Source organism: Sesamum indicum, linkage group LG9 (assembly GCF_026168435.1).
Source record: "Sesamum indicum cultivar Baizhima isolate 11 linkage group LG9, ASM2616843v1, whole genome shotgun sequence".
NCBI lineage: Eukaryota > Viridiplantae > Streptophyta > Magnoliopsida > Lamiales > Pedaliaceae > Sesamum > Sesamum indicum.
This window is the reverse complement of record NC_142665.1, coordinates 20,176,374-20,316,852: the sequence shown is the minus strand read 5'-3', so window position 1 is coordinate 20,316,852 and position 140,479 is coordinate 20,176,374. Positions and strand designations below refer to the sequence as shown.

General features: G+C 34.4%; 18 protein-coding genes and 1 non-coding gene across 24 annotated transcripts in view; 13 read left to right on the top strand and 6 right to left on the bottom strand.

Moving 5' to 3' along the window:
- Positions 1-7,399, top strand: part of APP1 (aminopeptidase P1) — an 8,213-nt gene extending 814 nt beyond the window's left edge. The window contains exons 3-16 of the mRNA XM_011101289.3: positions 1-105; positions 777-1,061; positions 1,155-1,277; positions 1,353-1,631; positions 2,449-2,535; positions 3,037-3,098; positions 3,763-3,829; positions 4,154-4,288; positions 4,378-4,458; positions 5,442-5,496; positions 5,651-5,755; positions 6,561-6,632; positions 6,732-6,856; positions 7,058-7,399. The exon at positions 1-105 is cut by the window's left edge and continues 35 nt beyond it. Of these exons, the coding sequence (XP_011099591.1) occupies positions 1-105; positions 777-1,061; positions 1,155-1,277; positions 1,353-1,631; positions 2,449-2,535; positions 3,037-3,098; positions 3,763-3,829; positions 4,154-4,288; positions 4,378-4,458; positions 5,442-5,496; positions 5,651-5,755; positions 6,561-6,632; positions 6,732-6,856; positions 7,058-7,219 (1,743 nt within the window). The 3' untranslated portion in view covers positions 7,220-7,399. The remainder of the gene's footprint in view (positions 106-776; positions 1,062-1,154; positions 1,278-1,352; positions 1,632-2,448; positions 2,536-3,036; positions 3,099-3,762; positions 3,830-4,153; positions 4,289-4,377; positions 4,459-5,441; positions 5,497-5,650; positions 5,756-6,560; positions 6,633-6,731; positions 6,857-7,057) is intronic.
- A 921-nt stretch (positions 7,400-8,320) lies between these two features.
- Positions 8,321-10,395, bottom strand: LOC105177971 (protein BZR1 homolog 1). The gene is made up of 2 exons (XM_011101288.3): positions 9,945-10,395; positions 8,321-9,551 (listed from the first exon to the last, which is right to left on the bottom strand). Exons 1-2 carry the CDS (start codon positions 10,170-10,172, stop codon positions 8,829-8,831), a joined length of 951 nt encoding a protein of 316 aa, XP_011099590.1. The 5' UTR covers positions 10,173-10,395; the 3' UTR covers positions 8,321-8,828.
- A 2,762-nt stretch (positions 10,396-13,157) lies between these two features.
- On the bottom strand, positions 13,158-13,229 carry TRNAE-UUC (transfer RNA glutamic acid (anticodon UUC)). Its single transcript has one exon. It is a non-coding gene; the product is annotated as a tRNA-Glu (tRNA).
- Positions 13,230-14,118: 889 nt separating this feature from the next.
- On the top strand, positions 14,119-24,383 carry LOC105177973 (SIN-like family protein). 3 transcript variants are annotated; one of them, XR_016067399.1, is made up of 15 exons: positions 14,119-14,630; positions 14,780-14,848; positions 14,987-15,094; positions 15,471-15,539; positions 15,673-15,828; positions 16,165-16,200; positions 17,029-17,135; positions 17,251-17,322; positions 18,139-18,190; positions 18,605-19,215; positions 20,762-20,971; positions 21,085-21,205; positions 22,468-22,578; positions 23,019-23,105; positions 24,095-24,383. XR_016067399.1 is itself a non-coding variant. In XM_088885079.1 (14 exons), exons 1-13 carry the CDS (start codon positions 14,259-14,261, stop codon positions 22,534-22,536), a joined length of 2,052 nt encoding a protein of 683 aa, XP_088741205.1. In that variant the 5' UTR covers positions 14,119-14,258; the 3' UTR covers positions 22,537-22,578; positions 24,095-24,383. The 3 variants fall into 3 exon arrangements, 1 of the variants encoding a protein (XP_088741205.1); XR_016067400.1 differs by having other exon boundaries at positions 22,960-23,105; XM_088885079.1 differs by lacking the exon at positions 23,019-23,105.
- Positions 24,384-24,930: 547 nt separating this feature from the next.
- Positions 24,931-26,675, top strand: LOC105177975 (small ribosomal subunit protein mL103 (rPPR7)). The gene has a single exon (XM_011101294.3). It carries the CDS (start codon positions 25,041-25,043, stop codon positions 26,301-26,303), a length of 1,263 nt encoding a protein of 420 aa, XP_011099596.1. The 5' UTR covers positions 24,931-25,040; the 3' UTR covers positions 26,304-26,675.
- Positions 26,676-26,915: 240 nt separating this feature from the next.
- PHIP1 (phragmoplastin interacting protein 1) lies at positions 26,916-32,753 on the bottom strand. 2 transcript variants are annotated; one of them, XM_011101292.3, is made up of 5 exons: positions 32,516-32,753; positions 30,103-30,661; positions 28,137-28,308; positions 27,760-27,806; positions 26,916-27,685 (listed from the first exon to the last, which is right to left on the bottom strand). In XM_011101292.3, exons 2-5 carry the CDS (start codon positions 30,618-30,620, stop codon positions 27,061-27,063), a joined length of 1,362 nt encoding a protein of 453 aa, XP_011099594.1. In that variant the 5' UTR covers positions 30,621-30,661; positions 32,516-32,753; the 3' UTR covers positions 26,916-27,060. The 2 variants fall into 2 exon arrangements, with proteins under 2 accessions (XP_011099594.1, XP_011099595.1); XM_011101293.3 differs by having other exon boundaries at positions 28,137-28,305; positions 32,516-32,752.
- Positions 32,754-33,704: 951 nt separating this feature from the next.
- On the top strand, positions 33,705-39,560 carry EMB2444 (RNA-binding (RRM/RBD/RNP motifs) family protein). 2 transcript variants are annotated; one of them, XM_011101296.3, is made up of 9 exons: positions 33,705-33,901; positions 34,627-34,666; positions 34,854-34,942; positions 35,040-35,096; positions 35,237-35,299; positions 35,486-35,551; positions 36,783-36,869; positions 37,575-37,668; positions 38,912-39,560. In XM_011101296.3, the coding sequence occupies exons 1-9, from the start codon at positions 33,797-33,799 to the stop codon at positions 39,406-39,408; spliced, it is 1,098 nt and encodes a 365-aa protein (XP_011099598.1). In that variant the 5' UTR covers positions 33,705-33,796; the 3' UTR covers positions 39,409-39,560. The 2 variants fall into 2 exon arrangements, with proteins under 2 accessions (XP_011099598.1, XP_011099597.1); XM_011101295.3 differs by having other exon boundaries at positions 33,706-33,901; positions 34,627-34,675.
- A 1,327-nt stretch (positions 39,561-40,887) lies between these two features.
- On the bottom strand, positions 40,888-43,349 carry LOC148786994 (calcium-transporting ATPase 12, plasma membrane-type-like). The gene is made up of 10 exons (XM_088885035.1): positions 43,154-43,349; positions 42,857-42,957; positions 42,698-42,751; positions 42,463-42,577; positions 42,172-42,374; positions 41,896-42,070; positions 41,738-41,818; positions 41,485-41,634; positions 41,274-41,378; positions 40,888-41,129 (listed from the first exon to the last, which is right to left on the bottom strand). The coding sequence occupies exons 1-10, from the start codon at positions 43,347-43,349 to the stop codon at positions 40,888-40,890; spliced, it is 1,422 nt and encodes a 473-aa protein (XP_088741161.1).
- A 917-nt stretch (positions 43,350-44,266) lies between these two features.
- LOC105178354 (UPF0481 protein At3g47200) lies at positions 44,267-46,905 on the top strand. Its single transcript, XM_011101820.3, has 3 exons — positions 44,267-44,421; positions 44,796-44,924; positions 45,220-46,905. Exon 3 carries the CDS (start codon positions 45,245-45,247, stop codon positions 46,532-46,534), a length of 1,290 nt encoding a protein of 429 aa, XP_011100122.1. The 5' UTR covers positions 44,267-44,421; positions 44,796-44,924; positions 45,220-45,244; the 3' UTR covers positions 46,535-46,905.
- A 13,317-nt stretch (positions 46,906-60,222) lies between these two features.
- LOC105177977 (transcription repressor OFP7) lies at positions 60,223-61,462 on the bottom strand. Its single transcript, XM_011101297.3, has one exon. The coding sequence runs from the start codon at positions 61,414-61,416 to the stop codon at positions 60,310-60,312; it is 1,107 nt and encodes a 368-aa protein (XP_011099599.3). The 5' UTR covers positions 61,417-61,462; the 3' UTR covers positions 60,223-60,309.
- An 8,059-nt stretch (positions 61,463-69,521) lies between these two features.
- On the top strand, positions 69,522-71,699 carry LOC105178355 (putative polyol transporter 6). Its single transcript, XM_020699138.2, has 2 exons — positions 69,522-69,797; positions 70,051-71,699. The coding sequence occupies exons 1-2, from the start codon at positions 69,689-69,691 to the stop codon at positions 71,445-71,447; spliced, it is 1,506 nt and encodes a 501-aa protein (XP_020554797.2). The 5' UTR covers positions 69,522-69,688; the 3' UTR covers positions 71,448-71,699.
- A 2,752-nt stretch (positions 71,700-74,451) lies between these two features.
- On the top strand, positions 74,452-76,501 carry LOC148786993 (putative polyol transporter 6). Of its 2 annotated transcripts, none has more exons than XM_088884514.1 (2): positions 74,452-74,687; positions 74,952-76,501. In XM_088884514.1, exons 1-2 carry the CDS (start codon positions 74,588-74,590, stop codon positions 76,346-76,348), a joined length of 1,497 nt encoding a protein of 498 aa, XP_088740640.1. In that variant the 5' UTR covers positions 74,452-74,587; the 3' UTR covers positions 76,349-76,501. The 2 variants fall into 2 exon arrangements, with proteins under 2 accessions (XP_088740640.1, XP_088740641.1); XM_088884515.1 differs by having other exon boundaries at positions 74,459-74,631.
- Positions 76,502-79,039: 2,538 nt separating this feature from the next.
- On the top strand, positions 79,040-83,366 carry PBRP (plant-specific TFIIB-related protein). The gene is made up of 3 exons (XM_088885396.1): positions 79,040-79,681; positions 81,813-81,971; positions 82,391-83,366. The coding sequence occupies exons 1-3, from the start codon at positions 79,094-79,096 to the stop codon at positions 83,189-83,191; spliced, it is 1,548 nt and encodes a 515-aa protein (XP_088741522.1). The 5' UTR covers positions 79,040-79,093; the 3' UTR covers positions 83,192-83,366.
- Positions 83,367-85,164: 1,798 nt separating this feature from the next.
- Positions 85,165-91,448, top strand: LOC105178357 (proline-rich receptor-like protein kinase PERK15). The gene is made up of 10 exons (XM_011101823.3): positions 85,165-85,320; positions 85,398-86,149; positions 86,931-87,434; positions 88,091-88,177; positions 88,254-88,324; positions 88,437-88,513; positions 88,932-89,079; positions 89,213-89,374; positions 90,379-90,761; positions 91,310-91,448. The coding sequence occupies exons 2-9, from the start codon at positions 85,438-85,440 to the stop codon at positions 90,655-90,657; spliced, it is 2,040 nt and encodes a 679-aa protein (XP_011100125.3). The 5' UTR covers positions 85,165-85,320; positions 85,398-85,437; the 3' UTR covers positions 90,658-90,761; positions 91,310-91,448.
- Positions 91,449-93,369: 1,921 nt separating this feature from the next.
- U1-70K (U1 small nuclear ribonucleoprotein-70K) lies at positions 93,370-99,178 on the top strand. The gene is made up of 10 exons (XM_011101298.3): positions 93,370-93,655; positions 94,152-94,266; positions 94,357-94,436; positions 95,143-95,218; positions 95,422-95,486; positions 95,573-95,635; positions 97,009-97,090; positions 97,171-97,333; positions 97,773-97,832; positions 98,143-99,178. Exons 1-10 carry the CDS (start codon positions 93,557-93,559, stop codon positions 98,864-98,866), a joined length of 1,527 nt encoding a protein of 508 aa, XP_011099600.2. The 5' UTR covers positions 93,370-93,556; the 3' UTR covers positions 98,867-99,178.
- Positions 99,179-100,891: 1,713 nt separating this feature from the next.
- Positions 100,892-103,868, bottom strand: LOC105177979 (protein LIKE COV 3). The gene is made up of 6 exons (XM_011101299.3): positions 103,675-103,868; positions 103,122-103,174; positions 102,285-102,394; positions 101,674-101,841; positions 101,380-101,604; positions 100,892-101,275 (listed from the first exon to the last, which is right to left on the bottom strand). Exons 1-6 carry the CDS (start codon positions 103,807-103,809, stop codon positions 101,169-101,171), a joined length of 798 nt encoding a protein of 265 aa, XP_011099601.1. The 5' UTR covers positions 103,810-103,868; the 3' UTR covers positions 100,892-101,168.
- Positions 103,869-105,429: 1,561 nt separating this feature from the next.
- LOC110013157 (uncharacterized) lies at positions 105,430-107,515 on the top strand. Its single transcript, XM_088884586.1, has 2 exons — positions 105,430-105,768; positions 107,163-107,515. The coding sequence occupies exons 1-2, from the start codon at positions 105,659-105,661 to the stop codon at positions 107,365-107,367; spliced, it is 315 nt and encodes a 104-aa protein (XP_088740712.1). The 5' UTR covers positions 105,430-105,658; the 3' UTR covers positions 107,368-107,515.
- A 10,016-nt stretch (positions 107,516-117,531) lies between these two features.
- Positions 117,532-123,864, top strand: DWF4 (Cytochrome P450 superfamily protein). The gene is made up of 8 exons (XM_011101300.3): positions 117,532-117,949; positions 118,043-118,367; positions 118,469-118,621; positions 118,705-118,941; positions 119,048-119,134; positions 119,230-119,308; positions 119,399-119,508; positions 123,394-123,864. The coding sequence occupies exons 1-8, from the start codon at positions 117,747-117,749 to the stop codon at positions 123,676-123,678; spliced, it is 1,479 nt and encodes a 492-aa protein (XP_011099602.1). The 5' UTR covers positions 117,532-117,746; the 3' UTR covers positions 123,679-123,864.
- A 5,200-nt stretch (positions 123,865-129,064) lies between these two features.
- On the top strand, positions 129,065-136,598 carry LOC105177982 (succinate dehydrogenase [ubiquinone] flavoprotein subunit, mitochondrial). The gene is made up of 16 exons (XM_088885224.1): positions 129,065-129,306; positions 129,630-129,797; positions 131,219-131,306; positions 131,683-131,829; positions 131,910-132,050; positions 132,336-132,421; positions 132,537-132,629; positions 132,744-132,807; positions 132,926-133,069; positions 134,038-134,225; positions 134,304-134,478; positions 134,565-134,735; positions 134,833-134,902; positions 134,995-135,115; positions 135,199-135,236; positions 135,950-136,598. The coding sequence occupies exons 1-16, from the start codon at positions 129,217-129,219 to the stop codon at positions 136,050-136,052; spliced, it is 1,887 nt and encodes a 628-aa protein (XP_088741350.1). The 5' UTR covers positions 129,065-129,216; the 3' UTR covers positions 136,053-136,598.
- Positions 136,599-140,479: the final 3,881 nt, after the last annotated feature.

Sequence of the window (140,479 nt, the reverse complement as noted above, 5' to 3'; positions counted from 1 at the left end):
TGGACAGATGGACGTTACTTTTTGCAGGCAGAACAAGAGCTTAGCAAACAGTGGAAGCTCATGCGTATGGGAGAAGATCCTGCAGTTGATATCTGGATGGCTGATGTGAGGGGCTTTACAATTTTATATTTGTTCAGTCATTAATCTCTATGGTTTCTCCGGTGCCTTTGTCTAAGTCTTGCTAAATGAAGGAACATGATAACTATTTTTTTCCTTTTTTATGCAAGCATAAACTCACTCTGTGTATGATATCCATTATAAAAAAGTTTGCATTGAAGTCATGCAAACAGTTCAATTCCCACCTATCTCAAGTTTGTAAGGAATACAATGTACTAAAGATTCATACCACATTAGATGCGCTTAATATCAAGGCAAACATTCCTCTGCAGATGGTTGGTCCTCTAGGCATGGATGCCACCTTTTCTCCATCATATATGCCCCTGAAGTCTTTCAGGACATTATAAAATTCAACACCTATGTCCAATTTCTTTTTCCTTTACCCCCAGATGCATCGATTACCTTTCAGCTTTATGTGGATATTCAGAGCATTTACATATTTCACCTCTAGGCTCTTTATTGGATTTCTAGATATTTGTATAGTACCAATTTATTGGGTTGGTTCAGTCTCTGTTTTGGTGATTAACTTATCAACTGTGCCACCATTTTGCTTGCTACTCCGTGAAGAATACAACATATCTAACGTTGCTTGCTTTATTTTGGCTTTGTAATCTCATGCTTCCTGGTCACAATAACTTAATCGTGGTATGCTGTACTAGAATCTGCCAACTGAGGCGGCTATTGGTGTTGATCCATGGTGCGTATCAGTTGACACTTCACAGAGATGGGAGCGTGCTTTTGCTAAGAAACAACAAAAGTTGATTCAGACGACTACCAACTTGGTAGATCAAGTTTGGACAAGTAGACCACCAGCTGAAATAAATCCTGTTATTGTGCATCCACTTGAATTTGCTGGTCGCTCTGTTGAAGATAAACTAAAGGACTTGAGGGAAAAGCTCGTGCAGGAAAAAGCTCGTGCTATTATACTTACTACATTAGACGAGGCAAGCCTATGATGTCATGCCATATCGAAATTCAGCTATGCTTTTATTTTTGGCAAATTTAAAGTTTTGATCTCCTCAATGTTACAATTTCAGGTGGCGTGGCTTTATAATATCCGTGGATCTGATGTTCCATATAACCCAGTTGCACATGCCTATGCTATAGTAACATTAGCTGCTGCTTTCTTTTATGTGGACAAGAGAAAAATTTCTTCTGAGGTTAGTGTACAGTTAAATTAGATTTAGTTTTCTGTATCTTTTAATTCCTTGGTCTCAAATTCTTACAATCTGCAGGTAAGCTCTTATATGGAGAAAAACGGTATTGAAGTGCGGGATTATGGTGTAGTGAGCTCAGATACAGCCTTACTGGCATCTGACCAGCTTGCTTCTACCAATTCAGCCAAAGAAACTGGCAAGGCTGGTACGACAGTGAGTGATAATTCTGTAGAAGAGAGAAGGAATGATCTTGTATGGATCGATCCTGGTACATGCTGCTTTGCTTTGTATTCAAAACTGAATCAGGATAAACTTTTCCTGCAGTCATCACCTTTGGCCCTTGCAAAAGCCATAAAGGTATTAGTTTTTCTCTGGAATTCCTGAGATGTTACTACTGTTCCCTTTGTAATTTTGTTGGTCGGTACCATGCTTGATGTTAGGTATCTAGGTTGTGCCTGCCTATAGCTTTTTGTAGCACAAAACTAACATGTCATCTTAGACACTTTTGTTCTCTCCTCATCATTCATTTTCGCTCCAGTGTCATGTAGAATGATTAGTTAACTTTTTATTCTTTATTGTCAATTGAACTCTCCAAGTTTGACGAAGTTTTAATTTAGTCATTTTCCTCTTCTTTGGGTGGCATTTTGATACTCTGGTAATTGGTAGTAATGATTCTTGTTCGAAGGTGGAATAAGATTGAGCCATGGTGGCAATGGCTGAGAAATCGGTTTTTTCAAAGATGGAATGACGAAAATGGCTCAATGGAATAAGTTTCCATGTCTTTTCTGTGAAGCCAGAAATATTGCCAATGATGCTTCAGTAGCATATTATTAATTTTAAGACGGGAAAAAATCATAAATGCTGCATAATAAAATTGTTTCCTCCTGTTCGGTTCAGGTTTGGGTTCTGGTATCTTAGCAATTTCCTCTTTCTGAAGCATGCTATTTTCTTTGTTTGACTTCTTTTCTCTTAATAAGTTAGTGGTGTTTTGACATGCAATTGAAATTGAATTTTTGGTGTGTAGAGAAGTTATCCTATGAGTATTCTGTTCACTTTGACCAGTTACTAAAAACCATAAAGTGTAAAATGAACTAAACCCATATGCAACATTTGTTTGTATTCAGCTATAAAGTTATCTCTCTGCTTACTGTATATGTCTGGCTCATACTTCCAGAATCCTGTTGAGTTAGAAGGATTGAAGAATGCACATATCAGGGATGGGGCAGCTGTGGTCCAATACCTTGTTTGGCTGGACAATCAGGTATAGATTAACTATTGCAACTGTGATAGATTATCAGTTATCTTCTATCTCAGGGGATTGTATTAAATGTAACTTCTTGCGATTTTTATACTTTAACTTACTCTCTGGTAGTACTCTAGTTCTCAAATGGGGATGAAATTCCTAATTTAGTGGATTGCTAGTTCTTTAATGAAAGTAAACAAGTTAACAACTCATGCTTCTATATTAGTAAGTTACCAGAGTGATTTTTTACTTTAGTGTGACTTGTAACAGGTGGTGAAGCTTTAATGCATCAATGTTTTATTTTAAATTATGCCTAGACTCTGTTCTATTTTCATCTTTTGCAGATGTGTCCTAAATTCATTTCGTTTATTCCATCAATTTATAGATTGTACGGAAATCTTCAATTATACATGCCTTTGCCTGTGCAAACATTATGTGCTGATATTATCAACTAATATATTATTAATTTTGTTCTGTTGTGTCATAACTTCAAATTATATTAGCTTTCTGTGCCCTCAGATGCAGGAAATTTATGGCGCTGCTGGTTACTTTGTGGATGGTGAGGTTAACAAGGACCAACCGTAAGTTGTTGTGACAATGGATATGTATATTTGTAGTTAAATTCCTACCGGGTATCAGGTTTTTCTCCTTTAACCTACTGTTGCCATTGTCTTTCTCCTCTCTGTTTGCCAGTTTTATACTGAACTGACACTTTCAGCTGAACATATTTGAGCTAAAAAACACTCACGTGGTACCCGCAGGTGGAAGCTTGGCTTGAACTTTTTCACTCACCCTATAATTTTGAAGATTGAACTAATTCTTGAAGAAAACAACTTTACTTTCAGTAGCATCATTTATTGTGGGTGGAGGTGCAAAATGATATGAGCTAATTGAGAATAGTTAATTTTCAAGCTTGGCTTGAACTTGGATTGAAAAAAGCCAGCTTGAGCTCAATTCAGAGGTAAAAAATGAAATGCGACTAACTGTGGGTTGCTGCTTCAATGGGCCAAAGAGTTGCTTCTATTATTTATTCTTTACCTACTCAAATTTCCAGAGACATCTCCAACACAATATCACCAAGTCATGATGTTTCAGAAACATTTCTGCCTCGTATCCTCACATGTGCATTTTTGTGACACTGTGCTATAGTGAACAGTTTCCGACATTTTGACAAGATAAGCATTACCCACCCCACTACACTCCATCCAATCTTACTCCTACATGTTCACTGTTTTAATAATGCAGGAGAACAGCAAAGCTTACTGAAGTGTCTGTAAGTGATAAGCTAGAGGGGTTCCGTGCATCTAAAGAGGTATTGGCCTGACTTATTGACCAAAAACAACAGGAAGAACACTGAAAAAATTGCTATCCTCCTGTCTTCACTTTGCATGATCCAATAATAGGGCTCTTATTTGACACTCAACTCAACTTAATATGCTTCTAGTAGAATTGACTAATATTAGATTTATATCTCTTCCCCATGGTTTATGTTTTAGTTTCCAACTTTTGTCGAAGGAATTTAAAAAAACAGATGAATCAGGGATATTCGTATTACGCAGAAACACAAATTATAGTGCAAATTAGCATGGGAACTCATTGCAAATTATCGTTAACTTCATCCATGTTATATTAACAGCATTTTAGGGGGTTGAGTTTCCCTACTATCTCATCAGTTGGTCCGAATGGTGCAATTATACATTATTGTCCAGAGGCCGAAACATGTGCAGAACTTGATCCAAATAGTATGTACCTATTTGATTCAGGAGCACAGGTGCAACAGCTATCCTTCTTTTTGGTTCTTATCCTTTTGATTATAGTTTTTTCTGCTTGTTGATTTCATTATCATTGATGTCTCTGTAGTATCTAGATGGAACAACTGACATTACTCGGACAGTACATTTTGGAAAACCAACTTCCCATGAGAAAGCATGTTATACTGCGGTACTGGTGTTTCTTCTTTTCTTCATTTGTTTGATATTTGTTTAAGAACAGAAGAAATGTTATATTTGTTTCTCTGACCCATGTATATGGATGCCCTTGTGTTCACATGTATTTGGGTAGGTGGCGGCATCAATTTTTCTTCTAGACTAAGCATCTGTTGGCTCTCCTCAATCCCTTCAGCCGAGGGCGACTGCAAGACTAGTTAATCATACAATGTGTTGAAGTTAGGAACCAAGCTATTAATTTTAAGCATGCAAGTAGAATTCGGAATTGCAGAGGCAAACATTTGTTCACCGTTATATAATTGTGCGTAGCGTAGCATGCAATTTTGATTAGAGGATATTATCAAATTCAGGAAATCCCATTTAGCCTATTGATAGTGCATTAGTTAGATTTCATGATCCTGAAAATTAATTTCTGAACCCTGTGAATTATAAGTCTAGAACAGTATGTTTGTTGACCATTTAGTTTGCGGAAGAAGATATAATACTAGTATAGATGCATACTTTAGAAGTAAAGCAGACAATGGTCTTTAAATCCTTATCTTCTTCGATCGATGGAAAACATAGAATTCTGTAAGGCTACTAAAGAAGGGAAACATAAAGGCCATAATGCAGTGGTATTGAAGCTCATATAAGGAACCCGTCCTTTTGTATTTTCAAGGGTCACACATTATTGTCATAGATCTTCTTTCCTATGCTCGAATTATTTTTTTCTCAGGGCGAACCATGTCATAGTTAAATCTTTTGCATCAAATCTGGGAAGAGCAACTTGTTTAACTTGTGTTTTGCTGTTGCTGTCATTGTCATCTCTCTGCTGTCTAGACTGTAGTTTGTGACCACCATCTTTGTGAATTCAGTCAAAGATTGGGAGTTGCTTAGAACATTCATTGATCTTGTTTCAAAAGAAATTTTCTTAGCTATTAAGTTTGAGAACAGTAATTTTGGCTCATACTATTGTGTCTTCATTGTTTGTAATTCTAGGTTCTCAAGGGTCACATTGGCTTGGGAAATGCTCGATTCCCCAATGGAACCACTGGTAAAGATTGATGTTCTCATCTATACCTCTTGTTAATACATTTTTTTGAGGAGTTCCTATAAGCTTCAGAATTTGGGTTGGATTTAATCGGTGCTTTTGTGTGTTTGTTAAGATATCAAGAAAATTCTTAGTAACTGCCTTTTCTCATCTCCAGGTCACATACTTGATGTTCTTGCACGACTTCCTTTGTGGAAGTATGGTCTTGACTACAGGCATGGCACCGGCCATGGGATAGGATCTTACCTAAATGTTCACGAAGGTAAACTTAGATACTTGTATTATGTGAGCTCTTGTATGTGCGAACTAAAATTTTTCTTGACATACTTAATTTTCAACACTTTAAAATCAATACCACTAAGCAAGTGCAGTGAGATTTTCATCACATCAATAGCAATAGTGTAATTCTTCTTTCTATGCAAAAGATTGGTGATTTATGAAGATGAACAAGTCAATACTATTATACTTCCATGAAATTACCTCACATTCTCTGCAGTCATCAGGAAGATCCTTATCTTTAGATGATTCAGGGAAAAATATCAAAATTCTGTGGACCTTTTCTCTTCCATTATGCGATTTGTCATATAAAAGAAAATACTTTCTTGTAGCCTCAGCTGTACGGAATTCTTCAGAGCTTTCGCTACGGAATTCTTCAGAGCTTTCGTCCAATCATGCATATTGCCTATCAACATATGAATCAATGATTTGGTCATGTTTCACTCTTCTTGCGATGTCTAATGCACTTCCATCATCGTTCAACGTTTTGTACTACTTATTTCTTAATTTGTATGGGTAATAGCTTCCATCATGAAATTTTATCATTATGTCCCCTGTCATGATTAATGTTCTGTAAGTTAGGCATCATTAATAAAAGGTGACCCGTCTTCTGTACTTGTGTTAATAATAGCTGCTATCATTACTGCATACGAACCAAATCCATGCACAAACCAAATGCAAATGTTGCTTAAAGAACATGACTGAGTATAAGAAGTCCTTAGTATTTGTTTACACTATGCTGTTTGTCATTGTTGTCATGGTCATTTCCCACTAATTTGCGCGTTGTGCAGGACCTCATCAAATTAGTTTCAGGCCAGCTGCTCGGAATGTGGCATTACAACCGTCAATGACTGTGACGGATGGTAATTATGCACAAATTGCTAAGATTTGTTTATCGTTTTCTATATGCATGTTGGTCATTTTTTCAACTGGAGCTTTGATTTACTAACTTTGGTTTCCAGAACCTGGTTATTATGAGGATGGGAACTTTGGCATAAGATTGGAGAATGTGCTTATCGTAAAAGAAGGTGGTACAAAGTTCAATTTTGGCGACAGGGGCTACTTATCATTTGAACATATAACATGGGTAAAGTTTTCAACTCTGTTTTGCGATGCTTAAATAGAATTCTAACATGAGAAAAGACTACCTTTAAAACTTATTGCATGTTATGAGATATCAGTGTGATTTTCTATTAGTAATGCACATACAAATTCTTTTCTGGCCTCCACTATACGTTGTGAAAGGCATACAAAAAGCACTCTGGCAAATGACGTTTCACATATTCAGGCACCATACCAAAAGAAGTTGATGGATGTGAGCCTCCTCGTGCCTGAAGAAATTGAATGGTTGAACAACTACCACTCCAAATGCAGAGAAATCCTGGCTCCATATTTGAATGCTTCTGAGATGGAATGGCTGAAGAAAGCAACTGAACCTATTAGTGCTTGAGTCTTTCCATTTCATCAGTCTCCGTTCCAAGCAACATTACTTGTGTGCACCATTTCGAAATAGCCAAGCCCACCCCTTTCCCACATTTATTTCCGGTTCAATGCTTACAGTATTTTAGAACCAGATTAATGATGTTATTCCCTATTTATTATTATGCAAAGGAAAAGATTTCTGACCTAATATCTTGCAGTGTCAACTTCGTTATCTTTCCCCCCATCTGATGCATGCTTTTTTGTTGCTCGAGTCAAATAATAGTTTTCTCTCATTTCTTTTAGGAGCAATAATAACATCATTACATTAACATTTTAAAAAACTGAGTAAACCGACCCATTAATTCGACTAATATATTAATATAATTAAGAACTTCTTTATTAGGCTTCAATCTTAATCACTAGATTTGTTGTTTGGAATTTTAGTCACACCCGCAGGTCTAAGTCCAGCTACATTTTTATACTTCAAGAAATAACAATTACCTCCACCTAACCGTTGATCTAAGCTTTTAACGAAGACAGCAATCACCTAATAAACTCATGAGTGCGATAGAGATCAGCGTCGAGACTTTAGAACCCTGTCAATGATATCGAGATCAGCCTCTGTTCTCCATCCCTAGAAGAAGCATAAGATAGTAAAGCCCAAGACAAGAACCACAATGAATAGAGTACAACGGTAAGACGACAGACAATATAGTACAATCAAGAGATAAGCCTTATCTTCATGTATATATGGCTGCGGTCCCCTCTTTGACGAGGATACTAAGAACAACTAGAGATCCACTTATTTTCACACCCTTGACACCAAAGTTGTACCTAAATCAAGCCGTGTGCACGTGCAGCAATAACTAAATGGTTCCCATTAACTAAAGTCGCAACACTCTTTGAAAATTATTAGAAAACGGCTTGTGACAGCTAACTGTGGGATGTGATCAGCCAAAGCATGCTTGGTTGCCCACACAAGCATACAACAACAACACATCACATGGGGAAGGGGCCCTGCAATCAGATGCCTTTCTTGGGCATAAGTGCCAAATGCAGTGAATTCTGGATAGCACACCAAAGGCTAGGAATGGTTTCATGCAGAGTCTTGAGGAAGTCCCTTTCAAGATTTTCAACTCATCAACGATGTGCATGCTGATAATTTGTTTGCAACTGAGATTACAAAAAAGACCTGTTTCGCTGTTCAGACAGGGGAACAATAAGCACACAACAGATTTAGGCTGTTTTCTTCTGTACACGGTAATAATTACAAGAAAATCAAACAATTTCCACATCTCAAGCTTGTGTGACTAGTTTCTGATGAATGAAAGATAAATGAAAGAGCAAAGGAGGGTGCATTCTGCTGTTTAGCTGCGTCAGGCCTATTGATGGGGAACATTGGATCTACCAAGCTCACCAAATCATCATCTCCTCATTAGTGGAACCAAGTTTGTTTTGGAGTAGTGTCAACTGGAAAACATGACTCGTGCAGCCGAGGGATACAGATTACGCAGAAATGAGACCTTAAGCAATGTGGCACAAAGGGGCGTGTGGTGAGCAAACATGAAATTTGAAGCTATGAAGGGATAAGTTTCGTCTGTGTTCTTTAATAGTAAACCAAATACCAGGGAGCAAGACTAAGCAGCAACTTTTCCAGTCCCGAGCGTGAGCTCCAAATCGTCCATTCCAATTTCATGTATTCTTTCACCTTCCCATGCCTTTACTGCGCCACTCTTAAACTCAAACTCAGGGCCACGGGCCCTCTTTGTTGCTGATCCCCATATAAACTCACCACAGCCATCGATTGTGTCCTTGAGAGAATTCTGCTCAGCCACAGGTTTTACAAGATTATAAGTAGGTGAAGTGGGAGCAGATGGAGATGGCACTGTCTGAAAACTGACCCAACAAGTAGAATCAATGGTGGGCACAACAGACTCATCGCATTCTGGAATCGGTATAGGTGTAAAACGTCGACGACGAGTGGGACTAGATGGAGCAGAGGCAGCAAAAACAGGGTGGAGAAAAGAATTCAATGAACTGCTGGAAACAGATTCCCAGTAAGGCTTGGGCTTTGAACTTCTGGTTGGAGACGAAATAGGTGGGGTTACTGGGGCACTATTGGATATGCGCAGTGAAGGAAGGGAGGAGGGAATGGAAGCTAAGTTGCACAGGAATGGGAGAATGTAGGTCGGGTTCCCATCACCACGAGATGGGCTTGGAAATGAGGAAGACATTGGGCTGGCATGGTAAGACGGTGCAGGACTGGGGAAAGCCGAAGAATTTGGACTTGGCTGGACTGACGAACACAGACTGATATTTCTCGATGCCATCGGAGCCTCGACTGGGGGTGGCTTGCATCCCTGCACCAGTGCAATTGTATCAGCAAGTCAGCATTAGGGAGCTAAATAATGAACTATCGTTGAAGCATCAACATGAACCACATTTAACAGCATTGGCAAACATAAATTCCAACTCTATTTGGGAAATTTAGACACCACAGTTTGCAAAACATATGAAGTCAGTCAAAGATTAAAACTAAATCATCATCATCAAGATTAATTTTTTAGTTCCACCCACCAAAGTATCTCCATCCCTCCCACAAAAAGAGCTGAAAAGGGGAGTAAAAAGCATGAATCTGCAGATCAGATCCAAGACATGGATAACCAAATACCAATGACCAAACTCACCAGTAATTCGAAGCATAAATCAGAACAAATAAATTGATTAATATGAAAGCGGAAGAATTTGCAGACCTTGCGATAGGTGGTGCCATCTTCCTCAACAATCCAGCCAGCTTCAGCGCAAAGGGCCTTAAGGACTTCATTGTTGTCACAGTGTTTGGGGAGCCTGTAATTACCCTGTGCTCGAAGCCCGGAGTAAATCTTGGCGGCGATGGCCCTTCTCCTCCTCTCCCGCCTCTTGTTGTTCTCCCTCTCTTTCCATGTCGGCAGCCGCCCCGTTGACGATCCCACGGCCGTCATTCTACTTCATCCACCGCCGTCCAGAAATGAATCAACAGACCAAATTACTTACTGGGCTCTCTCTCTCTCTGTCTGTGTTTCTCTCTGCGCGTGTGTGTATATTATTGGAAAGAAAGAGAGAGAGGCAGAGGCAGGGTAGGTGGAGGAGGGGAGAGAGGGACACGGTGGTCACGAGGAGGACATGGACATTGGCCTCCCACGCTTTGTTGGAATTTGTTGTCCTCGACTCCTACTTTACATACTATATCTATACATAAATATATTATTATTATTATTATTATTATTATTGACAAAATAATATTAATCAAATTTATTAATAAGTATTTATATACGAGCTAACGAGTCTAATTCAGTCGACGAAATTGCAATCCGCAACTTCAAACTTTGTTAATATATATGTATTAATTTATTTCAATATTACATATGAGTACTGTACAACTGATTAATTATATATATTTAGTATTAATAATTAATATATATTAATGGATGATAATTAAAAATTTTAATGGGATTGAGATAAATTCGTTAAAAAAAAAATGACGGCTTACAACTCATTCAGTGCATATACACATGTCCACATAATAGTGTGGGACTCATTATTAAAAAAAAGATAAAAAATAGAGTGGGACTCAAGTAATTATTTTTCTCCTTTGGGAATTATATTCTGAAAAATTCTGAATTTTCAAAAATTTATGTTTTGTTTTAATATGTTATGATTAATTAAAATTAATTTTGAATGACAAATATAAAAAATAATAAAATTTAATAAGCTAAAAACTTTGGATGTTTGATTCAAAATCTTGAGTTAATTAAGGTTGCATCTCAAGTCTTTCATAACAGATCTTTTGGACATGTCTGAAAATTTCCGAAGGTTAAGAATTTCAAATCCTTTCATTTTAATTCTGATATAAATTTTGATAAATATGAATGAATTTCAAATTCTTTTTAAATGGACTCATTTGAAATCCTTCCTTCAAATCCAAATATACACTAAAAATAGATAAAGTGACAATTTTTTTTAAAAAATATGATATACGTTGGATTAGTGTAATTTTTAATATTTATATATTAATAACAAATACTATATATATTTATATAGAATGACAGTTGATGTAAACAAAAACCCCACAAAGAGAAAAAACCATTTTCAAAAAAGCATGAAGAGAAAAAGAACATGTAATTCTTTTAAAATAAAATTGTATTTTTACTAGATTAGCTCTAGCAAAAGAATTGTATCCACTTGTTTCACTAACTTTTGTCGTTGGCTTAGACTTCGTTTTTTCAAGAGAGTAGTACTATTTATTTATATTTTCTATTATCCTTATAAGAGAGTAGTACTCCTTATTTATATTTTTAAGCTCTTGAATGTAAGAGAGTAGTAATCATTATTTATGATTTTTTAGGCAAATCTAGGGGGTTAGTACTTCCAACTGTAAATTTGGGGTGAAATGTTAATTAATATAGAATGAAAGCAGATCACGAAAATTTCCCAACCCTCGGGTGATTTTTGCCAAAAAGAAAAAAAGAATAATTTACACACTTACAATAATTGCAGAAAAGTAGTATAAATAGTCCTTCAAACATTGTAAAAAGGACCTTCCAACAAATTATAGAGAGAAAATTTATAGTTTGTGAAATATAAAGTGTGCTTGAATCAAGAGATATTATACACTCTAACTTCGTAAAAGTTTTATAATAATTTTTTAAAAAGGCACCTTACTAAAAAGAGGAGGCATTGGGTTTTATAAGTAGCTCAATATTTTTTTCTTTTTTTATCATAAATCAATATCGAATGCTTGCCAACCTTTAGATAAAGGATTTGGGACTTGGTACATAACTCTTTTCCTCAAATAACGCAAAATAATATGACTTACGATTCAATGCATAATGCTCAAAGTATCGTCCTTTTCTATTTTATATAAATTTTATAGTTTCTATCTGAAAAAAAATATATCATCAGGGATAGGTCTCAATTAGAACAAGTGTCGATCAAAAACCATTCTTATCTATATGCTCAATAAAATAAGTAAACTTATGCATGTGTGGACCAATATTATTTATTATTATTATTATCAATAATAATAAATACTTTAAAATATGAGAAAGTGTGACATCTCTAAAACAGCGTAAGTTCTGCGAAAGCGGCTTTGTGTTGACTTTCCAACTTGGTGCACGTGCGCCCACCCACATGCCTACCACTTTATTTTATCTTCAGATAAAATAATATTCCCTATTATTTAATTTCAGTGGACACAAAATTTATGATAAAAATTTGTGCACGTGCAACTCTTTTATGATTTATATATTATCATTTTGAGAATATATTCGTTCAGAAATCATATTTACTTATATATACTTTTACTAAAAATATATTAATTTGATACTACACATTAATATAAGATATTGTTTCGTTAACTAATTTACGAATATTCTCATCTCATATAAAAATTTATATAAAACTAAAAATATATTTTTTTTTGTTAAAAATTAAAAATAAAAACACATACAAATGATACAAAATCAATAGTTTTTTAATGGAAACGTATCTTTTCTAAAAATAAATTTGTTCTATACTTTATATAATTAAAGGCGAATATTCTTGTATTTTCAATTTTCTTAGTTTTTATTATTTTATATTTAATTATTTTTTTCTCAATTTTTACAGCAATGTTTCTGCTCAAACTTTTCAATTTTTTTTTTTACTTTTTTAATGTTTTTATTATATCTAATCAATACAAAATATGTTTAATATTTTTTTGTAAAACTTGAAAAATTAATTATGTGCACACGTGTGAGTGTGGGACGTTGGTATTATTATATTGTGTGTCTACAGAAAGGAAGAATTTGGGTAGGGTTAGTTGGGCCAATGAGGTTTCGGCCCAACTTTTGCTATCATTCTCGCTCCAATTTCAGCCCAACTCCATATTTATTGAGACTCAAAATATAGTGGATTTCTTCCAAAAATTAAAATAGAAAAGGAAATAGTTCCGTTGCCGGGAATCGAACCCGGGTCTCCTGGGTGAAAGCCAGACATCCTAACCGCTGGACGACAACGGATGAATGTTGATAACCCAATGTGTCCTTATAAATCCTTAATACAGCGTACATGATGGTTTATTTTTAACTTGTTTTGGTGAGTTCTATGGAGATACATAGAGAAAAATAAAAATAAAATAAGTACGTGTTAGAGATAGTGTGTATATTTGAATTTTTTTTAGAGATAATATAAAATAAATATAAATAAGTATGTGTTAGAGATAGTGTATATATTTGAATTTTTTCTTTGAGATAATATAAAAGAAGAATGCTTGGTATAAATAACTCACTTCTTGGTCTTCGACCACCTCAGTCACTACGAACGCCCCCGATCAGTGCAATGGTAAGTATGGTATATTTGATATTATTTAGTGGGAAAGGGAAAACTATTGTTCATTATCAGATAATGTCTCTTTTATATATATGTATGAGTATGTATATAATTTTTTTAATTGCAGTGCCTATAATTAGTGTAAATTTATTTTGACTAAAAATAAATGAGGTACTGTTTCAAAATATTTCAAAACACTATTATAACTTACAAAATAAATCAAGACAAATATTTACCATACTTTGGCCCATCTTAAAGATGGACCAAAAATAAAACCAAACACTACGTGTAACTTTGGGTTTAAACGGGAGAGCAGCACAGTGCATTGATAATGTTATTCATACAATAAGTGGGGATAAAGTAGGAGTGTTCAAAAAACAATTAAATTTGTCAAATTTAACCAAATTAAAAATTCGATTAGAAAAACTGAACCGAAAATCCAAAAAAAAAAAATTTAATTCGATTTTTTGGTTCACTGTGATCGAATAGAATAAAAAACTCGATTTTTTTTTATATTATATTAAAATATATTATTATATGTTATATATTATATAATATTTAATATATTAATATTACATTATTACCGGGCCATCGTCTCTGCAAATTATTAAACCCTAAACCCCCTCAACTGTGCAGGCGCATTTCATCAAACACCTCTCACAATAAATCATTCCTATTCTTTTGTCGTTCATACTGTTTACAGGATCAAAGAAACAGTCATGGCGGACATGGACCTGGATGAACTGTTGGATGGCCCGAGCCAGGTCCCAAACCGACCATCTCGGTTCGCGCCCAAAGGCTCCAAATTCAAACCCAGACCCAAAACTGAACCATCTCAACTGCCACCACCGGCGGCATCTGATACTGTGGAGGGATTACCCGTGCCCAAGAAAGAGGAACCTGGCATTAAACCTGATATCAAACCCGAGTTTGCGAACGATGGCAATGATATGGATGTCGAGGTGAAGCCAGAGGTGAAAGAAGAAGAGGGAGATGATTTAATGGAAACGGAAGCTGAAGCTGAGCCTGATGATGCAATTGTTCGCGAAATTGACGTGTATTTTACCCCTTCTATTGATTCTAATACTCGGGTGAGTGACCTAGTTTTATTTTCGCGCTCATTAAATAACTGAATTGGCATTTCCCTTTTTCCTTTTAATTTAGTTCATTTTGGTTGCTCCTGTATGATTATATTGATGATGGACATCGGATGCTAATGGCAAGTTTTTCTTGTTCTCAGTTGTATGTGTTGCAATATCCGCTTAGGCCCTTGTGGCGGCCATACGAATTGGATGATAGATGCGACGAGGTGTTCATGACTTTCTGTCTTCAAATGAAATATCTGTTGAAAAAGTTTGATGTTGATATTTGTCATGATACAAGAATTTGCCTAGTGCTAAAACCGAGAATGGTAGAATGTGCTGAGAATTTGTTGTTCATATTCTAGGTCAGGGTGAAGCCAGCAAGTGCAGAACTGGAGGTTGATCTGGCTGTTGATGTTGACTCCAAGAATTATGACTCTGGTGCTGATCCCCGGGTGCAGATGAAAAAGCAGGTATGTCTACCAGGTGTTTCAATTAAGTATTGGGTTCACATAGAAGTGATAAATCTGTTGGGTTTTCATAAAAGTGAGTGATACTGATATATCAAGAATTTTTCCGATGCCAAAATGTCAAGCTACTTGGAGCTCTAACTTTATATTTTATCCGAACTGTGCTTAAGTACTGGCTGCACGAAGTTGCTCAGGAGATTTTTCTGAGTTCATCAAAAGCTATTGAAAATGCTAACCTCCCTGTCTTGTCCTTGTCATTACAATAATGGTCCGACATTGGTTTTCGTTATATTTAGACATTTGACTATATTTGTTTAATTGCTTATTGATTTAAGGAGTCTGTATTTGGATTATATCTTTGTATTTGATCCCTTTCTAGATTCTTACTTCATCATGGAAGCCACCTCACGCAAGTGGGTATGCTGTTGGGATTCTCACTGGAAATAAGGCACGTCTTTTCATCTTCTTAATCCCCAGTCTGATTTCTGTTTCTGATGTCTTATGGGCTATAGTTGGTTCCTAAGGTTTTTCTGGAAGTTGCAATGATATTAAGTTTTTATTCCCTTTTGTCTGTCATGCAGTTACACTTGAATCCTGTTCATGCAGTTGTACAACTCCGACCGTCAATGCAACATCTTGATGCTAAAGATTCTAAAAGGAAGACCATTAATGTTGAAGATAGAGTGAAGTTAGAAGAGCCTCAGGAAGGAAAACCTTCTGGGTCATCGAAGAAGCTGGTTGGTTTTTTCCTTCTTTTATGTGCTTGTTAGTAACATTCTACTTCTTCGTGGCAACATTATTTTGCTTCATTTGCGTCATTTAGTTATATGATTGGGGTTGTTAATCTTATATCGTCTTATATTCAGTTGGGAAAGTATTCTCTTGTTTACTGTTACTGTAGCTGTAGCTGAAATGTAAATAAATTTGTATGATGTGAAGACATATGTGAGAACTGAGAAGTGTTTCTCATGATTCTATAAATAGCATTCTACTTATATACATATATTTATAGAAGTCTTTGTTTATGTAACTCTTGTGATTTTGGTTTGTAAACTAAAACCTATTCCTTGCAGAGCAAAGTCCCAGAACAGAACAATGATAGTGGAGAGGTATGCATTGTTAGCTCTCTACCTTTTCTATTGATGTCTATTTATGCCATCCTAAATCGATAAGCTTATCCTTGCCTAAAGTAGTAGTTTTCTACTTACTTTCTAAGTAACAATTGATAGTGATAGTTTACTTTCACCGGAGAAAAAAATGATGATCTTTAACACTTGACTACTTATGATGAATATCTGTTTCTTCATGCTCTGTAGTTTACTTCTTTTGATATTCTGACTCATAAAAGAATCATAATTCAATAAACTGAAAAAATCTGTATGTTAAAAATCTTTTCTCTTTCCTCATTCCTATTATTTTGAGCAAAATTTCAATCGCTAATATTGTTGAGTTATAGAATATCCTTATTCTTTAGTATTGTTCCCTTATTCCTTCGTAGTTGTCCTGCATTCTACTTTGGGGTTTCCTAAGACATGAGGATGCTACTGCACGACCCTGAATAATTGCCCCTGATCTTTTCAGTTCTGTTTACAACAAAGATGGACCAACTAATGTGCAAATCCTTTTATTTAGCTTCTTAGACAGGCTCTGATGTCTGCTTTTTTAGTTATCAACCTTAGGATGCTTTAATTAGTCTTGCAGCGTGTGTCAAAAAGAACTTAGATGAAGTGCAATCTGAAATGGTTCTCAAACTTTATTTTCAATTCTCTTTTGTGGTATCGTGGAATAAATGATCCTCTGTAAATCCTTGTTCCCAATTTTTTTAGTATTAAGCAATAGGTCTGGCACAAGATCTAATGCAATGTAATTAATTACTTTTCCTTCACCCTATGGGAGTTCAACTTTACTTTTTTCATTGTCTTTTGTTTCTTTTCCAGGGCTGGATTCCTCTCAAGTACCATAGTGCAAAGAGTGATGTTGCAGCAGGATACCTACGGAAAATGATGTCACGAGGGGGCTCACAGATCTACTTTTCCATGAGCTCGTATGAACCTAAATGCTACTAGTTCCACTACTAGATGTTTGTTAAATTATGCTGGCTTTGCAGACATTATATAAGTTTGTTCAAATTCATTTCTTTTTGTTTTTTGAACTTGAAGGTGTGACTATCTGAACAGCTTGTGTCCCGGCACTTCTAGTGACAGTTTCAGTTCCAAAGGTCCTCCAAGAAGGTATCTAAATTTCTGGCATGATTCCTTTTTGGTTTTGGACGATAGTCAATGACTTTCTTCTTTTGATTTATTAACAAGGACGCAAGCTAGAATATTGCCGTTCCCTAGCTGTAGTTTATTTGTTTGTTGATCATAAATATCTTTAATACATTACATTGACCATTTTTTCCATTTTAAAACTTTTATCCTGACCAGTTTTAAATCAAAATAGAGCCTACAAATCCCTTTTTCATTCTTTTCTTCAGTTTATCTGTTGATTGATAAAGGCCTGTCTTGAGGGTTGATTCCAAAGCATCCCCTCATCATAGCTGATTGCTAGTATTTCTCTTACAGATTCCTTTTCTATATCAATATGAATGGAAGAAAAAATATTTCTGCTCAACTTTTCCGAGTTGGATCATGGGTGGATGAAGGAGATGACATTATCTTAAGTTCGTGAATATATATGAACATCAAAAGATTTTGTCCATTCTATTGCTATGTGGTTAGTCAGGACTGTTGTGACGAATGATCAATTCTTCAATCTTGTTGTTTGTATGCTCCATGGTAGTATTTCTTTGCTGAGGTCGAAACTTGCATCATGTATTGCCTGACCTACATTTTGTGATTAAATATGCATCCCATCTATAAAGGCTTATACTTTGCCTCATTAGCCCTCAAATTCCGCCATATTTGTGGTTGCTTACATACTTTTCCCTGACACTATTATATTTTCATGCTTGTGTTACACAAACTCATTAATATGTGTCCCTTCTGATTAGTTTGCTGGGAATTTTGCCATCTGAATTTTCATAATATACTTTGATTATATTTCAGGGTTTTGCTGACTTTACCGCTTAAAGAGCGGTTTAGAACTTGGCTTCTTGAGGTCTGTGGCTACTTTACTCTAATAAGCTGTACGCTAAACAATTTTTTCTATCACTCAACTTTTTCCTTAACAGGAGGTTGCATTTCCTATTTTTGCATATTTTTAGGTGGAATTTTCTATTATTTTAGGACAGCTGTTATCCTTGTTAATGCAAATCAAACATGTATGCCTATTTGGTCGCAACTACCATATAATACCTGTTTTCGATGTTGTTACCTCAGATTGGAGCCAGAGACTTCTTCTCCACTAGTGCTCTTTGAATCTTAGCAATGTAGTTCCTATAGGTCTTCATTCCCAATTTTCTTCTGTCTACTCCACCTTCTATCTCTTCTTCTACTTTTCATGGTGTTTTTGGGTCATCTATCAATAAATATGAAATATTGTTGCAATTGATTTGTGGCGCTGCTGGAACAGGGCCCTCGAGTTCACCGATTTGATGCTCTGAAGTACCTTGCCCCAGACGAGTCGGTTGAAGAAATTTTAGGGGTCATACAGGAACATGCTCGATTAGTGCAAGGACTTTGGGTTCCAAAAAGTTCATTGGTGTACGGAACAGATCAAGGGGTCGAAGTTTTAGCGAGGGATTATGTTCTCCTTTTATTTAGCAAGAATATTATCATTAACAACTCTCAATTACCTCAACGGCCTCAACTATCTAAAGCAATGAAAGAAGTCCTAAATGTATTGGCTGTAGAGCGGCCAGCCTTTAGTGATTGGAAACTCAAAGAGCTACCTGATATAAGTTTCATAAAACGCAATCCCTCTATTGTACAGAAACAAGAGGAAGAGTGGGAATGCTTGGAAAAGAAAATTAACGATCTTCTTTTTGGAGGAAGAAATGGGCCTGGTGTGAAGACCTCTTCAAAGTCTAATACCACAAACAACCCTGCAGCACCCAAAAGTTCCAATAGAGTAGCTACAAGGGCTCCAAATGGAGCACCCTCAAAAACTGCAATGCCGGAAGAAGTTCGAGAGGCTGTAACGAAAGCCCTTCAGAAACTTTTTAAAAGTATCAAGGTTTGCAGGTGAGCTACTCTGTTATATCTTCTTCTTCTTCTTTTTTTTTTTTTTATGTTCTAATAGAATTTATAATGATTTGATCTTCATTGAATGTATTGTGACCAACCAGGTACAGAAGCTAATGTTTTTCTTTCCAGGCTGTGATTACATTAAATGCAATTTAATCAATGTCTGGAAATATTTCATCATAATGTGTGCTTCGCCAAGGGAAAATCCATGTCTTGGCCTCCATTAATGAATAACTGAGGGCCGATATAGTTAGCAGAATAGTTGAACAAAGTGGGTGGAACTGCTAGATATACTAATTTTGTTTCTGCTGGACCACTCGTTGGTGTTCATGTGCCTTATTAACTCCTTCCCTGAGCATTTTTGAAATTGTGAAAGGCAAGAGATCTATCTGGCATAAAAAACTATATTTTCTTTGCAACTGATTATAGCTGTCTTCATGGTTTTCATGGTTCACCAACATGAAAAGGGGAGATGAAGTCAATTTTGATTCTTCATTATTTCTATTGAAGTGAACATGTTGCCCCTTTGTCAACCGTGCCTCACCTAATCCTGCCGCTCTATTGGATTTCATAGAAGATGGGCCAAAAAATGAACTTTGATTGCACTAGAGTTCTGGGAAACTAACATAATTTTTTTTTTTTTGAGTTTGGAAAGTGGAAAGAAACTTGACTAGCTCACAACGCATAAGAGCAGAGAAATACATTTTGTCGCCTCACCTCAAAGCACAAATCTCTCTGAAATTCTTTCATTGTTCCCACCTTATTCACCATTTATTCCTCTGCAATAATTCATGTTACATGCTGGCTTTCCCCCCTCTTCATTTCGTCATGGAATGCATCCTGAGTTTTTTGTCATGTACTTGTTTTGGCATTATTTGCAAATATAAGTGTGTGAACATCCTGAATCTTTCAATCTCATATAATGTCAATGTCGCAAGTTTGGGTGGCCTTGAAGGTCCATGTTTTATTGGTTGGTTTGGGAGTGATATGTTAAGTGTAACTCCAACATGGTTTATGTCATGCTGTGGCATACTAGGATTTCTGGATAAGTAATTTATAGTTGATGTTTAGTCTCAACTAATAGCAATATCTAAACTTCAGTTAATATGGATTTATTCAGAGCAATTTATGGTTGGAGGAAATATCTGGTCCTGTCTGATAGCGGTTGTTGTATTGCTCAAGAGTATAAGTTTCCTCCATTCACATAGGCATATAGCAGATTTATATTGTGTCTCTGGACAATAAACCCCCCAAAAAAAAAACCATTAAAGAAGGATTTTGCTAGCTTTAGTTCTTTCAATATTCTTCTAAAAGTTATTCTAAAATGTAGTTATTTTCCAAAAAGTTTCTGGTATTACTAAAGACAGGAAGATAAGGGAATAATATTGTTTACCTGAGAGATTTTCCTGGGAAGCATGTTCCCGCTTGTCTTTTTTGCTTCTTGCCCCCCATTTTCCATGGTGCCGAAGGAGCATGAGTTAAGAGTGTTTCTCATGGAAGTTCAGTTTGAATGTATAGGAAATTTAACTTTATGCTATTACAGTTTTCAACAGATCAGCCAGAGGTTAAGGGATATGGCAGTTTCTGAGTCTAAACGTTCAACGGGATTTGCTAGAGAAGCAGTAGCTGCAGCAAACAGCATTGATGCTTTCCCAGATGAGCTTCAGGCAATCATCAGTCAAGTAGCTGTTAATATTCATGGCATCTGCGTTCCAAAATCATCACCCGATAATCCACAATATGATCCATTCAGGTTATACCTGCCTTCTGGCTTTTCTTACCTCAAATACAGTTACCCAACTTTCATGTCAAGTAACATCTCAAGTTTCTCTTGTGTATATTGATGTATGGTCCTTCCCTTTGCAGGAAAATTGTTATTGATCTTTTCCTTGCTGAAGGACCAAATGCTAAGCTTAAAAAGGCTCCCATACTTGAGGCTGCTAAGATGGAACTCAAAAGGGATATATCTCCAATTGAGTATCAGAAGGTACTTGAGCTTCTAATACTAATTAAGATGACTGCAATTGGTCTCTTTTAATACATTCTGACCAGGTTTTAGGATCAAGTACTCTTGCCTCTCACCTACCCCTGAGGTCAAAGTCACAATTTCCTTAAAGATAGGAATTAGGTTTTGGCTTACATTGAGTGTGTGCTTGGGCGGTAGCGTCTGCGTTTGTGTGAAGGGAGGGAGAGTGAGGTGAGGGAAAGAGGGACGCTTTTGATCACACATCTTGACGGTAATCAATTGCTTCAAAATTTATTTTATTTAATTTAGCAATTAGCACTTGTCTAGATTGATGCCCAAGATAGACTGATGATAGTGCAAAATGCAAGGGAATATGAGATGTGAGAATACTTCAAACTGGTGGTGGATGTGAAGAAAGATATCACAACGTTCTCAGAGGTTCTTTATCATTGTTAAGCTACCAGTACTTCCCGAAAATTGTGTCAAATACTTTTAACAATAACCTTCTAGTTGTTCTGATACTTAGTATTAATGGCTTAATTCAGCCTTCCTCAAGAAAAAGAATAAATGTGCATATGTTTTTCTGTTATTGGTTTATGTACGTAATTTTAGCATCTATTGCAGAAGGCGACTCTGAATTCTGCGACCTCTGAACTTTCTATCACAGAGGCCAACGTGGTCATTGTTTTCAAATAACCATTACATAGTGCCTCTAATGGGATGTTTGTATCGTAACTTATATTTTTCAATTATACTCAGGAAGTAGAAAAGAAAGAAGAGAGAGGACTCCTGATTATCTTTTATATTATTTTTCTATATTAGTACATTTTTGTTTCCTGACATGGACAAAAAATTCCTGATTCCTTGAGTTTTCGCCTATCCTTTGTTATTGCAAATGATGGCAGTTTTTTCTGCTTATCTAAATTGCATGCTTATGTGTTGCGTTCAAGATCATACTTCCGCAATTTTTTTACTTCCTTTAAGGAAAAGACTTTAAACACTCGGTAAATGTCAGGTCTGTTCTTTTCTATCACTATTTTACTGATGACAGTAGCTTCTGGCCTTAGTTATTTAGAAAGCAATTACATGTTGGCACTTTCTTATGACTTAAGGCCTACACAAACTTCATGTGTGTGAATTATTGATCACGCCTAACACTATTCTGATAATGTGTTATTTGAATTTCTTTTAGCTGACTCAAGGCCTAAACAAACTTCATGTGCGTGAATTATTGAGCACGCCTAACACTATTCTGATAATGTATAGTTTTCTGTGCTCTGCAGGTCTTGCAGGAACTGTGTTTATCACAAGGTTCTGCTTGGGTCCTGAGGAGTGCTGATGGAAACCCATAGCACTCAAGTTTATACTGTCAAATCCGTAAACCAATATATGAGGTACTAATTAAGTACACGCAAATGTATTATGTTAATAAACTAGGGTTGAATAGCAGGCACATCTCATCACAAGATATGTAGCCAACATGCACTGAGGATCATAAGCTATGTTCAGGTCCTTCAGGATAAGATATCCCTGATTATCTTTTCAAAAGAAAATTCTTTTAGTATGGATTTATTAAAATTCCTTGATCGTGTTTCGTGGTAAAAGTTTTAAGGGGTCAAAGGTTCGTAGAAAAGAAAGACTGTTTAAGTATACTTTGATTTTAATTTGTGCTTCTGAGAATTTGCATATCTTTTAGATATGAACAAATTAGTCCTTATCGTATTAGGTGTTTGCTAAAATTTGTCTTTTGTTATACATGATTAAATTAAATGCAGATGCGCACATAAGTGTGTATTTTCTTATATATCGGTTTACACCTGCCTTTTGGAAGCAGAAAGGTATGTGATATCGAGATCATGGTTGCTGGCTGGTTGTTTGGACATTCATCCTTCTATTGGAGCTCTTAGTTAAGTTGTAGAAGGTATTAACTCTAGTTGACATGCGGCTTTTGCCATTTACATACATGATACATCAACATATAGGAATTACATTTTTGCACTTACCAGGAACTTACTTTTTCAGAATCAGATAATTGGATTCATTTGAACGTCTGGTCAACATGATAATTAGTAGTTTGTTCCACTTGTGTTCGTTGAATTTAGTTGGATAAGTGAAGCATGAATGCCTGATTCCCAGTGTTGACTCTCTGACTGATATTGCTACTTAGCATTGAACAGGTTTGAGAAGGCAAATAAGAGAATTTTAAATTGTTAAGCCCGCTATTTCTTAATCTTTTACTTTGAGTTTCCACAATAGCCACGTCGTAAGATCACAGTGGTTTTGCTAATATTAGATTTTGTGTATTCTGACAATTTATTACCTGCCATTGGGGTGGCATCATTTACACAGCTGACAATTTTATGTTAATGTGAGGGTTTTCTTGTTGCTTGTGGATACAGTCAATCCACCTTGGTAATTGATGTGATAGAACTTAGCTGAAAGAATGCTACTGTTATGTTAATTCTAAGTTAATGAACTGTCCCCTTGAGTCTTTCTAACCCAAAACTCCTATATGGATACTTGATCCTTGACTGGAAAATGGGATGTTCTTCGGTTTTTGCATGATCATAAACCAGAAATCTTATTGGACATACTTTTTTGTTTTCAATTGCTTTCAATGAATAAAGTGTCTAATTTGAATGTTTAGGTTATGACCAACATAATTACTGTGAAACAATAGTATGTGAATATTTTGTATAAACATGGTTACTGAGGAACCAATCTTCGTGCACAGTAGGACTACCTGATTCCTATGCTGTTGAAGTAACATAGCACATAGGTTCTACAGGCCAATATTTTTCTTGCAATAAAAAGTGCCTCAAGCTAAATTCATACCCTGTCTATGTGAAGTGCTTTTGCAGGCGTTGTACCCATCTCCATACTTACATCCCAAACTTGTTTGTGGTACAGGAATGAATCTCTTTGCTGCATCTGAAATTCATGGGGGGAACAATCGGCCATCTGAGAAATTTGTTATACTACGGATGACACGATTACTTTGTACTGCTTGATAATTGGAAAAGGCAGCGTAGAATACATCTCAATTAGAAACTTTTAGGACACACCTTCAAGCACACAAAGTGATCGACTGTATAGAAAAACGAATATTAGTCTTTTCCTCCCATGTTGTGGCTAATTGTCGGAACAAAATATTGCAAAGAGTTTATAAGTTTACCCGAATATCCTTTCAATCAAGAAAGTGCTTGATACTTGCTAAGCAAATAATCGACTCTTGATCCACTGCTTCAAATATCATACGTCAATTGTCTTTAGGTTATTGTTCTTAGGTTTTAGGAATAATTTGAAAACTGTTCTCACAATCGTCTATTTCACCTCCTGATGTAGTGAAGCAATAGTATTAATTTCAATTGTTGAAAGATAACATTAAAAGTACTGTACTTGTAAAATTTTATATCAAGTCAGATGAAATATCAAAATTTTGGGTGAGACCAATACGAGTAGGGTTATTTATGAAATATAATAAAATTGTAATATCATTGAAAAATAGTTGTGATTTAGAGTAGGTATTTCATTTTTTGTTCTGGTTCTAAATTGATTTTCAGTTGAAAATAATATTCTTTAAAATAGAAAATTTTAAAAATTATAATTTCAGTTGCTGAATTTAAATTAATTATATAATAAATATAATATATAAAAATAATAATCAAGTAACGACGAATGTAATCAATTAATGATAAGTATGTTATATTTGCAGATTGATTTGTTTGGAATTTTCGGAAATATACTGAGTCTGATGTCCTCTTCAAACCTAATATACAAAACTCTCTCTGTTTCGTCCTTAAACCCTTCACACTCGCTACACTTCCACTTCCTCCACTCAAAACCCTAACATACAATGTCTCCCTCCCTAGCTCTTCGCCGCGTCCGTCACCTCTCAACAGCCACCTCCGCCTCCGTCAAACCCGTGACAATTTCCCAGACCAAGAACAAACTCAGAAAAGTATACGACCCCGACGAGGCCCTCAAGATTTACTCCACTTTCACCACCGCCAACGACCCCTCCACATCGCCTGCCTCCACACGCTACGCCCAGGAATTAGCTGTCCGCCGCCTCGCCAAATCGCACCGCTTCGCCGACATCAAGACCTTCCTCGAGTCCCACAAATCTCAACCCCAAATTACACATGAGCCCTTCCTCTCGTCCCTCATTCGATCTTACGGCGTCGCTGGAATGTTGGAAAATGCCCTCAATACTTACAACCAAATGACCGATTTGGGCACCCCTCGGTCTTCGCTTTCCTTTAATGCCCTCCTCGCTGCTTGTGTTAACACCAAGACTTTTGATCGCGTGCCTGTTTATTTCGATGAATTTCCTGCCAAATTTGGGTTTCAGCCAGATAAGTTTTCGTATGGAATATTGGTCAAGGCTTACTGCGAGATGGGCTCGCCCGAGATGGCAATGCAGAGGTTGAGTGAAATGGAGGAGAAGGGGATTGAGATTGGCGTCGTTTCGTTTACCACGATTTTGCACTCGTTGTACAAGGAGGGGAGGATTGATGAGGCCGAAAAGTTTTGGGATGAGATGGTGACTAAAGAGAGATGCACGCCGGATGTGGGATCCTATAATGTGAAACTTTGGCATATTCACAGCGGGAAGCCGGAAGTTTTGAAGGCGTTGCTCGAGGAAATGGATAATGCTGGAATAAAACCAGATACTATTAGTTATAACTATTTGATTACTTGCTATTGTTTAAATGGGATGATGGATGAAGCCAAGAAGGTGTATGATGATCTGTCAAAGGTGAAAGGGTTGAACCCGAATGCAGCTACTTTTAGGACTTTGGTCTTTCATCTGTGTAAGAAGGGACGGTTTGTTACCGCGTATAAGGTTTTTAAGAAGAGTGTGAAGGCGCACAAGATTCCGGATTTTAACACTTTGAAGTATTTGTTAGAGGGATTGGCTAAGGAGGAGGGGCATATGGATGATTGCAAAGCTATGATCAGGACTATGAACAAGAAGTTCCCTCCTAAATTGTTGAAGGCTTGGGGGAAACTCGTGGAAGATCTTGGGTTGGCTAATGTTGGTAATGAAGAGGTCAATTCTGGTGAGATAGAAATAGGAGTTGATTCTGCTGATGCAGAAAAGGCCAGTACATGAGTTTGGTCTCTCTTGAATAGGGATTAGATTGTTTTTTGTACAACTTCTGATTGATTGAGTAGATTGAATTTCGAGTTGTAATCAAGCTTCAAGTCCAAGAATTTGGCAGTGCTTCTTGCTTGATCCCAGAAGATGATATTTTGAGATTATGTGGAGTTTTTGTAGTGCAGCTGAAGATACTAAGAACATCAAAACTTATTTGGTCTCTTATGCTTTTCTCGGGTGCCCTGTGCCTGCGCTTGGCTGTAGTCTTGGGCTGATAAACTCACTTGCTGTTTGCCACCTTACGGAGAAGTTCTAATTTCTTTTCCAATAATGTAGTAGGATATTTCTTAGAAATATTGAAAAGATTTCGACTTCATTCCTTCTTCACCTGTTGATTTAGTACATTGATAAGGGTCACAGGATATGAGCTTCATAACGCAAGCTGGTAGCTCAGGCTACCAGCTTGTACATCTGATTTACATTGTAAAGTTGAGCAGTCTTACCCGTTCTTGATTTGAAGTTTGATTTGCCATTGTTTTCTACTAAAACACATTGATCCATTTTTATCCAGGCTGAATATCCTTCAATTCTTGATGAAACAGCAAATATTCATCGGGATTCAGTGACTCACACTTGCAACTGGACTTAAATAATGAGAATTGAGATTGTTAACAAAATGAAGAATTCTCCTTTTGGAGGTGAAGCAAACGAATTGCTTCACCTTTTGATATATCAAACACCATATCAAATGATCAACAATTTCCATATAAAGTTATGTTGCAACAGTATTTGCCAAATCAGCAGCTTGTTTCTTCGGGCAAGATGATGAAAGGTGGCCTTTTTCCCCGCACTCGTAACATGTGCGCCTCCTTATTTTTGAACTGACAGCTACCACACAGCTACTTTCTTGATCACCACCAACTGCACTAACCTTACTGCTGCCATTTTCTTGATCTTTACCAACTGCATCAACCTCACCGCTGGAATTTTCTTCAACTTTACTAGCTGGATTAGCCTTGCCACTGTCAACTCCATTATCTTTTGGCATCGATTTTAGCTTGGTAATAGTTCCTTTTTTTGCAATGGCACAGCTTATTCTAACAGGTCTGCCGCAGACAATGCTTTGATCCAGTTTCAGAGCCATGTTCAAGGAAAGATTATCCGCAAAATCCACATGGCCATATCCCTTGAATTCCCCCGTCTCCTTGTCTTCGCCAAATCGGATCGAAGTAATAGTGCAATCAGAGAAAAGTTTCCTCAAATCATCCTCAGTTACATCCCATGACAAATTTCCGACGTAGATTCTATTGTAACCCTCTAGTACTACCGGTGAAAAGTTGGGCACTTTGTTCACTTTAGCTGACTTGAAAGGCTGGATTTTGAGAAACAGTCCACCCCTGGAATTGGATAGGAAGGTTGAGTCAAAACACTGATGAATTGGAAGATAAGTTTTTGACTGTTAGCAACTTACATGTCAGAACCATCAAGGGCCAATGCTCTTTTAGCTGCTGCTTCAGTCTGCAAAAGAGAAAAGAAGGAATGAACCCCAATGATGTTCGTCTTATGTCTCTCAATGAACAAATTGATGTAACCATTTTTGTGGAGAAGAAAGAGCAAGAAAATCTATTTATACAACTTGATCTATTATGGAAGTTAATGGTATGCGCTCACCTTCAAAACCAAATCAGCTAATAAATTTTTTTGGTTCTTCCCATTGCCTATTTTTTTACAAAATTGTCTGCTTTACAATTCATGATGCTGATCAGATGTACAACATGATAAATCTCAAAAGGAATGTTCAACAGAATTGGCAAGCATATAGTGTATACTCCCAAGTCAAAAACCTACCTTGAAAGTCATTATAGCAATTCCTCTGAATTTCCCAGTATCTGGGAACTTCATACAATCAACATTAGTAATGGTACCACAACCTTCAAAATAACTCCTAATATCATCCTCAGTGGAGTAGTATGGAATGCCTCCAACATATACTTTTGAAGATAGCTCCACTTCTCTTCTGCTGGAATAATACCAATTCAAATAAGGCAAAAGAGGAAGGTATTACAGTAAATTCTTCAGATCTATTCAGAAACCTTTCATACACATGTTCGACATGTAAAATCTATCCAAGCTTTTTTCACAAATCATAACAATATGGCTTTAAAGAATTCCCATGGAGAGTATAGAATGTCTTACTTAAATTTATTCTTTAAATTTTCATTAAGTCAAACTTATTATTTGCATTTGGTATATTAACAGTATCAGCAACACTGAACCGTATTTCTGTCTGTGAGGTAATTCCAGGAATTATGAGCAGTTACTTTCTTTACGTTATAATATATTATCAAATTCCAGTTATGTACAAAGATATGAGTGATAAAATCAGGGGAAGCACACCCCAATGCAATTACCACAAGAAAAGTGAACGTGCAACTAATACTATCAGAATACACTGCTTGCCATTCAGCTATCAAGCTGAAACTAAGCCATATTTAGCATATCAAACCCTTTTATTCCAGACAAACCAACAGTTATGGGATTTAAGTTTGCTTTCCCTCAACAGCAAATCACTCGCATCAGAGTAGATGTGGTGCCAATAGATAAGAAAGTTAACAGATTCTTGCAATAAATGTAACCACCAAACATAAAACCTATTTGATAAAGAATTTATTTTAAATACTCTCGTCGCCCACTGTTTTTCTTTTAGGCCTTATTTACTTTGTGTGATGGGTTTAAAGTGGTATAGATTAATAAATGATAAAATTCAGGATAATAGTGATACGATATTATAATATTGTGATTACTTTATTAGATCAAATGTTGTTATGTGATAATTTTATTGCTTATTTACTAACAAACCATTCATTTGGGATAAAATTACAAAATACTAAAATTATCCATGTAATAAGACAAAATAGTTATTAAAAGAAAAAATTCAACAAACGTTTAGAAGCAATTTTCTTGTGTTTTGTATTAAATTTTTTAATAAAATAAACGAAAAACAGAAAACAAAAAAAAGAAGATTTCTACTTCTTCATCTCACCAAAACAGCATCTGCAGCACTGCTATCCCTCGCCCAATGCAGCCCCATCAGCCCTCCTCCCTGCCCCCTAACCAGCCACCCTCCTCGTCGGCCTAACACCACCGCCCCCTTCCCACTAGCCCCCTTCCCACTAGCCCCCCTCCCCCTAGTCCAACACATCCCCTCAGCCCCCCTTTCCGCCCTGAACACCGCCCTCCCTCAGCCCCCCTTCGCCTCTCCCACCATTTAGCTTCACCAAAAATTAGAAAACGAGCAACGAGGAAGAAAAACTATATTAAAATAGATCTTGAAATTGAGAGTAGAATCTCGTCTTTTTTTCAATACACAAGCATTCTACCAATTGTAGCCTCCATACACCATTGTTTTAGCTTTTTCAAATATGGGAATCTTCAAAAATTTTGTTTAATGCCTGTCATACCATCTTTTCATGTGTTGGTTGGTTGAGAGAATTTATTACAAAACAAGGGTAAATACGGAATATTGGATAAATTAATGAGGACAATTGTGTCAAAAAAAATTAGCCAACTTGTGGTGGGTCATTGTGATAAAATTATAACTCAATTCAAATGCTGATTTCAATCACATATGAATTGTGTTTAGTTACGGGCTTCAACCAAAAGTCACGGGCCGCTCTTGACAAAGTAAACATGAAATAAGTGATGATTAGCCATGATATCATGGCTAATCATACAAAGTAAACGAGGCCTTAGTGTTTTTGATAAGCCTACTAAAATATTATCCAACTGTATAGGGAATATATGAACCACGTACCTCTCAGTGCTTGTACATGCCTTTGCAACAAGTTGTTCTGCACTAACTTCACTCCCATTCTGCTCACGCACTTCCTCCTTGAGTTGCCTTTTTCCAGCCTTCTTCTTAGCTTTCCTTTTATTTTTAGCTTTCTTCTTTTTGTTTAATTGCTCTTGCTTCTTCTCTTTCACATTCTCTGATGCCTCACTTTCATCTCTCTTCCTTTTCTTCTTTTTAACATCGGCATCATCTGACCTCAATCCATCTTCGGTCTTTCCCTCCGCATCATCCCCCATATCTCTATGTTTACTAATCTCTGAGCTCCTTTGCTCTGCTCTTTCTCTTCGTTTTTGTCTTTTTGACAACTTGGTCCTTTGTGCCTCAGAGAGGATCTTCAGAGGATCTGAGGCTTTTGACTCTGGATCTCTGAGATTCCCAGAACCCTTGTCAGTCAAGTTATGCTGAGCCTCTGATGCTGCAATAAGTTCAGCTTTTGCAGCTCTCAACTTTTGCTTTAGCTTCTTGTTTGATAATACCATTCTTCTTCTCTTTTGTGTTTTCTCCTTGTGATTCAAGCAACCTGACACATTATGTGCATATTTCTAAGTTTCAAGTGACAAATAGATGCATCGAACTTAAGAAGAGAAGAAGGTGTGCGAAGGAATAACAATAAAGATTTGAAAAAAAAAAATTGGGGCATTATTATACTGACTGACGTATCAAAGAAATTCAAAATGGTAAAAATAAGCTGAATGGTATGCATTTCAAAGAAAAGGAAGCCTTAGAAATTTGACCAACCAAGCACTTTATCTCACAGCAAAATTGAAATTCCTCCACCATTTTAGCAAACAACAAACATATATTTGACATGCTTTTTACGATTTTGTCAGAAGACCTGCTAGCAATAGAAGGTGGCAAGACACTGAAGAACTTCAATGACATGAATGTAAACTGGCACCATACAATTTAGACGAGACGCCCATCATTCTCGTCAGCCACCAAGCTGCCGACAAGAACCTCCAATGTCTAGTGAAGAGGACTTTAACCAAAAGTACCCATAATTTGATTACCATAAGTACACACAAAAATATACAAATACTGCCTGCAGTCACACCTACATTTTAAAAGGAACATCTGATGAGTTTCTCTATCTAGTCACATGTTTTGTTCATTCGCTTTCTATCTTGATCCTGAATCGATTGTAAGATGGGATCATATTCATTAACATGTGGCTTTGACCAATCTTTGCCTAGACAATTTGATCAAAATTGTAGCTCTGACATAATTCGTTTTATTTATACATTCTCTCATTTTATATCTTTTCTATCATTTTTGTCACGAAACCACAATAAGATGTTTCTCTCCCTATATAAACCACCCTTGAAGGCTCCTTATGTCCTTTACTCTCCAGCCATTCTATTTTTCTCATGGATAGCAAACTCACTGATTATCATAGAATATATTAGAAAATTAGAAAAACAAGTAAGGGAATGAAGAGAGCATGAGAATAAAATGGAGGAGACAGACCAACTTTTCATATGGGTTGGATTCAAAATTATATGCTTTGTTTGAATATCTAGATAAAACACGGATAAATAGGTCCATTTCTAAAATCTAGGATAAAGCCTACTTTTGTAGATTTTGCAAGCTTTTGTTGGCAGCTTGCTAATAGTAGTTATGACCTTAATTTTCATCTTACACTCTCCAACTCATGGTGGTAGAAAACCATACGCAGCTTGCATAGTCGGATTCCCGAACTCCTAAGTGGGTTGTGACTCTATGAAATTATACACAGTTTGATGAGTCAATCTCATAATGTGAATACAAATAGTCAAGAACAATTTCCTCTAACAAAATGTAAAATTTGCATTTTATTTTTTATGAAAAACATTGTATACAGTGGTCGAAACAATTCAAGCAAGACTACTAACAAGTCTTTCTTTGTTTATACAGATAAAGACATGCACAAACATAGCAATAAAAATCTAGGCATTTCATTGCGAATTCTAACAGAACACAACTGCAAGTTCAATAAAGTGAAAACCTGAGCAAAACAAATTTCATATATCAAATCCCCAAAAAAGAATAAAATGCTTCCACTCCTGATAATTCCTCAATAGCCCTCAATCTTTAACGTAATAACAGGCAACTTCGATCCCTTCTTTCAGCAAATGCCCCATATCTATATTCTAGCGTCTTTCTAACAAACATACTGCCTCAAATACTTGAACAAAAACACCGAAATGGAGAAACAACAAATTATTCAGTGATGCAGTGTAGAATATCAACGCTCATTCCACTAGCAATTTCTTCCTAATCCAGCGTTTGGAACACCGGAAGCAGGTATAGTTTAAAAAAGAATCGAACTTCAAGCAAAATGCTACCCAAGTTATAAAAACCAATTAGCATGTACGGAGAAAGCATTTAGAGAAACCTGTAAGTTTCCGATGATTCCCCGCCGCGGTTAATTTCCTTCAACACCACTCAAAGGCGGCGCACTCAAGACTTTCTTTTTCAAAGCTCAAATCTCCTCTGCTTGTCTACTGCAGCTTACCTAAAATGCGGTGGGGGTGACAGCGGGAAGAAGTCGGCGGCCCAGCGCTTCGTCGCGGTGGCAAGTTGCTGCTTTGGTCTCTTCCTCTCAAGTTGTCCCCCTTTTTCTCACTTAAACCCCACCTCTACATGTTAATTATTTGTTTTTCTTAACTAGCCCTTCAAATTCCTAGAAATGTAAAAATTGCCAAAAACAACATCAAAATGTAATTACAAGTAATTTAAGGGACAATAGTGAAAATATTCACAATTTTTTTATACCAAGGAAATGATGAAATAACAATTTTAATTTTTGTTAGAGGTGAAAATCAAAACAAATAAATAATCAGATGTAATATATTCTCCTTAAAATTGTTCAAAGTTCAAGTCGTTTAATTTTGAAGTATAAATTTTTAAAATATTAGTTGTTATGACACATGTATTTACCTCTATATAATAAATATTTTTTTTATTTTTAATATATTATAAATAAAAATAAAAATAATAAATTATATTAATACAAAAAAAGAAAGAGGAAAAAAAACTAATTTATCTACTAATGTAAAATTTTAAAAATTAAATAAGTTAATTAACTTATTAGTGGAAAGGCATTTTGACCTCACAAAAAATTAGTACGATAGTATCATTAACCCCCTCTATGAATGTGAAGTGCCTTTGTTTTTTTATATTAGTATGAATAAGAAACTTGAAATAATTAAAAGTATTTGTTTTAAAGTTCTTAATTAATGAAATAAAATAGATTTATTTATATAATGTTACATTGTTTTAAATAATTATTTTACAAGAACTTATATGTGCATGACTCGAGAATCGCCCCACTAATTTTGGAAAGGACTTAGGACTCATCCCATCTTGGTATAAAATTCGTTGGGCGGGTCCAACTCGGGTTCTGCCTAATTCGAGTTCAATTGCCTCTCATAGCTTGATGGGTGGTAAATGTACTATATTAAAAAGATCAGGGGAGCTACGTTAGATTCCTCATAATTCAAGAGGCTAAAGTATAATTTACCCTTTTCTAGTTTTGATTTTAGTAATTTTTAAAGTTGAGTATATTTCACATTTCCTTTTCTTTTTTTCTCATATATCACAAACGCCTAAAACCTCTGGAGCTCTACTGTGGTTTTTTCTTTACAATCTTCTTGGTGGCTAAATCCCGGGGACCATGACGACCCGAATAGCGCCGGGTGTGGGTGCAAATCTTCTGGGTCAACACTCCGCCGAGCGCAACCAGGACGCCACCGTCTACGTCGGCAATCTCGACGCAAAAGTACTGATTTCTTTCCTCTTCTTAGCCCTTTGGGAGTGATTGGTTAGGGTTCAGGAATTTCTTGCGAGTGTGTGAACATGGACTAGGGTTTCTGTTGTTCTGGACTTATAGACAAGTGTATCAGTTTCGTTCTGTGTTTCTGAATATCTTGTGTTACTATTCAAGTGGAAATGGTTGTCGGTTCAGTTAATTTTTCAGCTTGCTCTATTCTCTAGTTTTTTCTTTTTGGGTTTTCTGATTGCTGCCATATTATTAAGTATTTCGTTTACAAATGCATGAAAGTATTTATTGGTTGCAAGTAAATTTGGAGAAATTGTGCAGGAAACTTGTTACTCGTGAAAGGATAATTTAAAGATGTATTATTAGACAAAGGATGCATTTTTTTTATGACTGAGATTGAATATTTCCCAAAGGTTATTTGATACTTTGTCAGGGAGAACCAGCAGCATGGCCTGTGTCTTGGATATGAATCTAAGGCCGTTTTATGTGGCCTGTTGTCTATACCAAGACTAGCACATCAACTCTGATGTGGTGCACCTACATTCATATGTTAGCGTTTCACTTGCTTCCATTGTGCAACCCCTTCTGAATTAGTACAAAATTGAAGCAATAGATGGAAAATTTCCCTGGTTTTATTGCCTGTCTGGCACACATGTCTGTGCTTTGCAGTGTTGGCTTTACAGTCAGATGGGAAGTAAGTCTTTCCTTTTTTGTGTGGTTTGCAGGTTAGTGAAGAGTTATTGTGGGAGCTCTTTGTGCAAGCAGGTCCGGTTGGTAAGCGAGATATTTGTTATTTCACACCTTCTCCATGCACAATATGCAGTATTCGAAGTTATGTTTATATATCTAAACACTTTGAGACACCTCTTATTGGATTTCTTGTTTCTACATTTTTGTTCTATCCATTTACTCACTCATATGCTATGTGCCCTGCATCTCTTGTGTGTCCCAGTCAATGTATATGTTCCTAAAGACCGAGTCACGAATGCTCATCAAGGCTATGGCTTTGTGGAGTTCAGGAGCGAAGAAGATGCTGATTACGTAAGAACAATACTTGCCTTCATAATTTTTGAACATCATATTGCTTTAACTAAGTTCCTCTTTATGACTGATGGGTATCAATGACCTGTTCCTGCAGGCAATTAAGGTGTTAAATATGATTAAACTGTATGGGAAGGCAATACGAGTGAATAAGGTATGCTTTTGCTTCAGATGCATCTCCTCAATATGCTGGATGGACCTGTGAGATGTCTTATTATTGTTATTAATAAGAATCCCTTATTACTACTCTATAATGCATGAAGACCTTGTAAAATCCTTTTGTTTGGTTTCCAGGCATCACAAGATAAAAAAAGTGTCGATGTGGGAGCTAACCTTTTTATTGGGAATCTTGATCCGGTAAGAAATTGCATATTTTAATTTTACTTGAGTACTCTTTGTTTTCTGTTTTTACACACTTTTTCCTCTGTGCGTTTCAACTGTTCTGACGAAGGTCATATTTTATTTCAAATAATTCGGTGGAAGTCCTACTCTCCATTGCATCAAATTGTAAAAATGCATCTTAACTCTTTCTCCTGTTTGCAGGATGTTGATGAGAAGCTCCTCTATGACACTTTCAGTGCATTTGGTGTCATTGTTACAAATCCAAAGGTACTTCTGTCAGCTCTTTTGCTACTTTTGGGTCTGTTGTCTGCTTGATTTGTTTCATAGCAAAATACTGGGGGAGAGAGCGAAAGATCTTGCATTTCTGAGATTTTAACCGTTTCTGTGGTATATGAATTATATAATTGTACTTCTAAACCTATCTAAGGGAACTGTTCTGCTTTTGTGTTATAAATCTATCAATGGAAATGGTATGCTTTGCTGTGTTGCTTCTAATATTGTTTTTGGTGCTTTGTAAATGTAAGTTCTCCCATTTATAGATTAAATCTCCTCGTTTCTTTAATTTCCAATTCTGTTTTTTGTACTTCTCTCCCTCTGTGTCTTTGTACATCTGTAAGTACATTCGCCTTGTCTTTTCCTTGATCATCCTTTCCTTTCTTCTCCTTTGGGCAAGTTGGGGGACTAATACACTCCGTGTTCCTTTGAAGTGCTAGCTATGTATTGCAGTGGTTTATCATTAAGATTACAATAGCACTTAAAAATGAAGAGAAAAGAAAGGTAATAGAAGATGGACAAATGCGTGCAAGAACATGGATGACTATTCATTGGTGCAGTTTTGTTTCCTTTCTTATTGATTTATAAGAAACTATAAACTTGAACTAGTTCCTTTTCTTAAAGATGGCCGAGCAAAGATATCTCTTTGTTTGTCCTTAATCTATATTCTCCATACCCATTGTGTTCCTGTCAATATCTTCTCTCCCTCGCATGCCAGAAATGGGTGCTTATTTACCACTATATTGTGATGATAAGGTAGGTGGCTGTAGAATTACTACTAACATTCTGGATCAGCAATTATTGTAGATATTCCATGGTTGTGTGCTTCTCTTTTTGCTCTGATGAATATAGATTTTAGTTTTTGTTTGGTTCTGTGACTTTTCGTAGTAAGATTTAATAGGTTTTCTGGTTGTCTTGAGGATATAAAGTGGCAGTTAATTTGTTGTATTTGGCTGATTTCATGAATCAGATTGATATTTCTACGGTTACATTCTCTCTCTAAAATATCACAGAGTTCAGAGTTGTATGCTTAATGAACAGTTTTTGCATATCCTTAGTGACTTTGATACTTTGATACATTAGGTCCGTCTATGCTGCCCCTCATCATAATTGCCAGATCTTTCTAATTTGTGCAAATGGAGTATACCTTCTGCTGATTGATCACATCTGAGAATCCGTAATTGTGTTTGCTTACTGTTGGTTTTTGACTTTGTTGTCTCGGTAGATAATGAGAGATCCAGAGACTGGAAATTCACGTGGTTTTGGTTTTATTAGTTATGATTCCTTTGAGGCTTCTGATGCTGCTATTGAGGTAAGTTTGTCATCCGATGCTATGCTTTTGCGAGCTAAAACTATTCATATGGATGTTACTATCACCTTCAAACTTATAAATAACTCTGGTTGGTCATTCAATTAATTGAACAAAAGCACATGTCTTGTGATATGAGATACGAAAATTGCATTCTTCTCTGTTATCAATCAATGGCGTCAATCTTCTGGAAACTAATTGTGTGAAACATATATACTGAGAGGCTTGGTAATGTAAGAGTTTCAGATTCCTTTGTTGCATTACCATCAAGAGAATAGGTATGCTTCTTCCTATCTTTATAAGAAATAGTATTGCTAGAAACCATATCTTTAAGGCAAGCATCGTCAGACCAAGATTCCACCAAAATTTGTGGTTTAGTATCTTTTTAATGTATGACATGGATGCACCTTAAACATAATATTTTCTTCACTAGCCTTGCCTCAGTGCTTTGGCTCCTCATCTTGGCAAGATGGTGCTACTGGACTGGTGGATTAGCATGTCATTTTTGAGAGAATGAATTTTCATATTGAGATGATTTATTCTATCCAACCTGTGTCTTATCTCTGCTCTGTTCCTGTGTGCAACATTTTAAACTTTCAGGAAAGAGAATGTACCAAATCTTACCCTGGGATTGGAAGGAGTAACTCTGATTTTTGCATGTGGTGGTTAGATTATTAATTTTTTTAACCTAATAACCTGTCTCTGCAGACAATGAATGGCCAGTATCTCTGCAATCGTCAGATTACAGTGTCTTATGCATACAAGAAAGACACAAAAGGAGAACGCCATGGGACTCCTGCAGGTGAAGTTTCCTTGTTGATATCTCTTTCTGCTGCTCAGACTCATTGTAGCTTTGGATTTAAGGAAATAGAAAGGCTGTTTAAGTTTCTGCATCAACTAGTGTCAATGGGCTGATACTGGATTATATGACTGCTTCAAAATGTCTTCCCCTATCTTATTAGAAAGATGTGTTGATGATATTCGCTCGAGATCTTAATTATGCCATTTTATATTTTGCCATCTTAATAGGACATGCATTTCTTTGGGCTGTTTAGTATCATTGCAAGTTAGAGTCTGTGGGAATGAGGTAATGGGAAGTAGGAAGGAAAATAACTTTGTTTTGGTGGCTGGTGGGACAATTTGGGAGGGGACAGCGATGTGAAAAGTGGAGTAATTGTTTATTTTCCAACTGACATGCAACAAGTTTCTCAACCATGTTTTTCTTTGGCTTACTGTTCCAAGTTGCTTTTCCTCACTATTTTTCTCTATACCAACATGAGACCTTTTTGGTTATGATGATGGTCTTTTAGTTACTAGGGAGAAAGCCCCATGTCTAACTTGTACCATATAATGTCTTGAGATGCGTCTCCTGAATGTGTATCATAGATCTTCACGCTATATGGCAATTGTAATGGCGAGATCCCATTGTATTTCCCATGTATCATAACATGTTGCAGAGCGAGAACCATCATGCAGCTGGTGTACCTACTTCATCCTCTGCTTTTGGTTGGCCACATGATGCACCAGCCTACCCTAATGTCTCGGGATGCTAATTTTTGCTGTTATGTTGTCACTTGTTCTACCTTATATAAAAGTAGTCATGTCACTGCTCCCTCCTCCCACATTTCTCCCAAACTCAAGTGAGAAGACCTGAGGCTTCTCCCACCATGTTAGTGGTTATGAACGGTCATCATAATATGGGTAGCCACTGCTGTCGTATTCAATACCCGGTTTTGTCAACTGGAACTCATTGAGTTCCATTCAGCGTATCAAGCTTTGCTATACCCACATGCCAGTTCGATATACTTGAAATATCAGGATTACACCCCTAGTATTGCCATGACTGCATGGCAGCATTCACATGCATATACTATCGACTAGTCTCTTATTCATTCAACATACACCTAACACCTTCAACCCCATGAAATAAAAGATAAACATATTAAAATATCCTGGTTTTTTTATATCGATAGTCCTGAAGAATGCATCTTATATTTGTGCTTGCTTAACGTGTGTATTTATTTTTGTGTATTGTTGAACTGCAGAAAGAGTACTGGCGGCAAGTAATCCAGCTACACAGAAAAATAGGCCTCATACTATGTTTGCAAGTGGACCTCCAACACTTCCTCCGCAGCCAAACGGTACAGTCAATGCTCCAGCACCACCGAGGCCCTTTGCAAACGGCTCCGTTCCTCCAGCGCCTATTCCAGCACTTCGGCCACCTCCTCCACAGCCTCCCCAGCCCATTTATCCTCCGGCACAGATGCCTGCACAATCTTGGCAAGGCCAGCCACCTCAACCTGGTTCTACTGGTATTCCTCCGCCGATGCAGCAGTTCAGGAGCATGCCGCCACCCCCTCCTCCCCAAGTTTCTCCAGCTCTTGTGAGACCACCACCACCTCCTGCGGGACTTGTTGCTCCACCTGTTTGGCGGCCACCACCGCCTCCTCAGCAGCTCACTGGTGGACCACATTCTATGCCACATATGTCGATGGCCCCACCTCAACAACTAAGCATCCCTCCACCACCGCCACCCCAGTAACAGTATGGTTATCAATTAGTTGCTTAGCTTTGGATCCTTTACTCTTCCATTGTAAAATGGTTTCCATCATTATTCAAACTTTTGCTAAAATCTATACAGGAGATACTGTTGTTGGTCCGTCCTTACCAAATCCGGAGTATTTTTCTTCACTATTTTCTGCCTTTTCCTTTTATTAGTCTTTATGTCCAAATGCATTACCATCACAGTATTCCACTTGTGCATTATGCAGCACATACTTTAATCCAAGAAAGTTAAGTTTTTTGTTGGATTCCCATGTACTAGACTTATTATTGATTCTCATGTAGTTAGATTTGGATTTTCGCAAAAGCAGGTTAGCTCTAAGGACCCTGGGCGACACATATGATGCAGACACAATTCTCGTGGCAGGTTTGTGGTGCCTTACGCCTCTTTTCCCATTTATGTAACCAAAAAAAGAAAAAAAATTATATCATAATTCATGAAAATAATGCTTTCATCAGATAAATTACCTGAAACTGCTATCTGATAGTAACATGGTAGAAGTTGAAGGTTTGACATTTCTTAATTAGTGTAATGTTAATTGAAAAAAATAATTAATAAGCTATAAATGGAACTTGATCTGCATCACAACAACATAGAAGGAGTTGACAATCTAATATTCTTTTATTAGTTAGTATAACATTAATTATAAAAGAATTAGTAGGACTTAAAAAATAATTCAATTATATCACTAACCTTAAAAGAAAAATGATACAACAAGAACATTTAAGTTCACTTCAAAGATCAAATGATAGCGTTTGTTATTCAACTATTAAAACAAAAAGTTCAAACGCTTACACCCTCATTTATGCCTATGGTTTACATGAAATAATTCTATTTATTTATTAACTTATCTTTTGAGTGACGATCATGTATCAAAATGACTCAAAATATAATTTTTTGAAAAGTTAATATTTTACTATAAATTAAATAAAGAATAAAGTGATATTGATAACATCAAACTTTTTCCTTTAAAATTTAATGGCGTGACGTAAATTACATTAATGAGTAGAAATGTGTTACTGTAATAATATTTCATGATTTATGTACCAAAATTATCATAAGAAGTAATTATATTTACACTCAACAGTCTGTTTACACAAACCATATTTGTTCTGTAAAATCATCTCTAGGAGTAAAAAAAACAAGGAATTTGTGTAATGAATTTAATTTTCTTGTGGTTGTGTACGTAACTTTTCAATAAATATGAATTATTTGTGTAAATAATATTAACATTTTTAGTGAATTATCCAAAAAAAACGAAAATGGTTTGAGCAAACAAACCAGGGGTATAAATAAAATTATCCCTCGTACTAACTCCGCCTTCGGTACCTTGAAATTGGGGCTGCGAAGGATTTTGACCAAGAATGGTATGAGAAGGGGGGCCATCCACAAGACTCTGCAGCTGATCCACATTAACGACACCGTCTATAGAGAATCCTGATGCGCCAATCCTATGTGTTAGCCTGCACTCAAACTTCTACTCGCAGCTTCTATCGGTATCCCTGTTTTAGATGGCTTGTTTGGGACTGGCAGAAACTTCACAAGGCAACCAACCAGACAGGAGAAAGCTGCAATCCCTATACAGATTCCCCATTGCATCCAATCTAACCTCTCTGTATGGGCAAACTTATTCAAGAATTCAACCATTCCTACTTGAAGAACTATAGTGAGCCCAGCGAGTCCAAGATTGAACACTTGCACTGGTGAAGATAAGTGTGTCAATGACATTTCATGGACGCCAAAGATTAGTTTTCACTTTAAGGTCAGAATGACTGTTATCTGATATGAAGCTTGGCCTACTATGTTTCCTCCAACGATGTTGGTGATGAGTGGGTCGGACAGACCTATAGGTGGCTTGTTCATGAGTTCATCGGTTGACTTGTCTGTAGCAATGGCAAGAGCGCCAAAAGTATCCATAGTTAGATTCACCCATAACAATTGGGCAGGTGCTAGCAGTGTTTTCCCAGTTGAAAGCAACCACGAAGTTGATAGACACAGCTGCAACATTTATGGTGGGCTGAAAGCGGACGAATTTTTTAATGTTGTAGTACATACATCTTCCCCATCTCGGAACTTGGCAAACAGAAGCAAAATTATCATCCAAGATGATAATACCTGAGTTCTCTTTTTCCAATTCAGTGCCCTGAATTCCCATTGAGAGTCCTATGTCTGCTTCTCTCAATGCTGGTACATCATTTGTTCGCACTGCACCATTAGAAGTTTGTCTGAAGAAGGCGCTTGTGCCAGAATGCTAATGTTTCCAACTTCTCCATTCTATCATTTTCTTGATATTCCCAAAATTCTTCACCTGAAACACTGATCCACCATGATTCACTTCTTGAGTGGGAGGAAGTCTTCCACATTCCACATTCCATGGCTATGGATTTTGCTGCAAAAACATTTAAGGTAGTGATCATTTTGACCTCGATCCCAGAAGTTGACGATTTTCAACAGCTTGCTTCAGACCAGGGCGGCAAGAAGCTTTCAGTCCTATGAATCCCAGAAGGATTAAATCCTTATCTGGAACCTTTTGATTCGCTCTTTCGTTCTCATATTCCTCTTCTGAGAGTTGCTTATGTGCAAACGCAATGCATAGAAGACCACCTTTCTCATATCTTTTGTTGTTTGCTGAAGTCTCCCACTTGCCTCGTTATCAAGAACTACAGCTTGTCAAGTATTGTAGTAATGCGAGCATGATGAAAGAATTCTCTCAATTTCCCCTCTCCAGTGCACATGGATCACATTCATATTATCTTGCCGTGTTTTAACTGAAATCCCTATTGTTTTCTTCTCAGGGCAGAATGCTTCCACATCAAGAATCGACAGAGCACGCGTGCTGCTGTCCATTTCCATGTTCAAGTCCATAACAGCCCATGAGTAAGTTGCATCATCCACCGAATCAACTGAGAACAACTTGTGAACACTACCTCTTGTGAGACTGATCTCTTGAAGCAATAGTTGGAGAAAATTGTTCTTAATGGTAGTGTAACTTGTTCTTTCCATGGATGTTCCTCCAACAAAAGACTCGGTTACTGATCTGACTCAGTAAGAGTGCAGTTGCATCCGTGCACATGGTTGTTGCAGAGCCCATTTTCACACAAGCAGAAGGCTTTCTGACCAATGCCTGATCAGCTATCATCTTTTTCGTCTGAGTGTACAAGATTAAATCTTACAGCTAAAGGCAATATTATCCCCAGGAAATTGTAACAACTAAAATGGTAATAGCAATAGCAACAATTCCCATAGTAGCATTTATCACATCATCAACCTTAGTCTTGCTGCCTTCAAATTCTTTCTTCCCATTCCTCATCTGTTGTATTACCTGTGGAATATCGTACCAACAGCAGAGCAAGAACAGAGAAACCTACTACTAGACCCAACATTCTTAGTAAGAAAGTTCATCTTTTTCTTGAAAGGGTATTTGCACAATGGATTTACTCCTAGTAGAGCTCATCATTTCACCCCAAGTTGTGTCCATTCCAACACAAGTGACCAAAAGTTCAGCATATCCATGAGCAACCTTGGTGCCTGAAAGCAAGAAGGGATTTTGATTTTATTGACTTCAACACGACTAATTACCACTGTCATGCTATATTCATCCACTTGCAAAGAGTGCCCTTCTATAAACAATCATCAGCAGACACTCGGTCACCAGTTTTCAAGCATCAATATCACCAACAAAAATGTCACAGGTTGAAATATTTTGCCGCCTCCTGTCTCTCACAGCTACAACCAAGACATTGTTGCTGATCTTGGAAAGTTTGTCCAATCTCTTGCCTAAAGTTGCTAACTGCTGAAACAGAAATCGTGACAAAAACAGCTATACGCATGCTTGCACCATAATACCAGCCATCTTTAGCCCCATGTTCCTTAATGGCAAATCCGATAAATGATGCAGTACAAACTAACAGGATGAGCATTGTTGGATCTATGAGAGCTTCCCACAGAAAACAGAAGAAACGCTTTCTAGGTGGCTCGGCATAAGAATTGGCACCACTCTGATTCTCCGTGAGATTTCTACAATATCACCTCAATTCCATGCTGCAAATCTGTTCTGAGAGAAGTTGCTATTTCCTCCACACCTCCTAGTCTAACTAGCTTATCTTTGTCTTTTCCTTGACAAGCTTACCAAGGATCCAGCCATCCACAGTTGGACAGCCTGAGCCCATTTGCTGCTGAATACCAGCGCCCGTCTGTATCATAAATTCACGACCTTCATGTGTCCTTTGATGGCATCCTCTAACATTACTAGAAGCTGCTTGTCTGTAACAGAAAGATAGGCCAAGAAAATATACGAAGAAGGGCAAGAAACAGTATCTATGTGGATGAAAATAAGCTATCTGAATTGCAGATTTAGCATGCATTTAAACAATAAGTATAAGAAAATAACGAGGCAGAGGAGCTGTAGAGGAAGAAACAAAGAAAGTAAGGGCAAGAAACAGTTACTAAAGAGTAACTATGACAATGAAAAGAAGTCATCTAAATCGCAGATTTAGCATGAACTTATTTGATGGATCTGACTGCATCATGATATCTGTGCTACGACGTGAGCTCGACGTGCTGCCCTGATGCTGGTGGTAGAGTTGGTGGTTGTGCTTCTTGTTTGAGGATTTGTGGTTGAAAATTTGTATACAACGGCCAGTTTCACTCTCTCTGTTACTTTTAGCAGTTCTGTTTTCCTTCACCTTCTGAACTTTCCGAACCGCGTAATAACCGGATTGTTTGTTCTATTTTATCTGTAATAAGAACTTGGAGTGGATGAGAAAGTAAAAAAATATAACACTTTACAGAGTCAATAAAGTTCAAGAACCACAAACGACCCCACGAGAAATTATATTTTTCGCCAGCTAGAGTGAACTATGAAGCTCCTTAGATGTTTCCTCAAGGCTTGTATTGGTCTATCAGCGGGCGCCACCACACCTACGCTCCAATTCATTTCCTAGGACTTCTTTACGATTTTCAGTGATTCTGGCTGGATATTTATCATCAATAGTAAGTTAATTTCCAAAAGATAAAGTAGTATCTTGCTGTTTCAATGCTCACACATCTTTACATCGATGTTCTAAATTAGCATTCCTTCTCAAAGATAGGAAAAGAAATGAAAAACTTAGTTCTTTGATCCAAATCTTGAAGCTTTCTACCAAAATAAATAAAATTTGTTATACAATGATTTTATCCTGTAATGAAGCAGAAACAGGTCAGCAATTTAAGACAAGAAAGTTGGTTTGTCCAGCAAGAAAGTTACCTCTTAGTGATAATGAATTAGCTAAACAAGTTTCTGATGTGGGCACACCGAAATTATTGAAAACATGAACCCCAAAACTTTCCAAGTATTTTCCTTGAAATAATTGTTTTTTCTCTGTCAGGCCTTAAAAACTGCTACTTTTCTTATTCCATGACTTCTCAAATACAAAAGGGCTGCACCTCTTGCATTATTGGAAGAAGCAGATTTGTGGAACGTCAGTCTAAGCGTCCTCGTCTTCTATATTAAGCTGGTGAGTTACCCTTTTACTCATTTTAGATTTTGCTGTACGGAGACAATATTACGGCCACATAGTAATTTGCCTTTCGTTCAAATCTTAATGAAATGAACTGACTGTTTTCGCCTGATGTAGTTTGAAAGATTCTTGTTTTGTTCCTCTGTTTACTATTGTGTACAATACATGGGGTTGTGTGGTGTGCTTCTGCAGCAAGTATTCAGTTTGACATTAGTATGAAAGCATATGATCTGTGCTTATTTTACCTGTACAATAACAGATCTATATGTTGAATCTTTACATCTTGCTGCAGTAATCTCTGTTAGCAGAGAATCCAAATGTCTGAGGGTTCAGCTGATAGTGTCATAATTCATATCCACTGTCAGCTTGATGGCTTGCCTTCGACACCCGCGAAGCCAACTATCTTGAGAGTCGATAGTCATCTACGAAATGATAAACGGAACAATGTTTATGATCCAGAAATACTTGCTATTGGCCCTTATCACCACGGGATTTCTAGATTGCAGAATATGGAACAGCTCAAGTACAATTACCTAAAGCGATTTCTTAAACGTAAAAACGAGCAAAGTGTGGAGAGATATGTCACTGCCGTGGCGGCTATGGAAAAGCGAGCACGAAAATGTTATGCCGACCCTCTTGATCTTGACGAAAATGCATTTGTGACAATGATGGTACTTGATGGTGTCTTTCTCATTGAACTATTTCGCTATAGTGGTTTCAAGCATCTGAGAGACACCGTTGATCCTATTTTTAGACACGAAAGGATTTTGAGCCAATTGCGCCACGATGTTCTTTTGCTCGAGAATCAGCTTCCATTTTTCGTCCTGAATCAGCTGTTTAACATGACCAAGACCGACGAAGATCCAGATGACCTGATCGCTCTTGCTTTGCGTTTTTTCAACGGCATGTTTCTAAACTTGTCTGCATCGAGAGTCTTGGCAAGATTGCCTGTCAAGAATATCGACCATCTTTGTGGCCTGATTCACGACGTCTGGTGTCTTCCTTTTGTAGAGACAATCTCACATAAGAGTAACGAAAGAGACGAGTGGGATAATATAAACTCCATCTCAGGCCTCCGGGAGGCAGGAATAAAGTTCAGAAAGGCGAAAGGAAACGAAAACCTGATGGACATCAAATTCGTAAACGGCGTGCTGAGGATTCCAGAGTTGATCATATACGATGAGACAGAGTCACAATTCATGAATCTAATAGCATATGAACAACTCCTGCCTGATGGAGAACAGCGATACGTCTCAGACTACACATTCTTCATGCATTGTCTCATTAACACCTCAAAAGACGTCGAGCTACTACGTACTCGTGGGATAATAGAGAACTGTTTGGGGGACGATGAAGAAGTTTGCCAGATGTTTAATCGTCTGGGAAGAAACATCCTAACATCTTCAGGTTTCTGTTATTCCCAAGTCTTCTGCAGTGTGAATAGGCACTGTCAGCGTCGTTCCAAGAAATGGAACGCAAATTTGCGTAGGAATTACTTCAATAGCCCCTGGTCGATCATCTCGTTTCTTGCTGCCTTTGCGCTGCTAGTTCTCACCTTCACACAGACCACATACACCGTTCTTACATACTACAATCGTAAGGGGTGATTGCAGTTGGCATTGTTATCAAACAAACGGTGATCGAAGCCGAGATTCGTGTTGTGTTTTTCGAGTTTGTGCCTTAAAGATTCCCTCTTAGGATGTCTAGTTGTGGTATACTGTCAAAGATTACATTCATACCTTAGTCATATGTTTGTGTAAGCTTAATTAGCTGGTAATTGGAGATTCTCGCCTGTCACACAAACAACGTCGTTGGGGACTTGTCTTAGTGCAGGTTTCACGGGGAATTTAATACTTCACATAACTTTCATTTATTGAACGCTATCCTTCAAAAGACCTGATGCCATAGATTTAATTTCTCCAAGATGAAAATTTTGTCTTGGATCACAGGGTTAATTACAATTAGAACCCTTCTAAAATCGCATATTACACTTTTATTTAAGGAACTCTTAAAATTATACTTCCACCTTTTTTGGAAATTCATCGATTAAAATTGTATACTCTTTTGTTAGGGTTTAAACGGTATATACTCATATAATTAGGAAAAAAAAAAGAAAATATAACTTTTAATTTTATGTCTCATTCATCATTTCATATACATTAGAGATAATTACATCGCACTCTCATGATATTTGATGTCATTGATTTGAAAAATTACATCTAATACCTCGGATGTTTGTTTCGTCCAACAAATTGATCCATCCTCTAGTCAAAGTTTACGAGATTTGTTGATATCATAAAATAAAAGTTAATGAAAATTCATATTTTCCTCCTGATTAACTTATTATTGACTTGATACAGGTCAAACAAAACTTTTTTAACCGAACTACCCTCATAGAATATCTTCACATGCTAATGCATGTGAGGAGGCATATCTTCACTTATACTACCCTTATATAATATCTTCACATGCTAATGTATGTGGGGAGGTATATCTTCACTTATAAGGTAGTTTGATTAGAAAAGATTTATTTGACTTACAATAAGGTTGTAAGTCAATTTGGGGATGGATTTTTATTCATCTTTTTTGTTGGTGTCAACAAATCTTATAAATTTTACTAATAGATAAATCTATTTGTTGAATGAAAAGAAACATTAGAGGTACTATATGTAATTTTTCAATCCAAGTGAGATTTATATGTAATTATATCAAACTTAATAGGGGATGGTGTAATTATCCCTATAATAATTGTCAATATTATTATTTTTTTTGTCACCAACAACTACTTTTTATCCGATGAAAATAATTCAAAAATAATATTGTATTATGAATATACTCTTTTGTCTATATTTATATTTATGTATATTGCATAAATATAAAACTATTATTAGGGTATCTATATCAATATACGGAATGTTAAATGGGGGATAAAATTGAAAATTTACGTAGTTTTCATCCAAATTCTAATGGAAGATGTATAGTTGTAAATAGAAATTTTTCAAAAGGGTACAAGAGAAATTTCAATTGTTTTTTTTTTTAAAAAAAATCTGTAATTTTATATTTTTAGGTAGGGTTTAAATGTAATTAATCCTAAATTATAAGTAATTTATCTTTGTGTTTTCACATACATTTTCATGTTTTAAGTGGAGAAGGTAAAAGTAAAAAACGCATCTTTAAGTCTAATATCATAACTATTGTAACTGATTATCATCACTATATAAAATAGGGCCAATATTTGGCGATATATATATATCAAGATAATTACAATTTCTTTCTGAAATTTAATGTAATTATATACAAATTTTTTGTGGTTAAAAAGATTATAGGAGTGTTTGCAAACGCTTCAAAAAAGTGGTTTTTAACTTCTGACTTTTTAAAAGGACTTTTGAAGTATTTTAGGATGCTAGCTTCTATTTCTGAAATGGCTAAAAAAAGGACTTTTAGATCAAAAGCTAGAAGCACCTTGGGAGACGCTTTTAACTACTTTGATTTTTTGGTAAATAAATCCAACTTTATTTTTTACTATTTTATCTTTATTATAATAATCTTAATTCAACTTTATCAATTTTAATTTATTTTTAAAATTATATATTTAAAATTGATATCGGAGTTTTTAAATAAATTAAATTTTAACAGTAATTAAATTTACACTTTCATATATTTAATCTTTTAAATTTTTTATATTTTATATGCTATATCATCTTATATTATTTTGTGGACATATTATTATTTGATTAATTAATAAAATAATTGTTCTTTGCAATCATGTAAATTTAATTATTGTATATCAATAAACAATTATATTACTTAGTGGAGTATTATTAAATTAAACATATTTTTTAATATTTTTAAAAACATAAATATGAAATACTAATTGAAATAAAATTTATAATTTTTTTGTGAAAAAATAATTATTAGTGACAAACAACAAGTAAAATAATAAGAAAAAAATAATCTTTTTATTACATAGGTACAAAACAGTCTTTCATCAATTAAGTGTATTGAAGAAGTAATTTTTCACCAAATACTATCCAATTTAGCTTTTATCTACTTTTAAATTTTTTTACAAACACTACTTATTTTTTATTCTGCTACAACTTTCAAGTTTCTCTACAAAATCACTTCTCTAAAAAGCAAAAGTTTTTGCAAACATTTTCTATATCTAATACCCCTGAAACTTGCTTCTGTCAGACAAATAAGTTCCTCCATTAATCAAAATCCACCGAACTTGTTGTTATTAACAAAAAAAATTGGGAATATTGATATTTACCATCGATATATTGACTTATTACTGACTTATTGTAGGTCAAATAAATTTTTTTTTTCTGACTTAACTACCTTTGTAACAATCACGATATATTTTCTCACATGCATTAATATGTGAAGATATATAAGGATAATCCGGTTATAAAAAAAATATTTAACCTGTAATAAATCAATAATAAGTCAATGGAGCGAAAATATGAGTTTTTATCTGATTTTCTTGTTGTTGTTAATATCAACAAATTCAATAAATTTTGACTATAGAGGGACTTATTTGTTAAATAGAAGTAAATCTAAAGGGTATTAAATGTAATTTTTAAATCATAGAAGGCCAACATATAATTACACCAAACCTCTAGGAAGGAAAATGTAATCCTATATATTTACCGGACACAATATCTCTTAATCCTAAAATTAGGACCTACTTATTTTTTCACTTTTCAAGGGAAAACCTTTCTTTGAGCGTCAATAAGCATAAACAAAAAGTCAAAATAATTATATAAACACTGGGTATTTTTTATAAAATTATAAATACATCTTTTGTGAAGGTGTTAATGCAATTTACCTCTGAAGTGGTTGTGCAAAACTTCGCCATTAAAAATTAAGAGGTGTACTTATAATTATAACCATAACCTCAAAGGATATACTTGAAATTTTACGAAAAGGCAAAGAACTTATGTAATTAGACCTAACCTAAGGTGGTGCCAATGTAATTTATCATATATTTTATATGAAAAGCTGAAGAATTGTTTTTAATAGGTAATGTCACTAGAATAAGATATTTAACCATGACAAATTGCCATGGTTAAGAAAAAATAATCGTAGTAAATTGACCATGGCCATGCAACATTTATTGACCGTAGTTTTGCAAAGACGGCTAAAATATTTGCCATTACCAAGCCATGGCGAATATTTTTGCCAATGATAAATATTTTTACCATAACTAAGAACCACGTCGCATACTTTTATCATGGCAAAAAATGTAAATTTTTACACCAAAATGATTGTCAATTATCACAATTTTTAGTCCACACCAATTAAAATATAGTAGTAACTTTTTTCTAGTGTGTACAACACTTCCTAATCATATTCAAAGCGATTGCACTCTGGTTATATCTAAGTTTTATTTTCACCATTTCCTATCTTGTTTTATCTATTGAGTATGTTGTTTGCAACTATTGGAAACAAGCGCTTATCACCTCAATATTGGAAATAAGTTGAAAATAATATTTTGAGATAATTACACTCTCCTTCCTTAAAGTTTGATGTAATTACACATAAACTACATATGGTTTGAAAATTTACATCTAACACCTCTGATGTTTGCTTTCGTCTAAAAAATAAGTCCCTTCGTTAGCCAAAATTTACTGAATTTGCTGATATTAACAAAAGATGAATAAGAATTTGATATTTACTCTCGATTGACTAATTACTGATTTATTACAGGTCAACAATTTTTTTCTGTCTAAAACTATCTTTATAACGGTGAAAATATAGCTCTTTATATGCATTAATACGTGAAGACGTATGAGAGTAATTTGATCATAAAAAAAATTTATTCGACCTGCAATAAGTCAGTAATAAGTCAATCAGGGGTTAATATATATATATTTTTCTAATTATTTTGTTAATATCAGCAAATCCGGTGGATTTTGACTAGCAGAGGACTTATTTGTTAGACAAAAACAAATTTCAGAGATGTTAGATGTAATTTCTCAAATTAAAAGGAGCTTACATGCAATTATACCAAACCTCAAGGGAGGGGAGTAAAATTATCCCTAATGTATTTTATATCCAACTTATATTTTTGAACAATTTATTTAAATAAGCAACTCCCTACTATTAATTTCTATAATTTATTGATAAAATTATAAATATTAAGCTATTTTCTTCGAACACCCCAACCTCAACTTTTTTTACTTTTTATTTTGTTTTTCAAATATTTCCAACATTTACGACTTATTATACATACAACTTTTTCTTGAATTTATTTGGAAACTTTTTCTGAATTGCAACCTGGGCAGTGAATTAAGAGGGGAATAAGATAACGAGTAGTTACCACAAATAGCCAGAGTTGAAGTCACAGTGATCAGAGGAGATGACCATATGAAGCCCAGCCACTACATGCTAAACATGAAGTACTCTACCCAAACACGTAGTTGTGAAAGTCTCCGAAATCCGAGAATCACATCGTTTAGTTATTACGCAGCTGTCCTAATTCGTCTTGCTGCTCTATGCATGCAATGCCTGTCTCCCAATTTACGTCAAGTGTTCAATGCTTGTCTATTAACTTTAGTGATCAGGACTCAGGTGTGTGTTTGTGTATCTGCATTGTCTCTGTACTTTTATATATATGTATGGATATAGTTAGTCAACGTTTACTTAATTAATACCGTCAGTCAACATTTGATTTGCCAGCCATCAATCTTACGTTGGCTTTAAGTTGTGATAAAATGCTTATACCAATGATATATTTATCATGTGATTAGTCTATTTTTTGAACTGTGCATCAATCACAAAGTAAATATGACACACTTACAAAATAATTGATTCATTTTTTACCAGATTTTTGGTCTGTGTTAGAGTTTTTCTATATTCTGTTTGACCTCCATATCGTATCTAGTACGTAGTCTCCATTTTTTAGTTTAGGGTAAATTTAATTGTTTTAACACCCTCACAAGGGGTATATTTGTAATTTTATAAAGGATATGGGGTGTTTGTATAACTAGTCATAACTTCAGGAAGCTTTGATATAATTTTTCTTTGATTTTAAAATGATGTTACATGTATTTCATATCTATACAAGTACACAAAGTATTTTTGCAAACATACAAGTGCTCAGTATAATATACTCGACATTTGAATAATATATAATTTTTGAGAAAAATAACAAATACAATAATATTCACAATACGACTAATTTCACATTATCAAAACTGATTTGGGTAAGTATTTTCTTTTTGAATTCAAAATATGGTATTTGAATTTGGCGGTAGAGATATAAATGGGCATATAGCAAGCAAATAAAATAAAGGATAAATTACAATTACCTCTAATGAGATTTAGCATAATTAAGAATACTCTTTATTATTTTGAGAATTACAAATACTCTCATCAAATGACAAATAATTATGTAGACCCTACACAGTGAGGTAGAAATCACTATTTTACCCTTGCATTTTTTTTACAAAAGAAAAGTTTGAAAAAAGTATTAAAAAAATTGGAGGATGCATGGGTAAAGTAAATAATATATATGACATATTAGTCCATAAAATTTAGAAAAATTTTAAAAATATATAATATTATAATTCATAATCCGAAAAATCATTTTGATTAATTTACCAAAAAAATTAGATGAAAATCTAATTGAAGCTAACGAAATGGACTCGCTGTGATATAAATAACAAAATTAGGAGGGTATTTTTAATTTTTCAAACAATAAAAAATAATTTATTATGGTGCTAAACTTAAACAAAGATGGCTGTATATACCCTAAAATAAAATATGGAAATTCAAATTATTAAGGGGTAGGAAAGATGCGAAGCCTCACAGTCACCCAAGAAGCAGTCAGAACAAATACTTCTCCTCCTGTGATAATGATGAAAACCAGATTCGGACAAGTCTTGGCACTCTTCAGAACACAAATTGCCACTTTCCTGTATGCTATCACCCCTTCATCTCAAAAGTCCCAAAACTCTTTGCTTTGCCCATGCACTTAAAAAATCATTCATTCTCTTGCATGATTCATCAGCCCTCCATCGAGATGGGCGCATGCATGCAATCCCAGATGACCTCTCTGCCACACTCCACATTTACAGTGAATATGGCAGAGCTACCCTGCAGCCCAGATTCAAGAACCTATACAACACCACCTATCTACATTAATTCCTACCATCTTTCCATGCAATACAATTTGTGGTGACCATAAATTAAAAACACACACACACACACATACATACATGCATATACATGATATATATGGGGACTAGCTAGTAAATATTGAAAGTAAAAGATTAATTAAAAAATTCTTGGGACGTCAAGAAAATTACACAACGGTACAAGATTCTTGAATTTTGACGTGGGTAAGGTTGTTTCATACTTAAAAGAGTCCTAAGATGCCAGTACGGTCGATGGAGTTGATGTAATTGGCTTAAATGATTTAAACTATTATTATAAATACTAAACAATTCGTTTATTAGTACGACTATTTTCAATGCTCGGAACCACCATACTGGTTGTCCGCTGAAAGATCATTATTAGGGCCTTCCCAATCTTCATACTTGCGAATTTTTAGTGCCTGCACCGATTTGGATTCAATTACGAGTTTGGATCTTATATATATACATGGATTGGATTCTCTTTTTTGGCATATAATATATATACATCACATATGGAAAATATTTTCTTAAATAAAATAGATATATAGCGTAAATCTTTTACACTTCGTGCGTATTTGTTAAGTGCAACAAAAAGAAGACAACTCTTAATCACTCGTGCTCCTCTTGACTACAAAGTAGATGTCGCTCTTACATGCCTAATCATCGCCTGATGAAGAAAAGGTTGGCTTACCTGTCCTCTTCCTTTTAAGAAAGCGTAATCTGACCTTTCTAGAGTATGGGTGCGGGAGGAATATTGAATAATAAACCTATAGACATACAGAATTTATAATAAAAAAATTAATTTGATACGTATGTGTATACTATCACAACCGGATAATTATGATTTTGGTCCTCAAATTCAACTACTTATTTATTTTTTATTCTCAAATAATTTAAGTTGTAGTTTTAGTCCTCAAGCTATTAACTTTTTTGTATTTTTGATCCTTTTCGTTGGTAGGATACTACAACTTTTTCTCTATAATTTTAACAAAATATTTTTAATGACCAGTTTTGTGTGTAATGCATACAGAAATTCCTGCAACATTGTCAATAAGCCTTGATGCTAACAATAACATTTATTTAATTGCCTATGAATCTGAAACCAAAGACAAATAGATGTGGTTTTAGATTCAACAATTGCACAGGCATTTGCATTGCGCATATGTTGTAGAAATTTCTCAATTACTGTATTATTCACAAAACAGGTCATTGACCATGTTTTGCTAAGATTATAGAAAACATTTGTTGTTTGAACCTATTATTCTATTATTATTATTATTATTTTGGCCCTTATCTCTTGAATGAGGTCTTTATACCAAAGTTTGAAGAAGACCACAAAATAAGAGAAAATAAAAAACAGTTTTTTTCCTTCAAACCGGCAGCACATGCATAGCACGTGTGCAATTCCATCAACTTCAACATCCCACTAACCATAAAATGTCGAAAAATTAATAATTTCATAATCAAAACTATAATATAAAATTATTTAAAAATAGAAAACGCATGAGTGGCTAAATTCGTAAACAAAAATTCGTAATAATCCCGTTTGACAACTCTAAAGAGTGAAATCGTATTTTAAGTTTGGATACATATAAATATATAATAAAAGGAGAAGCTATATAGCTATTCTCCCAGACTGTAAGCCTTCATAGACGTGATGATGATGATGGGGTAAATAGGTGAAGAATCTCTGGTGGCGTGAGAAAGGGCCAGTCGTTAAATCTTTTCCATTTGTAGCAAAAGCGCATTTCTCATCACCCAATACGACAGAGTACTCGCATTGTTGTGTTGAGTTGAGTGGGGTATACGGAAGCAAAACCCACCTCTCGGGCTGCGGACTCTACACTCTCGCCTTTACCACTCATGCTATAACTTAACAAACACCCACACTCTGCTGCCACCCATTGATTAGATTTGATCATATATACACGCAAGAACAGGATTTAATTCTGGGTACGTCCATTCAGCAGCCAGCATGCTGTTGGATCAAGGATTTGAGTTGAAGGTGCATGATTAACTCTATTCATATTATTATATGATATGATCATCAACACAAGTACTTGATGTACTGGATCATCACCTAATTTCTTATACAACGTCTAATTTCTACCCTACATGCTACAATATAGTGGATGATTGATATATTTAATTTAAACATCCCTACCATATCAATTGTAAATGAAAAATTCAAATGATTTTTTTAAATCCTGTATTGAATAAGTGGATGATTGATATATAATGTAGTCAGGGATTTTGTTTCATTCACAAATAAAGAGCTTGAATAGCTTTTAAATCCTAAAACCTCATTTCTATCAAGAATTGCATGTTTTAAGGACAAACTCGCGAGGTTTATGAAGTCAAAGTGGATAATAACTCGAGCAATGAAGCACCTATCGCGTATCAGGCCACATCTTTGGAAGTGTTTGTGGGAACGATGTCATGTATTTATCAAGCCCCTTGTCTGGAGGCTAATGATGGTGATTCCCATGTGGTTAGACTTTGATTCTTAACGATAATAAATCAGTTACGTAGACTCTGGCCAAAGCATAAAGTGTTAAGCACAATCCTTCACAACAGGTCTGTAGGGTGTCACCCTTATTTTTTATTTTTGTAACAGAAATAATATATATTTGTTTAGCCTTAGAGCAAGTTTTAAAGATATTATGAAAATACCAAATAGTATAAATCATATTATAATATAAGTTTCCTTTTTGTATTTATTCTTTATAGCTTTAATTTTTATAAAAAATTAGGTGAAAGTGGTAAACGGTGAATGATGAGGAGGAGCGAATAAATGATTTGTGGGGGGAGTGATGATGATCCAAAGGCGGAGAATGTCTCTTCTCTTTCTATCATTGCACTTGTTCCCCCCTTTCACCTCATTCAATCATGTGCTTTACATAGTCCACCTACCTAAACTCAAATAATAAAATACTATTAACTACATTATGATTAATTATAGCTAAAAAAAATTATGATAAATAATTACTATTAATTATAATTAAATAAAATTAATCTTTTCATCATAAAAAAAAATAATGTGCCACAAATAAAAATCATGATAAAAATAAAAATTACAGCAAATGTTTTAACTACTCGTGCAAAAACTACAACCAACAACTGTTGTGTAATCGTAGTCAATGACTATTTGTTATGACTATTTATTAGTGTCTATGACAATTAATCATGATTAAATATTCAATTTCTTATATTGCTCGAATATAATTTACAAGTGTATTTACATCACACTTTGATATAAGTACACGCAGATTTCATGTGATTTAAAAATTATATAATATTTTTTATTTTTATTTCTTTTCAATGAACATTATTGATAAAAATTTATTTATTTTGCTGTTATTAATAAAAAATTATGTCCGCTCGATTTACTCGGAGCGTGATAGGAATAACGTTAGAAAAAACAAAAGTAAGCTTTAATTTATGATAGAATAAAGCTCTCCACCTCTCTTGTTAAGAGGCAATTAATTACTTTAGTCAAACTTCATAATTACAGAGGCGATGAGGATTTCACTTGTTTTCTAGTAGAAGAATCAAAGGTTTGGTATTAGAGGGTGTTTGATTGAATTTATTTATATTTTATGTATATTAATATATGCAGATATATAAATTTCTCCATCACATCTGTTTTGTTTCCTTTCTTCAGTTTAAAAATATAAACAAATTTAAATTTAAATAATTATTTTTATCGTATAGTTGATAATTAATTTATGAAAGTGATTGGGTATCTAATCACATAATTCTTGGTCCACGGATCCTCAATCAAATTTATGCTGGAAATAACCATTGGGGTATTTCCTAATGAGGTTACTTCGACGTTCAAATTAAAAAAGATCGTGGAATTAAAAATATAGGCCATACACAGTTTTGGTTGATTGTATAGTCCACACATGGGTCTGACAAATAGAGCCACGCTTAGACTCAACGACGATCATGCTTTCAGGTTGTTCGAATCAATCAGGTCAGGTTAGTCCAATCAAATTAAAAATATGTGGATTCTCCTTCGTGACTAGTTGGAAGCTTTTATATAAGGGCATTTATGTCTTTTAAATATTTCTCTGTATCAGCTTCCCCCAACCCAAACCCCTTCATCTAGAATTTTGTTTTTCCTCAAATTAGGTTTTATTGAACCAAACCAATCACATAGCAATTGATATAATACACTTATCATGTGATTGTTCATTTTTCTTGAATTGAGTACCGATCACACTGTATAAATATTACATTTGCCGTAAAATTAGTTCAGGTATGACCAAACTAAGTTCGGTTTAGAATTTCCTATTCCTATCTTCATCCAATAATTTCGAACAAACTGATGAATTACATCAGTATTTAATCCATCAAAAAATTTAATCATAACAGCATTTCACAAAACTTATAATATTATCTTTTCTCAAAACAGTAATTTTTAGAATAAAATCTAATACTCAATAAAACTACAAAATAAATTTAAATAAAAATATGGTGTTAATGATTGGAAGTTTAGGACAGAAATTTGGAGAGGAAAGCCGATTTATTAGGGGTGTTGAGAATCGACGGTCAGTGGTACGTACGTACGAGTTATATTGTCTCCTGATTTCGGGGGCCCTTTGATGCTTTTAATGTGGCTTTTTCTGTGTACTTGTCCCAAGATTTACTGTAAGCATTCGTTTCCCGATTTCGATTAAAGGTTTTTCTTTTTTACCTCACCTGCCTCCCTCCACTTGAATGAATCATCTGCACTACTCAGAAATCAATCTCAGATCATTTTGACATTAAATTCTGATTCCATTTTGCACTTTACTTTTGTCAACTGCTAACCTTGTACCGGACCATGAGGGTGTTTGATTAAATTTTTTCTAAATATTTTATAAGATATTTTAAAAAGTTAGAGACGTGAATTTTATTTTATAAATAAATTTTTTAAGTATTTGAATATATAAGATATTAGGACTTATAGAATATTAAGAATGTTTGGTATAAAGTTATTGGAATCATTGCATTTTTGTAACCCGTGATATATGGTCTATTTATACAAAATATGTATGTTGCGTAATTATAGAAATCAAACATAACAGTCAGGAAATAGGGATAGTTTGTGTAATGACGTTGACGTTTCTGGAAGGTGTATGTGTAATTTTTCAAAGAACAACGATGATTTGTGCAAATGATGTTGACGTTTCTGGTGAGTGTATGTGTAATTTTTTAAAATACGTGAATAGTTTGTGTAAATAAACCACATGTCGGAAGGTGTAGATGTAATTATCCCTAGCTAAGCTTTTCATATTCTATAATAACCGAAATAGCTATCAAACTGTTAGAATTTGAAATTATATAAATAGATACTTTTACTTTGGGGCGGGAGGGGGACAACTAATTATATAAAGGGTAAAAGTAAATTACTAATAAAATTATAAGAGTGTTTTATCTATTATATGTTAAGATCAAAGAGTTTAAAAGATTTTATGAGAAAAGATTTATTGGACTTTTTTTTTCAAAAAATCTTAAAAGATTTTAAATATTTTATTTTGAAATCTTATAATCTTATTAAAAAAATATTAAAGTTCATAAACTCTCAAACATCTTATAAGATGTTGTGAAAAGCTCATAAACTCATTCAAATACCCTCCAGTACAAGGTAAAAAATGAGTATCTTGGTCAAAAAGTCATATTGTTTTAATATATGACAATATTGATAATTATGGAGCTTGCACTAATGGACTAAGATAAAAAGAACACTAGATAAACCTCAATTATAATTTTTTGATACTTAAATGAGATAAAAATTCAACAGTAACTATTTTTCAAGCTTAATACCAAATTTAGCTCTAACCCAAGATGAGGAGTAATACCCCCATCTCGGAATCCCAAGAGGCTCAAACTCTGTTGTCTCATGTACACTTTTCGACATACAAAGATCACGGCTAATCAGCTCGAATTTTGCTATCCTGTTGATAGGGCAACACTTCAAAATAGGATCTGTACTAGCAAGCTCATTGCCATCCACACCAACTTCATTTTACATACACTAGGTTATATCATCATAAAAAGGTGCCAGTGGGGACCCTGTGCCAGCTGAATCTGGCTTATGGAAGATATAGGCAACTATGATCTATATATTTTTGGTTGATATTTTTTTTTATTGGCACATCTCCTAGATGATAACTCCAATAGTTGGATAGGCACCATGAAAAATAGATATTTCGAGAATTTTGGAGATTTTTTAACAATTCCCAACCGACCCTTAAATCTCTCAACATTTGCTTCTATAAATAGAGATTTAGGTAAGTTAGCAGATACCTAAGCTTTCTACAACAAGTCCACTTGATTTTCTCTCATTTTCATGCACTCTCTATCCGAATTTGAGCACCAGTGTTCCACTATTTCATCGAATCTTTACTAATAAATATTGAAATAGTAACCTCTATTTTTATAAATTAATTCCCTAATAGCCTTAAAATTTTGAAGAAAATTTTTTAATTCTTGTGGTGTTACTAAACTCTATTACATATCGAATTAGTACGCAATTAATTCCAAGTAACTAAACATAGCCGACAAAGGATGATTTAGGTGTTTACAGCTCTGGTTAAAGGTTGAAAACCATAGATCGGAAACTGATCATACTGACCAAATATATAGCACGTTAATCCGACCTGATCTGAATAAAAATAATAGAAATAGTTAAGTATATTACAAAAAATTTGAGTTTTCACTACATTATAAATAACTACGGCATAAAAATTATAGTAAATCAATACTATTAACAAAGATTCATAAAATCAAAGTAAAAATTTAAATTTTTACCATAATTAATCAACAATCGTCATGATTTTTAGTTATGATCAAAATATTTGCCATGATTTTGGCCACACATGCAGAAAACGGTTTATGACCGTTGTGAAGTCATGGTTGATTTTTTGTATTTATCACGATTTTTTTTCTTTTGATTATAATAATTAATCGTAGTAAAAAAAATAGATTTTTTTCTATTGGTCACTCAAATTAAAATTATCATAATAACTAATTATTTAGCAATTTGATTCGGGTTAAAAAATTTCAACCAAATTTATGGACATAAAACGATATAACAAACATTTCAATTATAAAAAGATTAAAAATAAGATAAACATAACTAGTGCATGGATTGAAGCATATCATGACTAAGAACCACAAATTTTCTTCATTAATGAACTGAACAGTACACTAGTATACAAAGAGCTAGAATAATCTTCAGCAAGACTTGACTAAAACGAAGCTGGCCTGGAAACCCGCCGGTGATTCCGAATAGAAGACTTGGAAGCCGCCCGAGAGAAAATGCTCTCCCAGATTTCAGAAAAAGCTTCGACGATCATCCCATGGTAATGCCTGGAATTCAACGACAGAAAGCAATGCAGCAGCTGTTCCAAGTCTTTCGGGTCGAACATCTGTTTCTCCAAAACCATGTCCATCATCGAGTTCTTGAAATCCTCGTAAGGGTCCTCTGATCTCTTCACGATCGCGAAACTTTCCCTCACTTTCCCATCAACCGTGCACGGAATTAGCTTGGTGAACACCGAGAGCCTCGCTGGAATCTCTACCTCGGCCGGCGGCGGCTGCGGATGCGGCTGCCTTCGCTTCGTGCGCTTGGAGACTCTTCTTTTGTTTCTCCTGTGTGTCAAATTTGTGGTGATATTGAAGACTTGCGTCTCCCGGATGGGCTGCAACTGATTGAATTCGGAGGAAGAGTCCGTGGAGAAGGTTAAAGATGAGGAGAGCATGGTTTCAGTCTCCTCTTCGTCTCTTTCGTCCTCGGCGCGGGTGCGGGCTCCTCCTTCACTGCTGAACCATCCGCTGTCGCCTGACGAGGTGCTGATGCGGAGTCTGCTCGGTACGTTGTTCTTCTTCTTTTTCCCGCGTCTTTTCTTCTTCTCGGCAGCTGACGGCGGCGGAGTTGGGGGCATGGGATGAGCGAGTGACAGGTCGTCTTCGGAGGAGCTGTAGATTTTCCGGCGAGGTGTGGTTGGTTCGTATATCTTGGCAACGACGTGCCATTTGTCTTCCTTCTGCCACTTGAATTCTTGCGACTCAGTCCCGTTGAGGTGGTCTTCTGGAGTTTGTTTATCGGAAGGCGAACCGCAGGCAGCGCCGAAGGATATGAAGGCGGAGGAGAGGCGGTGGTTGAAGGAGGGGCGATGGGGCCTGGAGAATGAAGGGATGGGATCTTCAGGGAGAATGGAAGGGTCTTTGGATCGGCAAGACTGCAAAGTGGTGGTGATCACTCTGCAGATCCTAAGCTTGAAGCGCTTCGCCATGGCTGCCGGTTTTAGCGTGTGAAGGTGGAGATGTTGTCGCTGTGTGAACTGTGTATACATGTGGAAAATGAGAAGTTTATATAGACTAGCTAGAGCCTGGCCCTAGAGCGTCTGCCACCAAATACATAGGATGGAAATTCTATCCAATGCCGCCTTCTTAATGTACCATTCAAAAAAAAAAAAAAAATCAATAATTATATATAATAAGTATATCACATTTATTATGCAATTAATTTAAAATTAAAACACTCATATCATCTCTCAGAAAATATAAATTATATTTTTTTAAAAAAATAATTAAAATCGCATTAAAAAATACTTCATTTATACATGTACCAATTCTGTTAGGATGAATCGTAAATATGGCTTTTAGTCCAAAAAAAAAAACATTATAATTGTATGCGTTATATGATTATATCTTGTTTTATATAACTTATTGATAATATGACGAGTTATTTCATTCATCAAATAGCTACAGTTTTATTCAATAACAATGATTCGGAAATAACATTTTACTATAGTAACAATCTTTTAACTTTATAATTACATGTATTTCCTTAAAAGTATAAAAGGATTACTAGCATATATTTGTATACAGAATCCTGAATGCGAGAAAAATGAAAAGTTTATGTGAATTTTTTGTTGATGTCAACGTTTTTCATATAAACACTAATGCAAGAGGTATCATTGTAAATTGATAATTACTGAAGGGGATACAAGTATAATTTCAAAAAAAAAAAATTAAGAAAAAATAAAATTTCGTACTTTAGAAAAGGATTTAAGTATATTTATCCGAATTCTTTTTATTGTATATTCAACTCTACTAATACAATTTGCAATAAAAGATTGGCATCGGAGGATACACTTGTCCATTACAATAATAGATCTTTGTATAAGGTATTATTTGTCTCGTCAGAGGCTCGTAATTTTACTTCCAAAACGTGTCTTGCTAGGAAAAAGGAGTAATAGGGCTTATTCTGCACTAAAATCTTTTGCTAATCACAAAAATAACATTGATATACGTCATTTCTATACGAAGATTTTTATCAAGGACAGATAACCACGACACTAAATAATATGGTGTGTATTCACAATGCCATAGCTAGATAAGTAAACTATTATATGTATTTATTTATTTATTAAATTACAACTAATCGAATCTTATAATAATAAAAAAAAACTATTTTAATAATTTTTCGACCACCTCAAACTTTCGTTTCTGAATCCGTCCTTGCTCTAAAATACTTTTAACATGCATATATAAAATGAAAAGATTTTGATTAATTGCATAACTAGAAATCAACTACATATACATACTATGTAATAATTACATAGTAGTAGACAACATTATTATTACTTACTATTTAAGAATCTTTACTTGGACAAAAGAATATTTATAGTATGAAAAGAGAAATGAAAAAGCCACTTTTTGTCTGGAAGATGTAAGCATATGACATATAAAGATGGATCATTAATGTATATAGCAGTACTCAAGTTGATAAACAAGACAAGGAGGCAGCCTTTTTGGTGAGGATTCAAACTTCTTCTTGCTCTTGCATGTTAAAGGCAGTGGAGATTCAATGGTCAATGCAAGCACCAATTTTCACTTAGAATGTAATAATACTATGTTCCAAGGTGGAATCCAAGGTATTACAATTCTTGAATTTAATAGCATTAGAGACTACCATATAAGCCCTCCTTTACTGTTCGGAATTAAGTCGGAAAGTAATATGTTGTTCGGTTGAAATTTGGCTGGCCAGTATAGAAAAGCGTCGTCTCATTTCGAGATTAAGAGAGCGTTTGGTTAAATTTATTTAAAAGATTTTTTAAGCTCATACAACTTACAAGATGTTAGTCTTATTTTAAAAATAAACTTATAAGCTCATAACTTCTTATTTTTAAAACTTACAAGTTTTTTTTAAAAAAATTTATCGAACATTTTATAGCATCTTATAAACTTTCAAATATTTTATAAAATATTTTAAAAAGATTATAAACTCGTTAAAACACGCTCTAAATTGGATTGCTTCTAGATTAGAATCCCACAATGGGATAATTTTCCCACAGCCCAAAATGTCCTTGTTATTCCCCAAGGGATTTACCTAATTGTCCTTGAGTTTGGCTAAAAGCTAACCACTCATAACAAGACACGTTGACATCAAGTTTGACCAGATGTATTTGTTGGCATGCTTGCATTTGTCCTATTTTCTGCTTTCATGAGTTGACAAGTGACACTATGTTTTTGTCTTAATAAATGTTATTTTGTTGTTTCGTTCATTTATCTCGTATCAAAAAAATAGAAAATAAACACAAGATAAATAAATAGAAAATAAAGAACCATAGAGATAAACAAATTGCGGGGACAAAAATGCCCCTGCAAAATCAGGCTTCATGGATAATTCCGTGGTATTCCCATATGGATTTTTCTTTCAAATTTTTAGGCGTATAGTGATAAAATAACAATTTAAGGAGTCTGTCAATGTTGTTCAAAACAATTCATATCCACGTAAACTATCGATTGTTAGATCATATATGATATCATTATCATATATTAATTTAATAATCCACAACTTATATAGATACAAATTCACATATATAATTTCAAATTTTCCCAATTTAAGGGTGCATAATATCAATAAGACATAATTGGGGGGGCGGGGGGGGGGGGGGGGGGGGGTTGGAAGAGTATGCCCCAATTTCCCTTAGTAGAAAGACACAAACCATGATTCGATTTTTTGGACTATGGATTCATCATAATTGTAAACGTACGTACCATACCGGAAAAGGGAGAAAGATTCACGTATGCCCAATCCATATTTTATATATGGGCCTTGGGAGAATGTACTATCTATATTACTTGCACCGTTCCACAAATTAAAAATATTAATTCCAGAAATATAGGGTAAATTACAAGATTTGGCATAATTACGTCGACCCCTTTATTATTAAAAAAATTACAAATATTCCCTCAAATAAAAAATAATTATGCAACCCTAGAAAGTGAAGTAGCATTACTATTTTTTTTAAACAATAAAAAAATAAATTTGAAAAAATATAAAAAATCTAAGGGTGGGTAAAAACAAATAATTTATAAAGAATATTAGTTCATAAATTTTTTATAGAAAATTATAAAATCCAAAAGAGCATTTTGGATATTTCACCACAAAAATGGGATGCAAATTGAAAGGAATGAACTCGTTGTTAGATGGACGTTAAAATCAAAAGAATATTTATAATTTTTCAAACAACAACAAAATATTTACAATTATATCGAATCTTAAACTAATTATGTCGAACAACTAAAATCTAGAGAATAAATCCATCTCATCAGCCTTCTTAATAATATTTTACATGTTAAATACCTCACCACCAAAACACTTTAATAGGGTTGTATATGCTAGTCATATTCTACTTGAATAAAAATGCCAAATAACCACTTCTTCTTATTTTTTTTTTTTTGGGTAAATGTAAGTTTCATTAATAAAACAAGATCGTATAGTATAACAGTGTTCAACTGGTGGTTTCTCCCTCGACAGGCCAAGGGGTACGCCATAATCTATATAACGCATATGAACAAACAGAACGAGATAAATTAACACTGATAATCCTCTGTCTAATATCTTCTACAATAATGGAGGCCATGATATTCGATGGTCGCTCTGTACGCTCAAAGCGTCTCAAATTTCGTTTATGATTTGACAAGTCTTCTTTCTACTAGTATGGGCCCATATAATATGTTAAATCTTTTTCCAACCAAAATAAACATCCCAAAAAATTTGGGTATATGTCAAAATCCCTTAACCATCTTTGGGTTCTCTCAAATGTTACTCTAATAAAGAGGGGTTCAAATAGGCCAAAGAGATAACAAATTCATTCTACAAGTCTATTCGATTTTCACTCGTTTTCTACTCTTCACACGTGTCTTAGGACTCCTTTTTAATTTTCCGCATCCTCTACATGATTTGATACGTTAAACTTGTTAGATCCTATGATTTTACCTAAAATTTCTTATTTTATTCTTTCAAGCATCTTACCGATTTAAATATCAAAATTGTAACTCTTATTTTACAAGTTAGTCCTTCTCGTGTTTTAAACTATACAAAAACTTTCGATCTATGTATTGGTACTGAATTTTAATACGCATCAGTTTCAAAAGAAGATATTATTTTTAAAATAAAATAGTAATCATAAATATTTATATTGGATCATGAAGAAAATGATAATTACACCATAGTTTTAAAATATTTACATATAATACATAAAATTAATATTTTTGTAAATTATAATAATAATAGAAATAATTTATAGATATTTTAATACATATATATAACTAACACCTGTTTAATTTAATACTTTAAAATCTAAAATATGTACATATAAATCTATAAAAATGATAGTGTTATTAACTTTTTTAGAATTTAAGTTAGGTTCAACTCGTCGGGTCTCGGGTTTTGGCAAATTCTTCCGGATCCAACCAATTGCCATTCCCACTTAAAAGAAATGGTAATTAAATAAAATTAATATAAAATTTTAAGTATTGATTATGATTAATTAATATTTATTATAATTTTAATTATGATAAATATTTGATCTTGATAAAACATATCGGCATTATGTGTGGTGAAGATCTCTAGGCAATCTGATACGTATATTACCTACTTAATTACTGCCTCCCAAACACTACCTAACTTAAAAGGTAGAAAAGGTTTGGATATGATGTTCTCCTGCCCACATGAAATGTTGGATGCAAACGAGGCTTATTTTAATTGGTGAAATTACGATTTTATGATTTTAAAATTTAATGGTTCGAACTTTGCTTTATGTGTGGAATATTATTTTATTATAATTATATGTATTATTTAAATTTTATTTATTTAATATTGTTGATTAAGGTATAACTATGATAATTACTTTTATTAGATATTAATATGTGACAAAAATTTAAAAAAAATACAAAATATGATTAGCACACTTTTTAAAAAAGAAAAAAAAAATAGAAATTCAATTTTATGGAATATATATTATTTATAGGAAAAAGATATAGTAATTGAATTTGAAATAGAAAAAGGTATTTGTGACGTGTGTTGATATAATTTTAAGTGTCTTGTTCTGGTACACCACAATATTCACGGTTTCAACCTTTTAATATGAATTCTATAAGCTAAGGTTGATGTCCGGTGATCAAGTTCTATTGAATGTGGGGATATTTGCTCATTTTATGTAAATTATTGTAATTTATTTTCAATTATATTGATGTATTGATTGAATCGAGAGTTATTGCGATTTGTTATTTATTATTTTTAGTATATTGATATATTGATTGCACTGCTAGAAAAATTGAAATCTATTAAACAATTGTCTCACTTTAACATGCCTCGTCGCGTGCGAAACATGCACTTCAATAAAAAATTTGAACCCAAAATGTTTTTTTTTTTTTTTTTTGCATGACTTGATACCTTATTAAATAACCACATTATTTAAAAGTTTAAATGTTATAAAAATTTATTTGTTAGACAGAAGCAAATGTTTGTGATATCATCCTAGGACCTAAATTAATCTGATGTATTGCACCTTCCCACCGTATAATGATCCAAGTACCTACATACGAGGTAGGGAAGAGAAGATATTTTATCTGCTACAGTGTCCATCGTAGTCGTGGTGAACTCCCACCTTCTGTATAGCGACGTCAAAGGAAAAAATGGTCTATGAGTGTCGTTTTCGGCCCGTAAGCCCATTCTCATTGGCCATCAAGGTTGACTATACCACACAGTATAATTGACCACTGATGATCCCCAACTCATACACATGAGATCACACTGGTGAACCTGTTGACTTCAATCACTCGCCAGTTTCTGGGCAACATGAGACTTTTTCTTGTACATCCCTTTTTACTTTTATTTATATATATATATATATATATCCATTTTTATCGAACCAAATAGGCTCTAAATATATTTTAGATACTTTTATAATTGATGAGTTATAAATTGTATTTAGGTTATGTTATTAGTAAAGTTGATGGATCATAAATTGTTGTATTTTATGAAATATAGGGAGGTAAATCACTATTTATTTTTCATAAGGGGATAAATTTTTACTCATTTACGATATCACAAGGGGGTTCCTTACATTTTCTTCTATATAAAACCTTTAAGTTTTAACTTGAAATTTCAGATGACATTTGGATTGGTTCATTCGATTTTTAATAAAGTATTTAAAAATATGATTTCAAATGATTCTGTATTAAAAGAATTTTAAAATCCATCAGCATTCAAGTAAACATAATTAAAGTTTAGAGCCCAAAGATTTGAAATCAATTAAATTAATTAAGGGTGCATTTGAATTATGGATTTGGATTTTTAAGTGAAGAAATTGAAATTACTCTATTTAAAAAGCATTTGAAATTCATCAATATTTAATTAAAAAAAAACTAGGATTGGCTTGCTTTTTTCTATTTTCATTTTTTTAAGAAAATATATATAAATTATAATTCTATCTAGAATTTATCGTTTTAAATTATAATATAATATTTTTTAAAAAATTTAATTATCTTGAAATATGTTTTAATATGTAAATGGGCAAATTATTCCTAATAAAATTTTAGCAATTTATCCCCTATTTAGGAAGGTAAATTGCATAATTTTAAAAAACATAGGGGATAAATTGCTAAATTATTCATAGGGAGATAATTTGTACATTTATCATATCACAGGAGGCTAAATTGGATATTTTCCATGATAGCGTGGTTGGGGGTATAGGGTTTGTTATAATTATACTGAATCACATCGAGTCGAAAATTTAATTTATTAAAATTTCTGCACACTAAAATAGCATATACACCAAAAATTGAATTGAAGTTTTCAATTCAACCCAGTTTATAGATCAAACTATGCTTATACATCTCTCATACTCTAATGAACATGAGGAGATACATTTTCACCCTTAAGATGGTAGTCGGTCGTTAAAGATTTTTTTAATCTGAAATAAGTAAATCAGGAACAAATATAAATTTTTATTAAGTTTTTTTTGTTAATATCAACAAATTCAATGAATTTTGAGACAAAACAAATATTATGTGGGGCACTTGCCTATATTATTATATAGTATGTCAAGCAACTTGACGTTCAAACCGCAACGCTATATATGATATAAATGTCAAAGAACAAAATTTGACTACTCCTTATCTGCTGTCGATGCGGGACGCTGCCTACGTCATTATATAATTTTCCAAAGAACTTGATGTTCAAGTCCCATCCCAATATATAAAATAAATATCAAGGAATGAAATTTGACTTTGGAGTCCATCCAAACGACGCCTTAAATGTATTTTCTATGTACATGTATATCCAAATTTATCACATGGTTCCAAAATCCAACCATCTGACACTAATAAACTTGGCTATATTTATTGCAATTGACACGAAATGAAGTCCAAATTAATCAGCTAAAAAATGTCGAAACTGGCGTCTGATCCCAACACCGTATTATTGGATCGGATTCGTTTATAGGATCTTATCCACATCTTGTCCAAACAAATTTGACTATGAATTATCCAAATAATTACACAGTTCCAATGTGGATAGAAAATAATTACATTATTAATCTTCTTAACAATCTGAACCATTTTGACAAAATCATGGAATTCAGTTAGAATTTGGAGATTTTCCAAAGGAGATGGAATCCTCAACAGTCAATATATATACATTTATGGAAAACTTTTACATATTTTTGCAATTTTCTTCTCAACTCTATCCATTCAGTTGTTTCCATATGTACATCATAGATTATCTCTGTGAAAATTATCCACAAGAACTTTATGAAAAAAATTGTAATTTTAATTCTGTAAGTATGAAGTATGATAATATCAGTCTTGTGTTAATCTATTTAACAATTTTAGTCTTGTGTATTACCACTTGTTATGTGATTGATATAATTGAAAAAAAATAATTGAATAAGATTTGGATAAGAATTTTTCTAATTAAATACTATACTTCAAATATGTCAAGAAGTTGACTCGTATTTTGTTTAGACTTCTGATGTGGCTCGACAACTTTTCTTATCCAAATAATTTTAAAGTGTCTTCTACGACTGCATTCAATTGTCTTTTTGTTACTTAGTCGGAGATTTTTTTTCCACATAAAATGCCTCGCATTCGCATGCAATTATAGTGGTTAAGTCATAAGTGTGTGTAGTGGGGGATTTCCTGGGGCCTATCCATTGAACCGTTTACTTTCTTGGTCGACCTAAAACTATGTCTTTTTCTTATATATAGTTTGCAATTGTTGCGAGTTTTGTGCTTCAGGGGTTGTGAAAAAACCAGTTGTTTGTGATAATGACGATGATGACGACGGAGACGGGCGAGATTAGCCGGAGAAAGCTTAACAAGTATGCCTGTGCTTGTGCTGTAGTGGGCTCTATGATATCTATCATATTTGGCTATGGTGCGTTCTCTCTCTTTCGCCCTCTACATGTTCATATGTTATGGTTTAGTCGTGTTAACGACAAAAATTAACATTGTTGTTAATGATTTCGTTTGTAATATAAGGATACAGTCCATCCAAGATTGGTGGATTAATTGATATGTGAAATCTTGACAAGACAACAAGCATGACATGTTTGATTTGGCAATTAAAAAGGATCGTCCACTCATGCCGACATGTTTAACTAAGTAGTCTTGTTATTCTTAATTTGCAGATACTGGTGTGATGAGTGGTGCCATGATTTTTATTAAAGAAGAGTTCACAATCAAGGAAGGACAAGTCGAAGTCCTCGCCGGGATCCTAAACCTGTGCGCACTCGTGGGGTCCTTGTGCGCCGGAAGGACCTCTGATTACATCGGCAGAAGATTTACGATAGTCATGGCTTCTGTAATCTTCATGTTGGGTTCAATTCTCATGGGGTATGCCCCGAATTATGGAGTTCTTATAGCCGGAAGGTGCACGGCGGGTGTCGGTGTTGGCTTTGCTTTGATGATAGCGCCGGTATACGCTGCCGAGATATCATCAGCCAACACCCGTGGTTTCCTGTCATCTTTACCGGAAATCGGCATCAGCGTGGGCATATTGCTCGGCTACATTTCCAACAACGTGTTTGCAAAGTTGAGCCTGGAACTTGGGTGGAGAATGATGCTTGGAATTGCGGCGGTCCCATCTCTTTTCTTGGCCATTGGGATTCTCAAGATGCCCGAGTCTCCGCGGTGGCTCATAATGCAAGGAAAAGTCGGGGAAGCCAAGAAAATACTGTATAAAGTATGTGATGATAGTGAAGAAGCTGAACAACGGTTGAAAGACATCAAAAGGGCCGCCGGAATAGATGAAAACTGCACCGCTGACGTCGTCAAAATCCCGAAATCAAGAACCGAAGGTGAAGCCGGAGTGTGGGGAGAACTGCTCATCAGGCCAACCACTACCGTCCGCCGTATGTTAATTGCCGGCGTCGGGATCCATTTCTTCGAACATGCGACTGGAACTGAAGCTGTGATTCTATACGGCCCGAGAATCTTCAGAAAGGCCGGCGTCATGGCGAGGAGGAAGCTGCTGATGGCTACAGTCGGAGTCGGCCTGACAAAGCTGACATTTATAACGATTTCCACCTTCATAATCGACAAAATAGGCCGTCGAAAACTGCTGCTTTTCAGCATTGCTGGCATGATTGTGACGTTGACGGGGCTAGCCACCTGCCTGACGGTGGTGGAGCGCTCCGACGAGAAGCTGTTGTGGGCGCTGGTGCTTAGTTTGATCTTCGTCTACGGGTTCATAATGTTCTTCAACATCGGGCTTTGCCCTGTTTGCTGGGTTTACAGTTCCGAGATATTCCCGACGAAGCTGAGGGCGGCGGGGGTCAGCATCAGCGTGGGGGTGAACAGGGTGATGAATGCCACGGTTTCAATGACATTTTTGTCTCTGTCGTCGGCCATAACCATTGGTGGGGCCTTCTACTTGTTCGCCAGTGTGTCAGTGGTGGCCTGGTTTTTCGTCTACTTCTGCTTGCCGGAGACGAAGGGGCGGAGCCTGGAGGAGATGGAGGAAGTTTTTAGTAAAGATGGCGATGACAAGAATGAGAAGAAGCAATTGGAGCTTGTGAAGAGTTGATTGTATGTCGCCTTTGTTGTGTTTGATCATCTAAAACGAATCAATCCCTTCTGTCACAACAAGAATGGAGATTGGAATTTAGAATTGTAGTTAGGTAGTGAAATGTAATGCAAAAACTTCCTAATGCATCCACTTCTTTAACAAATAGTTGGATTCCGCAACTGGAATACAAAATACAACATGATTTTGAAATAGAAAATTAAATTCAAAACAAGTTGAATTTGAATGTCATGTTTGAGCTCTTTACTCTGAGTTAAGTGTTTACTCCATGTCTTTTTATTCCTTCATTAATAGATTTGAGGATAGGTATATCAGGACATGCATGTTAAGGAAAAATTGAATAAAGACCATTACAACAAAATTCTTATCCTTAATATTAAATAAATTAAATCTAATCAACATCAATTATTCAGTAGACACAAAATATGGGATTCCGAACCCATAACCTCTAAGATCATGAGACCTCAAGCAATTTAATACGAAACATGTTGGCAGATGCATGCTGTGGGTGGGGGTATAGAGAAGCAATTATATTCCTTTTCAAATTCATATGTCATCTTTTCTTTCTTTTTTTTTGAAAGAAATTTGAATGTCATCTCAATTGTCTTTTTCAACACATAAATTTGTAAATTTTATAATAATATCCGTTTAATTATATATGATATGTTTTAAAGTTTTAAAATTCCTAATTTATTTAAAAGGCGTTTTTCCTAACGCGAAAAAAGGCTGATCAGTTATACAAGTTAGGTTTCGTTTGATTAGGTCATGTACCCAAAATGTAGGGTCTTTTTCTAAAGTAGAAAAAGTCTTGATCAATTATACTCAATTTTTTATTTCAACATTTAATTATAGTCATTTATATTTGTGTGTGAGGATGACCAAAGAAGCTTTTATATGTGATTTAATTTTATCTTCTATTGATAATCAGTATGTAATTGTTATAATTGTCAGTTGTTGTTAGATTATATATACTTGATATTGATTATTATTATCGATTTATTCAATAAATAATAATTCATCACTTTCACTTTAAACAAAATCATCTAAAGTAAGCGATCATCAATTTATTATTGAAAAGACTGCTTTTTATTTTAAGACTTTTGCCTTTGAGATGCTTGAATTAAGTGGATTTAAGTAAAAAATTGTTAGAAACTCCTTATTAGTTTATGCGACTTATTGATACAATTATAAATATTAAATTATTTTCTCAAATACTTCAACTTAAACTTTTTTTCACCTTTTAACATTCTAAACTTTCACAATTCCTTAACTTACACCCTTCTTAAAATAATTTACTCCCACCACAAACGTCGGAGCTTTTGCGAACGCCCCTGAAAAATATAGATAAAAAAACACTATTGTATGGAGAAAATAATCTTGTAGGAAGGTGATGAAAAAAGGAAGTTGGGAAAATATGTGACGTGGCTTGCAACTCGATCGGCGCCTCATCATGTAAGATATTGTCCGTGATGTTATATATGAGCCTCACAATTTTAAAGAAGCATCGCTAAAGAGAGGAAGCAATGGAATTTATAAATTACTCAAACTCCTCATCTGCAATCGATGGGGACACTTGCTTATATCATTGTATAGTCTGTCAAGCATCTTGACGTTCATGTCGCAACATTATGTCTTAAATAAATATCAAAGAATGAAATTTGACTACTACTTATCTGCTAGCGATGCGAGACGCTGCCTACATCATTATATAATTTTCCAAACAACTTGATGTTCAAGTCCCATCATAATACATGAAATAAATGTCAAGGAATGAATTTGACTTTGGAGTCTATCCAAACGACGCCTTAAATGTATTTTCTATGTACATGTATATCCAAATTTATCACATGGTTCCAAAATCCAACCATCTGACACTAATATACTTGGATATATTTATTGCAATTGGCACGAAATAAAGTCCAAATTAGTCAGCTAAAAAATGTCGAAAATGAAGTCTGATCCCAACACCATATAATTGGATCCGATCAGTTTATAGGATCTTATCCACATCTTGTCCAAACAAATATGACTATGAAATATCCAAATGATTACACAGTTCTAATGTGGACAGACAATAATTACATTATTAATCTTCTCAACAATCTGAATCATTTTGACAAAATCGTGGAATTCAGATAGAATTTTGAGTTTCCCCAAAGGAGATGGAATCCTCAACAGTCAATATATATACATATATGGAAAATTTTACATATTTTTGTAATTTTCTTCTCAACTCTATCCATTCAGTTGTTCCCATATGTACATCACAGATTATCCCTGTGAAAATTATCCGCAAGTAAATTATGGAAAAATTATAATTTTAATTCTGTAAGTATGGGTATGATAATTTTAGTCTTGTGTTAATCTATTTTACAATTTTATCTTATAAATTTAAAGATTTGTCACATTGAGAATAAAATGGCCGAAAATGTACACCAAATATTAGGTAGGTTGCGTGCATGTAGGCACTTTTCCGACAATTTTTTGAAAAATCCCGATTATTTTTATTTTTAATATTAGAAATTTTTTGGATTATAAAACAAAATTATCAAAATGAATCATATAGGACTAAAATTATCACTCTCGTACTTACAGAACTAAAATTACCCAATTTTACTTTTTTAAATGTAGCAGTCTTCTTGGTTGGACTTTGATAAGAAAATTTTAATTTAAATTGAGTTTTAGTAGTTTTGAACGTTCATAGTATAAGTGTATTACACTTGTTATATGATTGATATAATTAAAAAATAATAATTGAATAAGATTTGGATAAGAATTTTCCTACTTAAATACTATACTTAAAATATGTCAAGAAGTTGACTCGTATTTTGTTTAGACTTCTGATGTGTCTCAACAACCTTTTCCTATCCAAATAATTTTAAAGTATCTTCTACGACTGCATTCAATTGTGTCTTTTTGTTACTTAGTCGGAGATTTTTTTCCCACATAAAATGCATCGTATTCGCATGCAATTATAGTGGTTAAGCCACAGTGAGTGTAGTGGGGATTTCCTGGGGCCTATGCATTGAACCGTTTACTTTCTTGGTCAACCTAAAACTATGTCTTTTTCTTATATATAGTTTGCAATCGTCGCGAGTTTTGTGCTTCAAGGGTTGCGAGAAAACCAGTTGTTTGTGATAATGACGATGAAGACGGTCGAGATTAGCCGGAGAAAGCTTAACAAGTACGCCTGTGCTTGTGCTGTAGTGGGCTCTATGATATCTATCATATTTGGCTATGGCGAGTTGTCTCTCTTCCGCCCTCTACATGTTCATATATTATGGTTTGGTCGTGTTAACGACAAAAATTAACATTGTTGTTAATGATGGTAACGTATTTCGTTTGTAATATAAGGATACAGCCCATCCGAGATCTGTGGATTAATTGATATGTGAAATCTTGACAAGACAACAAGAATGACATGTTTGATTTGGCAATATAAAAAGGTTCGTCCACTCATGCCGACATGTTTAACTAAGTAGTCTTGTTATTGTTAACTTGCAGATACTAGTGTGATGAGTGGTGCCATGATTTTTATTAAAGAAGAGTTCACGATCAAGGAAGGACAAGTCGAAGTCCTCGCCGGGATCCTAAACCTGTGCGCATTCGTGGGGTCCTTGTGCGCCGGAAGGACCTCTGATTACATCGGCAGAAGATATACGATAGTCATGGCCTCTGTATTCTTCATGTTGGGTTCAATTCTCATGGGGTATGCCCCGAATTATGGAGTTCTTATAGCCGGAAGGTGCACGGCGGGTGTCGGTGTTGGCTTTGCTTTGATGATAGCGCCGGTATACGCTGCCGAGATATCATCAGCCAACACCCGTGGTTTCCTGTCATCTTTACCGGAAATCGGCATCAGCGTGGGCGTATTGCTGGGCTACATTTCCAACAACCTGTTTGCGAAATTGAGCCTGGAACTTGGGTGGAGAATGATGCTCGGAATTGCGGCGGTCCCATCTCTTCTCTTGGCCATTGTGATTCTCAAGATGCCCGAGTCTCCGCGGTGGCTCATAATGCAAGGAAAAGTCGGGGAAGCCAAGAAAATACTGTATAAAGTATGTGATGACTGTGAAGAAGCTGAACAGCGGTTGAAAGACATCAAAAGGGCCGCCGGAATAGATGAAAACTGCACCGCTGACGTTGTCAAAATCCCGAAATCAAGAACCGAAGGTGAAGCCGGAGTGTGGGGAGAACCGCTCATCAGGCCAACCCCTATCGTCCGCCGTATGTTAATTGCCGGTGTCGGGATTCATTTCTTCGAACATGCGACTGGACCTGAGGCTGTGATTCTATACGGCCCGAGAATCTTCAGAAAGGCCGGCGTCATGGAGAGGAGGAAGCTGCTGATGGCTACAGTCGGAGTCGGCCTGACAAAGCTGACATTTATAATGATTTCGACCTTCATAATCGACAAAATAGGCCGTCGAAAACTGCTGCTTTTCAGCATTGCTGGCATGATTGTGACGTTGACGGGGCTAGCCACCTGCCTGACGGTGGTGGAGCGCGCCGACGAGAAGCTGTTGTGGGCGCTGGTGCTTAGTTTGATCTTCGTCTACGGGTTCATAATGTTCTTCAACATCGGGCTTTGCCCTGTTTGCTGGGTTTACAGTTCCGAGATATTCCCGACGAAGCTGAGGGCGGCGGGGGTCAGCATCAGCGTGGGGGTGAACAGGGTGATGAATGCCACGGTTTCAATGACATTTTTGTCTCTGTCGTCGGCCATAACCATTGGTGGGGCCTTCTACTTGTTCGCCAGTGTGTCAGTGGTGGCCTGGTTTTTCGTCTACTTCTGCTTGCCGGAGACAAAGGGGCGGAGCCTGGAGGAGATGGAGGAAGTTTTCAGTAAAGATGGCGATAACAAGAACGAGAAGAAGCACTTAGAACTTGTGAAGAGTTGATTGTATGTCGCCTTTGTTGTGTTTGATCATCTAAAACGAATCAATCCCTTCTGTCACAACAAGAATGGAGATTGGAATTCAGAGTTTGTAGTTAGGTACTGAAATGTAATGCAAAAACTTATAAGCTCCTAATGCATCCGCTTCATTAACAAATACGATAGGTACATCACAACATGCATGTTTGGAAGAAAACAGAATAAATTGATTACAATCATTCCAATCGGATATTAATATCTATAAAAAATTATTACAATAATATATTCTAATCAATTAATCAAAATCTTAGTGAAAAGTTAAAAAATTAAAAGTTACATGTTGGCAGATGCATGCTTTGGTTGGGGCTATAAATAAGCAATTATTATTCCTTTTCAAATTCATATGTCATCTTTTCTTTTCTGTTTTTCTAAAGGAAATTTAAATGTCATCTCAATTGTCTTTTTCAACACATAAATGGTAAATTTTATAATAATATCCGTTTAATTATATAAGATATGTCTTAAAGTTTTAAAATTCTTTATTTATTTAAAAAAAACGTTTTTCCTAACGCGAAAAAAGACTGATCAATTAGTTTTCATTTGATTAGGTCATGTACCCAAAATTTAGGGTCTTTTTCCAAAGTAGGAAAAGTCTTGATCAACTATACTCCATTTTTTATTTCAACATTTAATTATAGTCATTTATATTTGTGTGTGGGGATGACCAAAGAAGCTTTTATATGTCATTTAATTTTATCCTATAAAACTAATATAAGATTTAATGATTGAGCCAAAATAATAAAAAAATATTTTGCTGTTAAGTTTTGGAGGAAAAACTACGTGCTATTTGTTAACTCCATCGAGAATGCAGGAAAATTCTCAGTGAAAGTACTTTTTGAAGGAACTTACGGGATAATTAATCAATCAAATAAAAAATTCTATTCGAAATTGTTTTTTAGTTTTTTTTCAAAGTTTTGTATTTGATTCGATTTTGATTTTTAGTTTCGGTTTACCGATCTGTAATGAATACGATAAATATTAATTTTATTTATTTTTAAATTTAATCTTTACACACATATTATTTATATTATTTTTGTTGTTTTACTAATTAAAAATTATAAAAATAAATAAAAGTGGAATTATTATTTTTATTTACCTTTAATATTTTTAACAAAAATTCAATATACCATTTTGGAGTACTAAATTTTCAATACGGATTCTGTACTTTGTGGGACGCGGATTCTGTACTTTGTGGGCCAATACAATTTGATGGGCCCCACGGACCCAGATGCTTACTTGTGCCTTGTTAATGGGCCTTACTGGCCGAAGAGGTTCTTGTGGAGCCCAATATTCATATGGCCTTTTAAGATTTTTTTTTTTTCTTATTCTGATTTCTCTCTTAATTTATTATTCAAATAGATAAATAACTATTATTAAAATATGCTAACACTCATACAGTAATAGAATTTAAACATAAAGAACTGAGTTAGGTATCATTAACATAAAAATAAAATTTAATATTTCTAACTTATATAAAATTATACAAAAGTATTAATTTTATGATATTCATTCACATTTTCATGCCAATTTATTAAGTTCTCGTTTATTAGGCTGAAGCGAGTTAGACTAATCAAATGTTTACATTCAAGCATCCGAGCCCAAAAATAATTTCCAACCTAAATACTAAACACTACTTGGATTTGATAACTTATTCCCTACCCCAACAGTTCGAGTCAGCCAAAAATCGGTACGTACAATTCAAATTTAACATAATAAATGAGCCAAAATATTTTAGCACAATGAATCCAAATACAAAGAAGTAAACAATTTCAAAACCCTAGATACGAAGTTTAAGAAAACAATTTATAGTTAAAAGGATAGTTGAGTATATTTTGCATCACTGAACTATGCATGTAATCGCATTTATCCTCACTTAAGCTAAAAAGGTAACAAAAAATTGCCTAATAAAATAATTTGGTATTAATCAGACAAAAATATCCTTCATACTTACCTCCTACATTTCTTATTTTATTCCCTCATGTGTGTTTTATTAAAAAATCTTTCCCATTTTTTTTTTTGTGATTTAAATTTTACTCAAATTTATTAAAATACATATTTATGTAATACAAAAATTATTTGCAAGTTCAATACATGCATATATATATATTTCACCAAATGAATTATTTATGGTAAAAAATTCATGTAAATACATAATGCATATTGTTTTATAAAAAGTGGTGTGTAATAATTTATAATTTTTTATTTAATTACATGTATGCATAATTAAAATATGTCGTATCATTACTTAAGGAACTATAGATTGTAGATCAATTACAATATAGATTTGCATATTGCATAGTGTATAAATATGTGTACGATAAAGATATTTTAAAATTATCTCGATAATTTATTTTTAAAAAAAGTTCAATATATAATAATACAAGCAAAAAATTATGTAAAAAATTTAAGGATTGTAAATTTATATTAAATTGATAGATTTTAAATTCTTTTTCCATAGAATTTAAATTAAAGTATTGAATAAAAATCTTCAGCAATTGGCTTCGAAATATAGATTATAGGGTTAAAGTATGTGCATAATTACTTTGATAAATTTATGTATTCCAACAACAATAACAATATTAATTAATTAATAGGAATTGAAAAAAGAAGAAAAATGAGTAATTCGGAAAGAAAGAAAAGCCCAATTTTGAAACGCACAAAATCATTAAATTACCTCAGGGTCAACCCGCTCTTGCCCATCCCCACCGAAATGCGCTGCCCCTACTGCTCCTCCGGGCAGGGCCGCTGCGCCACCACCGCCGCCGGCCGGAGCATAACCGAGTGCGCCTCTTGCGGCCGCGTGGTGGAGGAGCGGCAGACTCAGCCCCACCACCTCTTCCACCTTCGTGCGCAGGACAACCCTCTCTGTCTTGTTACCTCCGACCTCCCCTCTGCCCCAGTCGTCTCTCAAAACGACGAAGAAGACCCATTCGAGCCTACCGGGTTCATCACCGCCTTCTCCACGTGGTCGCTCGAACCGTACCCGGTTTTCGCACACTCTTCACTGTCGTTCGCGGGGCACTTGGCGGAGCTGGAGCGGGTGCTTGAAACGACGTCGCAGGGGAACAATTCCAGTGCTTCGGGGCCGTCGGTGGTGGTGGATAATTTGAGGGCTTACCTGCAGATAATTGACGTGGCTTCGATTCTTGGGCTGGATTATGATATTTCGGACCACGCTTTTCAGCTTTTCAGGGATTGCTCTTCTGCCACGTGTTTGAGGAATCGCAGCGTCGAGGCGCTGGCTACTGCTGCTTTGGTGCAGGCTATTAGAGAAGCTCAAGAACCCAGAACTTTGCAGGTATTTTTATGCGAACAAGTAGTTTATCTGTAGGATTTTGCTGAAATTTGTTTTTAGATTGTGTGGAAATTGTGGCTACCTTGAGCTCTTTGGTGACTCAAAAACTCGTATTAGGAATCAGGGTTTTGGAAGTAAGTGAAAAGTTGATTCCTCTTGAATTGGGAAATTTTACCTGAATGTTGTATGCTATGGTCTAATGCTTATGCGGTAGGAAGTTGCAGTTAAGATTTATGGCGCTTTTTAGGTTAAAATTTACCGCCCACATTATGCAGGAGTTGATTCAGTCTGCAGTTAGCGATATTAAACTACTGTATTAAATAAAGGATTTGTTGTCTTGTGAAATTTGATAGTAGTATCTTTGGTATTAGCTTTGAGACCTTAAATTTAGCCCCTTTGAACTTCTTGCTCCTGGACCATCTTTTAGTTCGGAGGTTTAAAAGACAGTGGGATGACAGAACGGTCTGATGCTACGGACATTTACTGTTTGATTGGGATTTTCTGCCCAATGAGCACAATCAAGCATTAAAAGCACATCTGCACATGTGTAATTCTCTTCTAATTGATCAAACGAATGTTGTGATAAAGTCAACGTTGTAGGAGCCAACTTGATTGTTGTTTCAATTGAGTTGGTTTTTTTTGTAACTTGAGATGAAGATAATAAAAATCAAAGAAGAAATTTGCAACAGTTTTTTGTTTTCAGCTTATTCAGCTCCATGCCATAGCCCAAGTGCTTTGTGGATCCAACTATTATATTCTGTGAATGATGCATCAAAGTACTTTGTAGGTTAAGGTACATACAATGCCAACCACAAGGTGTGGTTCTTATGCAACTGCACGGACCCCTAATCAAACTTGTTTAAAGCACTAGAACTACAATATAAAAGGTATATTTAGAAGGATAAGTTGTTAACTATTATGTTTTCTTCTAGCTGTGTTTTGTGTCCGTGGCAGCTCTGCCCTTCTGAGTGATGTAATCGCTTCTCAGATTTTCTGCAGTACTAGCCCCTCTTAGAAAAATATTTAACCACAACAAAACTAAAATATTATTTCTAGTCGCGAAGTATTTTCTGGCAGTTTTGAACATGTACTGGTATAAAGAGTTGCACAGGATTGCTGTCTATTAATGTGTTCTGCGAAAGATTTCTGTTTTCCTTCTTGGGCCTTATTCTTTGACATTTTTTTTTCCTGAATTTGGATATACTAGTTTTTAATAAATGTCCCACCAATACAGCTGTCGTTTGACCTATTTGGTCTTTTTATTTGGGTTCCGAATCTATTCATTTGTGCAGTTTTATCGTTAAACAGAATACGGATCTTTTTTTTTTTTTTTAACTTCCAACTACTATCCAATATTGCCACCCTGGAATTTTGGCCGTTGCTTGAGGTAAATGGCACTGATGATTACCACCCTAACACGAATGTGAAGCAGATCCAGACTGAAAGACAACTTGGGTATTTTGATTCTTCATTGTTGGTCATCTCCTTTCCTCCACCAAATCTGACCCTGTTGGCACTAATCAGCTTGGGGAGTTTGCTTATTTAACTCACATGGTGTTGATGATGGTATTGGCAGCATCAGTGGAGTATTTTGTGAGTGAGTCTGAGTACTGGAGTAGTATCTCTTTCATTCTTCTTTCATTTTTCTCTTTCTTCTTTTTGGTCTTTTGTGTTGTGGTGGATGGTGAGTCAGGAAGCTTCGAAATTGTTCAAGTGTTCTCTCAGTTTAGATTGTTTCACAGCAAAAGTGATGGTTGCATTTTGGAAAAATGGTAGCAGCATTGTGATGGAGGGACGGGTTTTTCTTAAGTCTCTGGCTTTTGGCTTGTCACCCAGCAACCAATCTTTATATTTCTGGCTTATTTTGTGAAGTATTATTTCCTTGAAAGTTAAATAGTATTGATATACCCTGAAGTCATAGAAGTTTCATATGTGAAAAGGTGCTTTTATTGTGGAACAGTAATTTCCCCTTGGTTCCAACTTCAGTTTGTCTGTGATGATCAAATCTGCTGTGGCCAAGATGGTAAAACAAGCTAGAGTATCTTCGATGAATGTAATATTACTTAAGTAAGCCTCTATTATATTTTCTGACATCTCTATTGGTTTTAACTTGGTGTCTTCTATTGAATATCAGGAAATATCTAGTGCTGCCAATTTACCACAAAAGGAGATAGGAAAATACATCAAGATACTTGGCGAAGCTTTGCAACTAAGTCAACCCATTAACAGCAATTCAATCTCAGTCCACATGCCCAGATTTTGTACGCTTCTCCAACTTAATAAATCTGCCCAGGTAGTTGCTAAGTCATGTTATGATGTTGTCATTTATGCCTGTTGAAGACTCACTTTTGTGAAATTCTGATCAGTCTTTCAAACTATTCCCTCTTCTTGCCCTAGGGCAGATATACTGTCATGAAGACTGCTCCTAGCTTGTTTCATAAGAAGAATCTTGGAATTTCTGACCGTCACTTCTTCAGTTTCAATTCACAATTTATTCTCCCTAAATATGCACGAACGACGAGTATTTAGAGATACCACTCTGCATGATGGTCATTGTTTTGGATGGTATACATAATGTATTTTATCTCATCATTAGACAGAATTAATCAAGTCGCTAGAATCATGCTTTGAAATAAGAATCCTGTTTTATTATTCATCTGTGAACCTAAACTCCATCAACCTTCTTCTGAGGGGTGCTTTAAATGTTTTCAGGAGCTGGCAACACATATTGGTGAGGTCGTGATCAACAAGTGCTTCTGTACCCGCAGGAATCCCATAAGCATCTCTGCAGCTGCCATTTATTTGGCCTGTCAATTGGAAGATAAACGTAAGACACAAGCTGAAATCTGCAAGGTGACAGGCCTAACGGAAGTCACTCTGCGTAAAGTTTACAAGGAGCTACTGGAGAATTGGGATGATCTGCTTCCATCAAATTATAATCCGGTTGTTCCTCCTGAGAAAGCATTTCCTACGGCTACTATTTCTTCAGGACGCTCTTCATCATCCAGAGGCGATCTAATTGAAGGTTCTCCCCTGGACAGGGAAAAACACACTGAAAGCAGACATTCTAAACCAAGTGAAATATTAGGCGCATCTCATCAGACCAAAGGCAAAGACAACGCTGAAAGCAAAGATAGTTTCCACCGGGCTTTTAGTGCAGCATTACTTGGAACATCTTTCTGGAAGCCTCAGGTTCCAGTTAATACTTCTGCTAATCAGAGGCCACCTGAGACAAATCAAATCTCAACCCAAAATATGGAAATTGATTTACTGTCCAAGACTAGGGAGGAGAAAGGAATGGATACAGACACAAAAGCCGCTTCTAGCTCTCTGAGACCCATTCAGTTCCCTTCACCCCCTGCTTTAGCCGCAGGTGTTGTGCCTTGGCCATTTCGGCCCCCAGTGACGTCAACACTTTCTCCGCCAGGTCAGTTTATTCAACCACCAAAGGCAGCATCAACGGCGGTAGATAAAGGCCCCATGCAACAAAATCTAAATGAGAAGTTCAGTTAGTGTGCTTAGCAAATGGGAGCAGCTGAGTCCGTGATTTTGTATTGTAGGACTGCTGAAAACTAAGTAGTTGTGTGGTTTGCAGCATCTCATTTGAAGTAATCTCCAATTTTAGTGTAAATAGGATGTTGTGCTAAAAAAATCTTTTGGGGCATACATACAGTTTCATAATTCTGGATGTGATTGTTCAAGCACTGAAATCCTGCTCTATATAAAGTCTCAAACCTAAGAATTGCATGTATGGGAAGGATAATCCCAGGCGGGAATCTGGAGCGGCAACCATGTCTGAGGATATGTCTTCTACTCAGAATCATGGAAAATACAGAAAATAATAAGCCCGCAAGAACGACTTCGGACACGGTTAAACGGATATGACGAGAAAACTACGTTCAAATTAATTTTGAAATTCAAAGTTTTAAAACATTCTAAAAATAATTTGATAAAAAGTTGTAGTTCGAATTCAGTCCATTATCAAATCAATTGCACGGTAAGCAAACACTAAATTCATGCTATATTAGATGCTTGTTCTGTAGTTTATGTACAACTATCAATCATATACTTGGTTACTGCATTGCAATTTCTATCAGGGTTTAATTTTTTGATTCAAATCCCATTGTATATTCTATTTATTTACTATACACGCACTTTTTTTTAAACAGAATATAATGACGTAATTTTTTCATTTTTATACGTGACATATATTATATTTGATGTGAGCAAGAAGGGGTCGTTAAAGAAGTATTTGGACTTGGAATCTGCTTATGTTAAGAGAACATTACCCTCAACTGAAGAGGAAGGCTAACTTTTATAATCGTAGCTCCTAGCGAATGAGCAAGATCCTGGGGGACTCGGGTCCGCGATTGCCATGAATAAGCCTTCTCAAAATTTAAAATTGTTGGCAGAGATTTTAAGGAATCCTAGTTGTGAGAGAAATTTTTGAAAGGATAAACTCCCTAAAGGATATGGCTCGAGATTTCAGGAGGTTGTTTGGGAGTGAGTTTCATCTAATCCTTGTCACTGTTTATGTGCGCGCCCGCTCACTCTCGAAGCGAATTATCTCCTGCTACAGAAAAGGATGGCCAACTCAGTTGCCACGTCAGCATGGAGTGCTTTGTGCTGACAATCGTGGATTCTGGCCCATTCCCTAAAAGCCCATACGCAGGATCTGAACCATGGTGGGGCTATTCTTCTTGGACCCTGTGTGGCTTAGGGCCCCCGTACCATATCTCTGGGCGGCTTGGGCTTCCAAATGGGTCAGACCAACATTTGAGCTAAGCATATTATTCATATACTAATATTAAATTAAATGGAATATATAATATGATTTGATATAAAAATTCAATTCCATGCTCTATCTCGTTAGCCATATCATGCATGTTCAAAGAAGCATGGAATTGTATGGAAATCAGACAAACACTGAAAGGTTTAAATATATTTTTTATTCTGTAATTATGATTTTTTAATATTTTTGAACCTGTAATTTATTAGGTTCGCAATTTAGTTTGGTATGTTTCAAATTTTCGCAACTTGAGAATAAAATTAATCAGAATTTCAAAGTTGATGGAAATTGTGATGTCACAATTTTCGGCCAATTTTGTTCTAAAACACGAAAATTAAAAAAGTGAAGGAGTATTTTACAATCAAAACAAATTACAATACTAAAATACCAAATATCTATAATTACAGGACTAAAAATACAATTAAATTAAACCAGTTGGGGAATAGGAGCTAATTATAATTTTCTCAATCATAATACATGCACTTTGTTTTTTTATTTTATGTAAATCCTCTCTTCTTTGTCTACATTAAACCCAAAAAAAACAAAAAAAAAAGGGTAATTAAAATAGGGTGTAATTACCCCAATTGAAGGGCTGAGAAGAGATAAGAAGTCGAAACAAACTCTGTGCCTGAATTAGAGGTGTGTAAAGCATATAAGACTTATATAGAAAAGGGGGAAGGGAAAGTCCCTTCTTTGTAGGAGGGGAAAGGCAAAGGGCAAAAGGCAAAGAGCAAACGCATAGGCATACGCATGGGGTCCTCCTTTGTAATATCGCACAATACACAATGCTACAACATCTCTCTCACTCTCTCTCACCTTTGAGGAGGACCCTTCTTCAATCTTCTCCTTTCAGGTATTCCTCTCCCCTAATTCATCCCCCTTCCTGTTTTTGTTGCTCTTCATTTTTACGTGTGCATGAATCTTGTTCAGGTATTTTTGATTGTTTTGAAGAGCGGTTTTGCGGGTGAAAATGGCTTCATCCCCTGAGACTGCTCCATCAACTGATCATAAAACAATTGAGTCTTCACCCGCTGATGATTCCTCCTCCACCCTATCTCCTGCCGATTCTTCTCCCCCCCCGCCTGCCGATTCTCAGCCACCGCCGCCTGCAGATTCTCCCCCGCCCTCGTCTCCCCCGCCACCGGAGTCTACCCCTCCAGCCTCCCCGCCTCCCAGTCCACCCGCTGATTCTCCCCCTCCACCGGCCGAAACAGCGCCAGTCCAAGACTCTCCCTCACCCCCACCACCAGATTCCGCAACACCTGAACATTCCTCTCCAACTGATTCTGCGGCATCTTCAACCGCCTCGCCTCCGCCACCACCGGGAGCCATTCCCTCCCCCTCGGCTCCTGGCTCTCCAAATGCTCATGTCTTTTCTCCGCCCCCATCCGCGGCCGTTGGTTTTCCTGTCCCACCAGGTGAGGCCGGGAAACCCAGGTCCCCTGATCTTGTGTCGCCTTTTTCTCCAGTTACGGTGTCAGGTAACAAGTCGTCGGGTTCCTCGTCGCCGGTCAATAATGCTTCACCGCGGTCATCGAATTCAAGTGCGAATATATCTATCGTTGCTGGGATTATTGGTGGAGGAGTATTGATTTTTGCTCTTCTCATTATTTGCTTATTATGTACGAAGAAGAAGAAGAAGAAGAAAGAACAGTATTACAACCATGGACTCCCACATAAAGGTATGCAAACCAATACCTTAAATTAATTTCTAACTATGTAGTTTCATGTTTTTTTGAAATAATCATACTATATATGATACTATCCACATTTATTACATGATTCTTGATACTAAATTACATTTTTAGTCACGGAGAACAGGAGGGTTAATAGATTATTCGCCTTACGATATTTTTAAATTAGTTTTAAAATTGAAAACTCGACATATTTGTTCCTTTATTTTATAAATTTTTTTAAATGGTTTCAAAATTGAGAAAGTTGGACATATTTCGTCCTCAATTTCATGCAATTTTGTGGGACTAAATATGACGAATTTTTTTAATTTTAAAACCATTTTAAAGATCCTATAAAGCTAGATATATATATACATATTACGAGATTAAAAGTATAATTTCGCTTGATTCTTGACAAAAGTAGAGATATTAAACTATGTGTAGTCTTCAAGGGTAATTTTGGAAAGGAAAAGGTTACAATTTTGGTCCCTTAAGTTAAGTATATAAAGGGTAATTTTAGTTTAGTATGATTTTATTTTAATAATTTTGTCCTGTAAGTTTAAAATTTTCGCATGTTAAGGACAAAAATAGCTGAAAAATTGTAATATGTATATAACGGGCTTAATTTGATGCACGTTTCAGACCATTTTGTTCTCAATACTCGAAATTAATAAATTTGTACAAGACTAAAATTAATAAATTTCTCTTTTAGCAAGCAAAGAAAGTTTGCAATTAATTAAGTTTCTATATATATATTGACATTAATATTGGAACTACTATGAATTTTCAGGCGGTAACCAATACCAACAAAACCAGCCGATGGACCACGTCGTTAAGGTCGGGCAGTCACCTGCCCTTATGGCGGGGTCAACCCCCGGTGGTGGCTGGGGCGCACCACTTCCACCACATATGGCCCATAACAACAACGAATTCAGCCCCAATCATATGCATATGCAAACTCCATCGCCAATGGGTGGTTATGGGGCCAAGAGCGAGTTCACCTTCGAGGAGCTTGCAGCTGCCACGAGCGGATTTTCTCAACATAATTTGTTGGGACAGGGCGGGTTCGGGTTAGTCCATAAAGGTATTTTAGCTAGTGGAAAAGAGGTGGCGATTAAGAGCCTCAAGACCGGTAGTGGGCAGGGAGAGCGAGAGTTCCAGGCGGAGGTTGAAATCATCAGCCGTGTGCATCATCGACACCTTGTATCCCTCGTCGGGTACTGCATTGCCGGCACGCAGAGAATGCTTGTCTATGAGTTTGTTCCCAATCAGACGTTGGAATTCCACCTTCATGGTAAGTTTGCATAGTTATAGAACGTAAGTTGAGGTCTCAATAACTGTGTTTGCAATAGTTTTCATTTAAAAAATTATTACTCAAAGCAGATTTTGTCTAATCAAATTAATCACATCAATAAGTATGATATACTTGTCATGTGATTGATTACTTTTTTCGTACATAAATCACAAGACAAATGTATTACACTTGTCACTTGTCATATAATTGGTTTAAATCTGGCTAAATTCGATTCAATTTAGAATTCTTTTTCTTCTATTTTACAGTGAAAATAAGTTGTAAATTTAGTTGTACTGGAAATTAAAAGTGTCAGAAAATAAAAATAAAAAATACAAAAAACTAGATATATATAATTTTACTTGTAAACTACAAAGGTGGAATAAGTTTTTAACTTTGAGCGTATCCAACTTAAAATAAATAGTTAAAAATAATAATTTAAGGGAAAAAAAAAAAGACTCTTTCAGTTTAGCCTCGACAAAAAGCTGATAAGCACAATTAACTATTGCAAACATCCGTTAATTATTCCTAAATTATATTCTCGATCTTTATGAAATAACACAATATATACATATATAGATATATACTTATTAGTCTTGTATCTTGTATATATCATTAATCTTACAACATTCTTACTACAAAAATGTCCGTGGTTGCAGGAAAAGGGCGGCCGGTAATGGACTGGGGATCTAGGCTTCGTATTGCCTTGGGATCAGCCAAGGGACTGGCTTACTTACATGAAGATTGTAAGAATTACAGTTCAATTAAATTCTCCTTTCACAGTATATCATATGCTTATGTATTTCTACTATGTGATTACAGGCCACCCTCGGATTATCCATCGTGATATCAAAGCAGCAAACATTCTCCTCGACTTCAACTTTGAAGCCATGGTAATGTATTTACTACCAAAGCCCAGAAAAAAAAAAAAAAAAAAAGGATTATCATTAGTCGTTTAGTTATGTAATTAATGTAATAACAACGTGATTTTCTTGCGTTATCCAGGTGGCTGATTTTGGATTGGCTAAACTCACTACTGATAATTACACTCACGTCTCTACACGTATCATGGGAACTTTTGGGTACGTAAGACATATTTGGAAGACGGTCATGCTGCAAGCTTTTTGTTGTTTCTTGAGTTGAACTGAGTAATCTTCTTGGTTAAGTATTAGATAGAGACAGGCTCAAGCTGATCATATCATGACAAACGCATTGCATTTATTATTTGGTCTGTATATAGTTTAGAGAAAGCGATAAATAAAAATATACTATTTTATGAGCATTTTGCGTATAACAGGTCAGAATCCATCTTACTATTTTCATGATGTAGTTCGTCTACAATTTAAGGAAAGTAACAAACTAAAAGATTTTTTCTGGTGGACAATTTGCTCATAAGAGAATGTTCGGTCCAGTCTACAGTTTAAGGAAATGTGACAAATCAGAAGATGTTTTCTTGACGTACGTTTGCTCATAGTAGTATACAATCTGTCTGAATAACAGGTATCTTGCTCCCGAGTACGCGGCCAGCGGGAAGCTAACGGAAAAATCTGATGTTTTCTCGTTCGGAGTCATGCTCCTAGAACTTATCACTGGTCGCCGGCCGGTGGATCCTACAAACAGAACCATGGAAGATAGCTTAGTGGATTGGGTTTGTCTTAGTTCGTACATTCTGAAAATTTCTCACTTATATTTAGCAGAAATGAGTTAAAAATTGATGTTATAATCCACTATTTGTGGCATGTTTGGCATAACTGTCTTCCTTCATTTTGTAATGAACGCAGGCAAGGCCAGTCATAACTAAAGCAATGGAAGATGGGAATTACAGTAAACTGGTTGATCCACGCCTTGAGGATAATTATGTTCCCCAAGAGATGGCTCGAATGGTTGCTTGTGCTTCTGCAAGCATTCGCCATTCGGCAAGAAGACGTCCGCGCATGAGTCAGGTACGTGTATTTCCTTGTCGTAATATGATGAATCACTATATTTACATCCCCGTTCACCGAACATTAAATTATCAAAATCAATGCTAGAATTTGAAGAATAACAATAACTATCATGTCCTTATATTGACTCTCATATCTGTAACATTTCATTCCATGACACTGGTAGAGGAAAAAATATTAGGACATCAGCGGATTGGGTCTATTAGACCTATTGTATTTCGAAACTTCAACCAGTCCGTCAGGGACAAGGATGGGGATTTAGGTGGTGTTAGAAAAATATTTTTCAACTTCTGACTTTGAAAATGGTATATATGAACTAAAATTATTATAATATAGATAAAGTTATCCAAACTAAAATTGAATTTATTTAAAGAAAAAGTCAAATCAGTTTGAAGCAACTAAAAGCACTCCCAATGTGTTTCTAAATTTTGGCTCAAAAGTATTTTTTTTAACAATTTGAAAAGTAAAAGTTAGCATTCCAAATAGCGTAAAACTATTTTTTTGAAACAAAAAGTAAAAAACTAAAATAAACTTTGAGTGCTTGGGAAATATGTTACAATGTTAAACACTTATATTAGATTTACTAATTTGCCCTTGAATAAAATTGTATTTATGTTTCTTCTTTCATTTTCCTCCCCACTTTGCCAGCCATTGGTCCTGTTTCCTACTAATTCCGGATTCACCTCCCACCTCACAGATCGAACCACCATTTGCCACCTCATCATCGCTCAAGCCTGACTATACAATTAGTGACACATATATAATTACAAACCAATAATTAAAAAATACTACGAAAACTATATTTCTACTATTACTAAGTCTTCTCCATCACCGATTAGCAAAATTCATACTAATTTTGAAATTGTTGATTAATATTTTTTTACTAATATTATTTCTTATTATAGTGAATCGTACAAATTTATGTTATTAATCCGTCTTACCCATAAGAAACGATGTTTCCTCCCCACCGTTGTACGAAAAGTTTACATTATTTTTTATACCAGATTGTACGTGCACTGGAAGGAGATTCGTCATTAGAGGACCTCAACGAAGGTGGCAAGGCAGGGCAAAACGCGCTCGCTAGCTCTACCTCTAACGTCACTAAGTCGAACATAACCCATGAAATTTACGACACTGGTGCGTATAATGCAGACATGATGAGGTTTAGGCAGATGATCATGCCGAGCCAAGAATACAACAGCAGTGAATATGGAGCGACAAGCGAGTACGGGCTCAATCCATCCTCGTCCAGCGGCGAAACAACCCCTAATAAAAAGCTGTAGAGCTGAGCATGACCAAAATGATGTTGCAAACGTCCAACAATTTTCATTTGGCATGCTTCTTGCTGGCATGCTACTTAAAATTGCAAACCATGGAGAGCTTTTAGGTACAAATATTTCTTTCTATATTTTTCTTTTTTGGTTTTGTTCTATCCATGGCCACGAATTTGTTTACCTGAATTTGAATTTTTGGCTCATTTTACATGCTTGTATTTCAAGTTTGTTGATGTATATAATGGGTAAAATTACAACCATCCTTCCTTAAATTTGGCATAATTACAAATATCCTCTCATTGTTTGAAAAATTACAAATGTCCTTATGATTTTAACATCCGTATTTAATTTCGTTAGGTTTTCATCCTATTTTTATGGTGAATTGACCAAAATGCCCTTTTGGATTATAAACTATAATTTTATAATTTTCTAAAATATTTTTATGAACTAATATTCCTTTTTTTTTTTTTACATTTTTTCAAATATTAATTATACTAAATCTCAAAAAAGTATAGTATTAATTTGCCTTGTATATAATTCATATTGGTTATTTCAATTATTGTCTTACAAAGTTCATTCTTTCAAATCATTACATTTCAGATTATTTTCTATTGAAATAATTAGTCCACCCTAGACTCAATTGACATTCAAATTTGTGCAGGACTTCAAATGTCAGAAAACGAGCCGATTGGGTGTACACATCTGGCATTCATGCTAGTCGCACTGATCGGCCGTTGATCGAGCAGACATGTCATTTCTTATTTATAATAAAAAAAAATATGATCCTAATGCATGTACGGAATTGATCGAATTGAATTTTCTATTGTGATTCTTGTTGTATCTTTTATTTTAGTTTATATATACACATAATGTATATAAAAATTCCGTCAACAATTTTATCTAAATAAATATATACATATAAAACAAAATAGAACACGCAATATCAAATTTAATCTAAGAATCATGACAAGTCGGACAAACTTGAATTCACCTTTTCGAATTTTAATTTCAATGTGAAAAAGATAATTTTTCATCTTACAATCATTTCCTAACCTCATTTTTTTTATTTTTTATAATTCAATCATTTTCTAACTTCAATATCTTCATCTTATTGGAATTAGTAAACGGCTATGGAGGTCAAATGTATTATTGTTCAAATTTATTTAAATTATTATCGAGCTCCAAGATTTGTGTTTGAATTTGAAGTGTAATTAAATCGAGTTCGAATAAGTTTTAGTGAAATTGAGTGCAAACAGAATTTGAGTAATTTGATGTTTTCAGATATATTTTATTATTATTTATGTTAATTGAAACGAGCTCAAGCTGAATTCAAAATTTTATCAAACAAAAAATTAAGTTCAAATTTGATTTGTTAAATTAACGAATTGAGCTCAAACAAACTTCTACCAACCAATCTCAAATTGAATATCGAGTAGTTTAATTTTTTTTTAGTCCTATCTATGTCTCCTAAAAATTAGTATTTAGGCTATATTACTACCAGATATTCATAAAAAATGACTAAATTAAATATAATACACCCCTCTAAAAAAGGCAAAATTCATCGTGCATATATAACATATAGTACTGGTTAAAACTTAATGCAAGTTCACGTATGATAAGAAAATCAATCACTGTATAAATAACATTAACCATCCATCAAAACCAACCAACAATGGCTTCACATCTTATTCGAGTGAGAACAATATACTTTTAGAGGTCCAAAATTTAGAATTTGCAGCTGATGTTGTCGGAAATTCTATTGAAAATGAAACTAAATATGATACGATGCATTTGCAATCAATTACACTAAAAGGAAACACTCATAGCGACAACAGTATAGAAACGCAACATTAGAGCTTTTGGATGCAATAAGAAAAATTAAAGATGAATACTATTAGATTTAAATTTTAAGAAAAAGCAAACAATAATAGAATCATATTTTATTAAGTTGTTCTAATTATATTTATAATTTTATATAATTATTTGTTAATCTAGATCTTGGGCCCACAAAAAGAAAGAATATTATTTTAAAGAAATTATTAATTTACAAAGGTTCTATGTATACATATTTATATATAATGAGACAAATTGGATAATTTTTCTTTGCCCAATAATAAAACTCTCAAATTTGGCTTAATGAATTTAGATAAATGATTTAAAATGACTCAAATTGAAATATATTAATATTTGATAAAATATAATTCAGAATTAGAATTAAAGAATCTGAAATTATTTAAATTTGAAACTATCCAAATAAACTCAAATGATTTGTTATTATAAAATGCAATAATTTTGAATTAGTTTCCTTATCACTTGTTCTAATTCAATAAATATATCAAAATAATTAAAAATACATAATTTTATACAAAGAAATTAAAGAAGTATTTTCAATTATATATTTTGAAAATTTAAGAGTACGTTAGTTATTATTATCATTGTTATTATTTTAAATTTATCATTGAAACTTTCAGAGTTAGGTTAAATTATATAAATGCCGTTATTTTTTATAAAATTATAGTCGCATTTTAAAGGGTATTATTGTAATATTTTTTATGAGTCGTTTGTAAAAAAATTTATTTTTAAATAGAGGATATAATTATAATTATAATATCAAAGATGCAAATATAATTGTATAAAAAGTTGAGCGGGGTGATAATGTAATTTAGCCTTAATTTAAAGAGAATAGAAATTAATGTGGAAAAAGGGCACATAGTGATTCAGGTATATATATCCAGGGCGGAAACCCTTTCTCCGTAGCGCTCGAAGTCACCAACTCCGCTGCCGCTTTAGCAATCGAAATCAGAATTTCTTTGAAGAAACTCCTATCGTATGCCCTACGGCGAGTGAATTCCACTGCTCGATTCCTGTTCCGAAACCCTAGGGTATCTACTGGAACTTTCAGAGAAAGATGGGGGACTTCGGCGATCCCATGATGCGCAACCAAAACGCTGCCGTTCAGGCCCGTACGAAGGCTCAGAACCGTGCCAATGTCATGCAACTGAAATTGGTAATCTCTCGTGTCTGAATCTCGTTCTTTCTTCTTGAATCGCGATTATTAGGGTTTTTTTTTTTGTTTGATTTGTTTTGAGCTAAATTTTAGTGGTAGATCTCACCTGAGTTTCGCTGAATAATGTTTTTACTTTTGCGGGTTCTGTATTAAGGCAATTGTTTATTGTATTGCTTCTCATATATGTCGGTTATATTATTTTCACGGTTTTGTAATTTTATTTGAGGAAAGAAGTTACGGGATTTAGCTTGAGAAGATTAATTTCGTGCAGCACACTGCTCCAGATGGTTTTAGTTTTTGTTATGAATTCAGGATGTGTATAGTGCGTAAAATTAAAAGTGAAAGAGCAAAAGACAGCATTTCACTGGGTCAATTCTTCCAAATTTACGTTACCCTCCCTTGGAATAAGTGGGCAATCTGATCTATGTTTTACTTGAGAGCTGTGCAACCCAAATATTCCTTGTTCAGCTAATGCATCTTTTGACTAATTCTGCAGATTGGTCAGAGTCATCCAACTGGTTTAACCGCAAACCTTCTGAAATTGTTTGAGCCCCGCCCACCTTTGGAGTATAAACCACCTCCAGAGAAGAGGAAATGCCCGCCATATACAGGTCTTTGGTTGCTACAACTAAGCTAAAGTTTCTCAAATGAGGTGAAAAATTGGTTATGCTAACAGCACGTTTCTGTGGTTTTATTCGCAGGTATGGCACAATTTGTCAGTAATTTTGCTGAGCCTGGTGATCCTGAATATGCTCCTCCTGTGCAGAAGGGTGAGACGCCGGTAAGTCATCTATCTGTGCCAAATGCATTCTTGTTTTAAAGAAATTTATTAGTCTCTCCGAGCTTTATCTTGATTTGATGAGGTGAAAAATTGGACAAATGCATGCATTTTTGTGCTGAATGGGCCTATATGACTATCCTTTTATTAATAGAAGGGAGGTTACACTTACATCACCAGACAGCATGTTCCTTTGAACACCTGGATCTTTATCTTAAGTATGTTCTGCTGTGTTCTTCATGTGTTTTTGGGGATGATTTGCAACAGTAAAGACTTTTGGAGATTATTAACTGAGCCATATATTATATATTATAGTATAACAATGTTTTCGGGATAGAATCATGTTCTGGGTGCTGTTCCCATAAAAAAGGTTGTATTAGCACTTTTTGGTGTAATAATTTTGCAGTGTTTATTTTTTTGGTTAGAACTATTGTGTGGAGAAGTTCAAACAGCAAATGATTGCTGTTGCAGAAACCTTTTCTTCTATTTCTTTGAACCCCCTGGGTTTTCTGAGATTCAAGAGATGAGAGTTTGGATCCTACCATCATTCTCTTTTACCTCAGAGAAACTACAAGTATGCATGTTTTTGTCATTTTACTGTGACTGGTTTATATAGTGTTCCCTATGCAAAAATTTTCTCCTCAACTTTCTTCAACACTTTTGTATGGGCATGTGATACATGTATCTTTTGTACCGTCTGTGTATGTAGGCTGAAAGAAGAGCTAGGATTCACCAAATACGGCTAGAGGAGGGAGCCAAAAAGGCAGCAGAGGAGCTTGAGAAATGTGACTAAAGCTTTCTTTGTGTTTAATATCTTATGACACGTGTTGATCACACTCCATTGGTGCCCACTGAATGGAAACTATTGCGTTTTTCCCCCAAGCATGCTTCTACCTACACCGAGCAAACATGAAAATTTTATGTCTGGAGAATTTTTCTCTTTGTTTTTATTTACTTGGCTCATTTCATCATGTGGTTGGCTTTGCAGATGATCCAAATAACGACCCGAATATTTCTGGAGATCCATACAAAACGTTGTTTGTGGCTAGGCTTGTGAGTAATTGCTTTTATTGCCATCAGCTCTCTAGCTGTTTTATGGTACTTGGCTTATGTACTTATTTGATTTTTCTCCTTTTCAGAATTATGAGACAACTGAGAGCAGAATCAAAAGGGAGTTTGAGGCTTATGGCCCTATCAAGCGGGTAGGTAATACAGAACACCCAAGTGTGCAGCTTGGGTTATTGGTTTTTGGGTTCGGTAAGAAGTTTTTGCAGATTTTGTGGTAGTAGCATTCTGTCCTTTAGTCCTTGAGGAAAATCCATTGCAAAAGTTATTAAGCTTCAAACTGAAAGAGATTCTCCTCAGCTATTCACTCCGCAGGCCCCCAAAATAAAATGTTATAACTATAAAGAAAAGTGATACCAATAACAAAGTCGAAAGATAAAGTTTAGTTGATCTGGTTACCTTGGTGATTAATCTGTTTAAAGATTCTCTTACATATTGGTAAATGTGGCATTTTGCTAGTATAATCACCGTCTCTCTGATTTCCCGGAAGATTATAGTTGTAACCTTTCTAGCTAACTTACATAGTTTCCATCTTGCCATATCATCTTGATTATTTATGTCCGGTGGCCTCTCTTTGCCCAATATGTTGAGGTACATCAAATTATAATGCATCTTTGCGGCTCATTTTGACAAGTTTAGGATAACCCTCATTTCTTCACTTGAAATGTTGATGGATGATATCATCCAGATCGGACTCCAGGTATAATTTGGTCCAAACTAATAAAATTATAGGTTGGTTTGCTAATCCTTCTGTGCCCTTCTGCGCTCTTTGGGTTTGGAATTTTCTTCGGACTAGGATGGTGTCCTAGTTTGTGGGCACCTCTCCACTCCTAAAGTTCAATGTGTAAGTATTGACCCTTTTGAGAGGGAAATCTTCCTGTGCTCGCTTTTATTTCCATATATTTCCCTGAAGAATTATTCAAAGTCAAAAGATGGCTCATCATGCAAGCAAAGGTGAAAACATTAATTTGTGAAGAGCAATGATGATTTGTGCCTTTTGGCTATTATTTGAAGCAACCTGGAGGGCAATTTTTTACTGCACTGGGTAAAATCATTGGGAGTATTAGCATCTCTCTCTCTCCCTTCTTTTACTTTCTAGTACACAATGCCTTCCTGCTACTAAAATCTTATTTTTGGATTTAAAGGCTGTCAAAAATGCTTCAGCGATTCTGAAGATATCCCGGTATTGAATATTATTTATAGTCATTTTATTATTTTTTTTAAAAAAAAATCCCTGGTAAGGGGAGGTTAGTGTACGAGTCAACTGGTAAATTGGCCGCCGTTTTTTGGCAACTCTAGCAGTGATGGTGATGCGTCTCGCCTGGAAGCCCTATGATTGAAAGGTGAGCACGGCTAATTAGGCATAGTGCCTGTCTGCCGTGCCCTAGGCTTTTATTATGAAGTAAAAAATAGTACGTGATGAAGTCATGTCTAGAAAAATGCTTTTTGTTGTACTGATGATTCCAGTTCTGTAATTATAGCCTGCTAACCATATCCTTGTGAGTTTCAGGTTCGCTTGATTACTGATAAAGAGACAAATAAGCCTAGAGGATATGCCTTTATTGAATACGTGCATACAAGAGATATGAAAGGTTTACTCACTTCCACTGCTCTTCTCCTTGTCGTTTCCTACTTCATACTAAGCTATAACTGGTGTGCATATGTCATGCAGCCGCATATAAACAAGCAGATGGGAAAAAGATCGATAACAGGAGGGTTCTTGTGGATGTTGAACGTGGTAGAACTGTTCCAAACTGGCGTCCTCGCAGGCTTGGTGGCGGACTTGGAACAACTCGGGTTGGTGGTGAAGAAGCTAACCAGAGACCTCCGGGGAGGTAAATCTAGTGATTCTCTAATTTTTAACACACATTACTCGCATGAAATAAGTCCGTAGAAGTTAATAAATATTTTTTGAACTTTTCAATCATCTGACGAAATCTTGAAAATTCTGAAGTGGGCTGTATCTAGTGATGCTAACCATGAGTCCGCTGTTTCGAGTGTATGTGGTCACTGTAGCCTTATTAATGTCTTAAGTCGGGCCCTTTGTTTTTGTGGATTTGAAGGTCAACTTGAGTGGAATTCTCACTGTGCATCAATTTGTCTTCATGTAATCGTATTTTGTCTAGATTAAAATTGCCCTACAACTTCTGGTGGTTGATTATGCTACTGAGATTGAAATCTTCCTTCATTTTATACATATTGTTGTGATTTGTTGCTGCTGTGCATTGACACACTGAAATGTAACATAAGATTCTTTTCCTTGTCATGTTATAGAGAGCAAGTGCAGCCTGGAGGAATATCTCGATCAGAGGAGCCAAGGGTGGAAAGAGACAGGTATTTGCTTGCGGCAATAATTCTACTCAGCTATGTGAATTATTGATCGTGTTTCAGCTACTCAAATTGACTCTTACAAATTACCTTAAAACATATATGAACTTTCTATTGTTGGTGGAGGTTCTCTGTCTTCCGTTCTTCTGGGAATTGCAGATAAACTTAAAATCTGCTGTACAAAGTGCGATATATGTTTTGGGATATCAGTCATTGCCATTCTTATCATTTGCGTAAAACTAGAAAGGTTTAGCTTAACATGTCCTCTTTTAAGTTTATTGACTTCCAACAATGGTGACTAACCCAAAAGTTTCAGGGACAGGGAGAAATCCCGTGAAAGGGGAAGAGATAGGGAAAGAGAACGGGAAAGATCTCGCGAGCAGTCTCATGATAGATCAAGGGACCGTGACCACAGAGATGATAGGCACCACAGAGATCGCGACAGAAACAGAGAGAGGGACCGTGAGAGAGACCGTGGTCGAGATCGTGATCGGGACCGCGAGAGAGATAGAACACGGGACCGAGATCGGGGTCGAGATCGAGGCCGTGACCATGACCGTGACAGGGACCGTGATCGCGATAGGGAACGTGACCGTGATCGTCATCGTGAGAGGGATAGGGAAAGAGACAGGGATTATGAAATTGGGGATGACAATGACCGCGGTCGTTCTCATGATAGAGACTATGACTATGAACGTGCTGACTCAAAACATGAACGGGGTGAAAGAGAGAGGAATTATGTTAGTGGAGATGCAGAAGATAGTCGTGGGTGGCCTGATCAGCCTGAGCATGGTCATGGACGTCCAGAAACCGAGCATGGCCATGGGCACTATGACTACTATGGAAACCAAGGTCGGGGACAATATGATAATCCAGACGCCCAGGGTGATTACGACCGCTACAGGGAATCTGATCGTGGTCATGATCGCTACGACCAAATGGATGATGATGGCTATGGTTATGATCGAGCTGCATCTGAGGCACAAGACAGGGATTACCGGCGTTCAGACAGGTCACTTTCTCGCGAGTACGAGTATTAAATCTTACATCACATCTGATTAAGCCATGATCCACTGGCAAAGGTCATGCAAAGTCTCGTGATCTTTACTTATTATGGTGCTCGCCTGTTTGTCTTTTGGAGGTCCCTTGATAAAATTGTTTTGCTTTCAGTTAAACATATTGTGGATTGTGTCCAGTCATGTTTAGTACGTTTTTCGTATTTGAGACCTGCCAGTATTATCTAAGAATGCTTGGCTTATTTCTTCTGTATTTCGTTATCTCACATCTGGTGCTGGATTTCCTCTAAAACTCATTTTGCAACTTGGTATAATTCCGGATTCCGTTCTCATAAATCGTGATTTCTGCACTCTGTTTGGTGTTATTTATTATATCATCTTAGTTTGACCAACTCACGTTATCATTGAAACGGTTCTATTTAGTATTATAAATAGAATGTCTAGGGTGAAGTATCAGTAATTACTGTCTTACTGGTTTTGAAAGAATGTTGTTTCTGTGAATTTCCCCTCCCATTTATTTTGTTTCTAAAGTTTTCTAATTTTTAAAGGATATTTAAAATTAAATATTGTTTAAATTATATTAAGTTAAAAATTGCCTAAAATATGTAAGATAATATATATATATATATTATATATACTATATAAAAAAGAAAAACTCCAACTTTATTTACAAATTATGGTTATTTACACTGAGATACTAATTCGTTGAATTATAAAAAATATCCTCATGTATTTTCAGTCACCCTTATTTAAATTCTTCTTCTCATCTATATTGATTTGTTTATACTAATATAAAATGTTTACCACACCAAATTCCTTTTGTATCGATAATATTATAAATTAATTTAATTTTATTTATTTATTAAACATGATGTGTTGGTTTATATATCGTATTCTTATTTATAATAAATTTTAAATCGTAAACGACTATTTATTATATGCACGTAGAAACGACGTGTAGTATAAAATTAAAAATAAATGAGGAAATAAAACTACTGAAAGGTAGTTGTTTAAAATCATGATGAGTGGGGAGGTTAACAATAATTATTGAATGTAAAAAAAATAAAAATTAATATACTAATAAATTGAAAAAAACCAATAGGGTGCTTTTTAATTATACTAGCCGTTACCATGAATAATTATTTTACACCCGAGTCATCTCCCACTCTTACACTATGTATATTGCTCAATGCTTTTGAGTTTCAAACTTCTTAAAGCGGTTATGATATTTAAAATCTCTTGTTTATTTCTCTAGGAAAAAATAAGAGATATATATGTACATATCTAAACAATGTTTCAAAATGTTAGAAAAAGATTTAGATATTTTATAAAATCTAAAAATTTGTGGATACAAAGTTTTAGACAAATATAAAAGTTGAGAGAACTTGTAACAAAGTTCTATATACAAGCTTAGAAACTTTTATTGTATTTGAAAAATATTTGAAAAAAGTTTTCGAGAGTTCTCACCACACTATTAAGATAATTTTCATTGTCGACATGAGGAGGCCAAATTTATAAATATTAGCTAGAAGTTCATTTTTTAATAATAAAGTTTAGATATCAATATTTTCAATCAAATTTTTTTTATTAAAATTATTTGTTTTTTGTTCATTTCTTTGTTCAGATCTATTTATTGTCATATATAAATATTTAAATTTCAAACAAATTACACATATATGTACTATTTAATACATTATATAAGAATAACGGTAGAACAAAAAAATCAATAATGAAAAATTAAAAACTACGTCTCACACGCAACTCGAATGTATTTTAATATTCGAACAATGTGTTCTATCCACAAACCTTTCTTCAAAATTGTACCTTTAGATATTTTTATTGACTCAAATTCCGTTACTTGTACAATGCTAACCTACTTGTAGAGTTGTACCTTCAGGCTTCTATTGCCTTATCCTGAACTATTACTGATCCAAAACAATGAAACACAACGCTAATATAGTTGAGGATGTGGTATACTCAATCATAAATTAGTAACATAAGATCTCATAAAATCATTGAGGAGCTTGAAAAAAATAGACGACTTGGTCATATTGATGTTTCACAATATTGATTTCTTGTCAAGCATGTCAAATGTCTTTCAGACATATCTGAACTAGTTTCGTGTTTTACAATTGCTTCAAGAAAAAGAAAAATCAAAGTCTATATAACATAGATATGTAAGCATGCAGACAAAGATTTCCCTCTTTGATATCAATATCATGAGGCCAAGCCTTTTAACCTTAGAACTTGGATAGCCCCGATATCTCTAGTATCTAAATAAGAGACAATGGGGAATTGCAGCTTCCAACGTTTGGAAAGTACCCCCCTAAACTTGTGGTATTGTTAATTTCCCAAGTCTTGGCGACATTATGAATTGCGAATCCATTATAGTCATAATCTTTGGTATAGACATTCCTCCAGAGATGACAATCTCTGCATGCAAAGTTAAAAAGAAAAAAAAAAAAAAAAAAGCAAAGTCAGTGAACTCTAATTATGATAACAAATACAATGACTGGTGTTTGCTTTTAGTTTCTTACCTATGCCCTCTCGGACAGAAAGATTAGGCCTCATAATATCTTTTGAATTAATAAGGAATATGTCTCCCAAATAAAGGTGGTTGGTCGGCACATAAACACAACAAAGCTCCTCCGAACCTGAACTTTTACGGAGGATAATAGTTGATGTAATAAAACCAAATGCATACTCTCCAATACGAGGATGCCTTATGATAGCCACTTCCTTGAAGGCTTGAGAAGACTGATCTGAACAAGTGTAATTGAGTTTAGTACATAGAGTGTATTTTAGCTCATTTTAAAATATATATAATTTACCTGGAGAAATTGCTGTACTAATTTGTTTTGAGGCAGCATATATATAGCTCATTAGGGGCATCTTTCTAATAAACCATTCTCCCAATGAGAGAAGCGAAGCACCCACCCATGATGACATAAACACTCCAACCAGGAAGATGAAAGTAAGTGATGTTACAAATCCAAGACCTATCAATTATTAGAACAACAACCAACGACAATTAAATCATCGATTAACTTTGAAGGAAGCTAGAAAATGAAAAATACAATTAGATTTTATGACATTGTGCATTCGCTTAATATAGTTCGTACGTCAAGGATAATCAGAAAGCTGCTTAAACAATCCTTTCTTGAATGCAACAATTCGTTCTTTTGAAGAATAAAAGTGAGTTAGTCATTGCGCTTTCCTATTAACGTAATAATAATTCTACTAAAATTAACAGTATTAATCTAAGCCTCATCCGTGCAATTTAAAGAACTTGATCCTCAAGATATTTCAATAAAGCATATCATGTTGGCATATTATACTCTCAAGAGTTAGAATTTTTAACTGAACTGCAGCATTAGAACAATATTGTGTACAATTTTGCTTCGTCTATCACATGAGACAGAGACAACAGCAACGTGCATACCAAATATATCGATCCCCAGATGACTATAAATTGGTGAGAAGAATCCATCCACAAAATGGATAAACCACCAAGTTATATAGAATGTGATGGCAAGGGGAAGCAAGATCACGCTGCAAATAATGTTAGACCGACAGTCAAATATTATCACAAGGATAAACTAAAAGAACAGATCAAAGATGAACTTTAATAAAAGTACCTCAAAACACATAAGGAACAAGAATGATCACCAATAAGATAGGTGGTTATGATGATGCTGATGTGAGTTTCAGTGAAAATTGACAGTCTAATATATTCATGGAGACTTCCAACCCGGTTTTTACAGCTAACTTCCCATATCAGTACTCTTCCCTTCTTAAAAGTTTTCACATATTATGAAGACAGATTAGAATATAGGTTGGATTTGGACACGAAATCAAACGAAATGTCAGGAATTCGGTGGCATTATGTTTAAAACAGAAATCTATAAGAAATCATTTATGTAGCAGTTTTGCAACAAAAATCAATTCTGTATTCATCGGTTTCTATTGATGCTGATAGGAAACATATTTCGGGAAATCAGTAATGCGATTATCAGTTGAAGTTGAAGTTCAGTAAAGTTATACATTATACTTCATACATGATATCATAACATCTCCTATTCAAAAAGGTCAAAGAGTAAAATGAGAACGATACGAACTCTACAAGAGTATGCCAAAGCAAATAAACAACACGTTAGCATTCTAAAAGAGAAAAAAGGAGTACAAAAACAAAAAGGAAATCGTATAACTTGACTTCAGAGCACCAAAGGTAACGAACGCGACATCAATACAAATATTCCCATGCATTAAAACTACTAACCATCCTGTCATGAACTTTTTGGATGCCCAACTCCGAATCACTTTGCTAAATGCCTGCAAAAGAGGAATCATTAATGATGGCCATCCAACCAACCTTCTGGTAAAACATAAATGGTATCATGCATCAATTAAACTTCAAAACAGAGCATTCTGTTGATCACAAACACAAAGTCAATTGGCACAAAAGCTGCTGTTGAATTCAGTAACTCAGCTAAACACAAAGCCTTAAAACTCTACCCCTCATAATTCAACTGGGATTGAAAGGGCGACCCGAACTGAAATACATACATACAAAAGAGCAGAAAACAGAGTTCAAAATTTCCTGAAAAAGGGGAGTGAAAAATTAAAAATTAAAAAATAAAAATAAATGGTGGCCATATAAATTCAATTATCCTCTTCCTGTTCCCTGCAATCACATCATGCATGCAGTTCAAACTGCGATCTTTTGCCCTAACGTGGAAATGCATTTGAACATCAGTTGCACATACATGCTTGTGTGTGTATGTATACGCGCTTATGGTGAGAGGATAGAAAGAAGGGAGGGAGGGGAGCACCTCCTTGCCGGCGGAGCCGGCGCCGCTGGCCGACGGTGAATTATAAGGAGAAGAGGATTTCGAGCGATTAGCAGTATCTTTGATCGATAAAGGTATAAGGCGTTCGAGATCTCCATCTCTCTCTCTCGTCCCCATCTGTCTCTCTCGTTCTCTCAAGCTATGAGTTGTTGTTACGAGTCCGGATGGTACACTACTGTTACATTACATGAATATGTTTTTATATTTCCCAATATACATTTATTTAATGCTACCCCCCCCCCCCCTGGGTCCCACCTACATAAATATCTTCTCTCATAGTTTTAGCGTTCGAATTAGAGGATCAAGTGGGCCCCTTTAAATTCATCTAATTATGTGGGATAATTACTCCCTTCTCCTCTGCTACAGTTTGATGTTATTATATGTAGATTTATTATGATATAAAAAGAATACATTTTGGTATCTATGACGTTTGTTTTCACATATCAAATAGATATTCATTAATTAATATTCACCAAATTTATTGATATTAATTAAATAATCGAATGAAATATATTGTTATTCCAATTAACTTATATTACTTACTAATTTCAAATCAAATATTCTTTTTCTAACCAAACTATCTTGTAAGGATGAGGATACACCTACCCACATGTATTAGCATGTGAAGATATATAAGGATAATTTGATTAGAGAAAAAATTATTTAACAAGTCAATAGTATATCAATAAAGTGAAATATACATTTTCATTCAATTTTTTTTTTGTAATATCAATAAATGTTAATTTTGACTAATATGATATCTATTTATTAAACAAAAAAAAATATTAGGGATACTAAATATAATTTTTCAAACCACAAAAGAAATCTACATATAATTACACCAAATCTTAGAGGAGGCTGATGCAATTATTCCCAACTATTCTAAGCCCAAATTTCACTATATTCCAACTTTTTTTTTTTTTTTTTGTAATTTTAGTCTCTTATATTTTACATATATTGCAACAGTCCCTTATCTTTTAAATACATCTCAATTATAAAGTCTAGGAGAGTTAAATGCAATAAAATCTTAATAATGATAGGATGCAATATTTTGATCTTAATTTAGTTTTAATTTATGAAATATTGTTTAATTTAATTACCGTAATTACTGAAACCCTACAAAAACACTTGAAATTTGCAATGTGGAATACTAATTTCTACCAACACATTAAAATTAAATTTCAACCCCCAACTGAACAAACTAAAGGCTATAAAATACCGCTTCATCATAGCCCATTGTAATATTATCCAACTTAATCTCCGCAACTCTATTAATAAATAAGGAATTTAGGTTTAGTGCACAACTAAACGAATCTATTAATACAAAAAAGTTGTTTCACAAAAATTGGTTCACTATCAACATACTAAGATCTTATAAGTTCAAATACTATTACAATCTTCGATCGAGAAGGCGTTTAGCTAAACTTATTTATAAAATCTTACAATTTAATACATCTTATAAAATGAGTTTTGAACTTATATGACATATCTGATCTTATTTTGAAAATAAGTTATTAAAGTATTTAAATAAAATAAGAGGATAAAACTTATATATATTATCAATGACAAATTCATAATTAATTTATTAACTAATTTCTTAAAATACTTTGAGAATTTTTCAGTTTTTAAAGGAGCTAAAAAAATTCAAAATTAATTCTTTTTAGAAAAGTGTATTTTAGTTCACTAACATTTTATCTATCAAAATATGAATCTTTCTTTAAGATTTATTTCTAGCACAAGAAGAGCTTTCACAGTGTGCATTCCTAATGCTCGACTCCCCTCTTCAAACTCTCACAATTTTGCCCTAAAATAAACCCTAGAATCTAAATCCGATTTAGAACATCCAACTGCACGTCAAACGCAGATCAATTCTGCAATTCTCCTGCAGAATCTGGTGGCTGTCGGTTTGAGTCGAGTTAAAATCAATTCCGAGGTGGGGCAGGTTCCGGTGCAGGATAGCAACTCGATGATAACTCGGTCGAAACTCGTAGAGCAACTGAGAGATTACCAGATCCGATCCCAGCATAAGTTCCCTGCCCTCGCCGTCTTCTCTCCCAAACCCCTACTCTCCACCTGGTATGTCCTGCTGGCGTCTACTTGTGCTCCAGTTTATTAACCTTCATCACCAATGCGGTATCTTTACGAGGGATTAGGTTATTGTTTTTGAAATATGAACTGTTTGTTTAGTTTGAACGTTGCATTTATGTCCTCTAGGTTGTAGAAACTGTTTCAATGGAAATGCTGGAAGAATAATATGGCATTCTTGAATTTGCGGGAATAACATTTTCTTCCGGTTTAAAAACCAGATAACTTATAGGATTGCCGTGAAACAGCTTAAAATGTCTGCTATGTTATAGATAGCATTTCATTGTTAGAGTGATTTTGACTTTCTTGTGTAGACTGAGATGAACCAAGAGCAAGAAGTATTAAAGAACTAGTAGAACAATGATTTTGATTGAGTTGATTGTTAAGGGGCTATATCCAATTGTGATTTTCAGCTTAAAATTCTTGCTAAGCTCAGTAGTTATGTATTGGAAAGTGGCATTTGTTGTCAGGTTGATCTTCTGAGTCCTGTATCCTCGGCCACAAATCCACTTTATAGATTGCACAAGTGGTTTTCTCAAAGATTTGCTCAACTCCAAGATCACATTGAGTTTTGCATGCAAATTATTGTAAATATTTTATCATGATGACACAGGTGCTACAGCCTACATGGACCCCTTCCTTTCTGTTGTTGCCAGTGCTTTCCCTGGCCGAGTCTCTTTTCTCCTGCCAAATCATCAGAGATATAGAATCCAACTAGAAATATTGTAGGAGAAGAGAGGTTTAGAAGCAGCCAATCTTTTCCTTATGCCTAAAGACTCCCATGCCTTTATAGGTTGAACCAAGTCAATTCCCATCATCTTGAATTGGGAGAGCAATTCTCTTTTTTGTTTGGGGGAGTAGAGCATATGACCTTTCTCTCCAGTTTCATATCAGCCTTGTCCTCTTTCTTTCCATTCAGGAGCTTTCTCATATTGCTCGTGTGCTATCTAGGGAAGTTAGTAAACCATGATGATGCATCAGTGAATTGGTGAAGAAAATATTAGAAACTAGATGGAGAATAAACACCTTGCAAATTGTTTATTACTTAACATTAGAAGTATGGTGCACATTTAATTTTTGAGGAATTTAACAATATGATGGAAACATGTGTATGGGTTCATAATTTTTCATATTGAATTGATGATATTTAATCAATACAATTTTATGATTTGTTTTAAGTCATGGTATTTGGAATTCCTTTTTCTTTATAGTTCTTAGCTTGGTCGAGATGTCTGTAGATATCATTTAGTGATGCTCCAGTGCACCCTGTTATTGTTAAGATACAACCACTTAAAATAAATTAATGGTTTACTGCTTTTCATTTCATTTTGTGAAGCATCTCCTCAGTAGTTTCCCTTATCCATGCGGTTTTTTCCTTCATACAGGACTGATGTTGCCGTTGCTATTTTCTGGGCGTTGATCTTTTTCGTGCTTCTAGTTTCTTCGTACATTACCCTTTACCTAAAACATTACCATATTTCCTTCGTCATTGTGTGCCTTGGTATCCTTGTTCCAATTCGTTTGAAAATTTCACGACAGTCGCTTGCAAGGAAAAGGGATAGAAGATTGTTATTGCCTTTATCCATGTGAGCCCCCTCAACTATTGCTAGACAATGTACCATTGTTCACTGCCAGAAAGTTGGTTTTCCAGTTGCATTTCAAGAAATGGGAAGCTGACTGAACATGATTAACGTACGCTCACATACCTCTAGAAATATGGTATGGCTCTGTTCTATTTTTTTGTCATAGCCAGTTTAAAGGTTTAAGAAACTCCTAGCGCAATTCTCTCCTCAGTAAGGAACTTTTTTGAACTGTTCAAGTAACAGTTGAAGGTTCTCTAGCTTTAAGTTTTGCGACCAATAGATTGTAAATGCATGTGGAATGGAAGGAAAGTTTTCAGTGATTTGTGTATTGGGTTCATTTTAGAAATAGAGTCGGAGTCAACTATTTTACTACAAAGTGTAGCTCACATCTAGTGTAGCATTTATAAGACCAGAAGCTAGATCAAACCGCGGGAGATGTGCATTCTTGTCGCGTTAGAATCGATTTTGAACAAAATTAGTAAGTTTGACAATATTCAATCAGAGTAACAAGAATTTAACTAAATTCAATTCAAGTTAGAATTTCCTGTATAGACATTGCAAGGATTTCAAGAAATCACCATTGTGTGTTTTCTGATATATTTGAAAATTTAACCCTACGTTGAAAAATAATGTCAAGCTAGTGTTTTTTCCTTTTGCCTCTCTCCTTTGTTTAAGGTTTCACCTCTCTTTCTATCTCTTATTTATTCTTTCTTCTTCTTTTTATTTTTTGAAAACTTATTCTCTCTTCTTTTAAATATATTATTATATTTTAGTTTTTCTCTTACTTGTTATAAATTCAATCAACACAAATATTTAATAAGAACTTTACTACAGAATTTTTTTTGATAAATATTTATAATTTTATAATTTAAAATTTTAACCACGCACGTATACCAACAATTCCCCACTGGAGTAATTAATGATCGTTTTGCGTTCTCTCTCTTGGCTCAGCAAGGTGATACTATTTTTTTCTTTAGAAGCGGGAATGATATAATTACATTAATATTTGAATAATAGTGAGTACATCGATTTGATTATACATTAATTATAATAAAGAATTATGAATAAATTATAATAGATTTATAAAAAATGAAATAAGTATCTACATAACTAGTAAGATTGAACCCATAATTTTAAATTGGGATAGTTACACGTTTCTTTCCTAAGGTTTGGTGTGATTATACGTGCAATTTCCTGTGGTTTGAGAAATTATATCTAATATTTTTAAAATTTATTTTTATTTAATAAATAAGTTCTTCTATTGATCAAGATTCACCAAATTTGTTGATATTAACAAAATTATCAGAAGAAAAAAAAATATAGGGTCAAATATACTTTGCACCCCTGAATTATGCATAAAGTGCATTACACCCCTAAATTATAAAACGTAACAAAATGGCCCCTTTGATATACACTAATTTTTTTTAAGATGAAAAATGCCCTTGTTATTTACATCCATAAAATATCTCTATTACAATCATATTTTCAAATATAATCTAAACTATTATAAATTTTTTTTTATTTAAAATAAACATTACCCAAAGTTTATAATCTTAATACTGAGTATAAAATCTTATAAATTTCATAAATTTATAATTTTTATTCTTTTTATGCAACTGGTAAAAAATTTACATAATTTTTTCCTGTGTTGTTATATATCTTATTTTTTTAAAAAATAAATTATTGATACAAATTTAAAATATGACATCAAACATATATATTTTAAAATATACAAATCTATAATATAATTGATATATAATATTCTATATTTTTTAAGTAATGATATGATATATTTTTATTATATGGACATGTAATTGAATAAAAATTTCTATATAACATACATTTTTCTATAATATTATATGCATTATGTATTGGCACATATTTACATGGACTTTTTAACATAATTTATAAGTAAAATTTTAAATCACTAAAAATAGTTTGGGGGACATATTTTAATAAAAACATATTCTAGGAAGTAGAATAAAAAAGTATAGAAGATAAATGAGAAGGGCACTTTTGTCTTATGAATTATTTTTTCAGGGGTATTTTTGTGAACTTTCATACTTTAGAAGTGTAAATGAGACAAAATGCGTAGTTTAGGGGGTGCAAAGTGTATTTAACCTAAAAATTTATATCAGCCCTTGATTAACTTATTGCAGGTCAAATAAATATTTTTATGAACATATTATCCTCATATATATTCACGCATTAATGTATGTGAGGAGGTATATCTTCATCGTTAGCTTACTCTGAAAAAAATTGTTTGACCTGCAATAAGTTAGTGATCAGTCAATCGAGGGTAAATATCAGTTTTTATTCAACTTTTTTATTAATATCAGTAAATTAGTAATTTTTAGCTAATGGAGAAACTTATTTGTTAGACAGAAACAAACTTCAGAAATATTAGACGTAATTTTTTTAAATTATAAAAAATCTAAATGTAATTTCAATTTTAACTACTAACCTAAGGCATTATTAGCATGTGATAAGAGTAACCTGCTATAATTGTGTACCTGGTGGGAAAGGCGCAATTATCGGCCAATCAATGCTCCACTAAGTTTAAACTACATTAAATTTCACATCTGCAATCAGAGGTTAGTAAAGAGAATGCCATCATTAAATGCTAACTAATAGTAATTAATTAAAGGGTAATGAGAGGTTATGCCTTTTTTTTTCTTGGTTTCACCTAAAATTACAACACGTATTTAGCTATATATCTCATATGTGATGCGTAGTTGAGTTGGGGACCTCAACACATTGATTTGACACCCCATAGCCGAAAGCAAATCCCCTTCACATTGATGTTCATGTGTGTATTGCATATATCAAAATTTTGACAATTCTTTTAATCAAAATCCACATCTATACTATTACCAAAGAAAAACTTTTATTCTATCAACTTTTCAATATTTCTTTTTTTCTCACAAACATCCTTATTTTAAAGGAACAAATGCAAGCATATCGTAAATGAGCAAATTACCACCTTATGAAAAAATAAATAGCAATTTACCTTCCTATATTTTTTAAAATACAACCATTTACCCCCCTATAATTTTTAAAATGAAACAATTTACATCCCTATATGAGGAGGTAAATTGCTTCATTTTAAAAAGCAGGGAGATAAATTGTTATATTTTTTTCATAAGAGGGTAATGAACTCATTTTCAATATCACAAGGGGATAAATTGCTATTCACCCTTATTTTAAATAAGCTCACAATGAAAATTTATTTGTTTTCTTTCGTCTCATTTCATATTTCTTTCTATTTGTGAATTTCTTCTTTCTCATCCTCAACATATGATTGTTCCTATTCACAAATTTTCTTTTTCTCTTCACCTCAAACTATTAGTTCTTTTTTATATGCTCACTAAAACTACGTGTAATTGGAATTATTGTTGGAAGATTTGAATGGTCAAAGATTCTTAAATTCAAAGCCGCTCCTTATCAACTTCTACAATAGTTCAGTCTTGTCCGAATTTTTATTAGTATTCATGAAGTTTTAAGAATGTAAAAAAAAAAATCTGGTTAGTTATTTATTTTATTTAATTATATAAATATAATAAAAAATTTTAAATTATACACACATATAGTCTGTTCTTTTATTATTAATACATATATATATATATGTATTTATACTAATTAATACAAAAAGAAAAGAGAATTTTTATTCACAAATGATGATTTATAATACTACTGTACAAATTTCTTTGTTTTATTAATAATACTTTTAAATTAATATTTTTATTTATATTTAAAATATAAAATATTATTTATTATATATATCAGTAGGAACGACGTATAAAAGAAAAAGAAAAAAGAAGTGTGGTTGGAGTTGTATGATTGGAAAGGCATGAGGCCACGTTTAGCGAAGCAGAGCGTGCGCAATGATTGTAAGGCCCCGTTTGGTTGGAAAACAATAACAATAATGATGTATGAATGTGGGTGGTGGATGGAGTGGGAGTGGGACCACACAACACTCACACCACCACCTCCCCAAACTAACTTTAAAATCCAATACTTTTTTTTTTCAAAATATATATTTTTTTAATTTCAAGATTGATTTACTACTTGGATTATTTCAAATAAAAAAAAAAACACCATAATTTTAATTTAATACGTCGATAATTTTAAATAAAAAAAATTCACATGAAACAAAAAAACAAAATAACTACTTCAAAATAGACGTATGTATCAATGATATCTTAATTTAGTGGTTAAGCCTAAATGTGCGCTCTTATGAATAAGTTTGAGATATGGGTTCGAGGCATATAGGGTATATGTGGGTTTTTGTCTCACTTTATATAAGTTATTATAATTATTTACAATCATATTGATATATTGGTTGAATCAAGAATTATTGTAAGTTATTATTTTACTATTCTTAATATATTAATGTTTGGATTGAATTAATGTGATATCATCTGAGCAAAGGTGGCTGAATAGTCAATTTATTTCAAAATAGTTATTTTCTTGTCCACCACCTTTGGAATTGACTTGTCATTGAGATTATTATGTGCAAATATTGTGGGGGTGGTATGGGGAGCTGTCGGCTAATCATATTGAGACAATGTTTAGCTAAATTACATTTAATTGAGTCGAATCAATTACATAACAGATATAATTATACTTCATATATAATTAATATACCTATCACGAAATTAATTATTTTATTTAAATTGTACATCAATTATATAACATATAATTAATTTAAATTTAATTAAACTTAATCGAAATTAAACATTTTTTCGTTTCTTACAGTCCACATAATACAACTAAATCCCATCTCTTTCTCTCACATATATAGAGAGACAAAATTGTGTCATTTGATGGTTAGTTTAGGTTCAATTATTTTTTGCTTCTTGATTTAGTTATGTGTACCCTTTTGTCATTACTTGGAGGTGGGCATGCTGCACAAGGATAAGCATTTAATGCTTCTCCACCATATCCTTCCATGCAGATTGAATTTTTTATTTTAAATTTTATTGTATTTTTTATTTTAATTAATATATGCATATTACTTATATATATTTTTAAATAATATTATCTCTATATACACAATATATATATATTAAATAAAATAAAAAAGTACATTAATATTTGAGATAAAAAATCTAATTCGAGTTTGATGACCTATACTTATAAGCTAATATTGGTAGGAGGGTGGGATTAATGTAAGATTTAGAATAATGTTGAGATGATAAGGTGTAAAGATCAGCTTGATACGATTGATGGGATTCGAGGAATTGAAATACGTAAACACATAAGTCATCAACATATAAAACAAATGATACTGTCTAAGAGAAATATTATTTATTATTGATAATCAAATAATCCTTTTTTATATTATTTTTATTTCATTCTAGAGGATGTTTTCTTATAAAATTCGTCCAAATAATCTTATCATACATAATTTTCTTACTAAAATTGGGTAAGATGATAAACAAAGTGATGAAGAATAACTTATGATATATGTGTATTAGTGGCACGTCGGACATATAATAAATAATATTTCACGCTTTAAAATATATTATAAATAAGAGTAAAATGTAGAAATCAACACATTACATTAATATGACCATGCGACTTCCATATGATTTTTTCCTTAAATGTCTTAATGAAAGTTGGTACGGGTCTGAAAGTGAAATTTTTCTGAAGTTAAATGAGCTGTTTTCATGAATTATATAAGCAGTGGGACTAAAAGTGTATATAGCTTCAGTTATGAGATGAAAAATAAAATATTTTCTATATAATATCACACAACATTTAATATTTTCTTTAAATAAAATCTTAGTACAATACTTTTTTTCTTTTTAACTAAAAATTACATTAGACGAAAAACAAATCCAAGAAGAATGAATGATACATAATATCACATCAGTTGAAATAAATAAATGATGTATTAGTTTGCAATGTAATGTGTTGATGATGAATGCTTATCTTTTTTTTCCAAATTTTTCTCTTCTTGCTTTTGTTATTATCACTATAAAACAATATTTCATTTCAACCGATTACACTTTTGCAATCATGCAAATTGCTCTTTGGACAATTCAATCTTAGGCCCTTCATATGATTATTTAGCAACATTCAATTCTCAAATACAGCTCATGTTGGAGATTAAGAGATGTTGCCTAATTCAAACCTTGGCTTTTAGTACTCTCTCTCCCTCTCTTACTTTGCAATGGAGAAAAATACACGCATTCATGTACAAGGACACACATATACCATCATTCGTTGCGGCCTTATAGCAGTTGAGATCGAACTTTGTCGTACCTATAATGTAGGTTTGAATTCTTGTCAAGGTGTTTGATAAGATTAAACGTATATCTTGACCTATGTGTTGATTCCCACGTGATTAGGTTTTGATTCTTGACGATAGTAAGTCAACTATAGGGACTCTGATCGACACATATGATTCAGCTAAAATCTGCTGGTTAGTAAAGTGCCACCCTTACTTTTTTACTTTGTAGAAGAACACATATATACATACATATGAAAAAACAACTACATACACACACATATGGATGCATATCCACAACAGATACTCGAACGCACGTATATACACATAGTAAGTCATATGCAAGCACATACACCGACACATATATACACATACACACACATTGTATATGTATACATGTATAGTAGTAGAATCAAGAATGGTTGTCCCATAAAAGATCTTGGGCTTGACTTTGTATTTGGACAGTAATGTTAAGAAATGGAAGTGTAATGAAGGATGGGTTGTAAAGGGTCTTATGAGAGATGGGCCTACACTAGTTGTTGTTACTTGGCAGCTCAATTGCCACCGCACGTGTGCCTTTCACACGTGTAATAATGTTTTTACTGAGGCAAAATGGTGGCAATGATTGGGTAGGACACATCCCACGCTGGCCCACCCGCACGAGTGGTTACCTCAATTCCTAATCTCTTCTCATTGGTTACCGTCTATCCCTTCGAATTAATATTGTAAAAATAAGCTTTTCTTTTTTATTTTTTAAGTACATTATTTTTTTTTAAAAAATTATCATGGTATAAATCTAAGGGATAATTACACTCTCCTATCCTGAAATTTGGTGTAATTATACATAGATCTTCTATAATCTGAAAAATTATATTTAACACCCATGAAGTTTGTTTCCGTCTAACAAATAAGTCACCCTATTAGTTAAAATTTTTTAAATTTGTTGATATTAATAAAAACCTAAAAAGTATGATATTTACCCTTGATTGACTTAAAACTGACTTATTGCATGTTAAATAATTATTTCGGATTAAATTACCCTTATAACGGTGAAAATATACCTCATCAAATCAATTAATATATGAAGACGTACAAGGGTAATTTGGTCATAAAATATTTATTTGACCTGTTATAAGTCAGTAATAAGTTCATCGGGGGTAAATATAGAATTTTTTTCTAATTTTCTTTTACGAATATCAGTAAATTCGGTGAATTTGACTAACGGAGGGACTTATTTGTTAAGCAAAAGCAAACTTCAAGGATGCTAAATGTAATTTCCCATACTACAGAAAATTTACGTGTAATTACATCAAAACTTAGGGAAGGAGAGTGTAATCATCCCTAAATATAATATGATACTGCCAATTAATCAATTATTAACAACTACTTTTAGAATTAAAACTAAATTAAAAAATATTTCATTCATAAATTTTGACCATAATTACATCTTTAATACAGACGGTTGTCTAATCCAAACCAGCACGCCATAAGTGTTTAAAATAAACTCGATATAAATATTGATTTCAATACAATTTATGTTTCGTAAAATTTTAAAGTTCGAAAAAGTTAAATAATAAGGTAATTACTAAAAAAATCGAGCAAAAGATCTCCAGGAATGGGAGGTATTTTGTTTCTTTTTTTTTTTTTTGAATATTCAGAATTTTATAAGGATAAATTGCAATAAAAGTTATATATACATATATATATATGTATATACCGATATACATATATATTAATATATATCTAAACTTCTATTGTATTTGTTTAATCCGGTGGAAAACAAATATAATAAAACGAAAAATGATCAAAACTACTAAAATATTTTAACTTTAAATGTGTTTGGGTAGAAACAAATATAATAAAATCAAATAATAACTTTTTTTGTAATGATTAGTTATCATAATTAAATATAAAATATTATAGTAAATATTAGTTAATCATAATTGTACAACGGCTACTAGCCGTTGCTTGGTAAGCGAGGCCAAAGGCAAATGTTTTGGTCATTGCTAACATCATAGTGAATGTTGATTAATTGTAATAAAAACTTAAATTTCGACATAAATTTTATATAAATATGGGGGATAGTATTGATTTGTCATGTTCTTTAAGTTGTAGTTATTTTATAATATAGAAAATAATCATTTTCTTATCATATAAACTAAGGGTTACATGCAATTTTACCCTCGTGTGATATATAAAATGGGCAAATATCCTTCTGTAAATAAAGATTCAGCAAATTGTACCCTTATGTTTCAAAAAATAAAGCAAATTACCCATATCAATGGTTTAAATATGGGGTAATTTACTTCATTTTTCAAAATAATGGGATAATTTATTATTTTTATTTTTTACAGGGTTCTTTTTTACATATTTATCATATTATAATGGGATAAGTCGCATTTTTTCCTAAAAGCTAAAGGTATTTTGTGAAAAATAAATAAATTTATTAAAAGGTATTTCATTCGATTTACATTTTATCAATCAATATTAGTTATTGTAAGGCCTTTGCAGTTCATAAATAGTACAGATACTTTGGATTTAATTTTCTCACTTTTTTATGTGTTTTTGTTTTGTTGCTGTTTTGCGTGTGGGAATGAAATCTGTCCACGTCAGTAGTATTAAAATTTAAAATGACGACTTGTAGGACTGAAACTTACATTTTTAGCGTATTTGTCACATTATCCAATTAGAATAAATATTATGCAGGTGCAAAAAACTATGAACATTTTATTTATTATGCCTTTTTATTATCTTATTTTATGATATCCACTTGATTAAATAAATTAAAAAAAAAAAGACGAGGTAAATTATAGTCACCTCTTTTTCAGGTTTGACATAATTACAAATACATTCTTGTTATTTGAAAAATTACAAATATCCCCAGTTTAATGCTTGTCTAACAACGAGGGCATTTTGTTAGCTTCCTTTAAGTTTTAATTCAAAATTTAATGAACAGATAAAAATATCATCTTGATTTATGAATTATAATTTCATATATTTTCTAACATTTTCTAAAATATTTTATGGAATAATATGTCTTATGAATTATTTTCTACCCAACTTTTTTAGACATTTAAAAGAAAAAAATCCAGCAAGAATAAAATAGTATAATTTTCACCTCACCTTCTAGAACTACATTACCACTAATTATTATTTTGTATCATAATAATGAGGTTTATGGTATTAAAAATGACAATTATTTTGTAAAAGTTATCAAAAAAATATGTCTAAAATTTTCACAAAAAATAATTAATAGTACATATATAGTGATGATCAGGAATTAATTATTTGTAATAACAACTTTAAATATAATTTTTATTACTAATAATTACGTAATAACAAGATCAAAATTATTGTCACTTAACATATATATTTTTAATAACGACTTTAAAATTATCACTTGATAGTTCGTCACTAGTATTATTTTTTACTGTAGAGCAAATCTTTTTTCGTTTTATAACTGTATCTAACTTGTCATACTTCAACTATTATCTTAATCTGTATATGATTGATTATTCTCCTTAAATTACATCTGAATTATATAGTAAATAAAATGAACTTGCCTTATAATTAACTAAATACAAACTTAAGGTTGCATTTGGATTCCTTTGGATATGTTTGGCTAATTAATTTTAAATGTAAAGAATTTCAAAATTTTTTATTTTAATTTTTGAACTAAATCTTAAGAATTATGAATGAATTTCAAATTTTTTTTTATATAGAGTCGTTTAAAATTCTTTGTGGGATTCAAATACAGCGTAAAAGAAATTAGGTATGGGATGGGAATTAATGTTTCACGTGGTAAAAGGAGTATGGGAGCAATGGTAGAAACTAGCAATGTAGTCTTTTCTTGCAACATTATTAGTGTTTTTCTTTTTTCATATGAATAATTCCTTAAAAAATCAGCCTATAAAAAGCAGCTTATTGCCCAAAAAGCTCCTCAACAACTTTTTCTTTTGCTCTCCAAAACCGCCTGCTTGATGTAGGAACAGAGAGCTTCTGGAGAGGAGATTGCGAGCAAAAAGATCAGCCAGAAAAGCTCCCTTTCCCCTTTTCCTCCACTCTTATCTGATGCACAGCTTCAAATAATCTTTGCTTCAAGAGAGAGAGAGAGAGAGAGAGAGAGAGAGAGTGAAGAGAGAGAAAGTAGTATGGGTGATTTATGGGGGTTGGAGTTTTCTCTCTTGCTCATAAGCCTGTCCCTGATTTTCTTCAATCTCTGTAGAAGAAAACGCAACTCTCTGAATCTTCCACCAGGAAAAATGGGCTGGCCGTTTCTTGGCGAAACCATTGCCTACTTGAAGCCGTATCCAGCCACCACCATTGGGAAATTCATGGAACAGCACATTTCCAGGTAAAAAACGTCGATAATCTGTGAAAAATACAGCAGCCCAGATGATAAAAATATGCTGAAATTTCAAGCAATTTCCCCCAACTCTGATTTCAGGTATGGAAAAATCTACAAGTCCCATTTGTTCGGGGAGCCGACGATAGTATCAGCCGATGCGGGGCTGAACAGATTCATTCTGCAGAACGAAGGGCGACTGTTCGAATGCAGCTACCCGAGAAGCATCGGCGGGATTCTTGGGAAATGGTCGATGCTAGTTCTGGTGGGAGAAATGCACAGAGATATGAGGATTATTTCTCTCAACTTCTTGAGCAACGCCAGGCTTAAAACTCACCTTCTTCGCGAGGTCGAAAAACACACGTTGCTTGTGCTCTCCTCCTGGATTGATAATTCTGTCGTCTGCGCGCAGGATGAAGCGAAAAAGGTCGAGAAATCAACCCAACCCATGATTATGGCCTGATTAACTGAAGCGAAGATGATGAAATTATGAAAGTTTTTCCCGTTGTTGTTGTTGTTTTTGTGCAGTTTACATTCAACTTGATGGCTGAGCACATAATGAGCCTGGAACCTGGAAACCCGGAGACGGAGCAGCTGAAGAAAGAGTACATTACGTTCATGAAAGGGGTGGTTTCTGCGCCCCTGAATTTCCCCGGAACAGCGTACAGGAAAGCTCTACAGGTGACGAATTTCTTGAAATCTTGATTAGGCTTTTCTCCAGGTTCTTGAGGTTGCTCATGTGCTGTGGTTGTATATGATCTCAGTCCCGATCGACAATATTGAAATTCATCGAGGAAAAAATGGAGGAGAGAATCAGGAGAAGCAGAGAAGACGACGACGATTTACTGGGATGGGTGCTGAAGAACTCCAATCTCTCCAAAGAACAGATTCTTGACCTGGTTTTGAGCTTGTTGTTTGCCGGGCATGAAACCTCGTCGGTCGCCATAGCTCTGGCGATTTACTTCTTACAGGGCTGTCCCAGTGCAGTTCAGCAATTAAGAGTAAACAATTTCATTAACTCACCCAATAATTACACTTAATCATCTGCTTTAATTCTGGGATTCTTTAATGATGATTAATTATCTTGGTATAATTAATCTTGATCAGGAAGAACACATGGAAATCGCTGGAGGGAAGAAGAGGGAAAGAGAGCTGAGCTGGGATGAGTACAAGAAAATGGAGTTCACACAATGTGTAATAACCAGTTTTGATTTTCCCACATTGTCCTAACTTACTATAAATAGAAATATTACCAAATTTGAAACAATGGTTATACCATGAATTGTCAGGTTATAAGCGAGACTTTAAGGCTAGGGAACGTGGTTAGATTTCTCCACCGGAAAGCCCTCAAAGATGTTAGGTACAAAGGTAAGATTTCTTCACAGAAAACTTAATTAATCTTTTTTTTTAAAATAATAAAATTTATATTATTTATTTTTTTAATTGAAAAAAAAAAAGGGTATGACATTCCATGTGGTTGGAAAGTGTTGCCGGTGATAGCAGCAGTGCATTTAGATGGAACGCTTTTTGACCAGCCTTGGCACTTCAATCCATGGAGATGGCTCCAGGTCCATTCCACCTTCCCTCTCTCTTCATATCCTTCCACATTTCTGCTTTTTTCCACTCCCTCTTTCATATTCAATCTTCTCACTCCCACCAATATTTAAAAATAAAAATTAAAAATATTAGAGTATTCCGGATGTTAAAGTCATTACAATTTAAAAATTATAGTAAATTTGCATTTTTCTTCGAGGTCGAACAAAGCGACATAAAAACTTAAGTTTAGAGTTGTCATGGGTTTAGTTACGGGCAAAATATGGGCGACGATTTATTAGTAATTTGGTCTTGCAGCTGTTGTGTAGCCATGGCTAATTTATAATTTCTTTTGACCATAACGAAAAGTCGTATTTCTTTTGGTGCTTCTTTCCTTATAAATTAACTAGTCATACGCTACTTCTGAGTGTATATAATAAATAATTTTTTACATTTTAAAATATATTATAAATATGATTAAAATATATAACTCGATACATTATAATAAAAATAATTAAAAAATTTATTTATCAATTAATGTAAAATTAAAAAAATTAGTTATCTTATTGCAGGGCGTTTTTGGTTTCACAAAAAATTAATAAGATGGTATCACTAACCATCGTTTATGAATATGAAAGCCTCTTTTCTTTTTTTTAAATATATATATTACTATAGATAATATCTCTTATTTTATTGAATTAAGTATATAAATATCGTCTATCAACAATTGTAACATACAACTATTAATATATAATAATTATTAAAAAATATATATAAAGAAATAAATACTAATTTTCTTGCTTGAACTTTCTTTATGTTTGTATTTGGAATTCATATCATTCGTAATCGGGCAAAATGCTTTATAGTCCCATAAAATAAGAAAAAAATTTATTCTGGTATCATAATTTTGGTAGGTGTTGTTTCTGATTGTATATTGTCTTTTTAATCCAAAAAATATAATTTTGAGTTTTATAGAATTAAAAGCGTCACTTATTATTGTTATAGCATCAAAAAATATTTTGATATGTATAATCCCATCAATCAAACCAAACGAACACTTATTAGTTAAGAATAAGACATTCCTCCTCATTAACTAACTTTATCCACACGTATGTAGTCATAAATCTTACACAAGACAAAAGTATTAATGAGTGATTGTGTGTCCTCGCGATCACTGCAAGTATTATTGGGTTGTACATATCCTTGAACCGGGTCGACCCATGTGGTGTGGTGGTCTATGCCGTTTCAAACCAGCCTGGATTGTTGAATACCAAGTGGACACTCGTCCCAACACTAGAAACAAAACTATAAACCAACATTAAATGAGAAACCCCCATCATTTATTACAAAGACATTCTAATTTTACTTGCATTTTTGCATCATCTTATTAGTCAATTCGGTTGTTTTGAGGAAAGTTCTTGATCTACTTGTATAGTTCTAATTCTTTTTCGGAGAGTAGATCAAGTATGTGGTACAATGTTATATGAGTGACTGAAGTAGAGTCAGTGTTGAATTGAGTTCATATTATGTGATGGCATGTTGGATTGAAAAAATTTAATTCAAATCGAGTTGGTCGAACCTAAATCAATTATATGATAAAATAATATATTTGCTATGTGATTGTTGTACAATTCAAAAAAAGTGATCAATCACAGACACTGTATATCACCTTGTTTGATTCAGCTAGACCTAATCTGAACAAGTTTTTCTATGTTTGGCCTGTTCTTGGAGGATCCCATGAGTGCTCAAAATAGAGTCAACAGAGTTCACATTGTGTGACAGTATGTTTAGTCAAAAAATTCTAATTCGAATGGGGTTGGTTAGGTATGAACTAATTATATGAGGTGCATATACGTATAGAGCTCTCGAGGGTGATTCTTTTTTCCCTAAAGAGAGGCATATAGCTAGAGAGCATGTGTGATAGTAAATTTAATCCCGTTTGAGCCTTTCAAACCTTTCGAAATAATTTAGGATGGCTGTATGGAAAGGTTCAATTTGCCATGGTACCATCAGTATCAAAAAATCCTGCAAACCAATTTGATGGAGCATCTAGTGTAATAGGTAGAATGATAGGGATGAATACACTTATCGTGTGATTGGTGTACAATTTAAGAAAAATGACCAATCACATAACAGGTATATCACACTTGATTTGGTTTAGTCAGACCCAATTTGAACAAAAAAAAATTGGCATGTTCTTGGAGAACTCCACTCAATTGGGAAAGGCTTATATAGCTACTTATATTCTCTTGTGCTTTTTCTTTTTAATTAAAAACCAATGTTTGAAAAAATAATTAGGACTATAAGACTGCACGTCTCTATTCTTAGTCTCCGACGCCTGTATAAAAAAGTAAACTTCTACTAATTTTTATATGTTATATAAATGCAAAAATGAAAAATTTCTATAATATATGATGAATAATTTAAATAGGACTTCCCATTCAAAGAAAAAGAGTAGTTTGAGGATAAGCTAATTTTGTGTTGTTGTTTGAGTGTAAGGGCAAAAGGGTACAAAAGAAGTTGATAAAGAAGCGTTCGTTAGTTGTCCAATCATGAAATAGGATTAGAGCCAAAAATGAGAAAAGGGTGATGGAATACATGTCTGAAAAGTAATTAAAACCAACCCACACATATTAACAATAATCATAAACGGTAGAGGTGGGGGGCCCAGCTGAGGCTCTGTCATGATCAATCCCGTACGGATGGGGGGTTGAAGGCCCACCGGAAAACAGTAGGGAAGGGAGTTGAAAATGTTTACCCTCTCAACAGTCATCAGCCCCGTGCGTGGGTTGAGAGACTGATGATGATTAAAGTCCCCATGTGGATTGTGGGGTTGCACGTGCACGTGCACGAGTGCTTTTCCTCGCTGGGTCTCACCCCCTTTTTCTTCTGCTGTGACAAAATGAGTGGATATTTCATTTTTTTTTAAATTATTTTTTGGGTAATAATGGCAATAATATTGTGAGCTCATTCTGCGCTGTACTTGGAAAAAAGCATATCATATTAATGCCCATAACATGCCCAATTTTTTAAATTTTTGGGTAATTGTGGAAATAATTTTTTTTTTAATATATTTTGGATGGTCAGGATACGATTGTAATAAGATCATGTTCGAGTTTTATTATTATTTATTTTTTAATTTTTTTATAATATATTATTATTTATTTACTTGGACATATTGTTAATTTGTTATAATTATGAATAGCTAAGTAATTATGATTTTGTGGTGTATATATTTGACTTTGGTAAAGAAAATAAGAAATAAGGTAAGTATAAATATAAATATTTTTTCTACAAATAATATATAAAATATAAATGGTTTTAAAAGTAAAAATATTTTCCTCTAAATGACACATGACAATGACAATTAACCGTTTTTATTTTAGAATAAATTACAATTATTTCTCCTTAAATCTGTTATAATTATAAATACTCTTCTAATAACGAGTCTATTTCGTTAACTTTTATTATATTGTCATTCAATCGTTATGGTGAATTGACCAAATTATCATTATAAATTATAAATTATTATTTTATATATTTATAAAAAAAATAAATATTTTTATGAATCAATATGCTCTTTGAATTATTTACTTTACCCACCTTTAAATTATTTTATATTTTTCAAGCATTCTTTTTTTTAAAAAAAAATTAGTATGGATAAAGTAGTAATTTTTCACCCGTCGTTTATAAGCTACATAATTAATTTTTATTTAAAGAGTATCTAAAATTTTTCTAAATACTAAAAAAAGATATTTATAATAATAAAAAAATATTTATTCAAGAAATATAACTGTAATTTAGCTTTTAGTTTAATTTATTTCCGCTGCCTTAAACCACCAAGACAGCTATATTGCAAAAGAATCACGGGCGCACAAATCCACAAATACCCTGACCCGTCGCTGTTATTGCAAATGCAGAGTAGTAGTCGCGGGGGCTCAAACCCCACCACCAACACCCACTTCATGCCATTCGGCGGTGGACCACGCCTCTGCGCCGGCTCCGAGCTCGCCAAGCTCGAAATGGCCGTATTCATCCACCACCTAGTCCTCAACTTCAATTGGTCCCTCGCCGCCTCCGACCAGGCCTACGCCTTCCCCTTCGTCGACTTCCCCAAAGGCCTCCCCGTTGCGGTCAACCGCCTCCAGAAAATCGATCGACAGAACTTCGAAAACGACGTCGTTGATGGAGCTGAGAGGGAATAATGATCTAGGTTTTGTTTTTATTTTATTTTATTTTTTCTTGGATTTTTCGAGGGTTTATTGGAGGAGACGGTGTAAAGATCGTACGTTGATGTTTAGCGACTGCTATGTGTATTTATACGTATATATACCTAGGACCACATATTATATATTTTTACATTTAATTTAATTTATATATAATTATGAGCATTAATTTTTTTTGGGGGGGGTTAATTATTTGTATCTGCAATTCATCTTTATTGCAAAGTGGGTCGCTTAAGTAATCATTATACACGATTATTTGTATTGTTTTATATCAAAATGTTATATTATATTGCCTTTTTAATTATTATCTTTGGAGTAATTCACGATCATGTTTCAAATAATTCGCCATGCCCACTAAGGCCTCACTGTAATAAGTTGTATGATGCAAATAAAAAGTTGCTCGGTTCAATTTGAAAATTTTTAGCTTATTTCTTATAAGTCTTGAAATGAGGATTACAAAAAATTGATCAGCACTCTAATATTTAAATCAGTAAATAGTGATAGAAATAAGAATTAAACTGAAAAAAAAAAACATAATTAAAGATTCAGTGCTAGAGTGTTATGAATGACAGTGCTTTTATTCACGTGAGTGTGGTAAAAACGCATTCCCCTCTATCGTGGGGAAAGAAAATCCTTTTTATAGCCTTTGCTTCCATCCGACTCAAAGAGTTTGGTCCTCTTGTACTGAGGAAGATGGTTGCTGAGGGATAAGCTCCAACAATTTTAGGAAGGATCTTTTAGGTACTAATCATCAGGGGCTTCATCTGTTAAGAGGGTAAAAAACCCTCTTAAAAGATAAGCCTTTCGAATTTCTAGAGACCAATTAAAACATGCTCAATATTCTGTCTAAATTCTTGAGCACTCTTGGCAATTGTGTGGCCCTCAACCGTCCGAGTTGTCTGACTAGCATCCCACCCCTTGTGTACAGAGATATATTAGCTCCCTACCACGGCAGTCTCCTATATAAGCTTTTAACGAGCCTCGTTGGTCTTCTTTGGACCTTCCTACTTAACAAATGCCTTTGGGAGGGGAGGGGATGAGATCTTTTCACCTTGGGCACGTGCATTATTGGATGTTTGGTGGGCTATTTTGGAGTTGGATTTCTCCTTGGCTCATGCACATTTCTGGAGCATCGATCATTGTGGATCTCCTATCATCCCGATCTATAACATATATGATTGATCAAAAGTTCTTTCAATGTGTATGCTCAAATTATATTTATTTAATTATAAAAAGTAGAAAAGATATCGGACATATCGGACACGCCTGCATAGTGTGTCTGACGTCGTATTCTTTTTTTTTATATATATTTTTTGCCACGCGGATGCTATGTCCGATACGTGTTCGAGCCGTGTTCGAGCCATGTTCGTGTCCGACACTGCATTAAGTAATTTCTGGAGTGTCTGTGCACTATTTTAGATCAAAATAATTAAAATTGAGATAAATTCATTTTTGGTACTCTAAAGTCATTAATGGTACCCCATGATCCGACTTCACCAATTTTGATCCTTATTTTTCTTTTTTTAAAATGATCGAAGTTAGTTCTAACTGTTAGTTGACAGTCTAAATTGACGGAGGAACTTTTTTTTGTCAACTAACAATTATGACTAATTATTTAAAAAAAAAACTTGAGGATCAAAATTGATAAAGTGGAAACATAAATTACCAAAAGTAATTTATTATCTAACTCAGAGAAGGAAAAGTGAAATTACTCCCACCAATAAATATGCAATTTGGCAAAGGTTGGCATAACTTGATGAGCAGGGTGGTGCAGGATTATGAAACAGTGGGTAACCGGTAACTTGATTGTGAGGCGGTCATGAGTAGTTTCCATCTGGAAAACTGTACTTGGTATCGACAAGTGCGGATGTCCAACTGTGGTAGCCCTTTGACATGTTACCTGTTGGTCAGTTACACAACTTGACTCAAAGCACACTGGGCTCTGTTTGGCAGAGATACTATTACTGCCCCCCAACCCCACTTACAATAAAACATCCACTTCGCAATTTGACAAAAACCATAATGTAATATTATTTTTTAAATTAAGAATTTTGAATTCTTTAGACTAAATCCACTCTACGTATGTAGATAATTTTATACGGTAGAAAATTTCAAGATCGTTAATTCTCGTTTTTAGTTATATTTAATGATGTTGTAATGGACTGATATTGAATTATTGAAAATAAAATTGTAAATTTTTTTACTTAAGTCAAATCCGTCGATCTTGATGGAGCCTATTGGATTTTCAAGAACTTAATAAAACTCGATAAAATAATGAAACTCAAAGGGTTTTTGATTTATTTGAGTATTTTATTTAAGATAATTGTTCTATTTCTGTTTTATATTTTATATTATTTATAATAATATAAAAATAAATATTTTTTCACTCATACACAGCGATTTGTGACATAGAGACTGTTTTTTTTTGTGTCAATAATACCCTAAATTAATTTTTTCTTTATATCTATTTCTTTTTTTTTTGTGAAATACGATGTGTTGGTTTATATAATTTATTCTTATGTGTAATATATTTTAAAACATAAAAAATATTTATTATATACACACAAAAACAATATGTCACGACAACTTATTGAGAAAAAAAGGAAAGAAAGAAGGGCATTATTACATGAATGTGAGTTATAGTACATTCTTATTGTATGTAATGACAAGAGAGTTTAAGTGGTTACGTATGTTGTACGAGACGTCTATATCTATAGCAAAATCGATCTATAGCTAAAGTTTTTAACTGTTTAACAGTTTAACTTCTCTCATTATCCTTCACTATATTTGGGGACTCCCGTAGAATGACAATATTGCCCTTCGCAAGAGAACATTGGTGCAGCAATAGCATTGCGTTGGCACCGCTCCATTAAGTGGGTCAGCGAGGAAAGCGAACAGAGAGCCCAACTAGAATATTAGGATTACAAAGCCCAAATTGAATGAAGAAGCCCAGCCCATATTGCCTACACTTGTGAGCTATACGATGAAATGGCAAAATACTGTATATTCTATACATATTTTAGCCGTTATGGTATGTCGTTTCCATGTGTATATAATAAATAATTTTTCATATTTTAAATATATTATAGTAAGAATAAAAAATATATAAACTAATACATTACATTAATAAAATAAAAAAAAATTATTAATTAATGTAGTTAGTTATTTTGTCATGAATAGCTTTTTTGACATCACAAAATATTGTTACGGCAGCACCATTAACCGTAATTTGTGTGTATGGAGTTTTTTTTTTTTTTATATTAGTATAGATGTATACACAAATTCGACATTATAATTTCATATTAGGTTAAACATACCAAAAATTTGATCAATTACATCCATAACTTTTTAGCACATAAAAGTATGAAAAGTTGATTAAGTACATATTAATAACTTTGTAAGAAAATAAATATCGAAAGACAATAAATCTTTTAAAAAAATATACGATTCGTGCTATGAAGTAATTCAAACTAAATTTCTCTGTAATGTAATTATTACGGGATAATAAATTAATCTAAAATTATTACTGAATTATTTAGGCACAAAAATCATCCATATCTTGTCAAAATTAAACATTGAGCTTATGACCAAGTCGGAAAATTCATAAAATAAAATTCACCATAAATTTTATTAGAAACTTTTATTTTTACCACCAAATCACAGAATTAATTATTTTCCAAAAAAATGGCATACCTCATACTAATATTACAATTCTTTTTTAATGGGAAAAAAATTAAAGAATTATATTTGATCAAATCAAACTAATTATTGCATTAATTAAAGAATTAATTTCACTTTTATCTTCTGAGGTTTGATGTAATTACACGTGCACTCTATGTGGTTCGGAAAATTACGTTTAGCACTCCCGTTTAACAAATAAATCCCTCCATTAGTCGAAACTCATTGAATTTGCTGATATTAACAAAAAAATTGAATGAAATTGATATTATCCACGATTGACTGATTACTGATTTATTGCAGATCAAACAATTTTTTTTAAACTAAACTACCCTTATAACGGTGAAAATATATCTCCTTATATACATTAACACGCAATAAGTCAGTAATAAATCAATCAGAGGTCAATGTAGATTTTTTTCTAATTTTTCTTTTTAATACTAACAGAGGGACTTTTTTTTATAAACTGAAGCAAACTTCATAGATGCTAAATATAACTTCACAAACTATATAAAATTTGTATATAATTATACCAAATCTCAAATAGTGAAATGTAATTATTCCTTAATTAAATGTTGTAATTTTCCGGTAAACATCTCAATTTGAAAGTTATAGGAGTGGCAAAGGACCACGTGGCTATGGTTCAGCCGTGGCCTTCACTTCGGGATCGCGTCTATTCCTACACCAATGGGAACTTACAATAAAATTTCATAAAATGTTTTTTAAATTTATAAGACGTTATTTTTTTTTATTGAATTATTTGTCTAAAATAAAAAAATTAAATTTATAATATTTTATTAATAATTAATATAACTCATCTTGAAAAAAATCGAATTACTTGTTAACATTTGTGATGATAAATTGAGAACTCGTTACTTGTTGTAAAATTCATAATATCCTATTTTTTGGGTCTCATAATATGTTTTTCAAAAAATATATAACACATTTTTCAATTTAAATATTCTAAAAATTTTACAAGTCACCTAACATCGTTTTAGTCTTTATCGTGCATATTTTATATTGCATTTGTTGTATAATTTTATTTAATGCAAGTTTCGTAGTTCATTTCTCATGAAAAAATAATAGAATGGAATAGGAGTTACAAAATTACCAGTATATATATCTTCTAACGACTTATTTTTCTCATCTGTCTATAATATATATTAACAATCAAGACATTAGAAAAATTAATTTTCATATCTCCATTTACTATCTTTTTAGGTAATTAATTATATCAATCTTTTTTTATTATGTACATTTAAAGTTAATTTATTTTATAAAAAATAAATAATTATTTAATCAAATAAATATAATAAAAAAATTTAAATTATGCACATACATCGAATATTATTTATTAGCCATAATAATATTACTTATAGTGGCAAAAAAACAAATATGGATCTAGTTTGTCTAATGACTGATGAATGCTATGAACTCAATGGTACTAAATATTAATTTTAAAATATTATTTTGATAAAATAGGATTTTTAGTAGTATTTACTATTTATTTAAAAAGTTACAACTATTGAGGCATGTCGTTTTTACGTGTGCATAATAAATAATATTTAATTTTAAAATATATTATAAATAAAATAAAATATTAATTAAAAAAAACTAATGTAATAATATTACAAATTAGTATAAAAATAGATATTAAAAGGCTTGGTCAATAACTACATCAATCAACATCTCTTCCCTAATTCTCAGCACTTTGCTCAGCTGTCTGCTCATCTTCTATTTGTTCTATTCTCCCGATACATTCCCACTACCCACTACGCGCGCACAAATTCAACATCGGCGTCCAATCCATACATACACCTACAGATACTTCTACCGGAGATGTGGCGCTGCGTGTCCCGTGGCCTACGCATTCCCTCCAAGAATTCCAACTCCTCTTTCCCTGTCCGTCGTCTCTTCTCTAATCAATCAGTATGCGTCCTCCGTTTCTCTGTCCCTCTCTTTTTGTTTTTTTCTTTTTTAATTGTATTGTGAGATTATCAGCTCCGTGTGTTTGTTTTGAGGTGGATACTGGATAAAAGTGTATGGGCTGTTTGATTGATTTGCTCGGTGTTTGATGCATTTTCTTTTGGCGCTCAAGAAGCGTTCAAATGTTCAGTTGTTATTTTGTTTGTTTTCTTATTGGATTGGTGGACTAGGGTTTTTGAATTGGTGGATTAGCTGGGTGTTTGGGTTGGTAACTGTTTGATTTTATTTTGGATTGTTTTATATCTCTTGGCTTGTTTTTTTAATAGAATGCGGGAGCGCCGTCATATACCGTGGTGGATCACACCTATGATGCCGTGGTCGTAGGCGCAGGAGGTGCGGGGCTGCGTGCTGCGATAGGATTATCGGAGCATGGTTTTAATACAGCCTGCATTACCAAGCTATTCCCTACTCGCTCCCACACAGTTGCGGCACAGGTAATATGATTCTTTCTATCAGAGTTTTGTACGTTTTATGGTGCAGTTTTGATATAGCTTGAGCGTTTTAACTTGTTCTCTCCACTCTTGATGTTCAATGGATGAGGAAACTTTATATTTTCAATGAAGTAATAGAAAAGAAGAATTGGATGTAAGTGTGGGAATATTTACAATTTAGGATGTTTACTTGCTAAATCAAGGTGTGTGTGTGACACTAATCTTGTTTTTTCATGTTGATTTGCTTATTGTAAGAGTGTTTGATCAAAAGTTTCACCCCCCCCCCCCCAGAGTACACTGATATCGATGAGAGGTATAGAATTACAGACAGAGTGAGATGGGGAAATCCCCCCTCGAACAAAGAACGAAGTTCACTCTATGAAAGAGCCCCCCCCCCCCTTCTCCATCTAATCCTCCCCCTTTGGATTACCCTGAACCCGATAGGTGGTTATCATCTTGTTTAAATTGTTGTTTTGGCATATTCGTAACTAATGAATTTTGTTTATAATCTAATCAGGATTTTTGCTTATGCTATTTGTTCCACTTCAATAATAATTTAAGCACTCCAGTTTGATAATTTTTTGTTGGGTTGCCTTTTGCCTTCTATGGTCTCTTCTTCATGATTGACACCATTTTTTATAAGTATTTTACTTGCTGAAAGATCTTTTTTGTCTTTTCTTTTCTTTTTCTTTTTTTTTTTTTTCTTTTCGTGGTCAATAAAGATCTGGGGTCTTTGCAACAGTCTATTAGGTACAATTTTCTGAAATGAGTTTTGGCTACTGATTGGAATAAACTTTCTGTTGCTAAGACTGATGCTCTTCTTTCCCACTTTGTAGAAATTATTAAATGTGTTTGATTTCAAGAACTTGGACCTCAAGAGTTCAATTCCAAACAAGAAATAGATCATTTTTGGATGATGATAATATTATTATTGAATCTTAATCCTTTCCAGAAACTTTTAAGCTTCTCTAAATCATTGTGATGGACTTAGAAATTATCCAAATATTGAAATCTTTTGGAATCCTTTTTATACGTAATTTATAGTGTTTCAAAGTCAATTTTTCGTATTCATGAAATGTTAAGATTTGATGGATCTTAACTGTACAAGGAAAATTTTCCAAGCGCAACTACTTTCTCATTTGTAAACCTTATACAACCCGAAATGTTTTCTCTTTTCTTTTGTGTTTGTTTTCTGCTCTCCTTGCTGTTGTCGCCTCATCGGTCTATCCAGTTGTGCTCATTCTATTTCTTGTTACTGGTTAATATATCCTGTACAGAATTTGAGGTCTCAGTGACAAGAGCTAATGACTGTACGTGTTATCCCTACTAATTTATGCTCTTCAAAGCATAGTGTTAGATAGATATGTTGTCCATTAACCTATCTACCTGATATCTGCATGTTTCTGCATATGGATTCTTTACAGGGTGGGATAAATGCTGCACTAGGAAATATGACAGAAGATGATTGGAGGTGGCACATGTATGACACGGTTAAAGGAAGTGATTGGCTAGGTATAGTAGTTCTTATTATTAATTTTTTCTTTCATTATCTGCGCTCTAGGACAAATGTTCAATGTTAAAAATTAAAACAGCATCCTTTGACAAGAGCGTCTCTGTAAACACAAATTCCCCCTTCCTTTTTTTTTTTTTGGAGTAATTGTTTGCAGAAAAAGCAATGATTTTCCTGGAGTAATTGTTTGCCCAAATTTAATATTTTCTTTAAAGTGCAGGTAGTAATTGTAGTTATGAGGTTCATAGTTCTTTATAAAGATGTGTGACTTTTGTCAGAAAGAAATAAAAAATTACATAATCTCCAAGCCAGATGATTACTAGCTTCAAAGTTCTTCTACTTCGTTTATCTTTACGATGCTCCTGTTCTGTTTCTTAGGTGACCAGGACGCCATTCAGTACATGTGCCGTGAAGCACCAAAAGCAGTTATCGAGCTTGAAAATTATGGGTTACCATTTTCCCGGACAGAAGATGGGAAGATATATCAACGTGCATTTGGTGGTCAAAGCCTCAATTTTGGAAAAGGTATGTTCACAGGTTTGGTGGAAACATGGTACAGGATATTTTACGTAATTCATTTGATTAGGCCCTAACCATATTTATAGGTGGACAGGCATATCGTTGTGCTTGTGCTGCTGACCGGACTGGGCATGCTTTGTTGCACACTCTGTATGGCCAGGCTATGAAACATAACACACAATTTTTTGTGGAATACTTCGCCCTTGATTTACTCATGGGCAATGATGGTATGCTCTCCCATACTCCCTTCTCTATGTGTTTTATTTCTGATCCCCTTTACCCATCCCTATCATAAGCCTGCAATGACTGCAGAATATCTTGCATATTTATCTATCTTTATTGCACGTTTACCTTTTTCTTATTTATTCTAGGTTGTGAGATTCACTGAAATTTAAAGTATTGGTAGATAGACGGGATATCTTGATATCCAGTTTAACCAATGAAATTTCTTGCTATCCAGCTTGATGAACATGAGCTACAACTTATAGCATATATTTCTTGATTGATATCAGGTAGCTGCCTAGGTGTAATTGCCTTAAACATGGAGGATGGCACCTTGCACCGGTTCCGTGCTGCCTCTACAATTCTGGCAACTGGGGTAACCTTTGTTGTTGAAGCATCTTTAGGCTTTAAGCTATGCCTGTGCAATGATTTTTGCTAATATTTTTCTGTTATCACCTGAGAAAAATTGCGTCTTGTGATGTTTTTTTCAGGGTTATGGTAGAGCATACTTTTCTGCGACATCTGCTCACACTTGCACTGGAGATGGCAATGCTATGGTTGCTCGGGCAGGACTGCCACTCCAGGTTTATATAACATATATAACTACCAGCATCTTGGAGTAAGGGGTATTGGCAGTGGGCTGTACTAAGGAAATAACTGTTTCTCCTGGAACTAATAATATGGATTCTTATTGTCAGGATCTTGAATTTGTTCAGTTTCATCCAACGGGCATATATGGTGCTGGGTGTCTCATCACTGAAGGTTAGAATCCTTTTACTTTCATCCTCCTTATACTTTTTCCTCTTCTGTGATATATGAATTTATTTCTTTCCTTAGCTCTTTCCATCTTGATATTTTGCATTCATTTTACCATGGTCAGGGTCCCGAGGTGAAGGTGGTATTCTTAGGAATAGTGAAGGTGAACGATTCATGGAACGATATGCTCCAACAGCTAAAGATCTTGCATCTAGAGATGTTGTATCAAGATCTATGACCATGGAGATCCGTGAAGGGCGTGGTGTTGGTATGTAATATATAGTCTGCAGATGGTCTTGTTTATTTAAGTTTGCTGCAGTTTCTATACACATCTGATTATGTCATCTCCCATATATATTATTCCAGGACTACCCGACTACCTAATGTTGGTTCTCTTGAGTTCTGAGTCTAACTCGTGACTATGAATGAGTACTTCTTCTTTTTTTAACTAATAAAGTAGAGGCTCCCAAGCAATCCCTGTCAAATTGAATTTTCCAGTCATATCTTTACTTGCTTGACAATTGAAGCCAGTTGATTTTGTTTTGATGACCGGTTCCCATTTAGAGCCATGGGAGTTATTGAAATGCTGTCACTTACCACTATATGTAATCCTTTATTCCACAATTTGTGGGTGGCAATTGCCTACACCGCCCCTTGGGAATCCAGATTCCGGTGTCCAGTTTGAAGGCAGGCACTCTGAGCTTGTAGCAACGGCCTTTTCCTGTCAAGTTGTGGGTTTCAAGTGCGTGCCTGATGTTCATCGTGGTTAAAGGACATCTTCTTCTGCTGCTCTTATTCATTTGTGGATATGTTCTTTCATTTCTGTTTCTTTGTCTTTTCTTCTTGCCACGTTGCTATAGTGCAGTCCTTTAGTAGGGGCAGTGGATTAGGGGCTGACTGGGGTTGGCTGAGGGTTTAGAAATGGGTTGGTGAAACAACATTCATAGTCTATCTCAGCTATCAAAATCACAAGGAAATATATCATGTCACAACATGTACATTAGTACAATTGTGTCAGGTGACTGCAAATCTTTATGTCAGGAGCAGTTTATGTTTAGAGTTCCAGGAGTGATGATATATTATTCTTTCATGGTAGGTAAATCAGAAATAACTATACTTGGTTTGTTGGGATTTGGTTGTCTAGATAAACTGAAAGATACAATTATTGAAGATAACTTTTTATCCTCTGGAATTCATAATTATTACATGTTGTGACATTATTCTTGGCATTTGTAGGACCCTTGAAGGATCATATCTACCTTCACTTGAATCACTTGCCTCCTGAGGTCCTTAAGGAAAGACTTCCTGGCATTTCCGAAACAGCAGCTATTTTTGCTGGTGTGGATGTTACAAAGGAGCCAATCCCTGTCCTACCAACTGTCCATTATAACATGGGTGGAATTCCCACAAATCACCATGGAGAGGTAAAATTGTCGACTAGTTACTGAGTAAATGGTCTAAAAATTTGATTTCGTTTTCTGAAGTTTTGCATTCTCATGAAGGTGGTTACCATCAAAGATGATGATCCAGATGCTGTGATTCCTGGATTATTTGCCGCTGGAGAAGCTGCTTGCGCATCAGTTCATGGTGCCAATCGACTGGGAGCAAATTCACTTCTTGATATTGTTGTTTTTGGTCGGGCTTGTGCTAACAGAGTCGCGGAGATCCAAAGACCAGGTGCCTAACCATTTGTTGATAAAGTGATCACATGCTTTTATGGTCCATGTATAACGATTCTCAGAAAGTTACTTCTGATGCTGCAGGAGACAAACAAAAGCCACTCGGAAAGGATGCTGGAGAAAAAACTATTGCATGGTTGGACAAACTTAGGAACTCAAATGGTTCCCTTCCAACCTCCAAAATCCGGTTGAACATGCAACGGGTAATGCAAAACAATGCTGCTGTCTTCCGGACACAGGAAACACTTGAGGAAGGTATGCAATAGGATCTCCTTTTTCCAGTCTTAATGCGCATATTGCCCCACGCACATTTAACTCCTTTCACTCATTATTTTTTCGTTATTCCTTTAAGGTTGTCAGTTGATTGATAAAGCATGGGACAGTTTTCATGACGTGAAGTTGAAGGACAGAAGCTTGATATGGTATCTTTTGTTTTGGAAAAATGCCATTTAGTTGTGTTAACATTTTGATCTTGTTTTCCTTATTTGTTTCCTGTTCTTAACTTTTTCTGTAGGAACTCAGACTTGATAGAAACTATTGAGTTAGAAAACCTTTTGATTAATGCATGCATCACCATGCACTCTGCTGAAGCAAGGAAAGAAAGTCGAGGAGCTCATGCACGTGAAGATTTTACGGTTAGTTCTAAATCTTAGCTTGAAGGTTCTTACCATTTCGTCAGCTCTCTTTCATGACTGAATGTAATGGTCTACCTTTGCAGAAAAGAGATGATGAGAACTGGATGAAGCATACACTAGGGTAAGCCTTTTCTTTTGCAAGTTCTCTTTCTTGTACTATCATTAGGTTGTCAATTCACGGTCAGAATAGCCATCAAATCTCATTGGTTCTTGATGAATTATGTGCATCATATGTGGGCCTGTTGAGAGATGAGGAATCAAATCATCTGTAATTAGCCACCTAAAGATATATGTGGGGTTGGGCAGACACATACTGTGCACACATCTGTGAACCTATTCTCTCTAATGTATGGGCATGGCCCACGGCCCACCTGCTGCTATGTGGATTCCTCTTCAATTGTCAAGTCAGTCCAGAGTCATGCGTCTGTCTCTGGCTGTGATGCCGGATAACTAACTTATGGTACTCACTAAATTCCTAGTAATTTGTTAGGCCCTGATACTTTCACTGGATATCATGCGTCTTTTGAATTTGTCCTAGCCTGCTGAACTGGTGCTTATGGGAACCCAAACTAGGCACTTCCTATAAACTTATAGTATCCCAGCCACTTGGATAGTAAGGGTACAGTATTTGGTAACAAGCTCGTATTACTGGTTTATTTGACCTCCATATATGATCCTGAGTGTTGCTCATTTTCAAGTTAGTGGCCCCACAACTTGCTGTGTATGGATACTATTGCTCATATGATTAGATACAATGATATTTCTGTAATCTGCAAGTTGCTTTTGCCAAAAACCACGTTTGTTGATAAAGCAAGCTCATTCCCTGTTCTGCAGATACTGGGAAAATGAGAAAGTTCGGCTCGACTACAGGCCAGTTCACATGAACACACTTGATGATGAAGTTGAATCGTTCCCCCCAAAGGCTCGTGTGTATTAGCAGGCTTGCCAATGCCAGAAAATTTGGCACTTCAGGAGATTGATTTTTCTGCTAATGTTAAAGGAAGGTTGCAATAATTAATAAAAAAGTGAAAAATTTTGGCAATAATTGTAGCATATAGAAGTGCTAATGCTATGCAACCCGAAGTGTGCGTAATCATAAAGTGAAACTGATGTACTCCTTTGTGCTTACTTCTTACCATTTATTGGCTGATGGGTCGTTTACGGAGTTTGTTCCATGTGTTTGAGGCATTCACTTGTTGATTCTTGCATAGCCGAGTTGAGACTTAAATTGCAACGAAGAACTCCGCTAAATGTAGTAGGACAGAGGCCGCCCAATCTCTTGCTAAATTCGTGACTCAAGTGTCTGTAAACTACTCTTGTGCATCCGTGTATTTCCAGGATGGTATTGCAGGGAAAAATAGATTAGATTTCCCAACTTTAACAAAATTGGTTTTGTATCAACTTTGTAGACGAGGATCACAATTGTTTTGTTCAATGCTGTCTTATTGAAAGAATCAACCAAGTTAAATGTTTAGAAGTTCAAGTGCTAGAGCGTTAATTATGCTTTATGTCGACAGCATTTTGGTTGTTTTTCCGCGTTTTGGGTTGTAAATTTCTTCCGATTTAGATTTGTCAGTAAAACAGATGCCTGAGCTTTCAAATGCATAACAAATCCTTTTTTCCACCGCACATTGGAAACTCAAATTAGAGCATTTGAAATTCAAGACTTTTGATACATCAATATGTGTGTAAAATGTCTTCTTTGTCTGGATACTGTGAATATTGATTACACAAATAGTACTCAACTCTTTGGTTTTGTCTTGTCTCATCATGCATTATTTTAGTAAAAAACAACATAATCAATCACACTACCATTTATGTAGCAGCCGTAGCGGTTGTTTTGTTGTTGCATTATGTTACTTGATATGTGCAACGTTCCATGTGTTATTATTGTATTTGAAACAATAATAAGAGTTGGGGAGTTTTCATGTTGCATTTTATGTTTTGATGTGTGTGTTCCTTGCTTGAATCAGTCTCAGTGATCAATTAAACAATTGGCAAGACACTGCTGGTCTGTTGATTTGCGTAAAAAACAAACCGCTCAACACCTGCAAGAGATAGTTCTCTACACCTTTGTTATTATTCTCTTACTTGCTACTTAAAATACAGAATTATCGCTTTAAGTAAAATTGAATATACTCTATAGTTGCGTCTTAATAAAAGGTTGATGCAAGAGTTGCATTCTTTTTTTTAAAAAATAATATTAGCCACACTAGTGCTCAACGAGTTTTCAATATCTTAAAATAGTAACGCTACAAACTTTTAACAAATAACAAATAAAATAAAAAATAAAAAATTGTGGAATAAGAATGATTTCTATTGATTTTGAATATGATGGAAATGAAGGAGGGGCAATTTATAGAAGAAGGGAAAAGGGGTTTAGCAGCAGTTCATTAATAAGAAGCCACATAATTAAATACTGATAGACATCCAATATGAGCAACAATCACATGCAACATCAATTCAGTATTGTATTCTTATTGAATTTTTGCAGCTTAAGACAGACAGAATACCACAAACCTTTTCCACTGCCAAAAACATTTAAGTAATCACCTACAGCAGCTTATTGGAAATCTATCCCTCAACACCATGCACCTCCCATCAATTTCTTGCATTCATAATTTCTTATTCTAATTAATTTATATTAAGTAAGACTAATATTTATTTATTTGATAAAATTTGAATTCATCTGACAGAATAGTATTAAATAATAATAATAATTACAGAAAAGATAAATATATATATATATATACACACGCCATGTCATGAAAATTAATGTTTCTTAAAATTATATTTAATGATGTCAGTATTTAAATCTATAATATTATCGTATTGTTATTTAATAGTTCGTAGCCCATTTAAATATCTGCCTGAAATTTGTAACAAATTAAATTAATATGTCCCACGACGTGCATCATTCATTTTCTTGACCCGTTGCCATCAGATCTCTCTCCTGTGCTTACAATTTTATCATATAAATTAATTTTAATATTATAAAAAACCAACAGAAAACGATGGTCATCGCATCACTATCATCCTAGCTCCAATTTGGCAATTTGTCCTCATGCTCATGCGTTTCAACAGTGTAAAATCCCCACTTGACCATTTTTATCTTAAAAAAATATTGAGGAATTATAAATAGGATAAAGATCTGTTGAAGTTAGTCATCTTCACTTGCAGCAGCAACTTGAGCAGCAGCAGCAGTCTGAGGAAGAAGCAGAGGAAGACGCAGCAAACATTGACATCTTGGATGCTGGATAGAGTCTTCAGTTAAACGCATTTGCAGAAACACGTTTCTCTTGTTTACTTATTTGTTGCTTATGTGGGTAGCCTTGTCACTTATTCGGTTAGTCATTGGGCCAGCTCATCATCTATATAGTTAGTCAGTTATGGTGACAGTTAGCTTATGTGGACTTGTGTATATAGCAGATGAGTCATCGTCTTCCTTGTAACTTCTGAACATATTACAGAAACTTTTCTGCAGAAATGGAGAATGCTTCTTTCTCCCCAATTGGTTTTCCTCTAATTGCCTCTCTCAATATACAATTCAACATGGTATCAGAGCCTTCTATATGAAGGTCTCTGGGATACGGTTTTAACTTTCCGCTGTGATTATATGAACTATGGCAGAATTGAATCAAAACGACAGAATTGCTGCGGAGCAGCTAGAGCGTGAGGCTCTGTATATTCATCCGTCGGAGAACTCAAGTTTGACACTATCGTCTTCTCCATTAGACGGTACAAATTTTTTGACTTGGAGCCGTGCTGTTTATGTGGCTCTAGGAACAAAAATGAAGCTTGGCTTCATTGACGGCACGTTCCCTAAGCCGGCGATAGGATCAAGGAATTTCGAACAATGGCGCAGAGTGGACCTGACGGTTACGTCTTGGTTATGGAACTCGATTTCAAAGGACATTGTTGAATCTTTTATGTATGTCACCTCTTCGCGTGAACTTTGGTTAGAATTACAAGGTCGATATGGCAGGAGCAATGGACCGATGATATATCAAATTCAGCGCGAGATTTCATCTATCTCGCAACTTGATTTGTCTCTAACAGCCTACATAACCAAGCTGAAGAAATATTGGAACGAGCTACTGGTTTTGGCACCTCCTCCAAGGTGTACTTGTGGTTGCTGTACTTGCGGAGTGAACAAAGCAATAGAAGAACGAAATGATCACATGCAGCTAATGCAGTTTCTTATGGGGTTACATGAGGTCTTTGACAGTGAAAGAAGCCAAGTACTGATGCAAGATCCTTTGCCTACTATGGAACGAGTTTTTTCCATGCTTTTCACAGTAGAAAAACAGAGGCAGATACACACAGAAACGGGTGCAACACCTCAACACATGGCTTATCAACTCATAACTAAGGACGGGAGGAGAAATGGAGGTGACAGATTTCAGAACAAAAGGAGACCATATGTAGACAAAAGGAACCTGATTTGTACACATTGCAACAGAACTGGACATGCGGTGGATACATGCTTTCAAATTCATGGCGTACCAGAGTGGTACAAGACCTTGGGTGATAAGAATGGTGATAAGAAGAAGAAGGTCATGAGTGGCAAGACCTTTGCAGCTGCTGCAATGGATGAGAAATCAACATCTGTAGACATCTCGAATACTAAGCAGCTAACTGAGATGATGGCAGATCTCATCAGTTTGATGCAAAAGAAGAATACAGTGGGGGATCCTATCAGCAATTATTCCAACTTCACTTGTCACGATGATGTTGAATTCGCTGGTAATACTTCTGACCCTTCAGGAATTGATTTGGACTATTGGATTATAGACACTGGAGCTACAAACCATATTTGTTCTAACCTTCGTCTATTTCACTCATTCACCACTCCCACACAACCGATACACATATATTTACCAGATGGAACCTCTAAACCTGCTATGTATGTTGGCCTAATTCGTTTAAATAAGCTTGTCACTCTCACTAACGTGCTTTACCTTCCCTCATTCTCTGTAAATCTGTTGTCCGTCAGTCAACTTTGTCGCGATACATCCTATATTTTTCACTTCACTGACTCCAAGTGTCTCTTGCAGGACCAAGCAAATAAAGACACTCTGTTTGAGGGAAATAGATTCAAGAACTTATACACTGTTCGACAAATTCCCTGTGGCATTCCTTCCAATTCTATGATCTGTAATTCCTCTTCTAATTCTGCTGAATCTCATTGTAACACTCAAGTATGGCATCATAGATTGGGGCACATTCCATTGCCCGTAATGAAGCATCTTCAGCTGCCTAATTTTTCTGTTCCTGTTTCCTTTGATCCTTGTGATATTTGTCATAGAGCCAAGCAAGCTAGAACTTCTTTTCACTTGAGTGAATCACATTCCGAAGGTCCCT

Excerpts from the sequence above, each read along its gene's own strand:
- LOC105177971 (XM_011101288.3), bottom strand. The coding sequence starts at position 10,172 with ATGACGGCCGTGGGATCGTCAACGGGGCGGCTGCCGACATGGAAAGAG. Across the intron at positions 9,552-9,944 it reads ATGGCACCACCTATCGCAAG|GGATGCAAGCCACCCCCAGT; the intron begins GTCTGCAAATTC and ends GCACTGGTGCAG.
- LOC105177973 (XM_088885079.1), top strand. The coding sequence starts at position 14,259 with ATGGCGGACATGGACCTGGATGAACTGTTGGATGGCCCGAGCCAGGTC. Across the intron at positions 14,631-14,779 it reads CTATTGATTCTAATACTCGG|TTGTATGTGTTGCAATATCC; the intron begins GTGAGTGACCTA and ends TCTTGTTCTCAG. Across the intron at positions 19,216-20,761 it reads AAAAGTATCAAGGTTTGCAG|TTTTCAACAGATCAGCCAGA; the intron begins GTGAGCTACTCT and ends ATGCTATTACAG.
- LOC105177975 (XM_011101294.3), top strand. The coding sequence starts at position 25,041 with ATGTCTCCCTCCCTAGCTCTTCGCCGCGTCCGTCACCTCTCAACAGCC.
- PHIP1 (XM_011101292.3), bottom strand. The coding sequence starts at position 30,620 with ATGGTATTATCAAACAAGAAGCTAAAGCAAAAGTTGAGAGCTGCAAAA. Across the intron at positions 27,807-28,136 it reads TTGCTATAATGACTTTCAAG|ACTGAAGCAGCAGCTAAAAG; the intron begins GTAGGTTTTTGA and ends TCTCTTTTGCAG. Across the intron at positions 27,686-27,759 it reads GCCCTTGATGGTTCTGACAT|GGGTGGACTGTTTCTCAAAA; the intron begins GTAAGTTGCTAA and ends ATCCAATTCCAG.
- EMB2444 (XM_011101295.3), top strand. The coding sequence starts at position 33,797 with ATGACGACCCGAATAGCGCCGGGTGTGGGTGCAAATCTTCTGGGTCAA. Across the intron at positions 34,676-34,853 it reads TGTGCAAGCAGGTCCGGTTG|TCAATGTATATGTTCCTAAA; the intron begins GTAAGCGAGATA and ends TGTGTGTCCCAG. Across the intron at positions 36,870-37,574 it reads CTTCTGATGCTGCTATTGAG|ACAATGAATGGCCAGTATCT; the intron begins GTAAGTTTGTCA and ends CTGTCTCTGCAG.
- LOC148786994 (XM_088885035.1), bottom strand. The coding sequence starts at position 43,349 with ATGCTCATCCTGTTAGTTTGTACTGCATCATTTATCGGATTTGCCATT. Across the intron at positions 42,752-42,856 it reads CTACTAGGAGTAAATCCATT|GTAATACAACAGATGAGGAA; the intron begins GTGCAAATACCC and ends GATATTCCACAG. Across the intron at positions 41,379-41,484 it reads AGTTCCGAGATGGGGAAGAT|CACCTGCCCAATTGTTATGG; the intron begins GTATGTACTACA and ends AAACACTGCTAG.
- LOC105178354 (XM_011101820.3), top strand. The coding sequence starts at position 45,245 with ATGTCTGAGGGTTCAGCTGATAGTGTCATAATTCATATCCACTGTCAG.
- LOC105177977 (XM_011101297.3), bottom strand. The coding sequence starts at position 61,416 with ATGTATACACAGTTCACACAGCGACAACATCTCCACCTTCACACGCTA.
- LOC105178355 (XM_020699138.2), top strand. The coding sequence starts at position 69,689 with ATGACGATGATGACGACGGAGACGGGCGAGATTAGCCGGAGAAAGCTT. Across the intron at positions 69,798-70,050 it reads ATCTATCATATTTGGCTATG|ATACTGGTGTGATGAGTGGT; the intron begins GTGCGTTCTCTC and ends CTTAATTTGCAG.
- LOC148786993 (XM_088884514.1), top strand. The coding sequence starts at position 74,588 with ATGACGATGAAGACGGTCGAGATTAGCCGGAGAAAGCTTAACAAGTAC. Across the intron at positions 74,688-74,951 it reads ATCTATCATATTTGGCTATG|ATACTAGTGTGATGAGTGGT; the intron begins GCGAGTTGTCTC and ends GTTAACTTGCAG.
- PBRP (XM_088885396.1), top strand. The coding sequence starts at position 79,094 with ATGCGCTGCCCCTACTGCTCCTCCGGGCAGGGCCGCTGCGCCACCACC. Across the intron at positions 79,682-81,812 it reads AAGAACCCAGAACTTTGCAG|GAAATATCTAGTGCTGCCAA; the intron begins GTATTTTTATGC and ends ATTGAATATCAG. Across the intron at positions 81,972-82,390 it reads AACTTAATAAATCTGCCCAG|GAGCTGGCAACACATATTGG; the intron begins GTAGTTGCTAAG and ends AAATGTTTTCAG.
- LOC105178357 (XM_011101823.3), top strand. The coding sequence starts at position 85,438 with ATGGCTTCATCCCCTGAGACTGCTCCATCAACTGATCATAAAACAATT. Across the intron at positions 88,178-88,253 it reads GGCTTACTTACATGAAGATT|GCCACCCTCGGATTATCCAT; the intron begins GTAAGAATTACA and ends ATGTGATTACAG. Across the intron at positions 89,080-89,212 it reads AAGATAGCTTAGTGGATTGG|GCAAGGCCAGTCATAACTAA; the intron begins GTTTGTCTTAGT and ends TAATGAACGCAG.
- U1-70K (XM_011101298.3), top strand. The coding sequence starts at position 93,557 with ATGGGGGACTTCGGCGATCCCATGATGCGCAACCAAAACGCTGCCGTT. Across the intron at positions 94,267-94,356 it reads GAAATGCCCGCCATATACAG|GTATGGCACAATTTGTCAGT; the intron begins GTCTTTGGTTGC and ends TTTTATTCGCAG. Across the intron at positions 95,219-95,421 it reads AGCAGAGGAGCTTGAGAAAT|ATGATCCAAATAACGACCCG; the intron begins GTGACTAAAGCT and ends TTGGCTTTGCAG.
- LOC105177979 (XM_011101299.3), bottom strand. The coding sequence starts at position 103,809 with ATGGGGACGAGAGAGAGAGATGGAGATCTCGAACGCCTTATACCTTTA. Across the intron at positions 102,395-103,121 it reads AAAAAGTTCATGACAGGATG|CGTGATCTTGCTTCCCCTTG; the intron begins GTTAGTAGTTTT and ends CATTATTTGCAG. Across the intron at positions 101,276-101,379 it reads TTCTGTCCGAGAGGGCATAG|AGATTGTCATCTCTGGAGGA; the intron begins GTAAGAAACTAA and ends CTTTGCATGCAG.
- LOC110013157 (XM_088884586.1), top strand. The coding sequence starts at position 105,659 with ATGATAACTCGGTCGAAACTCGTAGAGCAACTGAGAGATTACCAGATC. Across the intron at positions 105,769-107,162 it reads AAACCCCTACTCTCCACCTG|GACTGATGTTGCCGTTGCTA; the intron begins GTATGTCCTGCT and ends TCCTTCATACAG.
- DWF4 (XM_011101300.3), top strand. The coding sequence starts at position 117,747 with ATGGGTGATTTATGGGGGTTGGAGTTTTCTCTCTTGCTCATAAGCCTG. Across the intron at positions 117,950-118,042 it reads ATGGAACAGCACATTTCCAG|GTATGGAAAAATCTACAAGT; the intron begins GTAAAAAACGTC and ends CTCTGATTTCAG. Across the intron at positions 119,509-123,393 it reads ATCCATGGAGATGGCTCCAG|AGTAGTAGTCGCGGGGGCTC; the intron begins GTCCATTCCACC and ends TTGCAAATGCAG.
- LOC105177982 (XM_088885224.1), top strand. The coding sequence starts at position 129,217 with ATGTGGCGCTGCGTGTCCCGTGGCCTACGCATTCCCTCCAAGAATTCC. Across the intron at positions 134,479-134,564 it reads CGCGGAGATCCAAAGACCAG|GAGACAAACAAAAGCCACTC; the intron begins GTGCCTAACCAT and ends CTGATGCTGCAG. Across the intron at positions 135,237-135,949 it reads TGGATGAAGCATACACTAGG|ATACTGGGAAAATGAGAAAG; the intron begins GTAAGCCTTTTC and ends CCTGTTCTGCAG.